We start from the raw sequence: 107,586 nt of genomic DNA, 5'->3' as shown, positions 1-107,586 counted from the left end.
TTACTGTAGTACTATTCATTCACCTCTGTTTTAGGTAGGATTTTCCTTCAGCCGCAGCAGCCTCGCCTTGCTGCCCCGTGCCAGGTGCCCAGTGCAGTGAGGTGGTTGGCCACCAGGTGGAGGAAGGAGACCCTCCGATTCCATGGGAAAAGTCTCCTGGTGCCTCCCCTGGAAACAGAGAACCTGGTCAGCGCTGGAAATACGAGTTTGATCCTGTGAATTCACAGTGGGAATGGCTTTATGTGAACCGGTGCAGAGGACAGTTTAATTTTAGTGACAACTCGATGAGAACAGATATTTTGGTCTTTGTGAGCACAACTTCAATTACAAAAATGCTTTGTAAATTGCAAGTAACAGCTCAACTAGCCTGCTTTAAGCAGAACATAGCATTTGGTATCATGATTTGTACTTAGGCACGCTCTTTTCCAAACGCTGCATTCCCTGCCTATCCTTAAAGCATTCAGTCAGTGTCTGAGGGCTGTGTGCGCTCTTTGTTAAGTTTTCAGGTAGGGCAAGAGTATTAATGAGCTGGTTCTTAATGCCCATTACCAGTTCTTTGTGACATTTAAAATCAAAGAGAATATCCAGCTGCTGAAGCATGTCTGTTATGGTGCTAACTGGAGCTACAGTAGTCAATGGGAAACAGGATTTGATACAAAATACAGTAAGACTAATAGAAGCAAAATAGTCAATGAGGGTTATGTTATGTATACTATAAAGAGAAAATTATGCTGTGAAGCTGTTCTGAGAGGCTGGGCCTCAAGATGTTGCTGCTCTATGCTGGAACACAACCAGAATTGTAGATAAGGTCATCAGCCCTGGGGAGTGCAGTCCTTAGATGCTGCTTCTGACACCAGATTACAGTTTGCTATGTAAGTGGAAGTGACATTGATGGAAAAGCAGCTGATTGTAAAGAATTCCTGCAAATGACAACCATGGCCTCTGGTATTCAATGAAATGTTTCCTCTTGAGCTACTTATCCTTAACAAGCAAATATGATAGCATCACCACTAGTCACGTTTCAAGTTCAGAAAACTAGATTTGCAGCATGTAAAATATTTATTCCACGTAGCACGTAAGTCAAATGAAGAATTTGCCAGACGTCTCTGATTAAACAAGTATTTTGATACACTAGTAAGGAAAAGAGCCCTCAGGTAGGCATGTTCTACCTAGAATCGGGGAGACAGAGATCAGCAAGAAGTAATGCCAGCAAATCCACTGGCAATAAAAGTTGACCTTCTCCCTGATTCAGTCTTGCAAACTGTACCTTGTCAGTGTGGTTTCCCACCACGTGTGTGGCCAGTGTTCAGCTCAGTGTCGTCACTTTACCACAGAAGGGGCACCCCCACCTTTCAGAACTGGGACCTTTATTGACAGCATCTCTCATCCCAATTCTGCATTCAGTGCTGTCAAACCATCTCCCAGCTGTCAGATCTTAGCTCAAAATATTCAGCTGTCTACAATGACAGCTTCTAAAGCCTCTTCAGTTCTCCTATCAGCTTGATTCCGGTGTTCTTTGGCACTCGCTATCTGTGGCAGTTCCAAAACTTCAGTACTAATTCCCCAAACTGTAGTGTCTGTACCCGGAGCTTCTTTTCTTTATCCTTTCTCCCCTACAAATTAATGTGAGAATGACATGGATTTTAGTGGTGACAGTTTTGGTCTACATCTCTGTTGCCTCTTGCGTATCTAGACCAAGTTTGTTCTTCCTCCAGCAGAAGATAAAGAAAAGCCAGTGGAAATTAACTGGATTCAATGAGACCGAGCATGTCCCCTCTGAGGTGTGGGAATTTCTCCTCTGGTCATGGTATCAGGAATAAGTATTGCTTTTATTTTCCTACAATACTAAGTGTGACTCCGGTTCCCTGCCTGGGATGGTGCAGCTGCCGACCTGCCCATGGAGAGGTGAGGCAGAGGGAACGAGGAGGCACTTGGAGGCCACCTCAGCAAATAGGTGGGACAATGACAGATTGCGGTGAAGCTTTGAAGATGCTGTACTTCACTTCAGAGCAGACTAACAGTAGCTGATTCCACACAAGTGTGCTTTCCACAGCTCTGAGGAGTACCAGCTCATGGATTTTTGAATACTTTGAACAGCTGCCCCTGAGGGGAGCGCTAAACTCAATCCCCATGTAACCTGAAGATGAGTTCAAGGGTCCTGAGATAAAAGCTAAACATCTGTGTGTCTTAAGAATCCTGCTTTAACCAGGCAACTTCATAGAAGTTTGCTGATCAAATATTATGCTTCTCTTTTCACTTTCAGATCTCTCCACACCTCTTCATGAGTTCTTTGCTTCCCAAGGGTCGTATCTGATCTCTGCACCTTGGTTTTTTAATTTGTTTTTTTCTTTTGGAAAGACCCTTTTGTACATCAGTAAGGGAACAGAACTCTTCTGCATTTGTTGTAAAACTAAAGGCAGGTCCAGGTGGCCGGCGCTCTGGAACCAGCTCCTTACCTGTGTCAGAGGGTGGGGATGGGGAAAGCTGTATTGCTGGTGCAATATCCTCCCTTCTCCCTCTCCTTCCTCTCACCCTTTCCTCCCCTCATCCTTCCCCTCACCCTTTCCTCCCCTCTCCTTCCTCTCACCCTTTCCTCCCCTCATCCTTCCCCTCACCCTTTCCTCCCCTCTCCTTCCCCTCATCCTTTCCTTCCCTCATCCTTCCCCTCATCCTTTCCTCCCCCTCCTTCCCCTCATCCTTCCCCTCATCCTTCCCCTCATCCTTCCCCTCATCCTTCCCCTCATCCTTCCCCTCATCCTTCCCCTCATCCATCCTTCCCCTCTCCTTCCCCTCATCCTTTCCTCCCCTCATCCTTCCCCTCATCCTTCCCTCCCCTCTCCTTCCCTCCCCTCTCCCTCCCCTCATCCTTCCCTCCCGTCATCCTTCCCTTCATCCTTTCTTCCCCCCCTCCTTCCCCCCCTCCTTCCCCCCTCCTTCCCCTCATCCATCCTTCCCCTCATCCTTCCCCTCATCCTTCCCCTCATCCTTCCCCTCATCCTTCCCCTCATCCTTCCCCTCATCCATCCTTCCCCTCTCCTTCCCCTCATCCTTTCCTCCCCTCATCCTTCCCCTCATCCTTCCCTCCCCTCTCCTTCCCTCCCCTCTCCTTCCCCTCATCCATCCTTCCCCTCATCCTTCCCCTCATCCTTCCCCTCATCCTTCCCCTCATCCTTTCCTCCCCTCTCCTTCCCCTCATCCTTTCCTCCTCTCTCCCTTTCCTCCCCCCTCCTCCTTCTCCCCCCTCCTCCCTTCCTCCTCTCCCCTCCCCTCTCCCTTCTCCTCCTCTCCCCGCTCTCTCTCCGCCGCTCCCCCTGCCGGCGGCCCCGCCCGCGCCGCTCCCTCAGTCTCCCCGCGGTGCTGCCCATTGTTCTCCCTCCCCTCGCATCCTCCGTCCTCCTCCCGCTCCTCCCGCCGCTCCCGCTCGGCCGGGGGGATGATGGCTCCCGCGGCCGCCGCGCCGCCGCCCTGCAGCTGATGCCCGCGATGGAGCCGGCGAGCCTGCTGCGCTTCCTGCGGAGGCTCAAGGAGGTTTTCGACGTTTGCGACGAGGATGCGGACGGCTTCATCCGCGTGGAGCATTTCGTCGCCCTGGGGCTGCAGTTCGGCCAGGGGGACGAGGTGAGTCCGACCCCGGCCCCATCCCGGGGACCCCCCGTCACCCCTGCCCCCCCTCGTACCCCAGCATTGCCCGTCCCCAGGACCATTGTCACCTCTCCCGCCCCTCCTCGCATCCCCGTCATCCCCAGGGACCCCTCTCCCCCCTCATCCCCCGCCCCCCAGCACCCCCATCACCGCCCCGGCCCCTCCTCGCACCCCGCATCCCCCCTGTCCCCCAGGGGCCCCCGACTCCGCTCTCCGGGAGGCTCAGGTCCGCTCCCATCAGGGTGGCTCGGGCTCCCCCCTTTCTCAGGGAGTCCTGGAGGCTCCCCCTGTCCCGAGGGGCCACAGACCCTCTCCCCTGTGGGGGCCCAGGGCCTCCCCTCTGTCCCTCAGGGGTCTCAGAGCCCCGTTTGTTTCCCCCGTGACGGTGTGGAGTCCCCTCAGGGCCACCCAGTCACTCTCCCCCTTCCCCACAGAGTGCTCCCCAACATCATCTCGGTTCCCTCCTTCCCTCGGGGTGTTCCAGAGCCTCCCCCTTTCCTCAGGGCGGCCCAGACCCTTGGGGCTGACCTGGCTCCTGTTTCCCTGGGATGGAGAGATGAGTCCCCTCTCCAGTCACATCCCCAGGGCCAGGAGAGCTTGGGGGTGTCGGAGCCTTTCAGGGAGACGCGTTTATTCCGGTGACGGCCCAGGAGCTGCGTCTTCACCGGCTTATCAGGCTTGGTGGGGTCCTGGGAGCAAAGCCTGGGCTGGGGGAGCTGGGGCCGCCATGGGGGCGCTGAGGGGTTGCAGCGTCCAAGGAGGCACCTGCCCTGGTGCACCCCGAAACCTCCAGGTGACGGGTTGGAAGCAAGGACCCCCTCCAGCCCTTCGGTGACACAGCGCAAATCTGGAGTCGTGCCACTGGTCTCGGCGGAGCCGTTGTGTCAGTGGGACCGCGGTGAATCCCTTACATCAGTGTAGAGGAGAGTGGGATTCAGGCCAGTGTCGGTGAGGGGAATGACGTGGGTTTGGTTTGAAACGGTTCCTTTCAGGTATTCAGTCAAGGGTTGCAGCTCTATCGAAATCAACCAGCAAGGAACGCTTGCTTTGCCTAGGAGAGCTCTCAGGATTGGGGCTAGGGTAGAACTCAGAAAACGGCTATCAGCTGACCTTTTGAAGTACAAAACCACAAATTAATGTGAGGCATTGATAAAACAGTAATGTGTAAAGAATGCCAAACGAGCAGCAAAACCAGAGAGAATTCACAGTACTTGTTGGAGCTAATGACTTTTTTAATTTTGGTGTGCCACTGGTAACGAAACACAGCTTGTGAATGAAATCAGAAGACCAGGAGACAGAAGGCTTGTTGCTTGCAGATAGTCACAGGTCTGTTAAACGGTTTCTTAATGAGATGCTGGAGTTTCTTGTTTTAACCAGCAAGATAAAGGGGAGAAATGAGTAACGCTAGAGAGCTTTATTGATTCTGGTTTTATTTGTCTCTTGGTAAGTTGTATAATTTTTATGTAAACTAATAGTAAAGTGTTTTTAAATCTTTACTCTGAGATACACTGCATCAGCACTGCCTTTTGTACTGCTACATTTTTTAGGAGGCAGATGAGCAGCTTTCTTTTGCAGCACTAAGGAAGATTGGTCAAATTCCATCAGCTGTTTTGCAGCAGGATGGCATTGATGATCATAATCTTTTTTGTCTTACAAATCTCCAAGGCTGTGAGAGGAGACCAGGTTCTATAGGGTGCAAAGGAGAATTTGGGCAGTGATCTTGTAAGCTTAGAGTAAATTGGATTATATTAGTTGGAAATCTTTAAATAGAATGGAAGGGAAAAGCGGAAATCTCAATAATGACAGCAACAGTAGAGTACCAGCTGTCTGTGGTAGTATCTGGGTTTCAGGATGGGCTTGCTTACTGGGCAGGCGTGGGAGAGATTCTCAGTGATGGGAAATGCATCCTTTGTATTTTGTTCAGTTGTAGCTGGCAGTGTTCGAACAAGACATTTACAAAGCTGGGTCTGAGAAGCTGTATCTATATATCTATCAGGGTCATGATAGACCCTGTTCTGGTTTACTTCCCTGTGTCTATTGCGGTCATTGACTGGCAGTACCTTGACTCCAGAGGAGCACATGTCAGCTGAGTAAATGGGATTTGTAAATCACCAAAAGAGGCTTGCAAGGGAAGTACAGAATTAGTTTTTCAAGTGCAGATTTACTGTAGAACAACCACTGTAGGTAAGCTAGTCTCATTTTCAGTCTTATTAAAAACTTTGTGTGATGAATGAAGGTTGATGTTTGGAGACGGCAAGAAACTCTTCTCCCATGCAGCCAGCTGCTTTCAACCGTGCATCTGCAGGAACCTAATAAGCTCTGTGTGGCAATGCATCTCATGAAATTAAACTGAGGAGGCGCTGCTAGAGAGCAGATCCCTTTAACACATTAGAACATATTTACTGTCATTAAATATTAATTATACATTTCCACATGCTACACTTCTTGGGCCTGGTCCACGTCAGCTCCCTTTGCATTCAAACCAGATCTTTCCATTGGCATCAGATTGATTTGCCCTCATGTGCAAGTTATTTGCTCCATCTGGTCACAGGAAGGATCCTAATTTGTAGCATTGCAGCCTGAATAATTCTGAATCTTCCCAACAGCAACCCTAAGTCATGATTACGAAATGAGTGAGTATTCATCCCTTCAGTTGTGCCAGCCTGATAAACACAGCTTTCCACTTCTTCTCTACCTCCTTGGAGCCACCACAATCCGAAGTTTGGAGTCTGTAATTTAATATGATATCTTCAGTAGGGCTCATGGCTTGGGCCGTGTAGGGTATTTAGCCTTTTCTGGTTTTTCTTTCCATTTTCTTTTTTCTTTTTACTTTGTATGTGTGGGTATGTGTAGTCAAACATACTGAAATTTATCACTCCTGAAAGATAACAACTCTCTGAAAACTGCCCCAAGGCAAAATGTTGCAGCAAGGCAGCAGCTTTCTGTTCAAGCAAAGCAGTCCTTACCTGCATAGCCAAAATAATAAACGTTTCTGATTAACTTTTTTTACTGTTTTACTTTTAGTGGGCTTTTGAGGCCTCTGCTTCTAATAGCTTGAGGCTTTTTTTTCCTCTTCTTTAAGGCTACACCAGCACTACTGTACCTCGTTCCACTCTGCCTTTCCCATGCACACTGAAATCCTCTTGTTGCTGTGCAGTCATTGAGCGTCCACAGCAGCAGAACAGCAATTGCCTCAGAGAGGCTGTTTAAGGAAGGTGTTTTGGCTGTGGAAGCACGTCTAGCAAGTTTGCTTGCAAACTTTTGCTTTGCCCTCCAAGGAATGTCGTTCAACTAGGGGAATAAACGACCTGGGCATGTTAATTTGGCAGAGCCAGGAGAAGAATTGTGTCTGGATTCCTGCTGTGGTGTCTGAATTAACAGCAGACCAGGCTAGCTGTTGAGTACTGTTCTGAAAAATGGTTGTGGAACTTATGCTTTTAAGCTGTTTGGCATTTTGGCCTCTGTTTGGCCTGTGTGACTGTATGCATTTAACTGGGTTGTCTAAAGTAATCTTCTTCTGTGGTCATCGACGAGCAATTGAACATTCAAAGGGTGTAACAGGACCCAAGGGTGAAATAGGCCCTTCAGAGGTGCTTCTTTATCTCCACTGACAACAAACTCCTAGCCAAGATTTTTGGTTCAGCACTTAAAAATATCAGGCTTGGGCCTTGCTTTCCCACCGAATGGTCTGTTTGCTGTTTGTGGAGAAATCTGAAGGAAGACATGAAGGGCTGTTTCCAAAGCGACTTGACTGGATGGCATGTGCTCACTAGCTGAAGAAACACTTCACATAACATTGAAAAATGCCAAGAGTCGCTCGCCATCTGGTTCCCTTTCACTGGGACGATAGTTGCACCGGCAGCCGAGTGTCTAGGAGCATTGTGAGTGACGTGTTCAGCAAGCCCCAGTTCTGGCAGGGGATCGTGTGAATGTATATTTCAAGATAGTGCCAGTTGATGTTTCTTTATGCCAGATGCTATTTAAACTCTACGTTCAGTTTTCAGTGACAAGTGAAGCATACTGAACGGGTTGGCGAGAAGAGGTACACAATCCCCTTTCGGAGGTGTGCAAACCATGCAGCTGCTTAGGCAGTAAAGTTTGTCGTGGTAAGATGAGAGAGGCTCATCAGCTTGAAGCAGCATCACACCTCAGAAGGAACCTCAGCAGCTGATAAAAATCTACAGGCCAATTATTCTTGTGAGTGGATTCACTTGAAATCAGTGTTTTACTAGTGGTGTAGAACAGGAGTAGCTAAAACCAAGTTCACGTATGTCAGGTGAACAAATGAAACTATTGAGATAGGGAGATGTGTATTGCTATATTCAGTCTCTTCCATTCATCCCATTCTGGGCTGAAATTAAAGGCATCAACCTCAGGTGCCCAAGCAGTAGGTTGTGGCTGCTGGCTGAATTTAATGATAGTCCTGATGCTCCATTTCGACTTGCTCTCAGATGTCTCCCAAGGACACCTGATGGAGTCATTCTCTCAACACAGCCCTTCTATCATAACAACTCCGTAACTAGGTTGTCCTGTAAGGAGCAGGAGTGTAATTTCACTGCATGACAGCACAGAGTCTCCCTGCAAGGCCTGGGTGCATTCCAGGCTCCTAGCCGTGGTGTCGCAGTTCAGAGTTGCACCCAGAGATGAATGGAATCACTGCAAATTTACATCAGTGTGCATGATGACAGAGACGAGTTCATACCTTCTTGATAATGTGCAGTATGCTTCTGGACTGCAGGCTTGAGAAAAAGAGGCTTTGGCACTGAGACTTTGAAAGAAAAGTATTAGGGTGTTACCAAGCAATACTGCCGTTCTCATAATGTAGGATGAAAAGAGTTATGACTTCTTTCTTCTTTTGCTTTTCCTGGAAACAGTTACTGAAAGGAAAAATAAAACCTTTGCCTAGATGTAATGAGGATACAAAGAACGCTCCTATGTAATAGTGTTCTCTAGGAAATAGCAAGGCTGCCACACATTTAGATTCCTTAAAACTGTGTTTGCTAATGACCCAGATATTTCATATCATTTGCAGTGACTTGGAAAAAATGCAGTTCTGACATGGCACAGTGGGGTACTTAGTTTATAGATTAGTCAAGGCACACTCACTCTAGCCTTCTGAATTCGATACAAACTAGCAGTGAATTTATTTAAAATTGCCTTTTGGCATATCCTGGAATTAAACATGTATTTCTAAACAGCTGACATAAAGCAAGCTTAGTACTTACTGTTAAGCAAACATTTTCTGGAGCAGTGTTAGGAAGAGCAAAACTGTAGGGTTGCTGTGCACTCAGGAGTTTAATTCCTTACGTAATGTGTTTGCATTACAAAGGTGAGAGCTCTGAGGCAGTTATCTGTGTGGCGAAGAATTGATTTTGCCATCCAAGTCAGTGATCTGAAATAAAAGTTGTTAATGCCTAAAGGAATGGGAAACAATTTTGATTGCAGTTCTTGATATATAAATGATTGTGGTTTATTACTACCTCAGTGTTTGCATTTGGTAAAGGTACAGTGATACTGTGTTGTCTTATCATTAAAAGCAGAAGTAAATAAAAAAGTTGGCGTAAGGATCAAACATAGAAGGTGATAGTGCATCTTTTGTGCACAGCGTGGAAGGGAACACAAGTAACTGTTGAAGTTAAAACATTCAGCTGCTAGCAAGCCCAGCTATTTTCTATATCAGTTTTTCTCCCTCTTCTCCCCTCTCCATGCCTGATTTAATCCATGCTATTAAATTGTAAAATTGGTATTCTCCCTCTGTGATAGGTGTGCATGTTCCCCAGAAATTTGCTCTTCCAAATCCTAGGGAGGATTTTGGATTTCTGGCACATACTAGGTTTTTTTTTCCTCTAATACAATTAAGTTTTGAAAAGTCACTTATACAAAATTGCTGGCAGGGTAAGTCTTGGAGGGGGAACAAGCCACTGCCATATAGTATTTGTGGGGGTGATTCCTAACAGACAATTTTTCTTGGTTTCTAAATTGCATTGTTACCCGCAATTTAGCACAATCGACTCATGCTCCGCAGCAGTGCTTTTATAGCAATAAAGTGGAAAAAAATCAATTGCCTTATAATGTTTAGATAAGTAAGTGCGATTGGGTTTGTTCTCTTTGTAGTTGACAAGATCATTTCCTATTAATTTTATCTGATATTAATGCTAATATTCACAAACATTTTAAAATCCCCAACTTGCTTTCTGAATCAGACTGTCTGCTCAAGAGCTAGAGGTGAAGTTCTAACAGTTCTTAAAATATGCAGTATTTCAGGAGACACACACGTGATCTCAGACCTAGATACTGGCATGGGCTGCTGGATAAATACCTGCTGATAGTAGTTAACTCGGTGCAGGGTGTGATTGAGTACATGAATGATAAGAGAGAGCAGCAGACACAATCACTAGTACTATAACAGGGTTTTACAGCAGCCGTGTGAGTATAAACAAAGCACTGTATGATCATCTCAGTTCCTTTTCACTCAATATAATTATAAGGGCCTCACTTGGAGAGTGTTTCTATGTAACTATGAATGCTGTTTTCACGTTTGGTGTGCAGCTAAAGCCAAAAATAGTAGTGCCCTTTCCTAAGTCTTGTATCCAGTTCAGTTCTGGGGCAGTGTTTTGTGAAGTTCCATACTGGGGCACGTTTCTGGGAACCCAGTGCTGTTGGGTGGGCTAAAGATAACTCATTGATGGGAGTGCTCTGAAGCAGTGTGCTTGCTTCGGTCTAAGAAGAACTGCGACGTTCAATAGTCTTTCTCTCCTTCTGAATGAGTGTCTTTGGGATTTTTTTCCTTCAGATAATCCATTTTCATAATGCAAAAACATTGTAGACTAAGCTGTTCCAAATCCGAGTATCCTAACTCTGCCATGGGCATACTCAATAGAGGTTGGCAACCCACTTCAAACCTGTGTTGCCTCCTGTTTTCAGACATTTCTGACAGCAGTTGTATCTGTTGACAATAAGAAATTGTTATGGTAGGATGTGGACAATTCATTATATTTTTATTCAGTGCTAAGAAGCTCGAAGTGTTGGCTCACTTGGGATGTGTCAGCATCTCAGCAATACACAACAGTGTAATATTGTCTCAGTTGAAGCTGATGTTTTCTCTCTTCTTTTGGCAAGTAACGAGCAGATCGCGAGTCTGGTTTGTGTTTGAAGAGTGAAAAAAACCCAAAACAAAACAATTAAGATTTCAGATGAGTTTGGCAAATTATTTTTGCCTTTAGAAAGAAGGAATGTAATTAACTTCACCTTTTGGGTTTTATAACGTGTGGTATCTTTATTGTTTCCATTTGAAGCTAGCTTTTATTGACAAAATTTAAACTGAAATAGTTGGCAAACAACAAGTGAAAATGCTCCAAAATATAAGATTTTGCTCAAGACAAAGCATTTGCTTGTGTTTTCTTCTGAGAAACATGAAGAAGAAAAAAGAAATGGTTTTGCTTTCCTTTACTTGGCAAGAAAGCAGAAAAATCAGTTGTTTAGCAAGTTATGTATCGAGCAAGTGCAGAGACTTTGAATGTAGGAGGAAAACAAGATATGCTATTCAGTACTTCTCTGCCTAACTGGAATTATGTTCAGCTTGCAGTTATCCAGAGCTGCAGGAAAATAAAGCAATAGGTAAAGCAAAACCATGGATAATCCTGAGCTGTGTAAGAGAAGAATACAGTCTTTTAGAAAAGGAAATCAGTGAGTTTGTGCAGGAAGCAGAACAGCTTGAAAGAGTGATACAGGAGAAAAAAGGATTTTGGCTCATGAGTGGTTGTTTCTTTGGCTTTTGGTTTTCACAGCTTGTGATCACAATTGCCTGATGATTTCCTGGTCTTGAACAGATGAAGCCCGACTTCATTTACTGCAGCCAGACACTGGTGAAATCTGAGTTTCAGCTTCCAGTGTGAAGAGGGAATTGATGTTTCATTCCTCAGTTCTCTTTGGGATTGTTTGAAAATAAAGAATTGAGGAGTGTTTTGGGACACATCTTCAAAGGAGCTTTGATAATGTTAGTTTTGCTTCTCTAACTGAGCAATTACAAGGCATGGAAGTTTCCACTGAGGAAAACTGCATCTTGCCTTCTCACCTGGGAATTGCATGCCCTTTGCCAAATGCAAGTTCTTCTGCACGGTTGGATGTATTTACTGGAAAGTGCTGTGATATTTGCTCCCAATCAGACAGTGCAATGTGTCTTGTTTAGAGAATGAAATAGGTTTGAACAGTCTGCTCTTGCCAACTTTCATTTGGGAAAGTCTAAATTTGGAGGTGAATACATCTGTAACTGCCAGTGCTGCTTTGGGGTGACAGATTTGTATCTTTATCAATCATCTACCACCTCACTATGGTCCTAGTATTCACCTTGCGAGATGACTCTAATGATAACATAGAGAATTTCTGGATATCTGTCAGCCAGATTTGAAGCTTTGGCTCTAACCAAGTCATGATGTCGTTCCAATAGATGAAAAGACAGTTTGTTATGTACAGTGAATTTCATAGAAAACCTAGATTGGAAAAGACCTTTGAGATAACTGAGTCCAACTGTACCTGTCCACTACTAAATCATATCCCTAAACACCTCATTGACCTGTGTTGGCATTGGTCAAGTTACTGTCCTGCCATGAATGCTGCCAGATACAGATAATTTGTTTCTTGATTTAGATAGGCACCCAAGTAATCTCAGGAAAAGATAAAATATTCACAAACTGCTTTTGTTTTGCCACAAGTACAAGGCACAGATTGCTTTTTCTTTGTGTGTGTGTGATTTCTTTTATTTTTCTTGTAAACCTGGTACAACTGTTGTGAATGCCTGGCAATAGTTTTTCCCCCATGGCATTCTACACAGAATTTCAGAAATCCTTGAGTGTTAGAAGCATCCTCTTGGTACCTCTGGTTTGTGCTTGGCACGAATGAACCGTGCTGCTCTCTGAGCAGGTGGAGCAGCTGATGGAGAGATAGGTGATCTGTGTTAGTTGTTCCTTTGGGGTGGGCACTGAATCTTCTGTGCATTGGCACATGCTAGGCTAAATTGCTGCTCTCAGTCTGCTGCCTGGGGCCACAGAATGATATGAAGAGAGGGGTGGTACCATGCAGCCGGGGTATTTAATGCATGAGAATCAATAGTGCCTCAAGGGACATGTTACGGATGGACTGCAATCACCACTGCCATACCACAGCACCACAGCTCTGCTTGGGTGCAGTTTTTTTGCTGGAGACTATTTAAAGTAATGCATAGTGTTCTGGCCTCGCTATGTTATTCTCCCAGTTTATTCCTTCCTCCTCAGGGACAGCTTCAATTTTGGGCTCGTCATTGCTTGTGCTTTTTGGTGTGTGGCTCCTGTTTAAACGAGGGTGGTCAGTGAGGTGTAGCTGTGTTACAGCAAATCAGTACCTGTTTGCTGGAGGAGTTGGTTTGACTGGTTATAAACACGGATGATTTACACAACGTTTCATGTGAAAAGCTTGCTTGCTTGAGTTGGTGGAATAATGTGGCTATAAATTACCTTTGTGTTTATTGCAATTGGCTGCCACAGTGGCTCTTTAGCATAGTGTTCTGATCAGTGGCACTTCTCCTCATTCAGTGCTTCCCGTGGCTTGCATTTTGTAGATATTACACTATTCTGTAGCACTGATTCCCTGGATTTACAGTTTGGGGTGTAGAGAGTAGGAGCGTAGACTCTCCTCAGAGCAAGAAGTTGCTAGTGTCTCTATTTTGGGGAAGAAGTGTGAAAAGACACATTTCAAGTACCTTTTTTACAGGAGGAAGGGTTGCCATGGATAATAGCTGTGAAACTTTGACTCTGATCCCACCCCACCCTCTTCTGCTTTGTTCTGTGATGGGATATGAAAATCAGGTTCATCTTCCAGCTGCTGTACGGCACAGGGTGGCTGAAGGGATGCTTGCATTGACTGTTGTTGGCTTCACAAGAGACTGTTCCTGAGCCTACAAGGACACCAAACAGAGCATTCTGTGGAACACCTTTTGCCCAGGCAAAGATGCAGAACTGGCCTTTTATTTTGGGGGTTTTACATGCAGAAGTGAGATTCCAGAAGGATGTTCTCGGCGTCCTTTGAAGGTGCCTGTGTGATCTGGCCTCATTGATCTGGTGCCTTTCTTTCCCTTTTCACACTGTATAACTACTTCAAAACTCACGGTGCTTTAGGACCTTGTGCCATTCACTGAATAGCAGGTGTGCCTGTCACAGAAGGCAGTTCTCTAACCAACTTAATACCATTTCAACTTTCATTTATCTTTTTTTCTTCTGTATTTACTCCTCCACTCTTGCTGCTGATACAAACTTATCCAATTTGCAGTCAGTTTGCTAGTCATTATGCCTGCTTAATTTTGGTGAACCTGCTGTCAATAATGCTGATCGTGTGCTGTCATCAAGACCAGCATGTGGTTTCTCTAAATGAATTGGGCAGAAGGAGAAAAAGGATGTTTCCTTCAAACAGACTGCAAACTGATGGACAGCAGTGGGTGAATACAAAGGAAATAGAGGTGAAAGGTGTGAGCCTTGGAAACGGGATATCAGTGTTTACCCTGTTTGAATATGTTTGCGTGTGTATCTTAATACCCACATGCATGAACTGATTTCTAGGAGTAAACCACCAGCTTGGAATGGAAATTGATTTTAAAGCCCAACGTGCACACCATAATTGCATTGTGATGGCAATTTCAGCACAGGACTGAACTTTAACCTTTCAAAAACTCATTCTTCCTTCAGGAGCTCATGGGGCTATTTATGATATCAGCAATGAACTCAGGAGTGTCACAGGCTCTTGGGTGAGGAGGAAAGGACAAGCTATCAAAAGATTAAATTTTGATGGCATTTTAAATGTAAACCCCCAAACTGTATTTGATGCTTCTTGTAATTCTGCTGAAAGTCAGTGACTCCAGTCATTTTTGAAAATGCAATTTTATTCCCAAGTACAGCAGTGGCTTATCAGGTTTTACCTTGGCCCTAGAAAAAGATTCAGGAGCTGCTAGAGCCAATAACACATTGTTCTCAACAGAGCAATTTTCCCCACTGATAGAACTGGCTGTTGTGCTTTCTGTTATTAATGAGGGAGTTACTGTTCCCTTTAGGTGAGGTTTCCGTGATATTTGCTGCTTGGCACTTCAGAGACTCTTGTTATTGAGCTGTTGTGATTGCCATGAAGATTTTGTGGAGTCATCGTTAAATGGGTCACTACATGCCAGATAACCCAGGCAACATCTGCACCACTTCTTGGGGCCAGAGGGAAGGCTTAACCACTGCTGATCCGTGTGTCAGCCGCTGCTTGAAAGAAACACCACACGCAATTTTAAAATATTCACATTTGTTCAACGAATATTACCAGAATAAAAAAAGGCTTGCCTTCTTTTTTTTTTTTTTTGTGCGGGATTAATAGATTTAGGTCACAGGCTGTAAATGAATGTGACTCAGCTGTGTGAATAAATCAGTTTGCTTGATTGTGGGATGAATTTACACTTTCAAAGCTTTTAATAGTTAATGAATATTCAGGGTCTGCCACATGGTATGAGATCTAAAATGAAGACTTGGATTCCTACAGCCTTTGCTCTCACTCAGCAAGTGGTGTTACAAAAGAGTGTCTTGGAGCAGGAGATAGCAGTGCGGCTCTGATCCCTCTTTTTTTTCCTCTTTGCTGTTAGGAATGCAACAGAGCAATACACTAACCGGTGGCTCTGGGAGACAGGTTTTATCGAGCTGTATTAATACTCAGAGTGTGTTGTCCTCTTAGCACTCTTGGTAGACGTCTAATGGAGTTGCAGAGGTGTTAAAGAAGGGAATTTGAAATCTCTCTGTGACTTGCAGAAGAATGTGGGAGCAACTACTCACCCCCAGCCCTGTAGGCAGAGAGGCAGCATCAGACACCATTTTTCTTACCCTGTTTGTGCTCAGCCCCACGCTTAAAGCCTTTTCCATCATTCCAAACGTTTATTGGTGAATTATTTGCACAGGATTTGCTGCTGCCTTTTTTCTGCTGTCAGAATTTGAACTTGTTGGCTGTATGCTATGCGCTGGGTAGTGATTTCTTTGGTCTATTGCCTTTCTTCTCTTGGCAGGTCCCGAATTTGTTCCATTCTCTTTATGAATTAAAGTGAAAAATGCTAAGCAGAAATTGCAGTGACTTTCTCTTTTATTTAATTGGTGCATTATCTTGACGTTGTCTGGTGTGTAAATTTTGTCCTTTTGAAGGGCAGGAGCAGTTGATGCGTGGTAGCTTTGTCACTGGGCTGCACTGGCTGTAGATACCTGTCTGCTCAGCAATTGGTATGTAACAAGTTTATTTCAGGGGTGAGAAAGTGGAACCAGTATTACAGTTTACTGACAGTGTCTGATAAATCATTCTATTCAGTAGTAATGTAAAGTGTGATGTTTTATTGCTGCCACCTGACCCTCTGAATGTTCCATTCTTTTGGGGTTCTTACACTTCACCCCTCCTTATTTTCTCCAAACAGCCCATGAGTTTGCAGTATCCTGTGCCTCTTCTTCCCTGTCTTGTTTCCAAAAGCTGTAAAGGGCAAAATCGCCATCAGTACTGAGCCTGCAAACAGGGCACGTAGATTGCACTGGACGCTCCAGATGCTGCCTGTGGTTGTTGCTGTAATATTTTGGATAAGTAGGGAGCATTAATCTGCCATGCAGTGCGATACTCCTGAAAGCCACTGTTGAGCACTCAGTGAGATCAAAGCCCACAGGGACTTTTCAGCAGCCTGTGAAACGGCAGCGCAGATCCAATCAGCTGCAGGAGCTGAGGTAGTGCTTGCTATTTCATTTAAGACAAATTTTGTTTATTGTGTGCTGTGGTGAGATGAAATTAAACCAAATTGTGTAATGCTAGTGCTTCTGACTGCGTGATTTGAGGTTCCTGTGCATTTTTGAACATGTTTTCTTGTGAATGGAGTACTGCAGAGACCTGTAAACCCAAGAGTACCACCCAGATATTGCAGGATGCAGCCCATGTCCTGGGTTGAAGTATGCGTAGATGCCATCCCCAGAGCAGGACACAGAGCTACGGCACTAACTGTAGTCTAAGGTTATAGGATAACTGATTTTCCATGCAAATCAATGACAGTAATATTGACGGTAAAAACAGTTAGAGCCTTTCCCAGGTTTGAACTGAGAGCACAGCTTTGTCATATGCTCTTTGTGGGAAAGAAGAGCCTCCAAACCGTTTCTCTCATGCAGTGCCCTTGCTAGAGAAGAACAAGTTAATTGTACATCTGACGCAGCAGGAGCCTTTTTGGGTTGTCTTTCAGATGAGAAGACAACCGATAATTACATGAGAGCTACAGGCTCCGTATCCTCTCTTACTCCAGCATTGCTCTGAGTGCTTTCACTAGGAGAAAAATAACACAAGGAGTATGAGAAAACCTTGTGATTATAGGGAAGTAAAATTTGTCGTTGTTGCTGCTGCTTGCTCTTACCCCAACTAGCCAACTGTTCGATCTTAGATCTGATGTAATTGCACAGTGCTAGGAGTGTTGCTGTTGTGTTTCAGGTCCTACCCTAGTGGGTGGCTAGAGGAGATCTGCACATCTAGCCAGACCTCGCTGTGTTTGTTGCTCCATTAGGATGCGCTCAGTGTGCAAGGGCAGGATTTGGGATGCAATGTTGGCTTTAATGGTAACTCATGCCTAATCTTCAGCTCTCCCATATCTGCCCATCTCTTGACAGTAACCTGAAGTCAGTGTCAGTGATAAAATACAAGGTAGCTGCAAGTGTTAGACGAAATCTGAGTGTTACATCTGCTTGCAAATTGTTCTCAGGTACTGTATAAACTTAGCTCTGTGACTTTGTATAAAATGTGCTGGGACCACTAATCTCAAATAGTCCAATTACATTGCTTTCCTCACTTTTCCCAGTACTTTATGGGTAGTCTTTTTCACTTATGTAGCACTAATTGTGCAAGAATTAGAAGGTGCTATAGTTAAATGAGAGTGGGAAGGGTAGAAGAACAATTTCACCCAGTGTGTCATAAACTTGTGAGAGGACCCTAGGACCCTGTGACTCAAATCTGAGCCCAGGGATAACAGTCCAGCAGAGGAGGAAAGCTTTCACACAGCAGTATGATTTTTCCTTTGGCTTCTCCAGAGTCATTTGTTCTGGGGAAGCAGAGTGTGATTGCTTTATTTTTTCTTAAAACCAATTTTACAGCTCATGTCGGAGACCTCCAGCTAAACAGGCTGGGGACTGTATTCCTTCACTGAATTAGCAGCTGTGACTATTTGACTTAGCATCAGGGTGATGTCCTACATCAGTTCACTGACAGACGCATTTTGTCCTGTTTCAGAGCTCTCTTGGCTGATTCATGACAATTTCTGGCCTGTCCTCAAACTGAAAAAATACCCTTCTTCCTGTTTTATATATGTATTTAGGCCATGTTAAGTTTCTATAAATGGTCTGCCACTGAGACATCAGGGAGTGCAGGGTTGCTAACAAAGCAGGACTGGAACCAGGCATTCCTGGGCGTTGTGAGCTGCTGCCCAATCTGCCAGCCAGGCCAAAGAAACATTTTCTTCCTCCTCCTTCTCCTTGTCCCTACACGGGTTATTTTTAGAATCTCTCCACCTCTGCATGTCGGTGGTGAGAGCTGTGTTGCAGCAGATGAGAGCACAGGCCAAATAGGTTCACACCAGCCAGGCCTGGAGTTTCTAATGGGTTTTATGTAACACTGCATAGGGCATTTGCTTCTTTTCATACATCCATGATATATCCCAGCTACCCACTGCCTGAAGTGGAATAACATTTTTATTTTTTGGTAATGAGACTCCTTCACACAGGACCTGTTTTAAGAATAGGTCAGGGTTAGAGAAGCATTTGCTTGACGTCTAAGAAGTTTTAGGGAGAGCTGTAATTGCCACGATTACTTACTTTAATGGATACAAACCTACTTGTGCACACAGATTTGGGTTCATTGCTGTAATGTCTCAATCAGCGTGTACTTATTTTCACTCTCCCAGGGGTTTGGGGTGTGGACGTGCGATGAAGCTAAAGACCTGTCCATGGTGAAACCACTGAGTCAGAGGCAGAGTTGGTGTTTTAACCCAGGCCTGCTGAAAGCTGAGCTACTCTTTCAAGAATTGAGACTTATTTGGTACAGAAAGAGGTGCTGGAATGAGTGTGTATGTGTGTACCGTCCAGGCCATTTCAGCACAGAATTAGCCTTATAATTACTTGTCCTCCTTCCTTAATTGAGTGTTTACTTAACATTTGACCTCCTTTAATATACTCAAACAGTCTGAGTTGGCTTTCTCTTGGAGTTTCGTCTGCAGCTCTTTATTCAGGCGGGATTCCCTTTATACCAGCTATGCTCACTCTGGAGCAGGGCCAGCTCCAACCCAGGCTAAACCGTGGCCTTTTAAACAAGGAGCAGGGTTTTTTTCCCATCCTTGCCATTACTTGTTGTATTTGCACTGTGAGAGTTTTGCCTCAGTGAGAACAACAGCAGCATCCTGGGGGGAAAAAAAAAAATCTCTTTCTGTAAGTGACAGAGATTTATTGTTACATTCAGCAGGAACTGGAGAAAAACACATCAGGAATTGTATAGAAATCTTATCGTATCTTACTCTCTGGAGAAATTTTCAGTGTCACAGGTACAAGAAGCTTGGAGCACCCTGCTGTGTGGATGCTTTCTTGACGCAAACAGGGGCAGTGCCAGTGCAGATGAGATCTGACTGCACTTTGTGTTGCTGTTTCTTTTAGGAAGAGAAATCCTTCTCTTCCCACTTCAGTTTCCCAACCCTTTGCTCTTGAAGCTTCAGAGTCTCACCTTGCCTCCAGGGGCAGCTTCCTGGCATTATGGACTTGACTGATGCTGCTTGTCTCATCTGAAGGAAGTTGCTGGTGTTGGTGTGGTTTTGCATGATAAAGGAGGAAGACCCTGGGGCAGTAAATGACTCAGTTATGTTTGCAAACTTCCACAGATGAGCAGTCAGTGTGTACAGTTTAAACTGCCATGAAAGCACATCAGGAAGAAAGAGTGATTTTTTGAGAATAGCATCGTATTATATTCTTCTCTGAGCAGGTAATTTATTCAAGGAGTGACAGATTGTCTAGTCTGTCTGAAGCACTGGCCTGCGACTCAGATCTAGCTGTGGTTGCCACAGATTCCCTGTGCTGTCAATATGTGGTGTATCCAAGCATAAAATGAACAGTCAGGCCACATCTTGGAGGTGCTGTGTTAGGTTTGAATGGCCAGGATGAGAAACCTTGGAAGGCTATTGTCTGCACCTGATTCACAGGTGCTCTCAAAGCTTTGGGCTGCAAGGCCTTAATTCTCTGCACTATATTAGCATGAAATTTAAATTATGTGACCAGTAAGATATTAATGGCCCACCCAGCAAGTGTCTTTTGGAGCAAGTGTTGGTCTTCCTGTTTGAATCAACTGAGTAATTGATCCTAGAATACAGGTGCTGGAAAATATGAGAGGCTGGAGTTTACTGTGAAGGTAAACTATACAAGAACCTAGAACTTACAGAGAGCTAGGGCAGGAAGGAAGTGCCCTAAAAACAGGGTATCCCATGTTGCAGGAGAAGTTTTTTTCCAATGCCAAGAGAAACAACAGAAAATCAGGAACAGAGAAGCAGTTTTTCAGGAGTTTGACAGGAAAAGTGAATCTGCAGTTTGCAGCTTCTTCCTGATGCATGGCCAAACTTCTGGCAGAGCTCCATAAAGCTGCTGATCTCTGTCAAATCCCTTGGTAAGTCTCACTTCTCCTGCTGAGCGCTGCCAATTGTGAGAAGCTTGACCAAGGGTGAAAAGGCCTTGCTATTAATTGGCTTATCCTCGCTGCTGATTCTGCATGCTGGCCAGAAGATGTTTGGGTCAATGGAAATATTCCTGTTCACTTCTTTGAATTTTTGCCCTGTGCCACAGCTGACCCACACAGGATTGCGCTTGGGTTGCTGTGCATCCATCCTGGCTGTTTGCTTCTCACTGCGTCTCCTGATTGTCCCTGGAATATGGCCTGTCTGTTGTAGTGTCCCCAGCAGGGCAGTCAAGGCTTGGTGAGGATCTCTTAACCTGTAGGAGGTTTGGCCGTCTGCCTCTGGTGCTGGCACTGAAGGCGCTGCTGAGCTTGGCAGCACTTGCTTAGTTCCCAGCCCATGGTGTCCTCTCCAATGAGGAGGGCTACAACGAGCCTTTGGTTTTGTGCAGCTTTAAGATGAGGCTCATTGGTGGAAGGCTTCCAGAATAAAACTCTGCAGCTTCCCTTGAGTTCAGCGCTTGCCATTCATTTTCCCCAAGTTCTTTGTTCACCCACATTCCATAAAATTGATAGAAGCAAGGACGCGAACCTTACCTTCTAATATTTCTTCCCTTCATACAGATATTACTTTCTGCTTCTTTGGAACAAAGATTGATCTCTGGCTGGTGCTGATGATACCATTCAATGATGCACTCTTCAGTGTGCACTGTGCTTGAAGATTCTTCTTTTGATTAATTTTTATTATTTGTTCATTTCTGTCCCAGACAAAACAATTGCTGGGGCAGCAGCCTCTGAAGGGCCTGGCCATCGTTATCTCCAAGAGTGGCAGTAATTCAGTTATTGCAGCTTTCCGTAATTCTCACCAGTGCAGTGTAAATAAACAGGGAGCAATGAGACACATGATGGGAGCCAGAAGCAATTTAGCCATAAGAGTTTATCATCAAGATACAAAACAGCCTGGAGCAAGAGAATTGTGTCCACTGCCAGCTCATGGCTCTCTGACTGCTGGCCAGATAGATGGTGCCCTTTTTTTTTTTTCCACTGACAAAATATTCCTTTTTGCAGAGCCTTGATTCTTCCCCTGATCTCATTGCTGGATGCAGGCTATGTGAAAGAGCTGTCTGATGCTCTTCCTAAGAGACATGGAGCCTCCCTTTATGCAGGGAGCATTCAGCAGGAGACCAAAGGTATCTGCACAGAGTGATGTCTTGGGTAGGCTCTGGTTCCTTGGCTGTATTTTGAAAGGCACTTGCAAGCCTTTCCTGATGGCCTCATTGAGAGAGGAATTCTATTACAGTGAAGAGCAAAACCATTTCGTAAACTCTGGGCCAGAATCAGTGTCCTGTTCTGTGGCTCCTTATCCCATCGAAGTCTGCAAAGCAATGGAGGTGCTAAACTCCTGTTTCATGAGGTGTGGGGAAAACTACCCTTTGTATGCAGACTTGGAACAATAGTAATCGGTAAATGCCCTGGGATGATAGTCCTAAACCAAGAGTGCACTAAGCAAAACCACACAGCTGCTGAGAACTACATGTATGAAGGTTCAAAACAAGTGCCTATTTGTAACTCTAAATACTTCACATTTGTACTAGTCCTCCCTAATAAAGCTTTGACAAACCTGGCTGTAAAGAGATTCGTTCTGGACTAATGAAGGTAGAGCACGTCCTGTAGCGTAGGGAGTGCTGACTGCTGGACCATATTGGAATGATGGTGGCCATGGGAAAGTGATATCCATCGGAGAAGGTTAAAGTCCTGGTATAAGACAAGTTTGATTTAGGTCCCAAATCATAGTGATGCCTTCCAGCGTATCTCAAATAAGGGGCTAAGTGTTGTTTGCCAAGGTTAGAAATTTATTACAAAAGCACTTTGCAGATTTAAATACCTCCCTGTGCTTTTGCTGATTTATAGATTTTATGGCCATTAAGTTCTTCTAGCATGATGTTTGTTGTATAATACAGTACAAGTGGTTCCTGCTTGCTTCTGGCTTTGTTCAAGGTCAGGTTTAGTGTCGTGCTAAGGGAGCTGTTTCCCCTTCCTCTCTACCGCCCACCCCTTGTTAACCCTGTCTGGTGAGATGTGAGCCTTTCATGGTGTGATGGTTCTATGGATTTACTCCATAGTGAGGAAACAAAGTATGCCTGCCAGAGAGGATCCCTTTATTGATCTAGTCTCGGCAACCGTGTTCTCAGAAGCCTCATTTTTTTCTTCCATGCTTTCATCATCCCACCTCATGTTTCATACGTCTGCCTTTGCTACAGGGTTTCACTGAGGGGTAAATTACATCCTCATTGCTGTACCAAGACTCTTCTGAGCACTTGCAGATTAAGCAGTCAGAAGCTGCGCCTCTTGAAATGCACAAGGGGCACAATGTGGTTTCTTGTGGCTGGTATGTGTCTGGCTATTATCGATGGACTGGCTTCTCAGATCCGACTGCAGTGAAATGCACTTGGGTGAGGGCCTTGCAGTATAAATCTGTTGTGATTTCTGCATTCTGTTACCTCTTGATCGTAACTCCTACAAGACATCTTTATGTTGGAGGAAAATAGATACAAGCACAGTTGTGGCAGGTTGAGAGAAGGCAGCAGCAGCTCTGACTATCTGAAAGAAATTGAGCTGTGAAAGGTCTAGTGAATACACAGTAATCAGGTTTTGACTATTTAGGGATTTTGCAGGGGATCAATAAATTGTCAAGTGTGTTTAAGCCAGTAAGTGTGAAGTGAAGAAGAGCCTGTGAACTGAAAGGCCAAGAAGGGGGTGTAAGTGTCTACTCTGATTTCTAGTTTAGAAATAACACTTTAATGTATGTGTTATACGTGGAACTCTGATGTGAGGTATGTTGAAAAGGATCCACTCTTGCATGGATGCTCCAAATCAGAACTGCACGTAGATTGGCAATGGGTAGGGAATATTCTACACTAGAGATTATCGTTTGAGCTCCAATGACCGATTCTTACTGTATTTCTGGGGCTCCATCTCAGGAGAAGTTCTGATGCACTGTGAACAACACCTATTCTGTTTTTATGAGGAAAGGGTTAGTTGTTTTCACTTTCCAAGCAATTCATTTTCACTGTTTGGGACTCTCTGATGTGTGCGTTTATAATACCTACAGGGAACATACATAGATGGAAAAATGAAAATTTCTTTGGTCAGGCTGTTTGGTTTGATTTTAAAGTGAGGGAAAATTAATTCACACACTGAGATACAGAGCATCAACAGATATAAAAAATGAATCAACACATAGCACTGAGAGATGATAAATGTATGCACATTAACAGAGTATGTAAGTATGCAAGCTACATCCCTACTAAAAGCTGGTTGAAAAAGGCAGCAGTAGAAATGAGCAAGACCAAAAGAGTGGCTGTTACCTTGTCTGGAGCTGACACCTGCAACAAGGCACAAGGGAGTGGGGAAAAGATTAACACTGCTGGCTCTATCAGTGCATTGGTCAGGACTCTGTCTGCTTCCGCGAGCTGATGCAGCAGGGACTCCCTCCTTCCCCCAGCCCCTTATGGGGTTCGTGGCTCTCCTCTCAGCATTAGCAGTCCTGACTGGTGCTCTGCCACTGGCACAGCCTGTTTATCCGAGCTCTGCTTGTCTTGACGTCAGAGGAGTCAGCTGCTGTTCAAAACTGTCAACCTCATTTCAGGCTTGGTAATTATCCCACCATGGTGAGTGGTACTTGCTGCACATTTCCTCCTCTCTTTCTTTGGGGAAGGACGTTTATCTCCCAGCCAGGCTTTCCTGAAAGGTTAAGTGTCTTTCTCTTCAGCTAAGTAGAAGATTGTTCCTTTAATCATACCTTTCTGTCTGATGTTTATCATCTTAACTAGTGTGTCTCCCTGTGCTGGATTCATCCAGTTCTCATTCCTCCCAGGATTTGTGTCGAAGCATTAATTTGCCGTGAAATTTCTTTCATTCAGTTTAATGTCAAGACTGCTGCTCAGGTGTTTGCATTTAAGATCAGATCTCAAGACCTGTATTTCCTCCTTTTTATCTGTAAGCACGCCAAAAGCCGAGCATGTGCCTGTTTAACAGCTGGGTTCAAAACCGATTTCAGGAGACCCAGCTGAGAGAGCTGAGGATGCCCAAACTGTGCTGCCCTGCACAGGTCTCTGGCTGGCTCTCAGACCACAACCTGAATTGGTTTTGAAAGCAGAGGTTATGTGTGAAACACAGCGCTGTGTTCTGATTGTGTATTGTTTGGTTGGTTTGATGCATTGAGGATGGAAAATAACAATAAATGCACGCTGTCAAGAGCTGTGACTACGTGTAATACTGGCTCTGCGTCTTTAAGGCTAGAAATGCAGCCTGTAAGGATATTGCTGACAAACTAGGTGATGCTGCATCTCAGGAGTCGTCTGCCATCCCACCTAGCTGTGTTGTAACCTGTGAATCCGAGATGAACAAAGGGAGTGCCATCATATGGCTGGCAGAGAAGTGTCGTCTTCTTGCATAAGCCGTGCAGTCTGGAGTGACAGCCTGGATTTCAGCACAAGCCTGGAGCACACGTGTAGCGGTGGCACTAGCTTTAGGCTCTGGTTTGGTGCATTTCCTGCAGCTTCTGTTTGGCTTTGGGCACTGTATTTTCACTGGTACAGGGGATGCCTGAGCTCCACCCTACGTACCAGTCATGGTTCAGACTTGGTTTCCTCTCCCCACCCTCTCTAGCCTCTTCCTGCTGGTCTTTGGTAGTTTGTTCTCTGCATGTGATAACACCTCAATTAAACTGCAGCTGCAGATGTGTAGATGAGGAGGGCTCTGAGGGAGTGTTGGCTGATGAGCTGGCACTGTTTGCCCCACCTCTCTCCCCAGTTTTACATCAAAAAAAAGATAATTATTCCTGGTGTAGATCCCATTTGGCTGATGTCTCACAGCTGGAAGCCGTGAAAACTATTATTCTATCTAAGTTCCCTTTATGCACGGACAAGAGTGATCACACACACTGCAAGCTGCAGAGAGGAAGAGTGTTTTCTCTGAAAATGAATCCATGCTGCATCACTTGTAAATAAGCCTAATGTTACCCAAACATTTTCCTTCCCGTATTTCAAAAGCAAAGCATGCTGCGCCCACATGACCAAATGCCTCCTGTCTCTTGAGGTCTGACTGTTTTATGCTATATTTGACTTATGCTAATAAACAAGGTGATAACGGGCTGTGGTTCGTTTCAGCTTATCACAGATTTTGCTAACAGCCTTGGTTTCAGTTCTGGTAGAAGTAGAGGAGAAGAGGTTAATACAACCTTGCTTATTTTAGCAAGTGAATCAGTGGTTTTAGGAAAACAGTTCAACACATTAACCCTTTGTTTCCAGAGCAACATGAAAAAAAAATCACTGTAGAGAGAACAGATGGCTCTGGCATATTTTTAGCCTTTCTCTCTGTTTCCGTGGTATTCCCGACTGTGTGGGATTCCCCACAGAATGTTGTAAGATTGGTGGGCTCAGCCAAATATCTTGTTTTGCAACAAAGCATCGGAGGGAAGCGGAATCCTGTTCACATCAGCTCTGTTTAAGTATAATAACTTTAAATGAGAGGATCTCACATATGGGATCATGGATGGTGGGGGAGTCTGTGGAGAGATGTTGGTCTTGTGATTCTGGTGCTTGCTTATTATCAGCTGCTACGTTACGTTAGGAGGGACCAATGAGAAATACTGTTCTAGTGGTATTGTCTGTACAAGTAACTGATGCATCCAATGGTGTAGATGGCAGAGGAAGAACGCACCAGCATTTTGGTGGTTTCTGGCTTGCTGATAGGATGGGGAAAGTACTTCCTGTAGCCGTGAATGGTCTCTTTGGGACATGTACTCTGAGGAAGTTCTGAAAACTTCTTAATTCCAGGCAATGATCCTTTCCGGGTGTGGTCAGATTCAGAGCTGTTCACACATGTTCTGCTTCAGAATTTATTGGTGATTTTCTGTGGTCATAAAAAATTTTGTTCTGTAAGAGGAGAGGTTGGCCAGCGAGGTGTACGATGTAAGAGAAGGGATTCCTTGGATGTAATAAGTTCTGGGTCTCAGCTGTGGTTAGAAATCCTTATAAGGATGTCAACTACAAAATCTGGGTATGTAATACTGCAAGAATTTTGTTTTGTTTTGTTGCTATCCCAAATTAGGTTTGTGTCATCATGTGTATTAAAGACTGCAAATGTTTTCTCAATAGACAGCAGAAGTAATAGCATCAATTTTCCTGGCACTGCCTGGTCTTTTGTTACACTCACAGAGTCCTTGAGGTTCATGGGGTATTATGTTCTCCTAATAGCTTATTTGTGTATTAGAATGTTTTAAACAAATCTATCCCTAATGTGTTCTCTGTGTGCAGTGCTGTGTGGTTCAGTCTTTTACTGTCAGAAGATAATCAAATGCTATTTGACAGAATAAGAAAACATAATGATGCTGAGTGTCTGCCTGGTGGGGCAAGTTCCGTTGTGACACAGTAGGGTTTAGCAATACCTGTGTATTTTATTAGGCCAAATCATTAGCGTGTCTGGTGTTCCATCTAGAGTCAAGCAGGTGACAGACACCAGTCCATCGTCTTCAGAAATCAGAAGGCAGACATGCCAACTTTCAGGCTTGAAGCCTGCTGATAAAGTACCAAGGGGCAATGACTGATGCTTGAAATCAAAATTCAAAGCAAATTCCAAGCCATTGTTTCCAGCGATGATGTATGTTCCTGCATGTTTTGGGATCAGAGAGCACCTGATGGAAATTCATGATGCTGTTTGCAGTGTTATGAATTATTTACAGTACACAGTCTGCCAGCACAGAATGGGGAGGGCAGACTGTTTGTTGGACTCATGGTTCCTAAATGCTGGTCTTCCACACCTCACATGGGTGACTGGGAACATGGTCCTTCATGTGCTTTAGGGTCAGGTTCAGGGAGAGCATCAGGTCATCTAGTGTAATGTTCTGAAATGGTGGCAGCACAGCTTCTAACCCACTTACTCTAAGCTAGGTAAATCTTACAAGTATATCTCGTTATCTTCTCAAAAGGTCTGAGATGAGGGAGTCCAGTTCCTTTTTATAGTTCCAGACCAGTCCCGTTTTGTAGTTCTCATGGGTAAGCGACCAGGCTGATATAAAAAATGTGCCTTGTTTTTAGTTTGGGTTTGTTCAGTTTTAATTTGCAGCTAATGATTCTTTATGTCTTTCTTCTGCTAGACTAGAGAGTCCTGTGAACCTGCAGTTTCCTGCTTGCAGAAGTCTTTATACCTAGTAACAAATCACCATTTGGTCTCCCTTTTGCAAAATTAAACAGAGAAAACTATCTTCACGTCTGGTTGCATAAGGTGTTTCCATGGCACTTGGATGTTATGTCAGTTCTCTGCAGCCTGTCTGGGTTTTCAGCATCTCTTCTGAAAGTGGTATAACAACTGTGTTAGTATTGGTTTCTCCAATGCGATGTAAAATTATTTCCGTTGTCTTGCTTTCCTCCCAGGGAATTGCCAGAATATCACAGAGAAGTCTTGCTCGTCTCCCATGCATCTATAAATCCCAGCTCGTAAAAAGACAGTCTTCCTCTCTGTAGATGTGTTATTCCTTTTCCTTCCCTTTTGTATTCTTTCCTGGTTTGTGACCTTGCCTGGCGGAGCTTAAAACTTACTCTGTCTGTGTGGGCTTCGCTTATGAAGCTGTCAGAGGAGTGGGAGACTGCCTGCATTGTTGTTACTTATCAGCCTGTCATCTGCAAATTTCATCATCATGGTTTTATATTTACTTCCAGCCGGTGGATGCAAACACCAGATAGCTTCAGGGAAGAACCAATCCTACCAAATCCCAGCAGAGATACTGCACTAATGGGTCTCCTGAGCACCCATTAGCCTGTGCATCTCTGATATGGCAGGCTGGTTTTAGTAGGAGCCCTTTAGAGGGAACTAATGAATAGCGAGAGTCATCGTTTAGGAGGTTTATATAAGCAAGGAAACATCAAAGCCTCTATCTAATGTTGTCTGTAAGGAGGCAAGGAGAGAAGTTGCTGGTGTGTAGGTGGCTGTGGCCAGCTGCAGAGTGAAGTACTGGAGGACCAGGACCTGCAGAGCAAAGGGACAGCAGGCTGGGGGAGAGGAGAGTGGCAGTTTTTGCATGGCAAGGATTTACTAAGCCAGGGCAGCAGGAGTCCCTCTTGCTTTGTTAGGCCCTAGACTGGGACTGAGGACAAAACAAATAGCCTTATGAAACAGTGAGGGTGACTAATGGAAGAGGATATTTACATATTTGCCCAGGGAAGTGGTGGCTGCCCCGTCCCTGGAAGTGTTCAGGGCCAGGTTGGATGGGGCTTGGGCAGCCTGATCTAGTGGAGTGTCCCTACCCATCACAGGGGGCTTGGAACTAGATGATCTTTAAGGTCCCTTCCAACTCAAGCTATTCTATGATTCTATGATATTTAATCTCCTTTTACTGTTTTTTGATGTCTCTTACAAATGCTTCTGCTTCAGGAGATCCTTCCCAAATGTCACTGCCGCAGCGCAGCCTGACCTTTCCTGCAAGTGCTTGTCTTGCCAGTCTCATAGCTTCCAGGTGTTCCTTGCTCACACTTCAGGGGGAGACGTGCTCACAGACTAATGCAGCATGAAGGTTACCTGCTGAGACGAGTTGTTTATTTCAGATGGCATCTTCTGGCTGTGACTGGGGTCCTGCTGTAAGATTCCAGTGGATGGAGCAAGTGTGGGGTCCCTCAGAACTCAGTTGCATGTAGATCTAACGGATTGTCTTTGTGTTAACAAAATCTCTTCTGTGCTGGTCAGTTTTTGAAGAAAATTGAGGTCAGTAGAGGTCTGAGTTTTTTCTTGCCCAGAAGTGGAGGCAGGATTCGGTTCCAGAGAGAAAATCTTTGCTGGAAAAAAAAACACCTAGCTGTTTTGGCAGCATCAGTAAGAGAGCTGGCCCAGGAGTCTTGAGAGGGTTCCTTGGCTGGGAGGTGCACCTGTGTTGAACTCACTTGCAAGAAAAATCTGTTTCAATGAATCTCTTCTGAGGTTTGTTAGTGACCTGTCCTCTTCTCTCCTCTCCCTCCACTCCCTGTGCTATAAAAATACTTTCCCTTCTTAATGGCCATTCAGATGCCTGGTCTCGTGTGGTCTCTGTAAGTCCTGGGACAACAGGCATGCTCAGTGATACTGGGAAGGGAATTAGCTTGAGCAAAGGCTAATGAACCTTCCCATTGCAGCAGATTTCTGACTGAGACTCTGCTGTGTTCAGTGTCTGTATAGAGCTGGGTTGTACGTCATTTACTCAGAGCCCTGGAGCTGAGAATGTGGCCTTTCCTGGTGCCTGCCCTAAGCCAGGCTGCTTACCTACAAAGTGTGTGCTGCAAAGCCTTAGCCGTTCACCCGTGTTGCATCCAGAACTTCTGTTTTGGACCAGAGGCTCTCTAGTGGAGATAATATTCTGCCTCACTTTATTGTCCACTGTTTTGTACTGCTAATTCCTGTTCATTAATGTGCATTTCTGCCTTGGTCAGTTTCGACTTCAAAATTGTTTCTTCACACTGAACCTCATCCCTTTACTTTTATTATAGAGACTCTTTGAAGTGTTCCTAGCATTTCTAGCCTACTCTTATATGTTAGAAAGCAGCAGGGGGCAAACATTTTTTTTGCAGCATGGTCAGTAGGGCTGGGAAACTCAACAGAGAGGAGCTAACGGTTTGGCTGAGGTGACCTGTTATTACAGTGGAGAAATGTTTGCATTGAAAGGATAATCACCCATTCATCCAAGCAAGTTAAACAATAGGGACAGAGAGTTTGATTTTCTCTGATTGTTTCCCAAACCAAAAATGAGTTGTATTTCCTCTCTGAGACTATTGGGAATCCACTGAAGGGTTCATTAGAGAGATCCTTGCAGCTGCCGAAAGAACTGGTTAGATATAGAGCCTGCAGCTATTTTCTTCTGTCCTTGTCCTCTTCCTACAATGAAGAACTAGTTTGCTATCCAGACCTTGTTTGTGCTGTTTCACATGGTGGGGGACTGCTCTGTGCAGCAATGCAGAAAAAAGCAACTGTCCACAGGCCAAAACACCGTCTGGCTCATCTTGATGGCTAATGGTGTCAAGCTGTAGAGCACACAGAATGATCTCTGTGCAGCCTGTAGGTATCACAACCATCACGTGCTCATTGCAGCACTGAATTTTGGCAGCAGTTGGTTTGACAGTGCTGTGCCCCTTGCAGTGGGATCAGCAGGGGAGGCAGAGCCCAGCACTGCCTAGGGATGCAGGGAGCTTGGGAGTCTGACTGTAAAGCTACTGGTAAAAATGCATAATCAAGTGCTCTACAGGCTTGAAGCTCTGTGCAAATCTGCAGGGATTTGTGTACATGTATGTATATTAATGCACAAACTCTATGGAAGTATCCACCTAAATGTAGTCCCAGTTAATCCTTGTAGCCACTGACCTGTGTTGATTAGCACCGGCTGAAGATGTGAGAACTAGTGGCAATATTCCATCAAGTTGTTCTTTAAATTCTTCATCCTCTCCTGCAGTGACGTCAGTTATTTGCATTATAAAACCTAATTGAAAACCTGCAAAATTAGATTTAGGGGAAACTGGAGACTGAAGCACTTTGCTGAGGTGATAATTTCATTTAGTGTTAAGACATTGCTTAGATCTAAATGTGAACATTTTCTCTGTTCATTTGTAATACACACACCCAGGCATATAAAATCTTACTTAATTTGATTTTAAAATGTAATTGTATATGGCCGAGCAACTGGTAGGCTAAAATCATTTGATCAGCTTTGAGGAATAAACTTAATGTGCCAGATTCACTGGAAACACCCAGTGGCACTGCTGTGTTATAGCACAATATTAAATAGTGTAGAGGCTTCCCACCTGGCTGCAGGAATCTGTGCATTAAAACCTAAAACACAATTTGTTGCCTCTTAGCAAGAGACCTTGAGGAAATAGGATGCTCTAAAGCAACCCTGCAAACATTGGATATAGTATTTACTTGCATTACAATGATGGGAGTTTGCCATTTGTCAGAGAGAGTTACAGGCTGATCTTGTAACCTAGAACTCTGGTGTCTGGTTATATTTTGTTGCTGTACCCATGAGGGGACATATGCTCAGCTAGTGGCTGTGCCAAGGTCTCTGTCAAAGCCTCTGGAGCTGGGCTGAGTTACTCCAGCTGACACATCTACCACGTATTAAAGCTACTACAGTGGTCAGAAAGGTTTCCAGCTGTAAAATCTTGCTGCTTCCAGCCTCACTGGCCTGTTAGATTAGACTGTTTTGAATGCAGCCAAAAATAAATTGAAGGAAAGTATTTCTGCCATCCCTTCATCTTCCTATAACAGCTGTGTTATTTGTGAAGGTGAGGAGGAATAACACTGACACAGCTTTCACGTGTCAAGCGTTTCTCTACTTAATTGGTTTCAGTAAGGATTTCCAGCTAGTCTTGCATGCATTAAACACACACCACAGTGTCTGGTGAAGTGGCTAAATTTTGGAAACAGAACCATGTCTTCTTCTGCTATAAATCAGCGGGATTATAGAAATCACTTCTTGTACCAGATACAGGAATTTGGTCATGAATTGCATGATAGCTGACAGCTGGGCTCTGCCGTCAGCTCGAGTTGTTGAAGCCTTCTGCAATAAGAAGGTTTTAAGAAGATTTCTAACTTGTCACGGGCTCTGAATAAATTGTTCAATTCTTAGTTGTCCTGCCTACATGAGCTGATTTCTTTTTTCTAAGAAAAGAAGAGGGTTTAGGATTTGATGTAAGGATCAAATTGTTCCTTTCTTATTGAACAGAGTTTTGCATGTGAGTAAAAATTTTGTCATTTTCTCATACAGATTTTCTTGTTCTAAATGAGGCCTCTGGCTCATCATGGCATTTATTGGCACAGAGAGAATTTGTAAGCACTGAGGGAATCTGAAGGAAGAAGTGTCATGCGCACACATTAGCGTGTTATCTGCAGGGCTTTAAGAAACTGCTAGGGTTTTGCTAGCGTATTAAAAAAAACCAAACCGAACACGATCAGAAAATTGAGAAACTGGGTCATCTGGATTCATTTGCTGCATGTCTTTGCAGCTGGGCTTTTGTTGGTGCTCAGACTGAGCTCACATTGTAGTCACCAGGACTGTACAGCATCCTACATGCCCGCTGTCCTTACCTCCTACACTCATCTTGTTTATACTCCAGGCTGTCTGGAGGGCCCAGATCAAGGTCAGAGTTGTGCTGCAGCTGACTCTGAGCTTGCTTATGAGCAGCCAGAGGCTGCTTCTGCCTCGCTGAATGTACCTGCTGCGTACAACAGGCAAAGGCTCAGGGACACGAGGAGACTTACGCAATGTCATGCAGCATATTTCTCACGGAGAACAGCCAGCTGTGGTGTCCCAGCACTGTCCCCACCTCCCTGAACCGTTCTGCCTCTCTCCTTATTCTTCTTCAGCCACTCGTTTCTCTGTTCCTTTGTTCTAGAGAGCACAACACACAATAGCCTCTGTTGTCTAGACTGCTTTTCTTCCTCTTCCCCAAAATCCTCCTGAAAAATCTGCCAGACCTTCTTTGGGGCAAAAGCCAATTTAGTGATTGTGTTTTATTTCAGTGTAATCTCATTTTATGGTGAGTACTGATCAGAAAGGCTAAACTGTGAGGCTGAGATGATAAGCAATAAGTACTTTGCTTGTTTGCACAGGGTACTGAACAGAACTGTTTTCTTAGGTCATGAATCTTTTTGTGTTGTTAATGTACTTCTATTTTCCTATACAAAACTTGTATTCTCTGTTGTGGTAAGGAAGTTTTGTTTGATCCCAAGTGCCCAATGGGTTTTCTCTCCTAAAATCTGGATTCTTCAGGGAAGGAGGCTGGTATGGCTTGTGCGCATCTTTCTTTGTCCTTTCTCCTTCTCCAATAACAGTTGATGAGAGGTATGGAGATCGCTAAGGTTTTAAGTTCCTATGAGCTTCATATAGAATCAAATGAACCTTACAGGTATCCTTCGACTTGGAGTCTTCTGTGGAAGATACAGACCAATCGAGCAACAGATGATACACCAAGCTCAATGTGTATTTTATGCTCTTTTCTTTTAGGTGGAAAAACTGGCAAAGTACTTGGACCCAAATGATTTGGGAAGAATCAATTTTAAAGAGTTCTGTCATGGAGTTTTTGCTATCAAAGGTATGTGCATGTGGCTTAAAAATAATTCACTTCAGTTCCAGTAATGTTTCTCTGGTTGCAGAAAATGTGATGATCAAAGACATCCTCTCTTTTGACTGTGCTTATTTGTAGTGACAATAGGGCAGCTCTGGGAACGGAGCCAGCATATTTTTCCTTTTTCTGCATCAGTGATGAGCAATGCAAGAGTTCCTGCATCCACAGGTGCTTGTGTATTGGTTTACTGTCAGTTTTTCAGAACAAACGTGATGTGCTTTAAAGACAAGTGTAGTAGCAGAAAGAGTAGCTTTGTGCTTAGCAGATAGGGCCAAAGTCTGACACTTCCAGGTTTCTAGCTGGTTCTGCTGTTGGTTTACGTAAGGAAGTGAGAAAGCCCTTGGGCTTTAGTTTCTGTACTAGGAAATTTAGGACTATTATACTCTTCTAGAGGTATGTTCAAGGTATAATTAGTTGATGTTTTCAAAGTACTTGGGGACATGTATTGGAATGAAAAGGGTTAATTACAGGTTGGCCATGTAAGCCCTGAAGATAGAGACCAGGTAAATCAAACCAGCTCCTTTGCAAGGAAACACAGTCCTTGGCAGAAGACAGGTGTTATTATGCTTATAGCTTAGCCAAAGGGAAACAATGCAAACAGTAAAGAGAGACTTCAGCTGTTTTGCTGCTCATTAGTTTTCTAGCTTCTCGTAGCAAAATAATCCAGCCTGTCCTTTTCCGGACAGGCAATATGTCCTCAGTAAAGTGCCAGGGTGCTGTCACAGCCCAGAGGCTTCACTTCAGGGACAGGGTGAACGTCACAGCGATCACAGTGTGATTCCAGGAGAAGCCTCTGAGGAGTCTGCTACAATGGGAATATTACAAAGCCACAATGATGCAAGAACGTAACCCCACAGCAATTGTAATTAAAGTTTACAGCAGCCGAGGACAGTGTGTAATTATGCAAAATTACAGTGAGAATCTGCTGCCTGTCCAGGTTCATGGAGGCACTTCCAAGGTGACACACGTGTGTCTGACTAGGAGGCAACAGAGAGCCCAGAAGGAATGTTAATACATTAGTGAGTTAATTTATTTGTGTATAGACACTGAAGTCTGTGCTAGAGGTTTCCTTACCCAGGAAATGCTGTAGCAAACTGAGTTCTGGGTTGAGTAAAACACAGGCTCTGCAAGTCATCTGGTAATTCTCTGTAATTTACAGCCTAAAGTTGTGCACAATTGCACAAAATATGGTCAGGAAGGGATAGACGTGACCTGGAAGAACATCTCTTCTGTAGTAACTGTGCCCTTGTTCACAGTGGGCAGCACCCTCGGTGAAGGACTGGGCAGCTACGTTTCCTCCACCGTAAGGGACAGCGTGTGCATATTGTGAGAGTGTTCGTGTTTATGAATAGCTTAAAGCCCTTTTGAGGAGCATCTTACAGGGGTCCAAATCATGTGCTTGATGGATATTAGTATGTATGGGTGAGCGGATACAGGGAAATCATCCAATTCTGCAGCATCACCTAGGGCACTCTCAGCGCATCATTAGCGTTGTCAACACTTCCACACGCTTGGCACCGACGCTGTGTAACTGCAGGAGCAGCTGTATCTATTTCTGATAAGACATTGTTAGGCATGCTTTCACAGCTTCTCTTTGGAAAAGCTGAGTCTGTTGCTTACGTCACAGCATGGAAATTTTACTGGGCTTTGGCTACTAGCCGTGCTTTTCTTAGAGATGAAATTGGTCATATTGAAGTTCAGAAAGGCTACGTCTGCCTTTTGCAGCGGAAAGCCTCCACCATGTTGCTACCTCTCACTTTCGGTGCAGCCACATCCCAGGGGTAGCAGCAGGCTTGTTATCAAACAAAAGCAATTTGTCTTGGCAGCAACAGATTACAAATATGATTCTTTGACATCTCAGCCTATTGCAGTTGCTTGAGGCAATCAGTTTAATAAAGGAAAATGAGATCCTACTATAAATCCAGTGTTGTTTTTCAGTAATGGAGTATGAGGCTATGTCATTCCTAGCACTGGAAGCCAAATGTTTAAATCCAAGCGTTACTGTCCTAATGCCTTGCCATATTTCTTGTTTAGCAGACTTCAAATTAATTTGGCTCATAGATGCTTGCATTCATAGTATACTGAAGAAATGTTTTGCTACACAGAGGTGTTCTTTTGGTTGTTCAGTGCCTTAAATTTGTTTGAAGTTGAGCATGAGGTTTGAAGCATCTAGAACAAGAGAGTCAAATCATAATGGTAAAGAATTGACCTCTGATGATGTCAGTTTGAACATTTTGAATATTTCAGATCCAGCTATGGATCTTAGCAAAAAACTAAATGTTGGAACCTGAAAAATCCCAAACATCAGAGTTTTCAGTGTCTGTTCTCTAACTGATTGGTAGCAGCTCTCACTGCAAGGAGGAACTCCAAACCCTGGAACTACAAATCTGCAGCTTGGCCTCTCACCTCTATAAACCAAGAGTTGTTTACTCTTGTATGGTACATGTGGACATCAAGCTTTGCCTCCTCAGTGCTTCTGAGGTGGATAAACCTCATGACATATGAGTCATGTACCTCCACAGCAGCTGCTGAGGCTACCAGGTGGAAAAGGCAATTAATCTTCGGCTGCTGAGAAGCAGGAACTGTGGGGAAGGATGTGCTCAGGAGCCTCACTAACAGCAGTGACCTTTGGAAGTGATGGAGAGGACTTTTCAAGAAGAGGCATCTATGCTAGAGGGGAGAAGCATGTTGAAGGAACTCATTCCCACTGGCGTGGAATACTGAACAGGCAGGTTGCATTCTATTTATGGAAAGCTTTGCTTCTTTTTGCTGGTTCTTTGTGGATTAAAGGACTTTGCCTCAGCGTCTGTGCTGAGCCCCTGCTGTTTAGTCTGCTTTCCCCACACAATTAGGTTCTGCCAGAGCCAGGGACAGGCTTTGCCACTGTATTTAAAGCTTTGCAGCAATTTCATTGGAATGCCAGCATATGAAGATTTTACTCCTGCTGAAGCTGCCCTAGCTATCTGCTTACTGCAGGGCTTTATTTCTAATAACTGCATCAGTCTGGAGAGCAATTGCTGTGAAATAACGCCTATACCCTGTTACCTAGCAGCTGTGTCAAAGCCAGCACAGTCTAAGAAGTGGCACTGCTTAGAGACTTTGAGAGCATCCAGAACATCACTCAGAGGCTGAGTTCCCATTGATTTTCAGGGTCAGCATGGGATCCATTACTGTTTGCTCAGTGGAGTCAATGACTGGTTTTGCTCTACTGAATTTATTGTACTGATCAAGTAAATATTTTCTACCACTTGTAATACTTACAGGCTTGAATGGAACTGTTATTTCTAATGTGCTATGCAGGTGGTAGGTTCTACGGTCATACATGTTTGCAGGACGAGGCTCTTTGTATGTTTAGCAGGCTTTAATTAAGTCTGACCTGATCCTTCTATTTTAAGATTTCTGTTGTCTTTCCAATAGTCTCTCTGCTTTGATTTTCCACCAAAAAAACCCAAGCCCTGACAAATAAAGGGTGAGCTCCCCCTACTGTCCTTGGTGTTGCAGCTCACGGTGATGAGAGGGTACAGCACGATTACAAATTAATGCAGAATTAAAAGATAAAGGCAAATACGTTCCAACTTTACAGCTAATTTTAACCAGGAAAATAGCACTGACTACTATGTACTTAATTTGAGGGTAATGGCTTTTATAATGGGAGAGTCTGAGCTATGTTACCACACAGCATTTCTGCAATAATGGATCTTTGTGCTCTGCCAGAATCACAGGTTTTTTCAGATAAAACCATACAGCCTGCTTTTCTCCTGCAGCAAGAGAGTATTTTCCTCATCTTGTAGAAGTTTTAAGGACATTTAAGTTATGCTCTGTTATGATATTTGAAAATGCAGAGATGTAGGAGCTCCTTCATATTCATTAACAATGCGGAGGAAGCACTGCTGTGGATTTATATGCCTCTCCACCTGCAGCAACAGCAACCTTTGAATCTTCAAAATAGTAACACAGACCATTATGTGCCTTCAAAAACACATCTCTCTGCTCTTCTGGATCTTTAGGCATCTAATTACTGCAGCTTCGACAAGCAGTGAGTGGATAAAAGTTAAAAAGTAGATCTCTTTCTTCGTGAGTTCCCAGCGATTTTGATGAAAATTCCAAGAATGCAAATTTGCCCAAAGCTTTGTAAAAGCGTTCAAAGAGGGAAGTTGGGTGTTCTGGTAGCTCAGACTTTGAAAGAATATAAAAATAATGTGGTATGAAATTTGATGGGTTTTTTTTGAAACTTGATCAGCTTCTATGGTTCTGGATCAGGATATAAAAGCCTGTGCCAGGTGGACCTTACGAAGAAGTGGTGAAGGCTTCCCCGAGTAGGTTAGGTACAAAGGAGGCAATGCTTTTCTCACCACTGTTTTTACTGAAGACATTATAGGCTTGAATTTAAATGGCCAAGGGCTATCATGAAGGGGCCACCTTAATGGATGAGGAAGATGAAAGAGTGGGATCAGGAGTAATCTTAGGTAAGAACTGAGCAGCAGAGAGAGGGGACATGGAAGACCTTTGGGAAAACCCACAGCCTTGATGACTTTTTCCCACCAAAGAAGAATGCCAGGGGAGGTGCTAACTTCTCACTTAATGGGATTAAGTGAAGATTGACTGCTTAGAGGTCTTCAACTAGAAGCACTGTTGTTAGTACAAGTGAATTAGGAAAAAACTGCTTGAAATTATGGCTGAAGATATTGTTGCGAATTTTTGGAACTATGTGAACACATCTCCTTCATTACACTAATCTACGTCCATTGACGTGTAGCTCTTGGCATTTATTTTGTCTTTGACTGGAGGTAGCTCTCTTTAATGAGCCTGCGCTCCATGTCGCGCAGAGACCTTTTAGCAATATAAGCGGTTCGTACGTGTAACGACTCTCACAGCGGGTGCTGGCACGAGGCAGTTTGATGAGTAATAAGCTGTGGTTATTAATGTCAAAAGGTACAAACAATAACTTGTATTCTCCTCTGTAAGAAGACTACAGAATAACCGCAGTCAAGCACAGGCTGACATAATGATAAAACCAGGAGAAAGAAAAGGATCGTGGCTGGTTGGGAAATGTGAGAGCCACAGGCAGGGCGAGTTTTGTAGAAAGATGCCCTCTCTAGGCAAAAAAGTTTATCATCTTGCCTCTATCAGCCAGTAATTTATTTATTTGGATTGTTACTCCCAGGTGAGCTCTTCTTTGGGAAGTGACCCTAGTACACCATTCTTGCCCACTGACTTCTCCAGCAAAGTCAAAAATGCGCAGAGGGGTGCAATTAGCAGCTTCATTTATTCTCCCTTCTGTACCACTTGAAAAATCTCACTTTGCTGCGCAAGCTGGAAGAGGGAACAAAGTCCTTGTGCCTTTGTCCATGTGACGCTCCTGAGATCCTAATGGTTGCTTCACCCACGTGCTGCCTCTGACACACACGTGTGTGTGGGCGACCACTTATTGATCTCCCATGTCTCCCCTCCATCTGGTCACCTTTTCTGTTTGTTTAAATCCTCATTTTCTTTCTAAGGAACTCCCTTCCATAACCACAAGGTATCTTCACCCTTACAGATGTTATTCCATTATCTTAAAAACGAGAGAGAAGATCAGCTAACAGCATAAACCTCTGTAGTTTATACTTTCTTATGCTATTCTGTTACCCCTGGCTCACCTGCCTCGTGGGTGGGTATCGGTGTGCAGTGTCCCAGCCCAGTGTGTTGCATTAGTGATGGGACAGAGGAAAATATTGCTGGATAATTGCAGCTTCAAAGTAGGGTAGTGAACAACACACACTGAGAAGGTTCACGCAGTTTCAGCCCAAGGCTGTAAGCTGGTTATTCTACAATAACCTGGCCTGATATTGCCGCCTTCTGCAGCTCCACGTGCCAAGTGTGGTCACTGGTAATTAATGGGGAATGAGGCATTTGGTGACTTCAGTGTTTCTGTATTTGTCTGAGGTTTTCAGATGAGAGAAGAACTGAGGGAAACACAGACATTGATTTTTCCAGCTGTAAATGTGGTTGTTAACAAAAGCAAACAGAGAAGCTGAAAATCTCAGATTGCGGTGCCTAGACACTTGCTTGCTAAATGCTGTGCGCTCTGTGACAGAGCTCTTTTTGAAGAGGAGTTTGTGACATTTGGCTTAGACAAGGGAAAATCTGAAGCAGCTCTGCTGACACTGATGTGTGATAGATACCAGCTCCTGCCAAGTCAGCAAATCCAGTGTTTGACTTCAGGGGTGGGTTTCTATCCCGCGGGATAGTTTACCAAGCCAAGCAGTGTTCAGCTTTCAGTTTCATTTCATGTAGTGTATTCGTGCTGAGAGTCGGTATTAGTGTAATTGTTCTTATTTAAGTGCCACATGCTGAATATATGCTGTGCAGGACTCTGCAGGCAGAGCTTTGTTACAGGTATTTGTACATATTCCAGAGCTCGCTTCCAAAGCTTTGTGCATTCATATTGACTTCAAACCTGTGCTTCTTCCTCTGTTGTCCATGCAGTCTCTGGGAAGATAAACTCTCAGCCTGACCATTTGTTCTTGTTTCTGTTTGCCAGGCTGTGAAGAGTTACTAAAAGATGTCTTGTCTCCTGAAAACTCTGGGCCTCGACACTATGAGCCGCAGTATGTTGATTACTATTACCAGGTAAGAGAAGCACTAATTCTGTCTCGTGTTAGTGAGCTGAGGGAGCCTCTGAGTGATGTGCAGTTGGGTCATTGTAAATGCTGTTGTTTTACTTGGCCTGTAGACTCTCCTTTCCTAGATTCATTACTGTTAGCCTTCCCTGTTGGTTTAAGCTGTGTTTTACACAGGGTAGCTGTGAGCTGTTGTAAGAGTATTTAGGATTTGGATAGAGTTGCCTCAGTATTCTCTTGGCTGTGAAGGGAAACATCACGTACAAGCTCACTGTACACAGAAGTGGAAAACACTGATTTGTATTTAATTAAATCAGTCAAACTTTGTAGGTGAACAAGTCCTCAGAGACCTTCTGCAGGTAATAAACAAGGATTCAACAGCTGTTGGGAAGCAGAAACAACACACCTTTAGTAACCTCGGTGGTGTTGTGGTCCCTGCAGTGGGTGGCACCATCACAGTCCAGCCCAGCAACAGTGTTTGCCCACTTTAATTGGGCCAATGCAGTACGTGTGCAGCCTCTGAGCAGAGCCAGGTTCTTCTCCACCTGCCCACAGGGCAGATGGGCTGTCGTGGTGGGGAGAGGACAGGAAACAAGGCACATTGTTGTACATCCTGTGCTTATACCACAGCTCTTCTGCACAGCTGCCCTCCAGAGGGGATAATTTATCTACAGTCTCCAGGTCTTTTCAAGTGCAGTTTGGAAACTGTTCGCTAGATGTCAGTTAAAGACTGGGAAAAGGCTGTGAACAGACTGAACTTGCTTTGAGGATCCTCTCTTGTGGTATAAAGTTGGAGTTTTCGGTCTGATAGAACAGGCAGCTAAGGCCCAGGTGGATTTGAGGCTATCACTGTTGATGAGATTTGTTCCCCGTTCCCAAGGAAACATGTACTGAAAATGTACAAGCTCCCCTTGCATCTTCCAGATCGTATTGAGTGTGAGTTCCTGGTGATGTAGTCAAATTTATGGGCAGCTCCCAATGGCACAAATGGTAGTTGGCCGTGTAATCTGGTTTTCATCCACTATTTCCTTCGCATGCCTGTCTAATTCTCAGATGCAGTCAAATTCTCAGGCAGCAGAAGGATACATCTGCTGTGCTGGCATAAATAGAGATTTTATTAGGGAATGCATCTCTCTTATTCCACCCAAGGGGCTGCACTTACACAAAGGCTGGTACTGAGCTGGTTCATTGTTACTCTCTCTCTGTATTCACAGTATGATTTAAGAGGAAGAGGAGATTAATCCTTGTCACGTGTTAGTTCTCCTGTCCCCTACTTTCACTTTTGCTTCTCCTCCCAAGCGCCCACTCCCTATATTGTAGTTTTCCAAAACCCAAAGGCAGAAACCTGAAGAGGTGAGGGAAATGCCAGGAAGTGGGATGAAGTGGCTGAAGCCATGCTAAGGTGCTGAACTGATCCAGCTGTTTCTGTATGCTGAGTCAAATGGGGAATTGGAAACTGCTAAGGCTCTAGACTTTAATTGCAACCAACTGGATGCAATTAATTTATATTGATACATAAAATCCAGGAGCTTAGGGTATTTCATTTGAGATTTTCTAAATAGTCTGCTTTCACTTTTTTTTTCCTTTACTATAAACAAGAAGAAAAGCTGACAGGTTTTTAGTGTCTAAAAACTTTGTCTGAAATGGAGAGAAAGAAGTCCCATTGTGTATGCAAAAAGGCCATTCCATGGAAGGTTTCTAATGGTTTATGAGAGACTGTCAATGGATATTTCAGGTGAAATAAGAGCTCTTCCTTTGAGCTCAGGTCTGTTAAGGTGTGATATGCAGCAAGCAGCACTTGGTTACTACAGGACTCAGATTGGTGGGAAATCTCCCACTGGCTTCCATTGACATCGATTAATGCTGCAAAGAGTATATTTTCTCTTTGGATCAGAGAAGGCTCGGCCAAAGAAACTTAGGAGGGTGGGATTGCAGTTAGGAGCTGGCAGTTGCAGAGCTCCTCAGCTCCAGGACCTACAAATAAACCTTCCCTCTCTGTGTGATTTCAGAGTCTGTTGATTTGGTTAACGACTATATTGTGCTCCATCTGAGGCACTGCTTCAGTCAAGTGCTGTTTATTAGTATAATTTCTGCCTCTTACAGCCTTTGGAGAGATAATAGAAATGCTCTGAATTTGCCAGAAGCTAATTTATCGATGCTGATTAATTCATTTTGCTGCTATGGCCTCAGCTCTTGTTTTGGCTCCCATCTGGAGGGCAACAAGAGTCTTCCCAGTCCTATGTGCACGATTTGCTTTGTGGCAAGCATCTGGTAACACTTCAGAGCCCTTGGGTAGCCTTTTGGAGGTGGTAACCAGCAGAAAGTCCACAGCTGAAGTACGTGTGTGTGTGTGAAAACCCAGACCCAGATTCAGCCAGCTCTAACAAAGCAAAGTGCCTGTGTCTAGGATTTCCAAATGGCTGGCTCGGGGCCTTCCTGGGCACCTAGCCAGCCGGGAGCAGTAGCCACAGGACTCAGAGAGAATTAGTCTGGCTGTATCTGCAGCTCCCTGCCCATGGTTTGCATTGCAGGCCCTGCAAAGCAGTGACCTGGTTCCAGATGCTCTTCTGTCCGAGCACCTAAGCTTGGGGGAAAGGAAATCAGCAGCAGGAGCTGGTTTTCAGCTCTTCACACATGGCGTATTTTGGCTGATTAGATTTGAAGGGAGCCTGAATCTAGATCACCTGGATAGATGACAGAAGAGGAGGATGAATGACACATCTTGGAGCCTCGTGCCATGAGGCAGCAGGTACTTATTTGAGTAGCCGCTTATGAAGGGACAGTCTCAGTATTTTCACATGTGAGTAGTTGCCTTTTCATCTGAAATCAATGCCCAAGTGCCATACATGCAAACCCAGTGGAAGAGCGTGTTGTAAGACACAATAATACCAGGGCCCTTGTTTTAAACTAGCCTGTTTGTTTGTTATTAATTATTGCTGTATTGAGTTCTTGCTTTCCAATTTTTTTTTGCTGCCGTCACTTGTAAATAAGGGAACAAATCTGGCTCTTAACAAGGTACAGGCTGATTGCATGTCACAGAATGAGCTGCCTTTTCAGTCCTGGGTTTGCCCGCCTGCCAAGTGATTAATTACACTGTATGAACAGCAGAAAAATTGTTGAAACATGACAAATAAATTGTGTTTGCCTCTGGGATGGAGCTGGGACTGCTAGCTGATCTGCTGCTTTGGAAATATTTTCAGTAGTAATTAGGAGTCCCCCACTGGCTTCTGAAAAAAATTTTTTCCTCACTTGCTGCTGGAGAATATCTGCTAATGCCTGTGTCAGAGCACAGGGGGGCTTTCTGCATTGGAAAAAAACGGGCATCCAAATTGGTTTTGCAGGAGGCTGTGGAAACATAAGGCAGTCTGAGATTCAGCTGAACCAACGAAGGGTGAAGGGGCAGTTGCATAGGTGTCCTTTGTCAGCTGGGAATTGCAGTTGTGATTTCCAGTTGTGCTCTCTCTTGCTATTTATTGAAAAGCAAAGCCCAAGAAAGCATTGACTATTTTATTGAACTCAGAGCTGCAGTTCTCTTCTTCCTTTTTTTTCCATCTTAAATAAAGCTCTCCTTTTCTTTCCTACTGAGGACATTCCTTTAACCAGGGATGTCAGCACTTGCAGCAGTGCTGGTTTGCTAGTGAGTAAATCCCTCTGGGTCGCTGCAGTAGAGGGACAAGCAAAGACTCAAATCTTACCTGAGTCCAGGAGACACCTGCCCTACTACTTCTAGCTCCCCAGAAGCCTGTTCTGCCTGGTTTGGGGTGGTGTCCACCACAAAGACAATGACTGTTACAGAACAGATCTCATTTGTCAGGACTGTTTTCTTGATCCTGTTTTTCCTAGCATTAAACCCAGGTGCTGCCAAACTGTTAATGTGAAATACGTCTTTCCTCCTGCCTTCTGTGGCAGCATTGGCAGAGACACTCTGTCTCAGCAGAGGCAGAGGTCTTAAGTTGTTATTAAGTTGAAAATAACTTTTCAACCAATAGCAAAGAGAAAAAAACAGCTTACGTGGCATGGAGAAGTCATGTTAAACACAGCGAATGGGAGCTTTTTCTGTTTCTTATCAGCCTCCAGTTTTCTCCACCACCCACACTCTCCGTCGTTCTGTTCTTGGCTCCTATTGTGTTTTCAGCCTTGCAGATGCTTGGTGTTGGCCTCACGTGTGAAGACTTCCCTCCCTGTGCTCAAGACTTTGGAGGTGTTTATGCTACACTCCAAAGATGTGTAACACGTCAATTATTTCCAAGGATGACCTTTTAGGAGGCCCAGCCTATGGACTGATCCAGCCCCTGCTGAAAGCAGTAGAAAGGCTTCTCAGATCCTGGCAGGGGTTAGGTCAACACCTTAGGTTTTTCCTGAGAAGGTTGTTGCCTGAGTCTCTCACTGGAAATGCAGGGAAGAAATTCTTGATAAAGCTTGATAAAACATAGCCATGCAGTTACAAAGAGCAAAAAGTCCATGTTCCTAGGTAGGAGTAGGCAGGATTATACCCAGGCAACACGCTGTCTGCAGCAATGAGTTTATTCTAACCTCTAAGGGCAACGCTCTCAGCAATTCATTTTTTCCGATTTTTTTCCAAGCATCAGAAAGCAACGTTAACTACAACTGCTGAGAAATCCCCAGTGAACAATTACCAAGAGCAATGAAGAGCACAGCGTGCCCCTGTTTGGGATTAATTTACATGGAAATTGTCTGCTTTCACCTGGCAATATTCTGAATTGGATTCTTTTATGTTTGTGCGTACATGCAAAAATAAGTGTCCTTGGTACAAAACACCTGCATAAAAATGATCCCCCTGTCTGGCTGCTCAAGCTGATTAGGAAATGCTGCCCTGAGAACCCGCCAAACTGAGAATGAGCAGTTTTGCGCTGGCGGTAAGGTGGTCACCTTCTAACAAAATAGATGCTGACTCCTCCAAAAACAGCCATAAAAGAGATTGAGTAGCATTTTCTCTTTCAAAACCAGTCTGAATTTTTATTTGGTGGCACATCACACACAGACGTTTTTAGAGGAGGAATTACTTGTTCCCTGTCTTGTTTTTTCTCAGTTTTTGTATAAAACTCACATAAAATAATACAAGAGAAAAGAAACGCTCTGGCTCAGTTAAAAAAATATTTCTTCTCTTTCTCAAAATGTGTCTTGGATTTCCTTTTGAGACGAGTATGAGGGTTTGACCTTCTCATCCTGAGCTGGGCCAAGAAAATATTTTGAAATCTAAGAGCTCCCAGGCTGGAAGAAATGTTTTCCCACCCAGTTCTTGCCACGACACTCTGGTAAATGGGTTTTATTCGCTCCAAATTCAATCCCACTGTCTGACGCGGGCAGGAGATGGCTCGGGGCTGGGGGCTGACCTGGTAGAGGTGTTCCTTGCATTTCTGTAGCCCTCAGAATAGGGTGCAGGAGTGTTTATTCAGATAGTGCCTTCTTTTGGAGGTTGGGAAGCTGGGCTCACTTTGCTTTTGTCAGTGTTTCTGCACAACTTCTGACAGTTAGCTGGTTTAAATGTTAAGCACCTGCTCTTGCAGTTGAACTACTGCCTCCTGTAACAGAAGCCTAAGCCAGTGAAGGGCTAAACATTGTTCGCTTCCCACAGGGACCTGAGTCAAAACTCACCACTTCTCAGGTCTCTGTGTGGCTGGGTGATTTGAAACAGGTAGAATTGTGACTGCCTGGTTCAGCCATCCTTGCTGGGACCCAGCAATGGAGATGAAGTTCCACCTGCAGTGCCTTGCCAGCATCCACAGGGAAGTTATCTTGTGCACTTACATTTGTGCTTATCTCTGACTCTTTTGAGTATTTATTTCTGTTCGAGCCCAGGTAGGGTTTTGTATAGCCTTCAAAACCTTTGAAAGCCTGTCACCTGTCTCTTTGACAGAACCTCTATTTAATAGACATCTTTCTCATCTCTGTTTTTAATTTCTTAGGCATTATCTTCAAGCTTCTACTCTGCTGCTTTTTCTGACTGAGCACAGTTTTGGGGGTGGTTTTTCTGGAATTGTCAGTTGCCATGGCAAAATATTCCTCCTGTCCTTGTCTCTCCATGAATAAACCAATTTAGGCTGTGACTCAGTCTTTGGGTAGAGGCTATGAAATGACTGAAAGCTCAGAGATGGTCTCTTTCTATAGAAGAAGTCACATCCCTATTGATTTAATCCTTCAGGTAAGTATGACTTTGTAGTTTAGTCCTTTTTGCCTTTTGTTTGCTGTACTGAAAATCTGTCCACTTTAATTCATGGTGTGTGTTGAATACAGCATTATTAACAACATACTCAAAAGAAGTATTATGACAGCATTGTGCTGTACTCCTGTGAAAGAAAGACAACTGCTCTGGAAGAGGGTGGTGAACGAGTCTTGACTCTGATATCTGGCCTTTGGGGCTACCAAGAGTAGCCACGTGAACAGCAGTGTATGTAGTGTTCAGAGGGTTCTTGACACTTGTGTGACAAGATGAGGATTTGAGTTTGCCCTCCCATTTATAAGCTTGAAACTTTTTCTTTCTTTGTTTATTTTTATTTTTTTATTTCCTGTTCTGCTTCATAATCTTTTCTCCTTGCTGCTTAAGGAAATTTGTGCTGCATTTATGGAAGAGTTTGGAACATAAAGTATTCTTATTGGAATATTTTCAGTGGAAAGCTGTGAAACTGAAAATATGAATTTTTGTGGGGACTAAAAAGCATTGGTTTAAGTACATTTTATTTTTTTATGGGAAGAAAGCTCTCTGTAGACTTGTAAAAGCTGGTTGATAAAGTCAAGATTCCAGGTTATCATGAGGCTGTAGAGAAAAATTCAAACACAAAGAGATGTTCTAGCTAAACAAAACTAGCAAAATCCCTCGTTGCACAAGCAGACAAAAAGGATTTGACTGCTTCTTTTCTGCCTTCTATCTGCTCGGACCAGACTGAGAGCAGCTTGTCTGTTTGGAGGCAGCTTCTCTCATTTTTCAAAACAGAAGCTGCATGAGCTGCTAGAAATTTTTCCACTGCCATGAAAAAAATCCCCCATAGGTGAAATCTTACAGGAATCGTTTTTGTCACACAACTACTGCTGTACTGCCCATGGTATTTTTGGGTTCAAATATGGGATTTCAGTAGCCTCAAGAATTGCCACCAGGAAGACCCTTGCAGTTCATTAAATTGCTCAATACTTTGCTGAGTTATGAAAGCTTTAGGGCACCTGTCCCACTTCTTCTTCTGACATTTGACACAGAGCCCTTACAACGTCCAAAATCCCCACAAAACCGCAGGGAATTTGCCCTCCCATTCAAGTATGTCCCCCACCAGGTTTTCCTGGCAGCGCTGAGACCTGATTCCTGCTGTGGAGATGATGGGGCTGTGGCACTGCCCTCTGTTACCCGCCACAGAATTGTTTAAAATTAAACCATCGCACTCAGCTGGGCTCACAGAGCTAAAAATTAGATCTTGATTATCTTGTCTATTTTTAGAAGCTGGATAAGAATCAGACTGGGTTTTTTAAATTTTTTTTTTTCATGCTGCAGTGGAGAATGGATTTGTCTGGGTGGAGGCAGGCTTTCCCAGTGCTGTCACGCATCTGGGCTGCGATAAGCAATTTGTAATAGAAGAGGAAGAAAAAGTAGGGCACCCTACAAGAGAGTATCTAGGAATTACTCCTGAGGGGTTTGTGCTGCATCGCCTCCAGCAGCTGAAATAACAGCATGAAATTGCGATTAAAAATTAAACAGATATATGGGCTATTTGACCTTCTTTTAATCAGGGACACAGAGGCCCTGTCTACAATAAGGATACAGAGAAATGCAGCTTCTGTTGAGTGACTGTGAGCCAAGAAGAGGCTGCTGGTGTTCATCTGAAGGTTGGTGGAACAGGGAGATCATTTCATTCACCTGGTTGTGGAGTTGGGTGTGTGCTGAGGGGGCAGCGCCAGCACGTCTGGTGATAGACTGGAACAGCCCTGTCTCCAAGAACAGACAGAAACAGGAAAGAAACCATCAACTGTTAGTTTCCTAAGTTTACAGAAATCCAGGCAGGATTAATTAAGCCCCTGAGAGGCCCTGTTAATTAGAAATTTTGCTATTGGGCTCACCTTTTTACCCCAACCGTTATTGTAATTACCTGGTTGACAGCGATATTGGCTGGGGAATCATCCATGAAATAAGAGTGGGCTGTTTAGGTGGATGTGTACACTGGATCCCAGGCTGGTTTTGATATGCAGCATTATGATAAGCTACTAGCAAGGTTAAGATGGAACGATATTGTATCTATGGCAATGTAGATACAGAGTTGACACAGATGCTGGTGAGCATTTTAGGCTGACTGCGTGAACCTGGCAGCCAAGTCCCAACCCAGCACGACCAGGAAGTGTTTGGAAAGGGAATACACAAAGTAGACACAGTAAAGTAAAATAGACATATCAAAAAAGGTGATTCCTTGGAGCTTTTCCCAGTGTGTGTCAATAGGACTGTGATAACAGTTTGGCTTTGCAAGAAGCCTTTCCTATCTCAGTGTGTGTGGAGCTGTATCCGCATTTTCAAAGCTCTGGATCTGTGCATTTACACCTGCGTGCTGTGGCTTTGCTTTTGTTTGTTTATCTCTGGGAGCACGGTGTGTGTCTCTTGAGGAGGTGCTAAGAACCTTGCTGGTATTCTCCCTCCTTTTCCACATGCAAATGTACTGGAAAAACCTGGGGGCTCTAGAGTGGTAACACACGTACCCTACATCAGCATGGGATTTGGACTTTAAGAGTTTGGGAGAATCTTAGCTTGCTTCGTTCCATTCTTGGCTTTTTTAAATGAGCTTGCACAGGTGTTTCCAAGGAAAGATTCCTAAGTTGCTGTTAATCTTGTGGAAAAGTGAGGAGGGAGACCTGTGGAATGAATGAAGTCAGTATTTCACTGTGTCTCCGAGATCTGATTTTTATGGGAATGAGTAATGCACAGTATTTTTTTAGACTAATAGGTAAATATTACCTTTCACAAATAGTTGTTTACCTCTAAACTCTTCAGCACAAGGATCAACAACCATCTCTTTATGAATCACTGTCTGTAGGGTTTGCGTAGCTGCAGGAGCTGCCACATCTGGGAAGCTGTCAGTTAAGTGAAAGAGTAAATCACCAGTTTTCTATTTCTGCCATATTTTGAAACTTAACTTGAAATCTCTCTGTTTGTCTCGTTGCCAAGCCAAGGGCAAGGTCATACAGGGGAATTCTGAAAGAGGTGTTTGTGCTGTAAATTCAGAACTTTCACCTGTTGCCTAGCATGATTCCATGCCTATAAGGAAACTTTGAGTAAGACTTCTCAGATTACCGCAATGTGTCAAAACTTTGCTATCAGGGGACATCCTATGTCACGTGGTGGTACTTGAATAGAAAAGGAAAGAGTTTGTACTTGGATACCACAAAAGGTGCCCTGCCAAGAGTGACTGATGTCCTGCTGGTCTACAAAGAAAAGTTTTAGCAGTGAGATGTATTGGATAACACTGACCCATGGGCTTCGTGAAGCAAAAGCCTAGGGCTGGGGAAGGTCCTGGGGCACTTTCTCTGCAGTGTTTGTTACTGTTTTTTCCAAATGAACAAAATTGTCAAATGTTTCATGACTTAGATCCAGGGCTTCCTTGTTGTGCTATGGAGTGGCAAGCTTTTCCTCTAGGCCTTATGTAGTCTCTTTAGATCAAAAACCTTTACAGAAAGAGGCTGTCTCTCTTAATTGTATTTGTATAATGCCTGTCATGTAGGGCTCTTCCTTCATGTCTTCCCTGGGAGGACAGGACCACCTCATTTTAGAAAGAGGAGATGAGAAAGGGAAGAAACTAGCACAATTTAGAGTATCAATATTTACATTTGGTAGTGTTCATATTTAGTTTTACTTGGACGCTTGCATTCTGCACAGACTCACCTTCATGTGCAATGTCTTCTTTCTTACGAGGGAATCTGATACTCAGGAGAGAAAGGACTCTCCTGAATCAGTTCCCATGAGCTCAGACTGCGTTAGGACTTGCTCTCTTATCTGCTCTTAGCTCATCTCTGTTAGCAGAACTCCTGGGACTGGCTTGTGCAGGTCCACTTGGGGAGGCACAACATCCATCCCAACTCCTGCTTTCGACTAAGCTGGGGCTGCCTTCGCACTCCTGCAGCTTCCACAAGAGCCAGTGGGTAACAAGAACCACATGGACCACACGCGTTTGTTTCCTGAGGTAATTCACCATCTGTAACTGCTTCTTAGATGATGTGGGGTCCAAAAGCTTTTTCCCCACCCCCCGCTGACAGCTCCTCACTGTCTCACAGCATCTCTTTTCATATGGCATGTAAATGCTTCCATATTGAACATGATTAATTAGACGGGAGAGGTGAGTGTCAAGGGCAGGGATCAGTGTTTAAAGAGTAGTTCAGTATTTTAATTTGACTGGATTACGGAAATAGAATTTGAAAGATGGCTGGAAGTACTTTAATCCCTGCTGAAATGGTAGAGAAACCCATGTCACATTTAGCACAGGGAGAGACCCTTCCATGACCTACTTTTTACAGGACTTGGGGCACTGCAGGCCCTTGGCTGGGCTTTCTTGGTTTTGCATGGATGTTCACGGCCAGTCCTGGTGCAGCTGCTGGGGGGGAAATCTCCTTCATTGGCTTCGTTTACTTCTAAGATTGTATATTCAGGAGTGTCTGTGCAGCCCCAGGGCCATTGACAATACTGCTGATTACTTCACATTGCTATTTAATGAGGATGAAAGACAGGGGATGAGCAATTGGAGATCTTACACTTGGGAAAGAAAAATTGATTTACGGAACAATCAGCTTGTTGGCTCTGGCAGGCTTTTCTTTAAAAAAACCAAGATGGGTATTCTTGTCACTTTTGGACTGATCTAAATCAAGGAGCTTGTGCAAAATTATTCTTCTCAGCCTGTGATTGCTGAGACCAAACTCTGGGGCAGAAATTGATCCTTGGTTAAATTCTGTGCAGTAGCTTGAGGAGTGAGGTGGGAGCCCAAGCTCTCTGTGAGCCTGGAGTTCACAATGCCTTAGCGGGTCTCTGTTGAAAGAGCTTGCTGGGCTGCACCTTTTCAGTCGCAGACGCCTGTTCTTGCTATAAGAAGGCATTTCTGCTCTTCTGCCAGTGTAGAGTTGGCTGGGAATTAAAACCAAACTTACTTTAAAGGCAGCTATGGGATGTACTTCTGTGCTGTGCTCCACCATTCCTTATATAAATGTGAATATTGCCCCAAAGCTGTAGAAAATCAATGTGATGATGCCTCAGAAAGGTCTTGGTAGTGCTGATATTCTCACAGCTTTGCCCACACTCGTGAGTTTTATTGGACAGCTGTATGTTTCTCCTAAAGCTGAGAGTTTTCCCTGGGGCCTTCTGAAATAATACTATGTGAACTGAAGAAGGTATCTTGCCTCGCACAACAGATTGGCACCTGCTGTTCGCTGCTCCCTGTCTAGGGCTTCAGCATCATCCCGTCTAGCATCATCCCACCCGGCTTTTGCCAGGCTGCCAACAGCCCATCTGCAAGGACCGGCCTCTGCGGGCTGAGGTGAAAGGTCTTTCAGATCTTCCTCGCAGTTAAGCTGAACCAGAGGTTATGTTTTTCCTAGTATGTCTGCATTTGTCAAGGAAACTTCTGTATTTATTCTCCTATCCATGAAGGAACTGTTACAGAAACTAGAGGCTGTTTTCTGCGACTCTCCAAGGTTGCTGCATCACTTGTTGCCCCAAAGTTCCTGTGGTGAGCTAAAGGTTCAGCTATGGTTGAGTTCCCTTCTCTTTCAATTTGCATAGCTAGAAAGGGACATATTTGGAATCATAGAGTCACTAGGTTGGAAAAGATCTCTTGGATCATCGAGTCCAACCGTTACTATGATTTCTGTGACTGGGATGGAGAGATTGATACAAATACTTGGCTAATAAGCGTTTGTCAGATAAAAAAAAAATGTCTAACTTCCTTATTAATGAAAGGTGGGGATCTAATGCTAAACACAGCATCAGGAGAGAAAACAGATGAATTAATTTTCCTGTTGCTACAAATCTCCTGTGATTTTGGGGCAGGGCAGCTGAACCATGCCTTCCTTCTTACTGTGTTGTCTTCCCTATCAGTAAAATAAGGATAAAACTATTAGTTTTGGCTATTGGGATAGCAAACTGGCTGGCAAAACATGTTTCCCTGACTATAAGTGCTGGGCAGAATAGCCTTCTCCTATTCTCTGTTGACCAGCTCCAGGGAACTGTCTGTGTATTAGCACGTTGTGCCCCACAACCTAAGAACAGCAGCCCCATCCCTCAGGAAACCACTCCAAAAGGGCTTGACAGTTAAATAATTGCCTCTGCTGCCTGGCTTTTAAGAAATGAAGTGGAACTTAAATGGGAGTTCTGCAAAGTTTGATAGCCCTTCCACTCCGCTGGCATCATTCACAGGGGGCATTCAAGCTTCCAGCCTAATGGGGATTTGTGAGAAGGCATCAACTCAGAAAAAGTGTCAACAGCACCACAGGTCAGACCAGGACATATTATTATGCACCTTTGAAAACACAGCCAGACTTCACATCTCAGCCCAGCATGCAGCAATCATTAGTCACCCTGCGTAATCCTCCTGACCTATTTTTTTTTTCTTTCACAGTGGTCACATTTGAAAATGTTGTCTAGAGCTGGTTGGACTCACACAAAGTTGTTAATTGGGAGCTGTCTAGTTAAGGAGTAACATGGAGGCAAAGTTCGACACAGCGTGCTCAGCACCCTGGCTGTGATGTTGTGTCCCCAGGGAGGGGATGACCAGGGGGCCTTGTGTCACCAGTGTGCACAGAAACTCAATTCCTCTTGCTTCCAAAGAGCACCTGGGCTCTTTGGTTTATCTAGGATTAAGGATTTGGCAGGATCTGCTCTGGAAGAAGAGTTTAAATGTGAGAAGCACTCAAGGCAATTACATTTGGAACTGATATTTAGGAAGTGCGGTGCCTACGCTGCTGTATGCAGACGGCCAGATATTGTTTCTCCACCAGTGCAGGGCTGTATGCTTGTGGTCAGGAGTGGTGCATTTGGTAGGGTCTTACTTGGTTCTTGCTCTTTGCGAAGCTGTTTCCATGTTTATTTTTGACCCACTGTGCCAGGACTGGGCTGTGTTATTTCTAGCTTCATTAAATCCCTGGGTACTGAGCGCTACTGTCTATGTTCTTTTGTTGGTTCAGTTCTGTAGGGATTTAGGGCAGAACTGCTTTATGCTGCCCTCGTCATCTTGTAAGGAGCAAAGAAGAAATGCAGTGTATTCCCTAGATGCTGGGATAATCGTATCTTGACAGCATACTAATTAATCAACTCATAATCAGGTAATTATTTCCTATGTAGCTGCCTAATTACCATTTAGTAGCCCAGATTTTCAGCTTGCAAACAGCTAATCTTTTCAAGTGAGGGTTTCAAGGAGGGGAACACAGTGGGCCATGACTCCTGGTGTAACTCCTCTGTCTTCCTTGAATTACTCCTGGGATTGATTTGGTCTCCCAGTTCTTTTAGCCCACTGGACCACCCAGCAGCCCTAACCGTTGCCATACTGGCAACAAGAAAATTGTACACCCAACTCCACTGCTCAGCGTAATGGACTTAGCTGCTATCCTACAGCTCTTAATGTGCTCAGAAGTACACCCATATGTCGGCTCCCTGGGAGCTCTTCCTAGTGTAGCAGATGATAAGCTAAAGAGCTTGAGCCATACTTTTGGGCTCAATATACAAGATGCTCTTAAAAGGCGAGGTTATACATGGCCGAATCTCTCCATGGTAGCAGAGGGATTTACCTGTAAGCCAAGGAAGATCACAAAGATAAAAACTACAATTTACAATCAAAGCTTACTTAATATTCATACCTGTTTCCACCTCTACACCAGGCTGATTTACTTATGTTTTAGTTACTTTTCCCAGTGTTTGTGATATGTCTGGAGTGTCTGTGTTTGTGCATGTGTGTTCGGGTCCCACTTCCATCCATCAAAAAACTTAGACTCATTCAAAAAATGAAGAGAGACGGGAACCTCAACAATATTAAACTCTTATTTTTCATAAAAATGGGATTTTGTGGGGGTATAAAGAAAGACAGGCCTTCATTCATGTGACTTTGCTAGCATAAAAATTATTTAATACATCGACAGTGTTCCAGTATGTGAAAGAAATCAGCGTAGGCTGGTACAAGGCCCTTTCCTGAGCTGCCTCTCCACTGATAACATTATTTAGGTGCATGTATTTTGGGTTGTTGTTGACTATTTCCCACAATATCTGTGTCAAAGTTATCAAACTAACCCTTTAGACAGCACAGTTCAGCTCAAAAGGCATACGTACACCTTCCACGGTGTTGGCCTTGAACACGCTGATAAGTTAATAGATCCCATTTTTTTAAAGCCATGTGACCCTAACAAAGAGGTAACATCATGTCTTGGTGTCAGATTTACCCCATGCAAATTGCAGCAATGTTCTTTTGGGTTTTAGTGCTCGGTTGTACCCAGCTGCCTGTATGTACTTGCTGCTTGTTTACACCTTCAGCTTTGCATCTCTCTTCTTGTGTCCTGACCATCAGACCTTTGCCCTTCCCAGCCCTAGGACAGCCTTGCAAACACTCTGAGCAACTGGAGTGTGATTTTCCATGGCTTGTTTTCTTTCCAGTATCTGTCTTTGTGGTGATAAGGACTGCTGTTGTTGACCTCAGGAGTGCTCTGAGAGGCTTTGCTGTGTGGAGAACACAAAAGGAGGAACGATGTGCAAGCTCTGCTCTCATGGAGCTTCTCCCCAGAGAAGCCAAGAGGAAGGAAACAGAGACCACGTAAAGAGCAGGGACTCTCCAAAAACGTGTGCTAAAAGAAAAGCAGCTAAAAATACTCTGGGAGGTTAAAGGTGAATCATCTGCAAGAACATCCAGAAAGGAGGAAGCCATGCTTTCAGAAGCAATCGTGCAAGGTGGAAGCAAATAAAGTCTTCCTAGGACACGCTGTGCCATTGGGTACGCTTCCTAGCCTTCCCCACATCTCCCTTTTCCAATTATGCTGGGACTTAATTTCATTCTTACTGGTGCAGTTTTCAGTTATGTGTTTCTCAGGATGGAATTTTTTCCTGGATTTTGATTGTGTTTTAAGAAGTTGAGCCCCAGCAGGTGGAATCAGGCTTTGCAAGAGCAACCAGTTCATGTAATTTCTCTCTTTTCTCCATGGCCAGGCAGTTCCCAGGTCCTAGAAACATGGCGAGGTGGTTAAACTTCTTTTAAAGTTCTGTTTTCCCTTTGCGCCCCTTCTCCCACTGCAGATCTTATCCCCTCTGCCTTTCATTCTTCCCTCTTTGCCAGCTCTAATCTGCTGCTGTGGGTTCCCAGAGCTATTTCCAATGCAACACGTTTAATCCGAAATTGAAAAGTCTTTGTGAGCCGAGGCCTCAGTGTCATGTAGTGAATATCTTAAATGCAGAAAGGGATCAAGGTGGCTTCTTAGTTACCAGTAGTTAACACAATCCATTGTGTTTTATTTAATTGCTTTTTATACGTGTCTTTGTATCTCCTACTAGGAAGAAGTGTGATCTGGAAATAAGCTAGCTTAGAAACAGCTGTAGTTTTGCTGTAGCACCAAGAGAAACTTCAGCTATAGTGCAGCTGTAGCGGTTCTGACAGGCATTGAGGAGGCAGATTGGAGCCTTTCTGCCATACAATGCTGGGCTACAAAAGCAGCATTATGGGCAGCAGCCCTTGCTAGGCGGGAGTAGCTGATCCCAGATACATCCCGGAGCGGCACGTTGGCTTTTCCAGAGCTGGACGTATCCTGTACAGCCACCCCAAGAAGTGAGAGGGGGAGATGGGGTCCCATTGCTGCACAGCTGTGGAAGGAACCCTGGCCTTTCAGACACCGCGGCCACCAGTCCCTTGCCTCTGCCACCCAGCTTGGTGTGGTTTTTCTCTAGGTATCTTTTAACTTCTCTTTCTTCTGATGGCCTTTGGATAGAGTGCTGAGCCCAACGGTAAAGCTGTTTTCTGTCAAATGTCCAATTTTGACAATGTTTTGGCTCAGGAGAAAGGAAATTAGGTCTAAATTTCAGAGCATCTCCTTTTGATATCTTTAAGAGTGGAGAAGTTCAGTTCCATTTTGACTGGACTTTTAACATATTTCTTTAATTGTGTAAACATTTACAAAATTGTTTGACCCCATTTGAAAAAAAAAATCTTTAAATGAGAATTTTCACATATTCTTGTAATTCTTTTCAAGCATATCTGAATTTCCCTTTCATAGTTCCTGCTCTCAGCCTGAGGCTGGTGACAGACGGGGCAGCTAGCCAGTAAAGCAGTCTAGAAATATCACAGGAACTATATTTCATTCAAAATTGTTCTTTTCCATTCAGGAGAATGGCTGATGGTGATGCTTTTCTACCAGCTGCTAACAAAGCATTTAGTTTTTCCCGAGGTGTTTAGGAGAATGCAACAAGAACCCTAGACATCTTCTAATGTTTTTACAGCTAACTGAGGCTTTTCTGGGTTACACACGTCAGAGCTAAGTAGCGAGTATGATTTCCATCACCCACCAGAGAGGAAACAGAAGGAAACAGTCTGATAAAATCGTAGTGTTTTATTAGGCAAATTTTCCCATGTAAGGCTAAAAAATTGCTGCCTGCTGAATTTATTCGAGACTTCAGGCTTGCTTTTTAAAATGCTCAAAGTGTGAACAGATAAGGAGTTAATTTACCTTCTCAGATTTAGACCTTGTGAAAGATTCATGGAAATTGTGAGTGGGAGAGATACATTTTTAATCATGCTCGGCTTATTTAATTGTAATCTTTGCCAGTCTTTGCTGTGGAGCGTGGAGCCCTCCCCTCTCGGTTTGCACTGCGCACCTCAGGCACTTGGGGAGCTGCCTTCACCCCCTGCCCCGCAGCTCCTGGCTCTTGGGCGCAGGACCCTGAGCTGGAGGGAGCTCCATCGCTGCTCCTGGGTGGTGGGGATGCTGGTGCCAGCGCTGGTGCAGAGCCGAGCAGACCCGTCCTGGGGCTCAGACTGAAGCTGCAGCTCTGCAGCGTGGCTTTTCAGTAAGGCATAAAGTTCCTTTGTGGTGGGGTATTTCCAGGCAAGCTGCAGATGGAGAAGCCACTGAATTAAGAAGCTATATGGCTTACTGTGTTCCTGGGTTTGATGGAGAGGGGGGCTACATCAAACCCAGCTCTTCAGTGATTTGACCTAGAAGCTGAGCCTCAAATACTTAAGTGTGATGTGCCTTCGGCATCTGTGTGTAAAGAACATGAACTCTCAGGTGTCCCACTCCCTCGGGTGTCCCTAACTAGTGTTAGTAACAGATGATCATCTTATGTGCAGAACTATTCGTGCTTAGTCTCTTACGGTCTGAATGATGAAGCTGATTGAAGGAGCTGGCAGAGGAGGAGTTTATTCTTTTCCTTCCAAAATATGTCTCTGGGAATATAAAGAAATGTGAAAACCCATATACAAAACCAGGGTTATCTTTCCTTTGTACTTCCTTGACCTTATTGTGCTTCTCACCCTCCTTTACAAGACTGCTATTTGAAACCAGGAACTGAGGCCCTGCTGAGAAGAAGGGGTTTACTTCAGCCACACTACATGTGGTCTTGTACGAGGAGTTCATTTTAAGTTACTTACATACACAAATGGTAACTGCAGAAGGAAAGAAAAGGGTTAAAGTGTATCCTTTCCAAAAACTCTAATCTTTTAAATGTTTGACTCTTCCCACTTTGAGCAAATATTGTCTAGCCTAGCTTAAGACAAGAAGTTATTTTTAGAATTTTATGATCCATAGGGGGGAAAAAAACCCAAAATATGAAAATGAACTGTCAGGTCAGTGATACTGATAATTTTAAAAAGCTGTGATCTGTAAGCACTTTTATTGTAATCAACTTAACTGTAGAAACAAAGATTCATTTTGAACGAGGACGCTGGAATGCCTTAAGGATCAGCTGTAATAGAAGAGCAATTGAAAATGGGATTTTTAAATGCCTGTTCTTTTCTTCTGATTTTGGATAGGCTTTGATGAGCTTTTTGAAACCTTTTCCACCCTAACTCCATTAAGGTGTGGAATATCCATTAACGCAATTAATATGTTATGAAAGGGACAACCAATTCAAAAGGGTAAGAGGCCAAGCTGACACCTTTTGTAGTGGTTTGAGAGGCAGCAGAGAGGTGAAATGTTTTCAGACGGGCAGTTTCACTTCTGCTGCACTTCAGTCTTCTGTTTTCTTTTCATCTTGCTCTCTGCAATTTCATAGATCTTGTATCTTTGAGACAGACCTTGTGAATTTGTACCGGTGCCTGACATCATGAGACCTGGCTGTCTAGGATCTGTTGCTGTAATGCAGGAGTTCACTCCCAAGTGTTACTGCAGCAGCTGATTTTATTAATTCCCTGTGTTTCCAGATGTTCAGAATCTTTCAACTGCAGGTCATAAAATTTGGCATAGCAAATTCTCCTAGGTTTTCAGAAATAACTGATTCCTCTACAGATTTCAGCATCAAACATGAAGGCAGACTTCAATCCTGCTGTGGTTTCTGTGATCTCTGAGCAGCTCAAAGCAGGGGAGTGAAACAGAAAATTCATTTGTTTCAAAAGTGAGACTAACACAGAGAGCTTGTTACAATTTCAGGTGGAAAATGTTTTGTTAATAAGCAATGTTTCAAACCAGTGAAAGCACTGCATGAAAGCTTAGCTTTACCTGAATCAAAGAAAATGATGCTGTTCGCTGCTCTGTGTGATGCCCGTAGCGGTGCTGGAAGCTCCTGTTAAAAGGAGCATTTGATTAGGAATGCCTTAGCCAGGGCGAGGTCTGGAGGCTTTGGAGTCTGCCCCGGGTGTCTTGGCAACCATACACAGTTCAGAGCCCTCGTCAGCACAGACACACAGCGCGTCCCAGGTCTGGCTTCACGTCCCACTTAGGCGAAGGCAAGAGGGAAAACTTAGCTGCTACCAAGACGGGCTAAGAGACCCTGCAGTTCCCTATCGAGACTTCTACAGCCCTTCTCAGTAAGTATAACTTTAAATTAAGGAATGATACATTTTATTCCCCCAGAAGGCATCTTTTGTTAAGTGTGTTATAGATCAGGGATGTAAATCAGGCTGAAAGCCACAGTTAAAATATACAGCAGTCTGATTTCGATTAGTGTGAAACTGCTCTAACCAAGCCATTAATGAGATTGAAGGACATAAGTCTCAGAAAACCTTACAGATTGGGAAGGCAGAGCCTGACCCTTCCCCCTTTGTCAGCTATTTCTTTTCGGGAGGGAGCTAGCTGCATGGAGTGGGCAGTGCTACCTACAGCAAAGCCGTCTGCATGAGAGGGGAGCCCCGCGTGCCTTCTGGGGGCTCTGCAGATCTCTTCCTGCGCTGCTGATGCAACAGGGTAGTGTGGCAGTGCGGTGAGCGAGCCTGCTTCCCCTCCTCACACACCAAAGACAGATACTCTGATAAAACAGTGTCGTTTTGAAAATGGGACTTCAGGTGGGCTGGACGGGATTTCCTAAGATGTCTTTTTTCTTATTTAGAACTAGAATGTGCAGTGGGCTATTGTTCCCACTGAGCTTTTCCACTTTCTGAAGTGTATGTGTTTGCTTTTAATGGAGTAGGGAGTGACTGTGGAAATTGGGCCCTGCAGAGGTATCCCAGACCAGAGGAGAGGGCACATTTGTGGTTATGTGGCTGGTTTCGTACAGGGATGTCTGAATTCATCACTTGCCTCTGTGCAGCCTTTCAGCATCACCTCAGGGAGTGAGCTGATGCACCAAAGCTGCCACTGGCACAGAGGCCCCCCCGCCTTCTCTCCCTGGCATGTGTCATGCCCGCGTGGGTTGAGGGTGGGTGGGCATGACTGGCTGCTTCGGTGCTCATAGCAACCTCTTCCCATGCCTTTGGTGCAAACAGCAGTGACTGCAGATATGCCTGCGCTCCTGGCTTAAGGGTTTCAGGGCAGAGGAACACGCACAGACCATGGCGCATCTTGTGAAGAAGCACATTTATATGAAGCTTGTGTTAACATAGAGCCAAGAGATTTGTACAAGGCCAGGGTGGATGGGGCGTTGAACAACCTGATCCAGTGGAAGGTGTCTCTGCCCATGGTAGTGAGGTGGAACAGGATGGGCTTTGAGGTCCCTTCCAGCCAAATCCATTCTATGATTCTGTGAAAGGCCAGGGCAGTGGCGTGGCTCCCTCATTTGCGATTCTTTCACAGCTCAGTTACCTAAAACTATATCCTCCAAAAGGCAGCTTGCAGCAATGCGGTGTGGCTTCGGGTGGGGGGTGATGACTCATGGTGTTGCCTGCGAGAGGAGCATATCTGCTTGTCATTCCGAGAGGGGCAGGGACTGCTCTGTGCCACCCACCCTGATCTCAGCAGCTCCTTTTGTGGGGATGAAGGAGATTAGTCACAGGATACAGTGAGTGAAGAATTCAGACCTGCTCCTCAGGGAATAGTGAACACAGCAGTGGGAGGAAGGGAAGTCAGGATTCGATTTATCGATGCTCTTTGATCAGGCAATCAAACAAATGCTTTTTGTGGGGAGGCCTGTGAGTTGGAAGAAACTTAGTTCAAAGGCTTCATGCATCTGATGGTTGGGCCAGATCTTTGTAGCTTCAGTTCCTTCTTTGAATGAATGTGTAGTTCAAGTAGAGGCCGTCGTACTTGACTGTCGGCCAGATGAGACTGCTGCACTTCATCAGCTCTCCTGCTGTCCAGGGCTGCGCACAGCAGGGTGTCTGTGGGAAGCCAGCTGTGGCTCAGCCTGTAACCTCTCTGGCTGAAAAGTGACAAGGATTTGGCTGATGTGACTCTTCTCCGCGTCCAGTATCAATTGGGAGATATCAGACCAGAATCTGGCCATTAAAATCAGCAGCGCTCACTAAAGTCAGCGCTGAGACGGTGCATCCTAGCTAAGAGTCTGGAATGTCGTTGTTTCAGAACGAGTGTGGCAAGTAGTAGCTGTGTCCCTTAGCTCCCTTGTGCTCAGAGGTGCCCGTTGCCTCTGAACTGTGCTTGTGCCATGACTGATGGGCAACCGTTCTGGGAAAGATGCAGAACAGGTCACATCCTTATCATGTCTTGGCCCAATTCACTTTCCTGCAAGGCTTCTTAGGGACTTCTAACCCATTTTTTAACCCGTAGAGAAAGGTGTGATATTTTAGTAACAGAAACCAGTGTGGATATTACTTGTTCATTCCAGATCCCCACAAAAAGTGATTTCTTGTGCGTTTCCCTCATTCAGTGTGTAAAATGTGTTCCACAAGGAAACTGTCTGCAAGCGTAGAGCAAGTCCCCTTTGATCTGCACCTCCCTCATCCCTCACGGAGCGTGCTCGTGCCAGTTAAATAAAGCATCAGCCTTGGTCAGCTCCAGCTTGGACTGGTCTGCTGAGTACTCAGACCTCTATCTCTCCTCGCTTTCTCTTCCGCCTTCTTTCTGTTCTTTCCTCTGTTCTCCAGGAACAGTGCCACCTAATTAGGTCATGGATTGTTTCAAACTCAGAATCTTTCAGGAGGTTTTCCAGTAGCTTCTGGTTTCAATACTAAAAGCCACTTGTTCTGCTTGCCCAGCTTTCCTGCCTTGTGCCCCTCTTAACTGTTCCCAACACTGAAATATTTCTTATTCATGTGGCTGCGGCAGTAAAAGACATGTTAGCTCCACAACAAGCTGCTGCTGACTCCTCAGGGAGCTCCCGAAGAAACATTTTACTCTGAGATAAATCTGCTTTTCTGCATTCCCTACTGTTTTATTAATAGGGATATTTTCATGAGAAGAAGATTCTCACGTGAAGCCTTCTGCAGCTTCAGCTGCTGTTCCTCCCTGGAGCCCGAGTGTCTCCTCTTGCCTCCTCAAGCTCCACAGACCCCATCTGGGTAATGACACACACGTTGCTGTGTTGAGGACGAGACCAGCTGAGCAAGGGGTTGGTGGCACGTGCTGAGACCTGGGAATATGGACATTCAGTCTGCAGCCAGAAGTCTGTGAGAGGATGAGCTGGAATTAGATGCAGACCTTGCAGTGGGTGTTGGTGGGAGATTCCTCCTTGTTTCCCTCTGGACAAAATAAGAATTGTCTCCTGATTTCTAATCCTAGCTTTGAAATGTACACGGTCCCAAGTTATGTCTGTGAGTTGTGGTAGCTCTGAATATTGTTAATAGCTGTACAAGTATCCAGACCTTTTAAAAAATCACATGAAAGAAGGGCTGGCGATTCAGCATGGTTAAAAAGTTAATTGAGAGCAAAGACTGCTGCCCCTACTCACTGCACAGATTTCAGTCAGGCTGACGACAGAGCTGGTCACGCTGGCTGAGTCTGGCCTCTGACAAATTATTAAGGGAAATCTTTCCTGTTTCAGTCGTTGAACCTTATTAAATCAATTTCATGCAGTGTTTTAGTTGCTGCCTTTCAATTCATGCCCAACTAAAGCTGCTTCTTCATAGCACAGTTTACATGGAAATAACAACCGTCAAGGTCTTATTTTTTTTGTTGTTTTGTCTGCCTGCTACCAGCAGCACATCAGAAATCAGGGATCCAGGCTGACCTCCTGGAGGAGAAGGCTTGCTACCAGGGAAGTAGATCTCAGGTCTTTATAGGAGGAAGTGTCACATTACCAGCTGATTCAACAGGTCTGACAGAGCCTAGGGCATAATGTGCTGAGCCCAAAGCTGTAATCCAGTAACTGTCTTAAGAGGAGCCTGAGTAGCCCTGGGGGAGGTCCCAGGTGAAGGCAGTGTCTGCAGCCTCAAAGGAGAGTCCCTTAGGTCTTGTGCATTCCTCTGGGTTTCAGGTGGAGAAACTCAGTTGTTGCTGTTCCACTTAAATTGAACTTTCCAGAAGGGACTCAGAGAAGGATGGATCTCACAGATCAGAGCATTCTCAAGTTATTAAAAAGGGTGATGGCTCTGACTGGAATACCTTTAGTTCCAGCTACACAAGCACCCTAACAAGCCAAGCAAACTGCAGCTGGGAAGTGAATTGATGTTCACATCTCAACACGGGGCTGTGGAGCCAGGTCACTCTTTCTTTTGATGCAAGTATTATAGCAGCCCCAGGTTTCCCCATGTCCTTTCTGGTGCTCTCTGTCCAAAATTGAGCTCCTATTGGAATAAACTGGTGATATATAGAAACTATTGCAACAATCCCAGAAGAAGCCACAAACTACAGACATAAAATCCTGACTCCTTCCAGTTAAACACAAACAATAGGTCCATTTTATGTCAGCTGGCATTTGTCAAGCTGTTATCACAGTTTGTGCTTACCACAGTGTTCTTTTGGGAAAGATTAAGACTGCATGTGTAAACTAGTGAAGTGGCTGCAAGAATCAGACTGAAAATATTTGCATTGCTTACAGCCAAGGTTCCCGGCATGGCAAGGTCACCATGTTGGGCTTTTGGAGGTTGTGGTGTAGAGCTGGGAAGTAAAGACATTGCAGAGACAGAAGGCGACCAGGACCCTGCGCGTGTGCTGCTCTGTGGGTCTGTGCTGCTGAGCTGGGTTGCATACAGCCGCGTCTTCCTTCCTCACTGCTGCCCAGGTTTTACTTTCTGAAAAATAATGACAAAAGACTACTTTATTAAAGACATTTGTGGATGCGATGTTTGTAATATAGAGCCAAGTCTTCCTGCTTAACTAAATCATGAGTTCATTTCACTAGCAAAGCCTGATTCTGAATTGATTTATACTAGAGTAATTCCAGGTTAACTAAGCTGCAATCATTGAACAGTCCTAGCTGTAAGAATATTTTTGGATGCCATGGGAGGAATAAAGCAGGCTGGGTGGTCAGACACACCTCGCACGCAGGCAGTCAGACCAGTGCGAAAGCTTGCGGAGCTGACTCTGGAAGAGGAACAGGAGGCTAGAAAGAACTGATTGTGTGTTCGCATATTTAGACAAACACTAGCCTCACAGCAGGAGTATTGTGGGTTTGTGTCAAAGTGGGAAGTTTGGCAAAAAGTGCTGATGAATATCTAATATCTTGGTACAGACTAAAATTACACTACATTTGTCATTGTGAACATTTATTAATAGCCCACATTGAAAAAGCTTTCCAAGTCCCTCTGTCACAGTTTCTGATTTAGGCACTGAGTGTTCAGGGTGTTTGGTTGTTTTGAACATAGCTGCCTTGGGAAAGAATTTTTAGCTGTTTTTAAAATGATGGCAGAATTTTTCTGTAATTATTAAAAACATTTCACTTATTCAGGTCAACAATAAATCAGGATCAAATTCTCACTGTAGCACCACTGTCTTGAACAGTGGCTGAGGAGTACCGAGATCAGCACTGGGCACGAGTGATGAATCCAGCCCCATCGCGGCGTAGTTAGGAATACAGCCACCCTTTATCAGTAAAACAAGGACTTGCAAAACACAGAGAGGTCTCATGCCAGGTTAGTGGTTAATAACACTCAGATTTTGGATAGCAAGTGGATACAAGATTTATGTGCTGAGAAATCTATAAGGAAAAAGGCCCTTAGAGTTTTCAACCTGATCACAGGACATCACTGTTGTGGGACTTAAATCTAAATGACAGTGTGTGCATCTGGTTGTTAAACAATTATCTCCGTACGAGTGGCGGTTGGGTATGGAATTGCAGGGGCTGTACGCTGCGGGCCATGGCACAGAGCCAGAGGGAATGTCTTCTCGTGACCCATCCAGGCTCTTGCAGTGAAGAGCCAGGACACAGACTGCCACCCTGCCTTTGAGGAGCCTGTTGTTGTATTAAAGCTGCCGTCGCTTGTGTTGTTCCAGGCAGAGAATGCGTTTGAGGGTGAGCATCTCTTATCAGTAGTTCCCATGCTAGGGACTGGTTTGTCCTGTTGATTGACAGCTGTGATAATGAGGTTATTGTGAGGAGGCAGTGGGTGCACAGAAATGTTTTTATGTCTTGTGGTCTGGGATCTTGGGCTTTTTGTGTCCTGAGAGGCTCTGTCTCTAGCTGGCTGGGCCAGAGCAAAGGGCAGAGCATGAAATGACTGTAAAAGAATAAACCCTGTTGCTTTCTCATCTCTGCATTAGGTGGGCAGTTTGCCGTAGCCCTGGTAGAGCTGTTTGCTGTAGTATCAAGACAGAGTTTTCTAAACCTTTTTATGTACTTTAGCAGTGAAAATACCTAGGGGACAAGGCAAGTCCTTTATTCCCTATGAACAACTGGTTGTTTATAGATGCTCCGTTTCTAAGTAAATCCCCTTTGCTGCTCACTCTCTTGACGTTCACTGAACTCTGCTGATTTGCTCCTGCTTTCCATGCAGCTGGCTTGTAACAGCACAGTGCTGTTCCCCCAGGTAGCCTTGGATTTGGGTCTTGGCTGATACCAGAATAATATACTGAGAAAGGGACCTGATGACTGGACAAGGGTGATGTGGAGGAAGAGGACATAATTCTGGTTGCACGGTTTAGCAGAAACATTTGCAGCATGTCTTTCCTATTTTATTCTCTGTTCTCACCTCACTAGAGGTGTGAAAAGTTGTTTTCCAAAGCACCACTTTCATCATGCAAATATCTTGTTTTCTTCCTCTCTTTCCACTGATCCCATCCTTACTATGCATCTGTGATTTGCAAACAAAACTCACACCAGCAGTGGCTAGAAGCTCCTGTCTCTTAGGGACAAGATTAAAATCCACTAAAATGAAATGTCGTGGAAAATATTGAGTTGTCATTCTCCTTGGTGGTACAGAGAATTGGCTTGCAGTGTGTTCCTGCTGTGGTGCTGAGCTGGTGGAAGTACCTGGAATTGCTGTATTTCAATATGTATGCAAATGGGTGATGAACAGGAACCACAAATCACAGAGGTAAAGGAATGTGCTGGGGATGGTCCAGGTTGGAATCGTTTTGATGTCTCTAGTGAGCCATTAAGGCTAGAATGCAATTCATGATTCAGCTGATAGGACTGTCCATGTGTGACTTTGAAATGAAAATCTGTGTATTTCTTCCTGAGATTGGACCTCTCTGCAGTATCCAGCCCTGCCTCTGGAATGCTTTCTAGGCATTACCTAGAGAAAGCAGAGGGGGTTTTCCATCCATATGTTAATGTTTTGGTGGCTGCTATTTTTTAGCCTTATCCAAGAATGAAAGTTCTTTTTCTGGATAGAACTAATGGTTGGGCCCTTTCCTGACTTTCTGTGTGACCTAAGATCCTAAACCCAGAATTAATCCTGAACCAGACGTATACAAATTTGCAGCAGCTGCAACTTAGACTGAGATTATTTTACTAACATTAGTTACCGAAACACGCTTAACCTGACAAGCCAGCTCTTCTGCTCATCAACTTTGCGATGTCTCTCAGACAGAAAGAACTGAAAACATCTGGTTTCTTGTTTGGTGAAGAGCCAGGAATTTGCTGAAACAAGGCCACCTTGTTCCTGGTGGCCCTGGTGACAGGCAGCTCATGGCATTGGTGGCATTTGGCTAGGTGACCATCTGTGTTCAAGGAGCCCCACTTACTGGATACGTGCCACATATATGGCACTGGAGGGGTAAGACAGAGAAGGTTAATTGCCTCAGCTGCCCTTTTCCAAACAAACAAAGCTACAATGTGCAGTAAAATTTAACTGATCTAAATCATATACAGTCTGGGGACCTGGGATGTATTAGGCATCTTAACTAAAAGACATTTGCTGTGGCACATTTTGGTGTCTTTCAGGGATGACAAATGAAAAAGGCTTCCTTCTAGGTTCCATATCCCTCTTCTTCCTGAGTTTCATTGTCTTTCCTAACTGTACACCTACTTCATTCATCTGCTAAAAACCAGGGCTAGAGGCAGGAGCTTGTGTTAGGCAGACCTGCATGCAGAGCCATGAGGGCACTTCTGTGCCTTCTTGTGAAAATGACTGTGAAGTGCGGCAGAAAATAATGTCTGTGTGGTGTTAAAAAAAAAAAAAATCAACATTTTAATCAGAGAAGTTTTCTTTTGAGACAGAAAAGCGTCCAGTTTAGGACAGAAGAAGGAGGATCAAATATCCTGCAAGCAATCATCGTGTGTTGTATGGTCATGTTATCAGTCTAAACACTGTCCTGGATTTGCAAATCTCCGTAAGCACAGATGTGCTTTGGGCACAGTGGTTTCATTGTCCCAAGAGAAATCGAAGGGAGGTCTTGAGTGATGTCTTGTTACATAGATGTTGCTGCTAAAAGCAAATTCTCCCAGCAAGTAAGTGCAGATTGTTTCTGTTATTGATTGCCGCAGTCTCTGCTTCATTGAGACCACATGGCCCACTTTGTTTTTGTAGCTGCCTTTTATTAAAACTGACAAAGAGGTATCAGCGTTTGAAGAGATGAGTCTTGAGAGTCCCCTGGGCAGCGTTTTCATGCTGTAAAGTGATACTGGCACATTTGATCCAGAGATGCTTTTAACACACTAATAAAACAAAAGCCTTCCTTCCTAGGGTGGTCTTCTACGCTACAAAGCTTTCTGGTTTTGTCCATGCTTAATGGCCCAGACCCCAAGAAATGGAGAGAACTTGCAATTCCTCCTACCTTAAAGCGTGCTCTCAGGATTTGATCCTGTGTTGTAAACAGCAGAGAAAAATTCATGTGTAGAGTTTTTCAGGTTATATTTTGCTGCTTCACTGAAGGCTTATAATGTGGTTTGTATTCTCATGGGTTATCTGTATTGGGTTTTGTCATTCCTGAGACTGGCAGTTGGAAAGCTTTCATCCTTATGTCTGTTGACCAGCATTTACAGTTCCTACTCTTCTCCTGTTCTTGTAATACCTGATTTCATAAGGAGCCAGTCAGAGCTGTGCTTTAACACACAAACCAGAAGATTTTTGTTTTGGCATTGTATTTGAAGATATCTAAAATATTTAGATCTGAGACATTTCCTATTAGGGCCTATCATAGTGGAAATGTTTGACCTCAATCTGTCTGTGCAACAGCTCCTGATCTGTAAATGGGAATACCATCTTCTTTCATTTTGAAGAGGCTTTATGAAGATGAATTAATCTTTGCAAAGCACTCAGATGTCAGAGTGATGAACACCACAGAAAAGCTTGCGGGGAAAGAAATAGTCCTGTCTACAGAGCAGGCTGTTAGGAGTAGCCGTAAATAAGACATGAAGCTACGCTTTGATCAAGGAGACTAAAACAGATACTGAATAGTTGCTGATAAACCGAGCACCAGCCAGCCTGTGTCCTAAACAAAACCAGTGGGAAATAGCATGTGATTTTGTATGATTAAAGAGATATGCTAGTGCAAACAAGCAACAGACCTAAAGTGAAGTTGCACCCACGAGGTCACTACAGCCTTTTCATTGCTTTAGGATGTTTGGCAATCTTGCTGTTAGCCATGTGCCACGTGAGAAATATTAGCCACTGCTGAGCATGAATTGTCCTTGTCTTGGCCAGCTGGTTCTTTTTCTTATCCTCTCCTCTCCTAACAGGGTATATTATACAAAACAGGGGCTAAAAGCTTAAAACTCCTGGCCAGTGGCTTGTTCAGGTGAGCCAGCCAATAAAGCCCATGGTCACTGCAGCCATGGGAGTGGAGTTAATTTGCTACAGCAGAGAGAATGCATTTGTGTCTTTTTGGTGCAACACGGAGCTGCTTGGCTCCATGTTGGTTTAAGCTGAGGTGGTTGAGGGTCAATTACACCTTCCTTGCTCTCTTCTGTGCTGTTGTGTGAAGTGGATGTGTCCCTGCCCTCAGTCTGCACAGCCCTCTCGCCCATTTCTAAAGGACAGGCAACATATTTTTCATTTCAATGTTCTCATGTAACCTGTTGTTTGATTTTAGATTTTTATTATTTGCCATTTTGATGAAGACCAAATAGAATAGATTTTGTGCCTGGCATATTTTTGTACTGCTTTTGACGAAGGTGCTTTAATCATGAATCCACAGGTGCTATTATGAGACACTTTCACAGCTTGATATGATAAACCTAACGATAGTTACAGTGATGAGCAAAAATTAAACTGCTTTTCAGAGGTGGGTGCATATCCTGTTCTTTTATCTACCCTCTGGATTCACAGTTCGTGACTTGTTGACCCTCAGGCTTTTGAGAGGAACACAGAAAATCTCTTCAAATGCAGCCTCATTAAGCAACCGAAATGTAACCTTCTGATGGCAAAGAGGTTGCAAGTAGCTCATCTCTGGAGAGAGCAATGGGTAAGTCCCTTGCAATGCCTTTATACTGTAATTGCACACAGTAGAATTAGGTCTGACTCCGTTGTAGGCCCAAGGAATTGATGCTGATGGGCCCTTGGCCAGCCCCATCCTGCTTTCAGTGCTCTTGCCTGTGCAGTGACCTTCTGTTGCGAGCCCTTCCTTGACCTGTGCTGTTTGATCTGCTAGGCTGCCTGCTGTATTCCTGAGGATAGCGTACAAGCAAGCACTCTGCTCTTATTAATGTTAATGGGGATCACAGGGAGAGCAGACCCCCTTGGTGTAGACTCTGAAGAGCTGCTTCCTAACTTGCTAAAACAAGCCTCTCTGCTGACACTGGGGGTCTTGCTTTTTTTGGAGTGGGAGCAGGGGTTGAGCGGAGCCTGTTCCACCCAGAGCAGTTTGGAGTTGACCTCCTCACCTCATCCAGGGCTGCAGGGATGAGGAAGGCAGGGAAGAAACTGCAGAAAGCTCTGAAAAGCCTCAGACTGCTGTAAATGCAGCCTGCTGCTTCCCCCGCTCAGTCTTCAGCTCAGCAGGTCTGTACCTTTCCTGTGTTCATCCTGTCTTAGCCTGCTCCCAACTTCCCTTTCAAACAAGCCATGGGAACAAATTGTAGTTGGGAGAGATTTCATTCTGCATTCCTTCCGTTGCCTTTTCCCTACCTCAAAGTCTGTCTTTGCCATTTCTGATTGTAAGATGTTTGGGGCAGAAACTATGTGCTCCCTGTGTTTCTGCAGAAGCTTAATTAGCGATAGTTCTTGGTTTGTTCTGTCGTAATAAAAGGGACCCATAATAATTCTGCAGTAGTTCACACCAGTCTTCTTGCCTTTGCTTCAAAGGAGTCACTCCAAAATAAGATGAGAGTAGATGAGATGAAGATCAGACCAGCTGTAATTACTTGTCTGCAATATCTCATTTTCAAACAGAGCAGTTACGTGCAGTAGTAACTTGGCCAGCTATTATTGTAGGAGACAAACCCTCACAAAAGGTATTTTTACCTAGGTATCTGTGCAAAATAGCCAGCAATATTCATCAGAAAGAGCATGATGAAAGGCCCTTAAAGTATGATTGGAGTTGCCAGTTTTCATGAGATAATTAAGATGTGGTTTTGGTATATACATTCTGGTGATCTCATTATCTTCATTATTAATTAGACTCTGTTCTTCACATTTCAGCTCCAGTTTCTTGTCATTAGGGTGACTAGCCTGTGAGCGATGTGTTAGTGAGATTCAGAGGAAGGATTCTGCCTCTGGAACAGCAGAGGAGGTGCCAGCCTTTGTTCGGAATCGCTCCAGAAGAAATTGCAGTGCTTTGTATGAGATCAGCAGGTTGCTCTGCCATAAAGCCTTTCAACAACGTACCCGGCCTGACGTTTCCTGGCTGGGAGCCCCTCGTTTCGGCTGCACTCTGGCTGCTCATGGAAGTCAACAGTGATTGTGAGTTAGGCACTCAGCTAGGTCTTTAGCAATCTTTCTCTAAGCACCCAAAAATTAGTATTTTGCTCAAGTTTCCTTTGGCATCTTTTTTCAGGCTGCTTAGCGCTATTTATCTGTGGGACTTGGGAGTACCAAGCATCCTTTTGCTAGTGTAGCCATCTCTTTTCTTTCCTGTAGTAATTAAAGTCTGGACTTCATTAACAGCGAGGTAATTGTCACTGTCCTACCCTCCAACCCTGGGCAGGAGTCAGGAGTACCTGTACTTTGCAAATACCACTGTGTACAAGGAGGCGCATGGCAGATAGGATTTAGGAAAAACCAAGGTGAATTAAGATGAAAACTGAGTGTGAGGGAATGCCTGGCCTTTTCCAGAGGGTGGCTGTTACTGTGCTGGAGGAGCAGGAGATCTCTGTTGATGGGGTCAGAAAACACTGTGCTCTTGAGAGTCTCAGCGTGCAGATCCTATTCACACAAACTAAGCATGAAGCTTGCAGCGTATTTAAGTGTCCATGGTCATGTGAGCTTTTACCAGCTTGCACAGATTCCTCAGCTGCTTGAAATCCTGACGAGAGAACAGACCTCCAGTCTCAGACAGGGGAAACATATCATGCAATATCTCCTTCTGTGGCGCTGTCTCATTGGATGTGCAGCTGCCAGTCTTCGCAAGTGGAAGCTGCTATCCTGGGCATTCCAAGCAGATATGCAGCCCTTCCTCCTCCCCCTTGCTGTCCTGGGCCACGAAGCAGCCAAAGGTCTGTGTCACTGCCTACACAGTTCTCATTCCTTCAAGAAAAGGCAGTGATGGCCACCTGTGCTCCCTCAGCCATGGTGATGTGCTCTGCTTTTCCCTTTGTAGGAAACAAATTGCACGTCATATTAAACAGAAAAGTACCATTTTTTATATGCCCCATCCCTGGAGGGGTTCAAGGCCAGGCTGGATGGGGCTTTAAGCAACCTGGTCCAGTGGGAGAAGTCCCTGCCCATGGCAGGGGGAGTGAAACTGGATGATCTTTAAGGTCTCTTCTAACCAAAACCACTCAATGATTCTATGATTTTACTACGAAATACGTAAAAAATAAGGTTTGGGCCTCAGCCTATAACAATCTCTGCTTATCAGTCAGTTTTAATGAAGTGAGAGAGAGACCTGTATTGTAGCTGTGGTTACTACATAGTAAAGTTTTTACAGAGTCATTCCTTAATAAGAAGTGATTGTCTAAAACCTGCACATTTTCTAGCACCTTTCCAGAAGAATGCTTCTATCAATGAGACATTTATTCCTTCTCTACTACTACTGTGTCATGAATGGCAAAGCCCTGGGTAGCGTGCTGAGTAATAGGTTTAACAGGCATACCAAACAGTTGTACTGACGTTCTTCACATCTCTATTACAATATTAGTTTTAACTGTTGCTGCTTTATCTGTTAAACATGCATTTTACAATTTGCTCATCACAACTTATAGAAAATATAGCAGTGTTGGCTAATCATTGTGTATCAGAAACCATTTCACAATGGGCTGTAATACTTCCCGTTTGCAGCAATGCAAACACTGGTTATTGCATCTCTCAGGAAGCCATTTAAAAATGTACTGTGCAAGTCATTATTGTGTTTATGATTGTTATTTATTCTGCAGTGAACCCTTGACACACAACTATCTCTTTCAAAATTAATACTGAAAGGAAAAGCAGATTTTGTAAGTGTCCTATTTAATACGCAGGGAAGGTGTCTGTCCCCAGATCTGCCACATAGAAATAAATTGCTTTCCCGTTAATTTAGATTAATGAGTAGAAGGAGGTCTGGGAGGCGATTTTGGTGCCTGTTACACCGTTCATTATCAGCTTCTGCTCAGCTTCCCGGGAGAGCTCCCAACAGGCTCCGGAGCCCTGTGGCCACTGCAGGGAACCCGGGGTCTGCTGGGTCCTGCGTGTGTGCGGGGACCTGCTCGTGCCCTGCTGAGCCCGAGGGACGCGGGAGGACAGCCGTGTGCCTTGGCTGAAGGTGCACTTCACTTTCAGCTGTTGCTGTGACACTTCGTTACGCTAAGCCTCGGGCATCCGCTGCCCTTCCAGTGCTGCTCTGCTCAGCAGACAGGGAATTCTTTTCATTTTCTTTCCATGAACGGGAGAGAGGGTCAAGTTCAGTGAATCGTTTAAGCTTTGCGTGTAAGAATTAAGGATAATTAATTTCTTTTTCTCTTCTTTTGCTTTTTGAACAACATTTTACATTTAAAGTTGCTGGCTGCGCAGAAAATGAGGGCAGGCTCAGGCAAAACCTGGGACTTGAGACATAAAGCTGGTGGACATGTATGAGTGAAGTGTGAGCCCATGATCTTGTCACTGCCCACTTTGGTTTGTTTTCTTATAATTTCCTCTTCCTCTGGTCCTCCGAGTAACTCCTGAGCCTCTCTGCTCTCTGTAAAAACCCTGTCTTTGGACGCAGTAAACTCCAGAATATTTGAGGACAGAAGTATCAAGTACTTATCTGATCTTTCAGTCAGCATCTCAGGACCTCTGCACGTGAGCACTGTTACTCAAGTACGCCGTGAACAACTTTACGTAGCTTTCTTGAAATACCCCAAGTTCACTTTAAAAACAGGTTTTGGAATATGTCCGGGTCCAAATGGGGATTCTTTCCATTTCCAAGTCTTTCAGCATCATTAGGGTTAGGATGGAGGTGCTGATCTGTCAGCTGGATCTTTGGTGTTACCTTACATGTGTAAAACTCCAGTGAGAACTGTGACAGTCGGTAAGGGCAGAGTTTGGAATGCTACCCCCTGAGTCCTCCACTGCAAAGCCACAGAAACAATTTTATGTCATTATTTTTTTCTTTATTAGCACAGACAGCCCAGTGAACACGATTCTTATAGGGCGTTGCGAAAAAAGGAAGTTACACAACTTTTAGGAAGTGAAGTGAATTTAAAATAACAAAGTCAGTGCAAGTGTTCTCAGCCTTTTTGTTTTGCTTTTCTTTATCTTGTAACTAAAGGGATTAAAATCAGGGACAAAATAGATACGACTTCCTAACAGGATCTGTTTTGGTTTGTAGCACAGAGAGGATGGTTTAGACTGGCACGGGGAGGCCATGCATGCGATATACTGAGGCTTACGGTGGAGAGATCCCAAAGATCTAGTCAGTGCTCAAAGGAACCTAGAGATCCTCGACAGCCTTCCAGAAAATGATCTGTGGAATCGCGTTGAACATTGGCAGCATCAAATGCAGCCGTGTGTCAGATCAGAGGGCAACGCTTATGAAGGTGATAGTAGTTGATTTTATTAATTTCATAGAAACTCTTCGGTTTGTCTTTAAATAGAATCATGGAATGGGTTGGAAGGGACCTTAAGACCCATCCAGTTCCAATCTTGTGCCATGGGCAGGGACACCTCCCACTGGATCAGGGGTTCCAAGCCCCATCCAACCTGACTTTGAACATCTCCAGGGATGGGGCACCCACAAATGCTCTGGGCAACCTGGGCCAGGGTCTCCCAACCCTCACAGGAAAAATTTTCTTCCTAAGATCTCATCTCAATCTCCCCTTTTGCAGCTGAAAACCATTCCCTCTCCTATCCCTGCACTCCCCCCAGTAAAGAATCACTGCCCAGCTTTCCTGTAGCCCCTTTTATTTGTTAAATAAAAGGAGTTATAGGCACAGGCTTGGGAATTTTTTTGTGTCAGACCTCATAGGTATATAAATTTTTAGAATTACTCGAGGGTTAAGCCACGTTTCATTCCTCACCCACCCCAAGCAGCTCCCTCTTTTACCGGTAATACTGATAATTTTGAGAAAACCTGATGAATTACGACCAAACCCCCCCCCAGCATCGCACCAACGCCCCGTCCCCGATTCAAAATCACTAATTACCGGCAGGAGGAGCCACCAAACCCCCTCCTCACCCGCACAACCTCCTCCACCTCCTCCTTTTTTCGCTATAAAGACGAGGCGGAGCTGCATCTCTCGCCCGCCCCCGCTTGCGGGCGGGGACGCACCGAACTCCCAGCGCTTGGAAACCGTGAGAAGGAGGTGGAAGCTGGTGGTTTGGGGTGAGAAAGAAGTTTTTTTTGGTGGGGTGGGGGGTTTCCACGCTGCATCCCCGGCGAGGGGTCCCGCTCTGCCCCGTCCGGGGCAGAGCGGGACCCCTCGCCGGGGATGCAGCGTGGGAAAATCTGGGTTTTTGCAGCGTTTACATCTAAATTCCTTTGGAATTGTGGGTTTGGTGTGTGCAGGGTCGAGGGGAGGTGGTAGAAGAGCATCTCTCTCAGCGTTCTGCTGCAGCATCTGCGTTTTCATCGTTTAGAAACCCAGGAAATACGGCAGGTACAGCGAAACCGGGGTGGTTTTCGTGTTCTTGTTTGTCTAGGGAGGGGTTTGGGTTTGAGTTTTTGCCTTCGACGCGGAAAGGTTGGACTGGCTGGGGAAGGAAGAAGGGAATGCTGGAATATGAGGAGAATGACAACCTCTGTGGGGTATCGGTGTGGGGGAAAACAAGGTATTTTCCAGCCCTGTGCACCCCTCAGGTCTGTCGCCCGGAGATGCCCAACTCTCTAAGCTTTAAGTGGCTAAAAGAAGAGGGGAAAAGAGCGCTTTCTAAGGGTTGAATGCAAGCAAAGGGCTTGTAATTTACGTTTATAACGCTGTTACTTCTTGTTGGATGTTTTTAGTACCCAACTGTGGTTCTGAATGCATTTGCTTGGCTCTGGGATGTTGGTGACATAGCCAGGAAAAAATGATTCGTGGTTAGTGTGCGGCCGTCACCATAGTCTGTTCCATCACTGCTGATCACTAAAGTCTATTCTGTCACTGCTGATCTCCCATGCAGCCCTCACATGGGACCTGTGTTGTCCTCCTGCAGTTGGTGATGTCCTCTGATGAGCATAAACGAGTAGAGTTGGGCCTGTGCTCAATGTGCTCGGCAGCAGAAGAAAGCAGCTCCCAGAAAACATCTCCATCTGAAGCTTTCCGTGGTGGGACTGTAGGAGATATTCACGTGTCTGGAGTTGTTTCTCTCAGAACTGGAGATGGGCAGTTGTGCTTTTCACTTGTGCAGAAGTTCCCCGGGCAGGCAAACACCATCCTGCTCGGTGCTGTGGGAGGGCTGGCGTTTGGGTGGCAGTTCACAGCAGTGCTTTGATAGCAGCAATAATCTTGATTCCTTCCAGCAGATCCGTAAGGTTAGCAACCTTGTGTTATTTTCTGATTTGACTACTTATGTTAAGGATAAGGTGAGAGGACACTTCTGAAATAGGTTCAGAATAGGCACCCTGAACTTGGACTTCACGGTACCTGCATTCAAGCTCTTACACCAGTATAATTAGTGATTTTTTTGGTTCCTTTTGGTATGCTATCGTAGCTGCTCCTGTTAAAAAGTCTTACCGGTCAGATGGCATGCTACGTAAGGGGTTACTCCCCAGGGATGGGGCTGGATTGCCCTTCCCTAATTGTTTCCTGGTTCTCTGTAAGAAATGAAGTGTGAACTTGTTGGCAGCCCGGGTTATTTTCAGCCTGTGACCCTTCTGATTTCTGCAGAGGGGGGTATAGCATGGTGTCGCCACCAGAAACACCGAGTTGTGTGGAATATGATTCACACAACTGGGGACAGGAGATTGTGGAATTTTTAGTGGCTGGTTGGCAGCATTTGCCCAAATTGAGAAGAGCTTGAGCTGTTCCCATTGCCAGATGTGGTAGCCTTCAAGCAGTTTTCAAACCTCTTTCATTTGTCTTATTTTAACTTTATTATTTTAAGAATTGCTGCAAAGAGCAGCGAATTTCCCAGGAGCCACCTGATGTGCAGATGTTGTTTAGCTGTGGTTGCCTTGTCAGGGCTCTTACTGCCACGGTGGTTTGGGGATCTTAGCCATGCGCAGAGGCTGCAAAACAAAACACATTCCATGCCAAAATAACAAGGAAAATGGAATAGCTTTGCTTCAGTTATTGATTAACCAGTCCTGCTGCATGTGTTGAGCCTACCTTGGTCTTAACTCTTTCAGTCTTTTGAATACAGTATTTTAGTGGTGTAGTTTAAATGGTTATAAAACTAATAATGGCTTGCTGCTGAATTAACCATTATCCAGACATTGATGTTCTCAAATGCTTACCATGTTTGGATAGCCGAGCCCTTAAATTCTGAATTGCAGCGTAGTAATACAATTGCTTTTGTTCTTTCTGTACTCATTTAGGTTGATCGCTGCCCTGAGCATAAGACAGGCTCTGTAAGTGCTTCCTGACAACATAAACCGGTGTTTTGGGCACCGTGTTGCAGTTGATACTGCTGGTTAGTAGGAGCAATCTCTGTAAAAGGCTCTGCCTTGAATCTTGTTTTCAGTATGCAGACTAATGTTGTTATAAATGATTCCTTCTTGGTCTTTATCCATTTTGTCTGTGCAGGTTTGAGGGTGGAAACATCTAACGATTGGACTGGATGATCTGAAAGGTCTTTTCCAACCAATTCTGTGATTCTATGATCTCCTGCCTATGCATAACTGTGAACTCTAAAATAAGCCGTGGTTTGAATTTTACCACATAAGTGAAAAGGCACAGCTGCTGACTGTGCCAGAGTTTATGATCACTGGGTTCTTAATTTGTGTTTGTCATACATTGAGCACTCTGTGCTTGGCAGAGTTAAAGAAATAATAAAGCAAAGCCCTTCTGCAATTAAGTATGTTCACTCTGTGGTAAGAAAATAAAAGAGCAGGTACATGAGATCATTTCTTTAAAGATAAATGTCTTTCATAAATAGATGAGAAGGCTGAAAATTTTTGAAAATCAGGGCTTGCAAACTTTGCTGGGTAAAGGCTGCAATTCCAGTTATTCCTGCAGCAGAGATGCCTTAGCCTGTGGTTTGCCCAGCCACCACCAGCTGAAGAGCAGCCAAGGTCCTGGAGCTCCTTCCTCCACCTAATGAAGAGCTCTTCAAAGCTACTTCAGTTTTTCTTTAAACATGAAGTAAATTAGTTTTTAGGTTTGTCTGCATTGCGACTGATCAATGAGCTCTGGGAAGCGTTTCCATATAAACTAAGAGCAAAGCCACATCCTTAATGCTTTCCCTCTGCTTGCCAACGTAAACTACTCATCATCGAGCATGGCTGGATTTCTTATTGTGCTGGGGAAACTCGAGATGTTTCTCTACCTCTTGGGATCTGAAATTGCTCCCATTCCCCAGTTATTTCTCCACTCTGGAGACTGAAGTGTAATCGAACCCAGGTGGGTGGGGAAACAGAAGTATGATTTGTGAGGCAAAAATCTTATTTTCTTTGTTTTTTTTCCTTTGAATGCCTTTATTTCTCTGTGTATGCTGGATGCCAGACTTGCAGTAGTATGGAAAAGAAATGCAAATATTATCGTTCCCAGATTCTTTGAGGGAAGGGGGTTTGACAAGGGCTCTTGTAAATAATCAGCTGAGACCCTGAAGAACTGTTTCTGCCTGGGACAGCCTCTCCATGTTCTCCACACTGGTTGTGTCTAGTGGTACTCATGAAAGTACCAGCGTATCCTCCTCCTCGCCTGGCATGAGCTGGAGCAGCGCTGAGCTTGCTGCACCCACGTGCCCACAGCACCCGCGGGCAAGTATGATGCAAGATTTTTGCTATTTACTGAGTACCCGACTGGGTGACCTTGGGGCTTGTCAAGGAAAACAAGTGCGTGTGTGAGCTCAGCTGCCTCCTGTGCAGCAAACACCAGTTGCAAAGAACACCTTGTAGTTTACGGGCTTGGTTACTTAAGGAACTGAACTGAGAGTAAGTGCCGGAGTGTGCCTTAGGCTCCCAATAAAGACATTTCTTTGCAAGCGGTCTCCAGCTCACTTGCAGTAATGCTTCAAAATAAGGTAATCTGAGCTCTCCTCTGACCCTTGGTCTTGAGGCTGGTCTGTACTGGGGTGTCTGGAGTGTCTTTGCCTGTGAACGGCAGCTCTGTGTTTCCTATGCATGAGGAACATTGTGACATCTGGCCTGCAGCTGACTGTATGGCACCCAGGGCATAGCAGTCCTCCTAACGCTGTCACCAACTGTCCCCACCAGTGTCACGGTGAATGCTGCTGCCTGCGATACCCTAGTGCTGCCTTCCCTGGCGCTGGTGCCCAAAGGACGGGGTTAACAGGCACAGACCTGAGTGCCAGTCCCAGAAAACCACCCCTGGTTACAGCTTGACGTTTTCTCTCCTGTTACTGCTGTTCTGACTTTAAAAATAGAAAGAGATTGTCTCATCTCAAGGCAAAGGCTTCTCCAGAGGGTTAATTATGCCACATTTGTTCTCTGCTCTGCAGATCTTTTTAGGCAAATATCATGAATAGTTTTTTTTCTTAGTTGTATGCCAGCTTTTTTAAACCAAGGGCTGGAAGCTCGCACAGTCAAAAGCATTTCACACTAGAAATGTTACCAGACCTTTTCAGATAATACGGTCTCATTCCTGCTCTTGCTGGAGCGGACACCTTTGGAGTTTCTGAGCGAGATGCTCATGGTGTACTAGTGTGGTGCCACTTTACACCTCATTTTTGGAGTATGTGAAAGAGAATGGAAACTGTCTTGCAGCTCAGAGCTGAAAGTGCCCAGTGTTGGAACAAGGTGCCAGACAATCTAGTGAGTTTTATTCATCCATGCTAAAGGTGAAGGGAACGTTCTCTTGTTCCTAACGCTGCAGGCTAGGGTGTTTCCATCTTCTGCAAAAGGATATTCCCTGCTTTGAGCCTGCAGTGGTGGCTGATGAGCGCACCATGGTCCAGGAGTGGGAAGCAGCCCAGGCAGTGATGGGACACAACTTCAAAGTAATGGGAAAGTGCCTTATTTTCCTTACTTTCTTTAGAGGATCAAATTAGCAGTCTGCTAAAGTCTTTTAATGTTAAAACTTTCAGAGCATAAGCAATGACCTGTGAAAAGGAGTGCTTTCTAGACCCTGGGCATGATGAGGTCTGGCATGTCTATTATGGCCAATTAAAGTGACAGGTAGCAGAGTGTAAACACTCCTGACTCCTGCCGTTCCCTGGCTGTCTCCAGGCTGCATGCTGCCTTTCTCCTCTGCCTTGGAAAAGGCACGTCAGCTTGAACTTCCTATCCAGAGCACAAAGCAGCCTTTGAAAACCTCGGTGCCCTCTGCTCGTGTGTTGTTCTGTGTGAACAGCCCAGAAGCTGAAGCTTGGGTCTTTCAGTCAAAACCTGTTGTCTTTGAATTGCACGATTGTCTGAGGTACAGATGTTGGCTTGTGAAGGAAGCGGAGGCTGGCAGCGCGCTGCGGCACAGGCACAGTGTCCCTCTGCCTGGGGACTCCTCTCCAGCTTTCCAGGATGCTGTCCAGCACGCGCTCTCAGGTTTGGATCTTAAGATTAAACTTGCCCCTGGAAGTCCCTTCCAGTATCCACAGCAACAGCGTGTGAAGCTTTGCCTTAAACTGAGCTTCAAATATATTGGATTTGAGTAAGTAAACAGAGGAAGCTATTGCAGTGAACAAATTAACTTGTGGCCCTAGAATAGCTTTTTATTTGATCAGCTTAGTAACATAACCATGCTCTGCACACTGATGTTGAACTCGGGGAGATTTTAGACTCCCAGCTATGTGGGGAGACTCAGTGTTCTTCCATGATGCGACAGGAGATGGAAACAGTTTCGATGACTTCTTGCCTCCCCCCTCAGCCCACCGTGCAAGCCACGTTGCTGCACTCAGCAGCCCCTGCTCTGCCTTGGGCTTGGCCGCAGCTGCGTGGGTGAAAGTCGGCAGTCGCTTGCTCAGCTTCCTTGTGGAGGCAGTTGCAGAACTGCAGTCTCATTTAGTGCTTCTGCTTTTTCCTCTTACGTAGTTTCTCCTGTTTCCAGTCATATCAAAGGGTAGATCAGCACGTCCCCTCCTTTGCCTGGCCACTGAAAAGGAAAGGAAACGCGTTGGGGGAGAATCTGTGCTTTCAAAATGTTCGTAGCCCAGTTGGTGTAAATATACAAACATTTATAGAGTAGAAGTGTGTTTCTAAAACGCATCGGTGAGAAATGTTTCACACCTTTCTTCGTTACCCAGTAATTAGGAGAATACTTGCCTTGCAATGCCGCGGCTGCTAAAATAAAGATGAGAGAGCCTGGATTTTCTCTGTGGTTGATGTGCAACCCTAAGCCACATTTCATCTGAGACCTCCAAGCCTGGCACACCTCCACGTGGCACCTCTTCCCTTCCAGTTGTGATGAGGTGCCTTTTCCTTGCTCTTCAGCGTGAGTGTGGGCACGCTGTGTAGCCCATCTGCCAGCCAAGTTATGAGCTTTCAGCTGCTTCACATGCATATTTCAGGGATTGATTCCGACCTGGGAAAGCCCAGCCAGGTCACTGCAGCACAGAGCTGTATTCCTATACCCTCCTAACACCGATGCCACTTCCCTGCCCCACAAAGATCAGAGGGAATCCATGGGAATCGCTGTCTTCTGGCTGCTGCTTCTGTTTGGGGTGGCTGTATGAAGGCAGCCTCTGCTTACTCATCTGGCTCCAATGCAGCCACACAATTGCCTCTTTCGAGGAAGGGAATTCTTTAGTTTCTGTGGAGTGGCCTTGGATCTTCGGGGAGCAGGTGCTTCTATAGAGCAAACTGTTGCTGAATATTCAGCAGTTGCTATACAAGTGTCTGGCCCTCTGCCCGAGAAGCACTTGGAGTTATCTTGAGCATCCGATTAGATAAAGTGCAAAGCACTTACAGCTTCAAAGCTGCCCGCAGTTATGTTGTGTTGGTATTTTAACATGCTGGATTTTTTTTTAATGTGAATCTTCCAAGCAGCAGCTTCATCTCTTTTGATTCAGCCGACAAAGGGAACTGCCTGGCAGAATGAGATTCACAATGATTCATATTCAGATTGTCAGAACCTCATTCTTTTACTGGTTTCAGCTAATGGCATGTACACTGAAAAAAAATGACTCACAATAGAAGTGTCTTCTAATCTTCAACACACTGTTCAAACTCAAGTTAGCTCTTTTAAGGCTAACACTTAGTGAATAACACTTGTTCTTGCCAGTCTCTAATTTGGTACATGAAGTACTGTAGATACCTATGAAGGAATAATTTAAAAAGTTTAAAATGTACGATTTGCCTTTATTTTTTTTCTGGGTTTTTTGGGGGGTGTTTAATTGTGTCTAGGTGTGGTCTGGAAGCAGGTTGTGCTAGATGGCATCATGGAAACTATGAGTGATCACTGAACAATTACAGCTTCAAATATCTTACAGCTTTAGTCAGTAAGGTGTGGATGCCTATTGTTCACCAGCAACGTGCCCCAATTCTAACTTCTTGTAGTAGCTTTCTTAACCTGTATTAGGTGTTTAAAAGGTGCTTTGTTTTCCTCTACTGGTTACTTAGGCAGACTGGTTATTTTTCACAGAAGGAAAGCTTTTCATTAAATGTGTAATTGTGATGCCTACAGTGAAGGCTGGTTTCACTCAGGGAGCTGAGGAGACATCAGTTATGTCATCCAGGTCCCATGCTTTACAGCATCAGAGCTATTCTGTGCCTGAAACGCTGCGTTATTAGGGGTGTAGTGATGCCCCAGCCCTAAACTCCTAAAGCTTAATAGCTAAGCATGTAGGTCCGGCCCAGAAACTACAGGCTTTCACTGCTCCCAGTTTCTGTACATCTTGCTGAAGTGGTGATCTTGAGCACTGATTGTAGGTGGGCCTTCAGCACTTAAAAGCATGAATAAGCAGCTGATGCAGCCACTGGGGCTGAGCCTCCCTGGCAGGACTGTTTGTTGCGCTGCTTGCTTTGAAATGGCTGGGTGGGCGTCCAAAGCGGGTGCTTTGGCTGCCAGGTACTCGGAAGAGCACCTGAGATGTGCTTCCTCAACGGACGTGGTGTGCTGAGTGGCGTCCGCTTTCCCTGCTGGGAGCGAGCAGTGTAGGGCAGCCGAGGGGGAGCTCCTCCAAGGAGCTTGGCTGGCCCATGTTCTTCATTTATCCAGTCCCCATCAGTTTCTGAGCTCCCCGTAGCTACCAGGAGGGGTTCCAAGTCTTGCATTGAGCCATTTCGGAAGTTGTAAAGCAGGTGTTCGAGCTTTCGATGGGTCGCTGCCTCCAAAAGCTCATTTCTTTTCTTCCTTTTTATTTCGTGGAGCTTGAAAGTGGAAGCTTAGGAGGGGAACGATTACACTTGGAAACGGAATACATTGTACTGACCAGCATGGGCACGGTGCAGTCTGTGCTGTACCCACAGCTGGACACTCTACTACAAATAAATACGTGGAGATTAGGTTGCCAGCAAGTGACAGGAAAGCAAAGTGAGCCCTTAGCCTCTGTAGATGACACTGCACATTTAATTGGTAATGGACTTCTTTTAAAGAGCATCTAGTCTGCTATTATTAGAAAAAGCAAATGTGTAGTGTTACCTAGAGGGAACAAAAAGGGATTCTTTCATGCTCTTCCTGACCTTTGCTTTCTTGTGTTAATTTGTTTAATACTAGTGAGATTTTCCAGCTGTAAAAGCTTGCTTAAGCAGAGACTTCTCCAAGACTTCTGTGCTAATTGGGAGGAAGAGCTGTGCAAGAGCTGTTTCTTTCTTTCCTCCCTTGATTTGCAAGCTCCTTCTTTAGGGATCCACTGTGTGCTCAGTGCCTCTCTCTTTCCCTCTTGGATCGCACTTTTACCAGCTGGTGTGATTCCATAACAGCAGTCAAGGCATTATTGCATTAAACATTTTAGGAGCCGGAGCTGTGTGCCTGTGAGGCTTCGCGTGCAGGAGGAAACTTCGGGGAAATTGGATAAACAAATACTCCCAGATACTTCTGAAACATCTTAATTGCACTTAACAATCTTTACTTTTTCAACACCTACAGAAAAGGCTGTATTGCATGTGTTGTCCATTGGTAGATCCCAAGGTACTTTGCAAACAGTGTCATCGTGGCTGCTTACTTATGAAGATGTGAGGTCAGGAGATTTGCTGGAGGAGCTGGAGCTGGAGCAGGGCCAGGACATGCTCCACGGCTGGTGTCTGACCTGCTAAACCTCCAGCTCCCTGTGGACGAGGGGTCGTGGCCGTGCTGAAGGTGCTGCAGCTCAGAGCTAAAAATCTAACTGCATGAGCTAGTGTGGCTTCCAGAAATACTACATGGCATAGACCAAGAGTAAAGCCTTTTGGACATCTCTTGGAGTGGTACCTAGGGAAAGTTTCAGGCTTAATAAGGCTGACAAGAAAAAGTGGGAGGAGGCATATATGCATGTGCTTATTAACGTGTAGTGCTGAAGAGTCTTACTGATAATACTTGTGTATTTGGAAGTCCTGCTGAAACTTTAGCTAGGCAAGCATATGGATATCTCTCCAGGTGTTTACTTAGAGATTCAAACGCTGCAGGTAAAGCTGTCCTTTTGACTACTTGAGTGGTTATTAGTTAGCCGGGTTTGAGGAGGTGATTTGAATTTCTTAAACCTCTACATGCTAGGAGTTTTCACAGTCACATAAATTAGTATTTCAGGAAAAAATGGAAGACAAGAACTGGATTTCTAGTAGCAGTTTTTGTACTTTAGAGCTTCTGGCTGACTTCTCTCATGTTGAGACGAAAAAGGCACTGAGAAAAATCAGTGTAATCAGCACAGAATATCACTAGTTCTGCAAAAGGGGATTTGAGCCTCTGTGGCTTTAGCATAGGAGTGCCCAGAGGCTGTGGGGGCTGGTTGAAGCTGTGCTGCTGCAAGTGGTGCCTCTAACAGGTTTCCACTGAAGGTGTTTGCCAACCTACCAGTGCCTTGAAGTTGCAGAGGAAGGAGCTGGGCGGATGGCAGTTGGGCCTGAATGTGAGGTGTATCTGTGAATTAAGTGCTTCCTTACTTGTGCCAGTAAACCAAGCCTTAAATGCATCAACGTCTTAACTTGCTGGCGATAGTTCAATGGTGAAACTGCCTGTGGAGCTCCCAGGTGAGGTTTGGAGTGGAACTCTGAGTCAGAGCATTCGCAGGACTGGCTCTGGAGTCATCAGTTATTTGTGTCACACTGGAGGAGAGTTGTCAAAGCAGTATTGTGTTGCTATGTATTAAACAAAGGACAGGGTAAAATCTTAGGCTCCTTTCTTTTCAATTAAGAATTTTTATTTGTCCCTCAGGGAGAAGCAAACAGAAAACAGCCTGTCTTGGCTCTTGCAGTTGTTCACAGGGCAAGAAGGGGAGGGAGGGGACGAACGGCAAGAGGAAAGCATTGCAGTAATGAGAATGACCTCTTATTTTAGTTGATACTTAATCAAGACGTGGTTCCAGGAAGCAGGAACAGATGGCTCTGGGGTTTTTCTGCTCTCTCATATCTTTGTCACCAAGACTTAGTATAAATGTTGTACCACCTGCCAGCTCTTTCCACTTTATACATTTTTGCCCATTTTCAAAGACAGAATAAGGTGCCAGACTTATTAGGCTTGCTTTTTTTTAATCAGTAATATTAATACATGAAGTCACTGAGAGTTGATCCCATGATTATCTTCTTACAAAAGGTGCTTCTTTTGATAATAAAAAAAACTTTTGAGGATATTTATTACTCTGAGTGCATTTTGATAGTAAATTAGGGCAAAACTGACTGCATGTAATACTTGGGCATTGTGTCTCTCTCTCCTGTAGAAGAGAGGATGCTAAGGGGCAGTATTTGAGCCCTTCTGAAAGGTAGATGCAGAAACTGGCTTTTGTAAAGCAGGTCAGGCTTTTTGGTTTATAGCTTTTATTCAGTATCACTCTTGCTTACCAGTGCATTCACACAGTGGGTTTTGCTTCTCCTGTGTCCTTTTAGCTGCCTTGAAGGATGATCTGAATTGTCTCCTGATTCTTCTTTTGCCAGGGTGGTGAAATCCAGGACTGTGCCTACCTGGACAGTGAAAGTGCCTACAGCGAGTCGGAGCTCTTCCCTGATGACGACGCAATGACTCTAGCACAGCAAGAGGTTCACCATGAGTCTGACATGGACAGTGCCATTGAGAGTGCCCAGAGCTCAGAGGCCTCCGACGTGTGTCGGAGCGAGGAGAAGGACGGCGTGCTGGGTGGCCTCTTTCTGCCTGGTGACAAGTGAGTGGTGTCCCGTGGCAGCCCTGGTTTAAGGCATGTGCAAAAGGACCAGGGAAGAAGGAGCCTTTATGTGACTAATCCCTGCTGCGGGAGGCTGAGGGTGCCTGAAAGATTTAGAAACTTAATATCCATTTACAATAAAAGGGAGATGGATGTCCAGGTCCTCTAAGTGGCTTAGACGGTCTCAGCCCTGGCTCTTCTGTCATGTTCTGTGAGCACTCATGGGACTTGCTAGTTGTCCGTTGAAGTGAAAGTGTCGGGTCTTTCCAGAATGGATCACCGCATTGGCATTCCCTAAATTTAGGATCTTCTGTGTCCCCATGACCTTTATATGCTGGGGATAAACCAAAACTTCCTGCAAAGCAGTGCAATATGGGTAATACTGTTTTAGCCTTTTGGATATCTGGTTATCTGAAGATCTGGGCTCTGCAGATTTGCTTTTCAACTCCATGTACCAAGTTAATTCTGTGTGTTTCTAATTTTTCGTAATGTTGAGTGCACGACAGTAACCTGTGTTTAACATGGGGCATCCTGACATGTGCGTGTATAACCATAGTTTGCTGTTAACACGAGTGTCTCTAATCTTAACTTGACTCTTCCCAGATGTGTACCTCGGGGTGTTGGTAAAAGCCGACTGGTGGAAAGGGTTCCAACTTGATTTTATCCTTGTTTGAGCTGAGTTAATGCAGTACCACACGACAGAGCTCAGCTGGGCTTGCTTTGTAAGCCTCTGACCTGTCTTCCCTATTTTTGTATTGTCATCTTGGCTTGTGCCTCTTGAGCTTCTTTCATGGCTAAGGCAGCCTTTGTTCTCTCCCCTGTGCAGCCTCATCCCTATCCTCCTCCTGAATCTCTCAGCTAGCTGGCATCTGTCCTCCCACTTGTCCTAGCAATCCTAGAGGCTTTATAAAGACACTTCCAGTTTTCAGGAGCTCTTTAACAAATGTTTCTCTTTGCGTTGCCATTCCCAGTTCTTCAAAGTATTCATCCTTGCCATGACTGACTTACACCCGTACTGCATTTGAAATGAGTTGTCTTTCCTCCTGGCTGTGCTGTTCAGGCTCTTGTGAAGGGCCTTGGGGGAGGCATTGTGCATCCTGTACCCTCCTTCTGGGGTGGACACGAGCTACTAAGAGCAGCCGTGCTGCTACAATAGAAATTGGTTTGTCCTCTGAGGCCTCCTCAGCTTTAGTAAATCTCTGGGAAATCACTTGGGAAGCTTCTTGCTTCTGTATTAAAATTATTTTTACCTTTGCCAAATCACGAATACCTGCTTGTTGAAGAAGCAGGCGGGTTGTTTCTCAGATGTGTCAGCCCTCTGTGAAGTCCTGCTCTGCAGAACAGGCAATAGCTTTTTGAAAAAAACCCAAACCAAACGTGAAGGCAACTCCATGTACCAAGTTACCATGTACCAAGAATAACCACAAATTAGAAGTTCTAAGCAGTGTTACCAGGTTGGTCCAGCAGTGGTGACTGCGTAGCTGCCCTAAGAGAAACTTAGCTGGGCAATGCGTGAGGGATAAGATAGCTGAGCTCCACTGTTGGTAGGTGGTGATGTTCCAGGGCTGTTACGCCAGAGAGTGGATTTTATCGACAAATATGTGTTACCATCCCAACTGGGGACTGGTCATTTACTGCCAGTCCTGGTGGAAGTGTTGTTGGGAGGTTCTTCCTAAACTGACTTGGCCTGACAACACTGAGATGAAAACAGTAGTTGTAGTTACAAAGATCATAGTCACCTAATAACTTACCAATACAGAGCACGACTGTGGTACAGCAGCTCTTCATGAATAGATGTTAGTGTGATATCTTGAGCTCCTCACTTGTACGTTTCCCAGCCAAGGAGCCTCGCTAGATAAGTTTGATCTATTTCTAGTCAGAATGTTCCTGTCTTCGTGATCTTCATCCTTTAGTAGTTTGCCAGGCTGGACTTGCCCTAATTTCTGTTCCTGTGAATTAGATAAATGAATTGTAGGTTATAAATGGATCTCATCAAAACAGGAGAAACAAAAGAGCGTGCATCTGAAACATTGGCAGGCTTCCTCTTCTCCTAATTGCTTTTGGAAGGAAGGGTTATGCAAATAATGCTTGCACCATCCACCAAAGGAGCACAGTTGTGTCTCCTGCTTACAGCTCGCAAGTGTAGCAATACAGGAAGAGGAATCTCCCTCTCCAAAAGAGACAGGGCGTGGTTAAGAGGCTCAAGGTAGACTCAGAGGAAACCTAGGAGGCAATGTTATTGAGCTGCTGAAGAGCAACATCAGTTGGTATCTACTGTCCCCGTGGCTCAGGGAGTGGGGTCGAGGATACGAGCACTGCGCAGTGAAGCAAAGAGTGAAAAATTTAACCTAGTCTGCACAAAGCATCAGCAGGTTGCATCAGTGCCTTGTCTGAAATGCAGAGAGGCGCTGGATCCTGCTTTGTAGCAGGGACAGTGATATGTCTGGTAACTCCAGGGCTTCACAAGTGGAGTGCTTGTTTCAGGGCTTAGAAGTCTATTTTCTCTAGGGAGAAGTTTGTTTTGTAAGAACTTCTATGAGAATTCACTGGCTTATCTGTTCGAGTGCCTTGCTGAGGTGGGAGCTGAGCAAACCTGTGCAAAATACCTGTCTCTGTAGGGTAGCACACTGCATGACTGCAGGGTGGTCTGGACTGAGGGCAGGAGAATCGCTGTGCACCCTCTGCAGCAAGCTTTGTCTCTTGCATTAGATGTGATGTGTTCAAAACTGCTCTGGCAGCTGCTCTACTCTGGTGCCTGGCTCTGCTGATCTGTTTACCCATATGTCCTCTCTCTCTGAGGTCACCGGGTCCTGCCATTCCCTACCTGTGTGGTGTTGGTTTAGGTGCTTCTGTGGTAGTAAAGCAGCCTTTTCTTGTGGTCTGCATCTCCTCTGAAAGACACATTTTGTCACAAAGGAAGGAAGGGCAGGAATCCAGCCTCCGTTAGGTCACATCTGTAGCTTCAGTGACTCTCTGGCATGCAGTGAGCTGAAATTTGCTTCTGAACGCACAAAAGAGAGAGACTGGAACTCAAGAGCATTAGGGAGGGTTTATGGGAATTGCTGGGAAACTCTGATTGTGGAATGCGACAACAGCCTCTCTCTTGTATCCTTCAAATGAGGGGACAAGCTGTGAAGGCTGAAGATTTCATGTGAGGTGCAATGCTATCAAAGTCAGCCCTTCGAGAAATTTTGACCTCTTGTTTCAGGTCAAGTCCTCACAACCCTTCTGCAGCCTCTGACCTCTCAACTTATTCTACCGCCTCTCTGATCAGTAATGAAGAACAATTTGAAGACTATGGGGAAGGAGATGATGTGGATTTTACTCCCAGTAGCCCATGCCCTGATGATGAGACCAGAACCAACGCCTACTCTGACCTTGGCTCATCTGTATCTTCCAGGTTGCTCCTTATTCATTAACAAACCATTTTTCAGTTTTGTTCTTCTCTGAGAATGGGTGACCATACCAGAGTTTACACTGGTTACATAGGCTCACCTTAAAAGCAAAACCAAGTCAGTTGGTGATTTTAAAATCCATCCCCATGCAAGCGAATAGGTAAGCAGGGTTGGGGAAGAGCCAAGGATTTGTGTGCATGGATCAATAGCCCATGAAGGTCTTGTGCTTCATTGCTAATTCAGGACAAGCTCACCATACCGCTCTGTTCCATATGCAATCCAACCTTGCCACTTCTGTCATGCATGCAGAGCCAGCACCCCTCTCCACTGCCCCTTTATGATGATGGCTTGTGTTCTTCAGCATGTGTCCTGTTTCCTCAGGTTTATGCAGCCCTTACCATTCCGATTCCTGGGGCTCTGTGCACTTCATGCCATGGTTGCTCTTTTGTTTGAGTTCATTTTCTCTTTATCATGCCAAGAGCTACTGTTATCTCCTCTTTAGACCTATGTCCAGTTCCCCCTTCCTCCTCATTCTAAGGTTACTTCCATCCCACCATCTGAGTGGGTTCATTGACTTCTTACCAGACTGCTTTGTTTTTCATCTTCCCATCTTTCTTTTAGAGAAAAGACTCTTCAGGTTGCATGCTAGGCTCTAGTGGGAAAATGGGCAAGAGCAGAGTGGGGACCTTGCTAAGGTGGAATATACTAGTGTAGCTGGTTTTGCTGCACGTATCGCATGAACTCTATATGCCTTGTGCTAGTTTTCCAGTAACTCAAACTGATTCTTTCCACTGACACCCAGAACATGGCCTCTGTAAGCCTCAACTCAGAGAGGTAGATTTGCCCTAAGAGATGAGATGTTCTTCATCATCACCTCTAAGTTAGAGAAGCTGCAGCTGGAGGTGGTTCCCCAAGTCCCTTGTCTGCAATTCTGACACATGGACGCACACAGTCAAGAGGAAAACTTGTGGTGACTTGGTTACAACAGCCAGTAACATCTTTCCTTTCCTGCAAACAGTGCTGGCCAAACACCCCGAAAAGTGAGGCATGTTTATAACAGCGAGTTACTGGATGTTTACTGCTCACAGTGCTGCAAAAAGATAAATCTACTCAACGATTTGGAAGCCAGGTTGAAAAACTTGAAAGCAAACAGGTAAGCAGCCTACTGCACTGCTTTTGTAATGCCTCCTTGAAATGGAAGCTAGTAGCAGGAGGAGAGGACAAAAGAGCCCTCTTCATCCTTATATCCCATTCTGCCTTACACACATGTTGTTCTCACAAAACAGTAAGAAGCTCAGAGCTTCACATCTAGCTTGACCCAAAATGCTGTTCTTCATCAGCTAATGAGTATTTTTCTGACTCTAAGGTGCAGACAGTATTAATAAACTCAAATACTTTAACCTTTATTCCTTTATTATTCTTTTCGTCCTGAAGGGAACTTGGAAATATGAGCAGTCCTATGGCAAAGTGACTTTTGGGGTTCTTTGCAATTTCAGCTTTTTCCTTAAATTTGTATCTGTGCCCCTCCATCCACTTCTAAACTGTGCTGAGCACTTTGAAAGAATCCAGTGTTTGCAACAATCAGGTAGGGGTTTTGAAGGAAATTATTTGGTGGTCTCGTAGCTCCCCCTAGAAACTGAATATAAATCCTGCTTGTCTGCATAATCCTAGACGCAGAGCACGCCGCGCTGCTGCTTCTCTTGGTAACACAGCAGTGTAGTACTTGATATGAACAATGTTCCTGCCCTAGCGAGGAGACTGCTACCACCCAGACCGTGACCAGCGAGGTCTTTGGGGATGTGCTGAGTGAAGTTGTGTTTAGCTGGCTGAAAGAGTGCGATGCTCTGACAAGGAGGTGGAGCTGTGTGCAGACAGAGATCTGACATCCTCTTATCGAGAGATGCAGCTGGATATTTTGGTTTCATTCTAACGCTGTTGTCTGGAGTCTGGTCCTTTGTTTAGATGATACTGGTCTCTGCCTGCAAAAGGGAACTGTGAAAATGGAAAGCACCTTGGTTCCTGTGCGGAACTGGAAAGCATTGAGGGGAAGGATTAACTAACTGTTTATAAAATCATCTAAAAACTGGGAATCCAGAATAAATATCCATCACTAACTCAGTGTCCGTTTGTGGTGTTCCTAATGTTAGTTTCACTCTGATTTACACTGACAAATCTCTGCTAAATATAACAGTATTTGCAAATTGACTTATTAATGATCACAGTAATTTGTGGCTCCACCCACCTTCATATTCCTGACAAATACAGCTTTTGATTTAAGTTGTCTAAGAATACTGTTCATAGAATCATATTTTTACTTCACTAAAAATGTCAATGTTATGTTTCATTGTGCAATTCAACTGGAGTTTAAACTAAGATTGAATCTGACAGTGATCAAACAAGTGTTTAATACTCATATCATTCCTTCTACTTCCATGTAGCCCTAACAGGAAAATATCAAGCACTGCTTTTGGAAGGTAAGAGCCTTCAACTTTTTTTATGAATACGCATGGAATTGGCTGTAACAATTCCGTAAGGGGGAATGGCAGGAGAGAGGAGGAATTAGTTTAGGAAAACAAAACTATGCTGATGTTAATGCTGGTGGCAGATTCTATCAAAAGCAACAAAGAACTCGCATCCTAGAATTAATGTCATCGATTGCGCTCAATGTGACTTCATTTAACTACCAGTCTCTTGTAAGACTTGTTCTTAAGTACTTGTAATTGTAACTGAAATGATTGCATGGATTTTAGTATGTTCAAAGTGCAAAGCCGGGCTGTAAGACAGTACCCTGACTTTTTCTTCTCCGTCCTCATCAAACAAAATATTATCCTTCTGATCTTTCAGACAACTCTTCCACAACAGTAACTTCAGCAGCAGTAACGGCAGCACAGAAGACCTGTTCAGAGACAGTATAGACTCCTGTGATAATGATATAACTGAAAAGGTGAGAAGCTGAGTACGTTGTGATTCATGTACCCAACAAAATCCTACTGGAGATGAGAATTAATTGAAGAAGCTCTCTTGCTCACAGTTACTAGTGATCTGAAATAGCTCTTTGAAAATGTCCTTGATTCCATTAATATTATGACTTTGCTTCACAAAAATGCAAGAACTGTGCAAGTACAGATCTAGGCACTGTATTAGTACTTCTGTACTGTGTATTTGCATTGGTCGCCTTCAGGGAAGGTGCTGGGTCTGGGGAATTCAGAATTTCAGAGCTTAATTTCACTGCAGGCTTTACAGGGAAGTATGCTCCCTTTAAAAAGGGTAGTGTGCCTAAATGACAATTGAAAAGAATGAAGTGGTGTGTGGAGAGAGATTCAATCTCTCAATTCTTTTCTCCTTCCAGGTAACGTACCTAGAAAAAAAGGTGACAGAGCTGGAGAATGATAGCCTGACAAACGGTGACCTGAAGAGCAAACTGAAACAAGAGAACACACAGCTAGTTCACAGGTAATAAAGCATGGGGCCAGTTCTCTTTATCATGTCAGAGCAGATCTATAACAAAGTTGGAGGGAAGGAGCATCTCTAGCTATAAAACATGACTGAGTCTCCTGCCTTAATGCTGACAGACAGAATAAGATAGAGCTTCATCTGAGAAGTCCAAGTGGAATAGGGCTGCCTTTTCTAAGCCAGTTTCCTAGTACACAGATGTTACTGACTTGTACAGAGCAAGCTTTTCTGTTATAAGAGAGGTTACAATTGGAATTTCTTGTTGCACGAAACAAGAGCAGAAGGCTGGGTCATAGTCCCAACTTCTTGAGACTGAGAATAAAAGAATAATAGATGAACTACTTATTCTACATTTATTGGGAAGAATAAATACCAAGAGAGAGATTGGGAGAGGGTAAATGACAAGAGTAGTGGTGAAGTAGAAGGAAATAAAGCAGTGAAGAGGAAGGAGAGAGACAGTGAAGTTGCACACTTCTTTAATTTTTCGAAGGGCTTGTGAAGCTGTTACTGAAATGAGGTCTGATTTCCTTAGAGTTCATGAGCTAGAAGAACTATTGAAAGACCAAGAAACATCAGCAGAACAGACCCTGGAAGAAGAGATAAAGAGGCATCGAGAAGCATATACCAAGTATGAAAAAGAGAAAGGCACGGAAATTGAACTGCTAAATACAAGGTAACAAACATCTTGGTGGCACCCAGAATAGAGTTCAAGTTCTTTTCTTCATCTTCACTTTGCATGTAAACTTAGGCTGTTCACAACCAGACAGTGCACAGATGGTTACAGGTTAGGGGTTCTATAGAGTAGCTGTGCATGTCTAATGCCCAAAAGCTTGGAGGATGGTTTACATTAATGCTTTAATCCACATGGCCATGTAGACAGCTTAGCTGGGTATTTGGCATGAATTCAAGGAGCAAATTGTGACCAGCTGTAGCCAACAATTGTGTCTGCATTTGTTTCTTCCTACTTAATTGTTTTCAGATACCTGTTGTTAGGAGCATAAGAATCCGAGGGTCAGTGTAGCATTTTGGACCCTAAAACCAAACAAATAGTGAGTGCCCAATAGCTCATGAGACAAAAATGCTAATAGTAGAAGATTTTCTTGTTTGGTTGTTCTGTCAAGAAACAAGTGAAATGGTTTTTTAGAGCATGCTGCTTTGCATGTCTGCATTCTTGAAGAGGCATTTGCTGTGAGATTTTTGTTATTGACACAGGGTTCAGCAACTGGAAGAAGAAAATGGTGAGCTGAAAAGCACTGTTACAAGACTGAAATCACAAACGGAGAGATTAGATGAGGTAACAAAACCCTTGAGTGTTTGAACAATTTAACAGCAGCTTAATTAGTCTAAGAGCAAATTCATGTAGTGATTGTCGCAGCTTCTTTAACCTTCCTTTCCCAAATAAGAATATTGATGGAACTGGAACATTGGTCACCTTTAGTGTCAGGAATGCCCCAAGAAACGTGGCAACTTATGACCAGCTGTTTCTGTAGGTTTGTGTTATGAAATGGAGGATGGTTTGTGTACTTGCAAGCTGGCTCTGAAGTTCCCCATTTATTGTAGGAAAGGCAACGCATGTCAGATAGATTGGAAGACACTAGTCTGCGCCTGAAGGATGAGATGGATCTGTACAAGAGAATGATGGACAAGCTGCGGCAGAACAGACTGGAATTTAACAAGGAGAGGGAAGCCACACAGGAGGTAGGTGTGTAGAGGGATGTTAGACCAGGCAGTCGCATCTCATCTGCATGGAAGCCCATCTGAACAAGAACAGACAGACAGGATGAATATTGAAAGTACGAGATCCAGTCAGTGCATTACTGGATTGTGTTTCTGTGGGGGAGGTACCCATTGGGTGATGAGTGCTGCAAGCATACCTGATAAATGGCAATCCCTGACCCAAAGGCTTTACAGCTCTAGGAGAACTTGCAGCCTTGAATGTTTGCCCTAACATTTCCTTTACTAAGTTTGCAAGATGAATGATGCCTCTCAGACACGAAGTTTAGAGATCAGGCCACTTCCAGCTCTGAAGTAGTTTAAGTGACCTGTGCTTCCGTAGAAGAGCAAATAGCTGTGAGGTAGGAATGTCTGGCCTCAGCCAGGCTTGCGCGGTGCTTGTATCAGGGTACCAAGGTGCAGCACAGAGCTGGCTGCTGCCAGGGAGGGCTGGTGGTACAGGGACTGGAGACACACGACCTGCTTGCGTGCCCACAGCTCATTGAAGACTTGCGGAAGGAACTGGAGCACCTGCAGCTCTACAAGCTGGAATGTGAGCGTCCTGGACGTGGGAGAAGTGCTTCATCCAGTGTGAGTGAATTCAACGCCAAAACAAGAGAGGTGGAAATGGAGCATGAAATAAAAAGGCTGAAGCAGGTGAGCAGGGAAGGGCCTCTTGGTCCATGTCAGATGTACAGCACAGCTTTGAAAAATGCGTATGGCTCCAAGCCCTAGAACACTGCCTTTAGATTTCATTTCCCCATCCCCACACAAGCACAAGACCCTCACTGCATTGATCTAGGACTTCTTTTCACAAGTAGTGTAAATTTTGCACATAGGAAACGCCTGTGATTCAAGCAGGGAGGACTATTCTTAGTTTGCAGCATTACCGTATGCCTCCTGAGCTACCTGTAATTAAAAAACGTATTCATTTTTTAATAAAACCTTGTGGGAAGAACATAAAACCAATATCTTTTCATCCTAAAATAGGAGAATCAGAAACTTCGTGACCAAAATGATGATCTTAATGGACAAATCCTAAGTCTTAGTCTTTATGAAGCTAAAAATCTCTTTGCAACGCAAACAAAAGCTCAGTCACTGGCTGCTGAAATTGATTCTGCATCAAGAGATGAGGTAAGGTGCTTTTTTAATCAAGTACTACATCCAAAAATATGCGGTTTTCAATTTAATTACTGTCAAGGTTGAACTGTCTGAAGCTGATAAATGAACAGCAGAAAAATCTGCTTTGCTAGGGCTTCAAGAGTGCTGGAAGATTGCTTCAAATCTAACAGTTGGTTTGGATGCTCTTTTTAATATAACTCTTCCATTTGTCTCTATCAAAAAAAATTGGAATTATTAGAATTTCAATGAACTGTTTTGGAGTGGATTTATTTTAACATCTTCTGTCTTACAGCGTAATTGTGCTAGTGTAATGTTTATTTCATAAAGAAATTAGCAGAGCTAGTTAACCACATTTTTAATTCCTGTTCTAGATTTATTTCTAAGTTACTTCAGTAACAAGCTCTCACTTAGATCAAAATTTGAGCTCTATATTCCCTGTGGGAGAGCTGAATTCTTGGAGAAAGCAGGTAATGTCCAAGTAATAGTCTGGTATTGCTTTGGAAGATGCTAGAGGAGACCCAGTTGTCTGTGGGCTGTCAAGCTGGTACAGCTGCCTTTAAGCCCCAGGACAGAGAGTGAGATCAGGCCAATGGATATGTAAAAGTTCCCAAGGAAAAAGACGGGTTAGTGATGAAGGAGATGAAAAGGAATTGTTTCTTCTGGACAAAGCTTCCTGTTTCTTCCTTGAGAGGAGGCCTAAGACAAACCTTTTTACCCAGTCTGTACCCGAATGACCCTGTTAGCCTTAGCTCCTGGGCAGCCCCTTGAAGTGAAGTGCATACTTGAGTTTCTTGCTAAACCAGAGGACTATGGAGAGAGGCTGTTTCATTGTTGAACACTAATTAGGTAAAAGCAAATTGGGCTTTTGCTATCATCAAGACAAATCTTGATTTCTCCTTCTGAATCTCATGACTCTGGCTCATGCAATACCCAGCACTCCCCTAAAAGGAGGAAAGTGCCTTACAGCTGTGGCGCAGCCTTAGGAAACCTCACCAACCTGCATAAACTTTTCCTATTCTGACATTTTCCTGTGTAATCAAAATGCAAGTAGGAAACTGCAGATGCAGGGTGGGCCTTGGCTGATGGAAATGAACACCCAGATCACATTAGCTGTAGGAGGATCTGGGGCTGTCGCACTCTTGGGCAGCTTTGTCAGTTTGGCATTAAACATGCAGAGGATAAAAAGCAAGCAGTCTTCATCTTTGGGGACGTTGAGGGGCCTCTCACAGCTCAGAGATCTACTGAAACACATACGACATGGAATATTTAGTGGATTGTTCTTGAGTTTGTAGCTGTGTTGGGGTGGGGTGGGGTTGTTGGTATATTGTGAAGTTCTTGCACTGAGACAAGGAAGCTTGTCTGTGGTGTGCATGCAGGATGAATTGGTGCATTAGGTGGGGAGTTTATTTCATACTGCCTGCCAAAAGGTTCCTGATGATGACAGTTCACCACTTTCATTAGTAGTAAAGGTCTTTAAAATAGAGATTTTTTTCTTATAGAGATACTGGGAGGAGCTGGAGGTAGAATACCTGTCACAAAAGGGAACTGGTGATCCTCAGCAGGCACTAGTCTCTTGCCTGTCTCAATTTTATGCTTTTATGTAAACTAGTGAGAATATTTCAAGATCAACTTTGAAATGTTGTGTTTCAGCTCATGGAAGCCCTTAAAGAACAGGAAGAGATAAATTACAGATTGCGACAGTATATGGACAAGATCATTTTGGCAATCCTAGACCACAACCCGTCTATCTTGGAAATAAAGAATTGAAGGGAATTTGAGAAGGAAAAGCAGCAACTGCCTGATATTTCTGCACATGCCACTGGATCTAAACAACACTCTGATACTGTAAATTAATCTATAAATATATATATATATACACTACGTGTGAGTGTGGGTGCGCGGGTGTGTTTATATGATGTTTGGTACACTGTTATTTGTCATTGAATTGGCTCGGTTAGACTTTTTCCATGCACTTTCAATACCTGTGATAAGATGGATATTGTATATTAATGTAATAACGATATAACTGGATCGTGCTGTTTTAGATACTGGACAAAATGACTCTACCTCTAGTTGTAAAGGTGAAAAAGACAATGGAAACACATGGATGTGGCCCTAACTTTAGGAGCAAGAATTGTTCTTTCGTTCTTCCAGGAATTTGGGTACCACAAACCAATTAACGTACCCAGGTTCAGTTTCTGACTGGTGCTGACTGTGTAATTTCCTATTTGATTTAGTTTTAGTACTTAAATCACACATAGGATAAACAAACCCAACTTTGGGGTAAGGAAAAGACACAAAGTAAAAGGGAAGAAGAGGAAGATATCGCAGAATTGTTGCTATTTGTGAAAAATCACCATCCACTTGTTTGCCACTGTCAGCACAAAGTACTTTTTATGTCTGATCACTTTGGAGCCTGCTTTGGGATGCTCTGAGCCAGCCTGCTCTTTAGCGTGTGTGCGCATGTGTATTTTTTTATGCCAGGGTCCCTGTAGCATTGAGGCTAAGAAGGTCTTCTAATCTGTTCCCCTATTTTCGGGGATTTATCTTGGGCCATGAAGATGAATTCTGGGATCCTGCCCTTCCCCTCACCCTTCATTTTAAAGATTTCACCAAACACATTCCAGTTCTTACAAAAAAAGAAATGGAACAAAAAAAAAAAAGAAAAATTGCATGAAATTGCCCACTTCAGGAGGCGGAGGAGCAGCCCTTGGGATGATGTGTTGAGTTACTTCCCCACCCCAGCCACACTCCACGCCTTTGAGATGGATGTTTTTAGGCCAGCTGTGGAGAGGACGGGCTGGGTCCTAACACAGCACTCAAGTCTGACTTGCAGACATTTTTACCTATCAGGCAGGGAAAAGAGAAAGAGCTCGGTCTCACAGAGGTCGTCAATCCAGTCAGAGTACGTGTGTGCATATCTAGAGCTCTGAGTAGCAAACACATCCTGATTTAGATGAGCAGTGGTGCAGGTGCTTAACTTCAATGTGTACTGTGACTGCCCGGAGAAGTCAGTAGGACAGAACATAAGCTTTAAAGTTGAGTGTATGCTTAAATGCTGCCTTAAATAGGGATGGACTTCAACATGTGCCTGTGTTCTTCTGAGCTGGGTTTGCGTACTGTAAAGCTAGGACCTTTTTAATTAATACTGTAGCTTATATGAGGAGCTCATGGAATTGTTTGGATAGTTGAATGGTAAAAAACCCAATTTTATTCCATGCACTTTTTTTAAATAAGAATTTCACACTTTTGATTCACACCAACTGGCACAGAATAGGCCCAAGTATCTGGCTTTCCTCAGTGCATAGAGGTGTTTCCCCTGTTGAATACACTCCCCAGACGAATGTTACAGTAGCAATGACTGTGCTTTTCTGTGTATTACTTGCCGTTGGCAGTGTCTTGTCCCTAGTATTCTCTTGATGTATCTTGGTGTGTGTATATGTGATGCATTTTTCCTGAATTTGAGTACAGAAAAGGTTTATTCAGTTATGGATGTAAATATATATATATATTTTTCTGCAATCTCTGTGCTCTTGCCTTCAGTGATGCGTTACTGGAGTGATGGGGAATGGGGGAATGTACTAAAATCAGGCTTTCTTGAAGGCAAGGCAATAAAAGTAGTTTGTTTCTATGTATCTGCATTAGGCAGGCGTAAAGTAACTGGAAAACCAAAAGGGACCAGAGGAATAACTATGGAACGCAACATCCTAGCTCACAGAAGTGTCTTTAGGACTTCAGTGCTCTGGGAGAAATGGCAGAGTCTCATTGGAATAGTGATGTCTCAGGGCTGGTTTCCTGAGGCTCTAGGGTCATCTGGAGGAAGGGATTTAAAAGACGACTCCTTTGCCACCTGGGGATGGTGTAAAATGTTCTGCACTAAATTGCAGCAGCTCCTGTTTGTGGAGGAGCAGGTGGAACACCATGGATACTCCATGCACACACCTTTCCCACCTGCTGCTGGTCCCGAATGTGCCACCTAGAAGGCAGGAGAGGAACAGTAAGCCAGCTTGGTGCTACTTACAGCTCCCTGCCTACAAGACTCTTCACCTGCACTTTAGTGATGATATTTCCCTTTGCGTGGTGCTGTTTGTGGGTTGTGCCAAGGACTTTGCTCTTTTTATCAGCCACAGAGAACTGTTTCCAGTTGTCCAGTGGCTGTGGCTAACCTGCTGTGACAGGCAAGGCTGGGTGAGCAGGCAGCCCTGCTGCTGGAGCTGGCTGTGTTCCCTAAGTCACACTTCTGTCCTGCACTCATGCAGTGGATTTAAATAGGAGTGAAGCTCTTGCAGGTCACATTGCAATGTTTTGCAGGTGACTGAATGTTTTCTGCTAAGTGTCTTGAAGTAAATTGGACTCAGATTTAAAGTAAAGTTTTAATAATCTAAACCCTGTTCCCATTAAGGTAGAACACCAGCAAATGTTGAGGATTATTTTACTGAAAATTACGCTGAGCACGTGGAAAGCAGAGAGCCTGGTTTACTTCACTGAGACCACAGAGCCTGTGGATGTGGAGAGAAGACGACATGACTGTAGTGATAGCCAAGTTTTTGTGCAGGTAATTATTAGTACCTAAGAGGTGAATAGTCACTGGTAGTAACTAATAGTCACTAAATCTGGCTGAAATCCTGGAAGTGGCACTGCAGCCAAGGGTAGCCAGCAGTGGATTTTATAAAGACATGCAGGACTTCTGTTCAGTGCTGTACCCAGCCGCGTTAGCATTTGGAAGCTCTTCTTTGCTCCAGTGTTTGCACTTGAAGAGTTGTCTTACCGCTGTGGTGGTGGTGTTTGTAGCTTTGTTTGCATAAAGGAGTTAGGCTTCTGCCCCTGTGGGGCCCTTTGTGCGGTACCACTTTCTGTTATCACTCAAGTACATACTCAGACGCTTGCTGCATTTGACAAATAATGTCAGCTGGAGGTGGGAAAGGTGTTTCACATTTTCCTCTAAGGGTATCCACCTCTAAAAATACTAACTAGCAATTGCGTCCCTAGACTGAGTAACTACAGTAACTACAGATATTTGACCAACTTGTCTTGCAGTCCAATCGTTAGAGAACCCTTCTAACCCAGAAAAGAAGTCATCACGTTTTATGACATACAGGTAACTTGGTAATAAGGGATCACTTGATGGATTGAAAAGTTACCCGATATTGACATTCCAGGGAGTGTGTATTTTGATCAAGTGTCAGACAGACACATTGGCAGCACGGACAGGAGATGTGGGAGATAGGGAGGCACCGGTTTCGGTGTCTGTGCTCTGATAAATTTTTTTCTTTACTGTAGTCTGCCTTTGTGCTCACAGGCCAGCTGGGGAAGTACAGTCTGCCTCTGTGTCCGTGTTACTAGTGGGGAACAATGGCTTCGCTTCCCTAGGTAAATCACTTCAGACACAGAAATATGGTAACCTCTCAATTCTAGCAATGCTCAAATGCAGTGAACATTCTCGTGGTGAAACCGTGCTTCTCATTTAACCCTCAGGGATGCAAACACAATCCACAGTACTGTATGTTGATCTGCTGCTTAGTTCATTCTACTGTCGGTTCTCACAAGCCAAGTGATATTCTGGTCAAACCAGTTGTGAATGCCTGTAGGTATTTTTTGTACAGCGGGAAAAGAGGACTTGCTTCTGGCTAGAAGCCGCCCTTCACCAGGCTGACCCTGCAGACAAGCTACTGCAGAAAAAATACCTCTTTTAAAGCTTGCACTTAAGAGTACCTGAAACGTAGTCTGATTTGCTGATATTTGATGCTTCCCTTCAGACATCGTTCTTAAACTCCTGCCCAGTTCTGGTTTCAGAATGTGATGCTGATTCAAAACTATCTTGACATCAAAAGAGTATTTTTCAGCTTTTTGAGTAACTTCTATTGAAGACTCAAGCTGTTTGAAGTTCTGAAGTGCAACAGTGACAAACTCTAACCATCTCTTCTAACTCTTTAAGGAGTTTTTACTTTGCAAATTTGTAGCAAGTCTCAAAAACCAGAAAAAAGCCCATACACTTTTGCTGCCAACTTTCCTTCTGTGGGCTTGAGAGAAATTCTGGTGTTTCTCAGCCAGCTCTGTAGGGAATTGAACACAACATTATTAATTCTCGAAGATACGTGTATCAACAAAAACTTTGCTGTCTGAAAGCAGCAATGCTCCATTTACTTGGTAGAACTGCATTACTCTCCAGAGAGGATCTTGGCCAACAGCGTTTAGGCCCCCTAATCTGGTTGGTAATTGAAGGCTTGGAAGCTAATATATAAACACAGACTCTGACCTGCTCCATCAGTCACTGCTCAGCGGTCTCTGCATCGCAGTGCTAGCGACATGTGATGAATCTAAGAATTAGAATTTACAAATAAACTAATACTTTTTTTCCTTCTTTAATGGCAATGAATGTACGGTGGCTTTCTCTTAAAACAAACACTGGATGGTGTGGTCTGAGGGCTTTTTTCCAAGGAAGGAAGGAAGTAGCAGCTGATCAAACACTTGCCAAAGCAGTGGCTTGGCTTATATTGACTTGAGAGAAAAGTGACTTAAACTTTAACTGAGTAGTTCCTGGGCTGGTCCTGGTGTAAGCAGCCCTGCTGGTATTCTCATTATGTCATTTGTTACTCGAGGAACATTGTCAAGAAGGCTTGGCAGGTGACGTAACATCACTGATTTTAAAGGATATAGTTCAACAATTGCTGGTATTTGTTCTTTGCAGCATCCTCAGGGCTGTTTTCTCAGTGTTTGTCAATCCAAAATATTGATCTTGGGAGCAGTTTGCTGTTGAAGCACGCGGCATGTGTGGGTTTCTTATTTAATGAAACTCTGCATGTGCCTTTAGGGTTTGATAAGGATCACAGAAGGTGTTTGGTCTGAATGCTGTAGCCCTGCACAATGCGCTGGGAGTCGCTCTGATGTGCAAGAGTCATATCTTCGTGGGGTTCTTCCCCAGCATATCTGCTGTTGACATTTACACTCTTAGTCTTGTCCCCAGCCACCGAGCCCCCTGTCGAAGTGTCTGGGTGCCTTGGGGTAGCCGCTTCGAGCAGATAGGGGGGACAAACACAATGTCCTTGGCTTCAGTATGGCTCTAGCTACTGAGACGATGAATTTTAGTCCTGTTTTTATACTAGACCAGTCTTGCCCATGCGTTTTTTGTGATCCTGAAGGCAAATTATGTCTTATCTACACGACAAAATGTAGCTGATTCATGTTATGCAAGCATATAGGGTGGATAAGCCCGAAGGCCATCCAGGTAAGGCAGCGCTGGGATGTCCCTGCAAGTTTTGCCTTGGTTCTGTGTAGCTGCCCCCTAGCATGTGGCGCTCCAGCACTGTGTTTGCACAGCACAACCTGACTAGCTTGGCCTGGCAAGCGTGCTGTGTAGATAATGGCAGCAGAAACATCTGCAACCGGGGTCACTGCACCATCATTCTAGCAGTGCAGGGCCAGCTGACGCTGCTACGATGTGTTCCTTCAACTGATTATTTTTAGCTTGCTGGCTTGTTCAACTGTGAGAGTAGCACCTATTCAAACATACAATTAGAGAGAAATCGCTTTTTACTTTAAACCTAAGGGAAGCATACATAAAAAAAACCATCAGCTTCTTTGGACACCTGCCCCTAGAATCAGTATTTCTGTTTTATGTAGGTGTTGTTAGTGGTGCAGCTGTGACCTCTGAGCAACCAGCTTTCGCATCACCCTCCTCAGCAGGGTGACGTTCACGCTGGCAAAGCCCCGATGAGACCGGGGGTGCCCTGGTGAGGGCTGCAGAGCTGATGTTCTGGCAGACACACGTTCAATCCGCAGACAGTGAGGGGTGCAGGAGGGCTGCGGTTACTCAGACAGCTGGAGTAGTGATCTTCTCACACTACCCAACATCAATCCCGGCTTATTTAATGCTTTACCTGTAGCTAAATAGTTCTGACTTTGGAGAAAGGAAGTCAGAAGGGGAACCAAGAATTTCATGCTGTGTGAACACTTTTGTACGCTACAGGGCAGTAAATGTTGCACTGACAGTATGTATAAATACTGAGATATTCTGAGAATTACTGTAAAATTGGTTGTGGGAGCCATTTGTTTTGCTTTGTTGCACAGACTGTACTTACATTTTTGCATGGTTATGTATTTTAGTACTTGTGCCTTTTCTTTGTTGTGAGGATACATTTTATTTTCACGTTTTATCTCCTGGTTTGGGCACTTTTTATATACACTTCTTTCATTTGATTTTCATCTCTGGTTCTCCTGTAATGTACATGTGTATATATAAAATAGATCAGATTTGTATTCATGTGCCTCCAAGATGTAAAAAATACTCATTTTGTACAGGTTTTTTTAGAAGCAGTAGGTCATGGTCTAAATTACGTAGCAAATGAAATTGAATATAATTAGCAGTTCTTTGTCTTCTTCTAGAAATGTTGTGTCAGATGGCTGGTCTCTCTTGTAAGGCAGTGTCACACACACACTCCCCAGGTTCTAGTATCATCATGAGACCAATTCTATTCACTTGTTGGTTTCAGTTAATTCAAAATAATTAAATACCTAAATAAATGTTACGGTCCTGACTTGACAATTATAGTTTTTATTCACACTAAAGCAAATTTGCTTCTTTTTATACTTGAAATGGATGTCAGACCAAAGTCTCAGTTGAACATATTGACCATTTCAGGTTAACTTCAGTTCTTGGATTGTTTCTCGGGGAGCGAGTGATTCACTTTGCCTATTGAAATGGAAAGAGAAAGAGCGTTACCATTCATAGACCCTCCTTCTTAGAGAGGGTAAAATGCTTTTGACTTCTTCTGTTCCTTCCCTGGCTTCTGTGGCAGCTTTTCCTTAGGACAGACCCCGGATCTGCCTGACCAGGGATCTTCCTCTTGCAGATGTGAGAAACTGGGTGTCTCGCTTTTCGCATTGTGGCCACTGTGGAACAAACCCCTTCGGTTGGGGTCTGTAGCACAGCACTCTACGGCAGCTTTTGGGAAGCTAAGTAGATGTGTTGTGAGACTTTAACTCTCTGGCAACCAGGGACCTGGTCCTAAAAGTGTCCTTCCCTCCCACCAACCTCTCTCCGAGCTGGTGCTTTCATTTCTTGAGTGTTTGACCCCCTCATCTGGTGAGATGCTTGAACTGTTCCCTCTCTCGCACCTCGTGGTTTATCAGTTACCCCCACACACACTCACCAGCCCCTGGACACAGTGAGACAATAAATTGTGGTAAGTCACAAGAGAGGAAGCATCAACGTGCCCTCAGTTTCCCAAAACACAAAGTTTTGATCTATAAAATAACATGTTCCATTCTCATGGAACAGGATTTTTTTTAACTGAATTTAGCATCCGCTTGACAGATTACAAAGCTGCCTTAGAAGCAAGGAGGTGGTTTTATTTTTTACTTCAAAGGCTGCTTGGTATGAAAATGAGCAAAGTTCACTGACACCGTTATTACTGAAAAAAGCAGCCCGCAGGAGTGGCCTATGACTATTTTTAATCTCGTTCTGTAATTTCCGACACCAGTGAAGTGATGTCAGCACTGCTGCAATGTGCCATTACGTGATTTTCTTGAAGTACTTTCTGGGGACAATAAAGCTGCCCTTGATGATGTGGGTCCTTTCAGGTAGCTGTAATGTACAATCAGATGTGTAAATAAATTATTTGTTTTCCCTGCATGACTAAAAAGTTGTCTGTCATGGGTGAGTGACTGGGTGCCCCTCTGTAGCCTGGATCCCTGCGTTCCCACCTCCGTTTCTGGCCTCCCTGTAAAGGGGGATCGCACAGCTCTGCTTTCACCTGACCAAGCCTCATCAGCTTTGGCTGAGTTACACAGAAGTCACTAGGGAATTAGTTTGTCTTGGTACCTGCCTTCTCTGACAGCCACAACTGTGTCAGATTTCCAGGAGCTTTGTGGGATAAATAATGCTGAAGCATCACGGGGTCAACATTTTCACGCACAGCTCTCCCCGTCCGTCTTGGTGGGAACGCCAGCTGTGAGCTGTTGGCGGGCTTCGGAGCCATCTGACTTAAACGTAATTATCTCCTGACCCGTGTGGCTAACGAGCGTGCGCTCCGACCCCTTCACTGGGGAGCAGGGAGCCGAAGCCCCGTGCCCGGGGGTCCGGAGCTGAGCCTGACCTCGCGTGGCCAGCAGTGACCCCGCTGGGGTGGCCGCGGGGCGCTGGGGACAGGAGATTCCCAGCAAAACCAGGGGCAAGGGCTTCCCCTGCTCCCCCGCGCCAGGGAGAGCTCTGAGGGGAAGCTCTGCTGATGGCTGAGCACCTGGCAGGGGAGGCGGCTCCCAGGTGGGCTCCGACAAGCCCTCCCCGAGCAGAGTTCACCCAGGAGGGAGCGGGATCCCTCACCAGAGCGGAGTGTGGCGGCGGCGGGGATGGAAGGAGGCCCTCGGGGTGGTGCAGGCCCGGGCCCGGACTCTGCGTTGCCAACCCCAGCCAAACAGGCTCGGCGTGAGGCGGACGAGGCCTCAGTGTCTGTGGGGACCCCTCGACCAGCACTCTGAGGTAATTTTTTTTTTAATCTCGTTCTTTCTGTGCTGCCAGACTCTCCGGGCTCTTGTCTGGTTTTGTATTAACAACTAGAGTGAAAAAAACACCCTTTGTAAGTGACGAGTTGTTTAGGGTCGGGGTTGTTTTGTTACAGGAGCGCGTGTGGAGTGAGGGGCGGGCGCTGGGGCACCTCGGGGACCCCCAGCCCTGCCTGGCGTCTGCGGGCACCGTCACCGAACAGAGGGGCTCGGGGCTTGGGGGAGACACTGCTGGCAGAGATGCAGCCGCGGTCAGGCACTGGGTGCTTCGTGTGGGGAGCCATGGAGCTCTCTGGGGTGGGCTGGGGAGCCGCCTGGGGCGAGTCCAGAGAAGAGCAACGAAGCTGGTGAGGGGGCTGGAGAACAGGCCTTATGAGGAACGGCTGAGAGAGCTGGGGGTGTTTAGCCTGGAGAAGAGGAGGCTGAGGGGAGACCTCATTGCTCTCTCCAACTCCCTGAGAGGAGGTTGTGGAGAGGAGGGAGCTGGGCTCTTCTCCCAAGGGACAGGGGACAGGACGAGAGGGAATGGCCTCAAGCTCCACCAGGGGAGGTTTAGGCTGGACATTAGGAAAAAAATTTTCACAGAAAGGGTCACTGGTCCCTGGCAGAGGCTGCCCAGGGAGGGGGTTGAGTCACCTTCCCTGGAGGGGTTTAATGGATGGGTGGACGAGGTGCTGAGGGACATGGTTTAGTGATTGATGGGAATGGTTGGACTCGATGACCCAGTGGGTCTTTTCCCACCTAGTGATTCTATGAAAGCATCTCCTCCAGCAGCCCCTGCACAGCTCGCTGCCCCATCCCACCTGTCCGGCAGCGTGTCGGAGCTGGCCTAGAGTTAGCAGCCGTCAGAGTTAGCCTGGAAACACCTGGAAGCCCCACCCTGGCAGGGCTCACAGCTGTGCTTGTTGGGATGTTCAGCAGGTGCAATGTTTGCCTCATGAAAAGCTACTGCTCCCACCTGCCCCTTCATCAGGAGCCACGTGTGGGGGGCTGTGAAAAACGTGACGGGTTTGCAGCCATAAGAATGATGGTGAAGGGCCTAAAGCAGAGGAGAAAGAGGCCCCTGGTGTATTATTTAAAAGGCGGAGCCTAACGAGGTAAACTTGCTGCCTCCAACTCAGCTCAAAGCAAGAGAAGGGGAACTTTTTTTAAGACTTCATGGAACAGTTCAAGCTTTACAGAGAAAATGTTTTCCTTTAAACAGCATTTTGGTAATCTTAAGTGGTCACAGTGTGCAAACTGCTTGGATTTGGCTGTCAGTAATCTCTGAACCTGTTATACATCTTTTACAATATCATCCCGTGTGGTTGCTGGGCAGCTCTTCTCCCAGCAGGTTCAGACATTTGGGGGATCGGAGCAAAGCCAGTGTAAGAATAATCCATGCAGCAACCGACCTGCCTGTTACCTGCTCAGGCTTCCCCGTTCACAGATTCCTCACAGCAAGGAGAGGTCGGATATTCAAATTTATAACAGCAGGCTCAAAGAAAACTCCCTATTGTGTATGCTAAACCACTTCAGCAGAGAGATAGGGAGCAGTTTTGTTCCCAAAGCTCATCAGCTCAGGCTGACACGCTGTAGTACTGACCTGCTTTCAGATCAGTTACTGATACGCAGGAAAGGCACAGCGGAAAAGTGAATAAGCTGTTACTCTGGGAACAGGAATACAACAACATGGTGTATGATAAAGTCTGTAATAGTTTCTAACAAACTATGCTGTTCTTAGACAGCCAAGACCCTTGGGTCACTTTGCAACCAGGAATTAAAGCTTAAGGCTCCCTGGGAGGTGATTGTTATCTTGCTCTTACCTTTTAGGGGAAAGGGAGGAGGAAAAGGGGGTTTGAAGCCAGACAGAGGTTAA

At 44.6% G+C, this 107,586-nt stretch overlaps 1 protein-coding gene across 5 annotated transcripts; it reads left to right on the top strand.

The window, feature by feature from the left end:
• Positions 1-3,416: 3,416 nt before the first annotated feature.
• RAB11FIP4 (RAB11 family interacting protein 4) lies at positions 3,417-104,855 on the top strand. 5 transcript variants are annotated; one of them, XM_069872660.1, is made up of 15 exons: positions 3,417-3,618; positions 33,368-33,455; positions 40,012-40,100; positions 85,322-85,545; positions 88,754-88,945; positions 89,959-90,093; positions 91,379-91,414; positions 91,785-91,884; positions 92,290-92,393; positions 92,926-93,066; positions 93,606-93,687; positions 93,954-94,091; positions 94,605-94,763; positions 95,097-95,240; positions 96,879-104,855. In XM_069872660.1, exons 1-15 carry the CDS (start codon positions 3,475-3,477, stop codon positions 96,993-96,995), a joined length of 1,893 nt encoding a protein of 630 aa, XP_069728761.1. In that variant the 5' UTR covers positions 3,417-3,474; the 3' UTR covers positions 96,996-104,855. The 5 variants fall into 5 exon arrangements, with proteins under 5 accessions (XP_069728761.1, XP_069728762.1, XP_069728763.1 ...); XM_069872661.1 differs by lacking the exon at positions 88,754-88,945; XM_069872662.1 differs by lacking the exons at positions 3,417-3,618; positions 33,368-33,455; positions 40,012-40,100 and adding an exon at positions 46,140-46,253.
• Positions 104,856-107,586: the final 2,731 nt, after the last annotated feature.

Source organism: Phaenicophaeus curvirostris, chromosome 19 (assembly GCF_032191515.1).
Source record: "Phaenicophaeus curvirostris isolate KB17595 chromosome 19, BPBGC_Pcur_1.0, whole genome shotgun sequence".
Taxonomy (NCBI): Eukaryota; Metazoa; Chordata; class Aves; order Cuculiformes; family Cuculidae; genus Phaenicophaeus; species Phaenicophaeus curvirostris.
Note: the sequence above shows the minus strand (reverse complement) of the source record. Positions and strands in the feature narration are given on the sequence as shown.

What these genes read in the sequence shown, in the direction of transcription:
- RAB11FIP4 (XM_069872660.1), top strand. Translation starts at nt 3,475, where the DNA reads ATGCCCGCGATGGAGCCGGCGAGCCTGCTGCGCTTCCTGCGGAGGCTC. An exon ending in AAAAACTTGAAAGCAAACAG is followed by an intron (nt 90,094 to 91,378) that starts GTAAGCAGCCTA and finishes ACTTCCATGTAG; the next exon opens with CCCTAACAGGAAAATATCAA. An exon ending in AGAGGGAAGCCACACAGGAG is followed by an intron (nt 94,092 to 94,604) that starts GTAGGTGTGTAG and finishes GCGTGCCCACAG; the next exon opens with CTCATTGAAGACTTGCGGAA.